Below are 144,179 nucleotides of genomic sequence, written 5' to 3'. Positions count from 1 at the left end.
AAAAAGAGGTCACCAAGCAGTTTGATGCAAAAGTCATTCGGGTCACTCGGTATCCCACTTGGTTAGCCAATGTAGTACCTGTGCCAAAGAAGGATGGCAAGACCAGGGTGTGTGTTGATTACCGTGATCTCAACAAGGCGAGTCCCAAGGACAACTTTCCACTGCCAAATATCCACATTCTGATTGACAATTGTTCCAAGCATGAGATTGGGTCTTTTGTGGATTGCTATGCGGGCTATCATTAGATCCTAATGGATAAGAAAGATGCAGAAAAGACAACATTCATCACACCATGGGAACATACTGCTACAGGGTCATGCCTTTTGGTTTGAAAAATGCTGGGGAAACTTACATGAGGGCAATGACAACCATATTCCACGACATGATACACAAGGAGATCGAGGTTTATGTGGATGATGTAATCATAAAGTCTAGAAAGCAGCCTGATCATGTCAAAGATTTGAGAAAATTCTTCCAAAGGCTTCGCAGGTACAATCTTAAGCTCAATCCTGCAAAATGCGCATTTGGTGTACCATCTAGAAAATTGTTGGGATTCATAGTCAGCCGTCGAGGTATTGAATTGGACCCGTCAAAGATCAAAGTTATCCAAGAACTGCCACCCCCATGGAACAAAACTGAGGTGATGAGTTTATTAGGGAGGTTGAATTACATCAGCAGGTTTATTGCTCAGCTTACGACAAATTGTGAGCCTATCTTCAAACTGTTGAAGAAAGATGTTGCGGTCAAGTGGACAGATGAGTGTCAAGAAGCATTTGATAAGATAAAGGGGTATTTGTCAAACCCACCTGTGTTGGTGCCACCAGAACCAGGGAGACCTTTGATTCTGTATTTGACGGTTTTGGACAATTTGTTTGGTTGTGTGCTGGGTCAGCATGACATTATCGGCAGGAAGGAGCAGGCCATCTATTATCTCAGCAAGAAGTTCACATCTTACGAGTTTAAGTACACTCACCTGGAAAGGACATGTTACGCCCTAACTTAGGTGGCACAAAAGTTGAAGCATTATTTGTCATCTTACACTACTTACCTCATCTCTCATTTGGATCCATTAAAGTATATCTTTCAGAAGCCTATGCCCATAGGAAGGCTCGCAAAGTAGCAGATTTTGCTCACAGAATTTGACATCGTCTATGTGACCCAGACTGCAATGAAAGCCCATGCATTGGCCGACCATTTAGCCGAGAATCCAGTGGATGAAGATTATGAGCCATTGAAGACTTACTTCCCTGATGAAGAGGTGATGCACATTGATGAGTTGGAACCAGCTGGAAAGCCAAGTTGGAAACTTTTCTTTGATGGAGCTGCTAACATGAAAGGCGTCGGGATAGGGGCTATACTTATTTCTGAAACAGGGCATCACTACCCTGTTACGGCTCAGCTTCTTTTCTATTGCACTAACAACATGGCTGAATACGAGGCATGTATTTTGGGTTTGAGGTTGGCTGCAGACATGGGTGTCCAGGAAGTCTTGGTCTTGGGAGACTCGGACCTTCTGGTGCACCAGATTCAAGAGGAATGGGAAATACGGGATTTAAAACTCATACCGTATCGACAATGTTTGCATGATCTTTGTCAACAGTTTCAATCAGTAGAGTTCAGGAATATTCGAAGGATCCATAACAAAGTTGCTGATGCTTTGGCTACCTTGGCGTCAATGTTATATCATCCGGATAAGGCTTATGTTGACCCGTTGCATATTCAGGTCCATGATCAGCATGCTTACTATAATGTGGTAGAAGAAGAGCTTGATAGTGAGCCTTGGTTTCATGATATCAAGGAATATATCAGGATGGGGGTGTATCCAGTACAAGCCACAGGTGATCAAAAGAGAACAATTCAGCAGTTGGCGAGCGGATTTTTCTTCAGCGGAGGGGTTTTGTACAAAAGGACTCCGGATCTTGGATTGTTTAGATGCATAGATGCTAGACAGGCCACAACTATCATGACCGAGGTACATTCTGAAGTCTGTGGACAACATATGAGTGGATACGTACTGGCAAAGAAGATTCTCCGAGCAAGTTATTATTGGCTCACTATGGAGCGAGATTGTATCAGTTTCGTGTGCAAGTGTCATCTGTGCCAGGTGCATGGAGATTTGATTCATTCTCCACCATCGGAATTGCACACAATGTCTGCACCGTGGCCTTTTATCGCGTGGGGCATGGATATCATTGGGCCAGTTGAGCCGACAGCATCAAATGGGCACAGGTTTATTCTAGTGGCCATCGACTATTTCACCAAGTGGGTGGAGGCTAAAACGTTCAAGTCTGTAACCAAGAAAGCGGTGGTTGATTTAGTGCACTCAAATATCATTTGTCGGTTTGGGATACCAAAGGTGATCATTAAAGACAATGGGGCTAATCTCAATAGTCATTTGATGAAAGAGGTATGTCAGCAATTCAAGATTAGACATCGCAATTCCACCCCTTACCGCCCCAAGGCGAATGGAGCAGTTGAGGCGGCCAACAAGAACATAAAGAAGATACTTCGGAAAATGGTGGAAGGGTCCATGCAATGGCATGAAAAGCTGCCATTTGCATTGTTGGGTTATCGCACTACTGTTCGTACGTGAGTAGGGGAAACTCCTTATTTGTTGGTATATGGCACTGAGGTGGTGATACCCGCAGAAGTTGAAATCCCGTCCCTTCGGATTATTGCTGAGGTCGGAATTGATGATGATGACTGGGTCAAAACCCGCATGGAGCAACTGAGTTTGATTGATGAGAAAAGATTAGCAGCAGTGTGTCATGGCCAGTTGTATCAATAGAGAATGGCAAGAGCATATAATAAAAAGGTGCGTCCACGGAATTTTGAAGTGGGTAAGTTAGTATTAAAACGCTTTCTTCCTCATCAGGCTGAAGCAAAAGGCAAATTCGCCCCAAACTAGCAGGGGCCGTTCATCGTAACAAGAGTTATGTCCAATGGTGCTTTGTATTTAACAGATATAGAAGACAAATATGTAGAAATGACCATCAATTCCGATGCGGTCAAGAGATATTATGTATGATTTCGTTGTTTAAATTGTATTTGTTTGTACTTGGCATGTTTTGAAGATTGGAATGACGAAGACATTTTGTTCTGCTATCTAAATACTTTGTCCTTTGTTATCCCCTTGAGCCTTATTTATTTCCTTTCATACCCCTCTTTTGGAATCAGTAGCAAAGATCAGAAAATCAAGTGTGAAAGATAAATAAAGGAAAAAAGAAAAAAGAAAAGAATGAAAAGAGAAAGAAAAAGAAGAAAAAAAATAAAAAAGAAGAGAAAAAAAGAAAAACAAGAAGAAAAGAAGATAACAAAACAACAAGAAGAGAAAAAGAAAGCAAAAAGAGAAAGAAAAGAAAGAGAAAATCACAACAGCAAAGCAGTTTCTATGACATGAACTACGTTCGACCTGATTCCTTTTAAGGATACGTAGGCAGCCTCACGGTTCGGTCCCATAAAAATAAAATCCCAAAAGTCCCCAAGCAAAGAAACTGGGGCAGAAGTTATGGTTGTTGCAAGAAATCTGATTCCAAAAGTGGTAATTTTGAACCTATTTGAATTGTTTTGAGCTTTTGATACCCTGTCTTTCTAACCTTATCCAAAAGACCACATTACGGTCCAAAGAAAGACCTTTCTATCAGTCTTCGAGAAATGCCAATTCAAGTAATTGGAGGTAATTCATATCAGGGGCAACACTCTGGTCCAAGCAGGAAAAATAATGAAAATGAGAGAGTCTTATTAGTGAAAATCCTCACGGTCACCATAAGGCGACGAGAGCTGAGAGAAATAAAAAATGAGAGAGTCTTATTGGTGAAAACCCTCACGGGCACCGTAAGGCGAAAGTGAGTTGAGAGATGAACACATGAGAGAGGTTTGTTGGTGAAAAACCTTCAAGGCATCGCAGGCCGAACAAGGTCAGGGTTTTGGTGAAGAAATCAGGTTATGGAAATTCCGGGGAAATAAAATATGGCAACTGAAAGTTGATTGGTTGGACAGATTGGGCCGATTAATACGAAATGCATGTCATGATCATTGGTACCAGCTGTTCCACTCAGATAAGTCCCTTTCCTTTTTCCTTTTTAGCAAGTCATCCAGTTTTGGATTTTCTTTATCCTTAACTCTCAAGGTCATCGCATTTCAGTTCTTTTGGGTTTCATTTCTCTAAGATGTTTCAATGTCAGTCTTGGTCAAGCAAATAAGAAAGGATTTCAAAGCTTACTACTAACTTCAAAAATTGCAAAGCACAGTGTGGCCAGAACATACCAAAGATAACATGATGTAAAGTGGGATATAAAGTGCCAGCGAAAGTTCTATCGACGAAATGATTTAGTAATTTCATGGGAGATGCATAGGTTCAGTTAAAGGGGTCAGAGGTGTAAAACGACTGTTCGGGTATAAAACACTCGGGTGATCCAAGATCATGTGGGTTGAAAATCAGTCAGAAAGCCAAGGGTTCAGGGTCAGTTCTGGGAAGCCAGTTAAAATAAAACACGCCAGCGGGGAGGCCACTTTCAGCAAGAATTCCACAAACTAACCACAACATTTTTTTAAATTGACAAGATTTTTCTTTGATTTGAAACAGGGGCAGAAAATCTCGTTTGTTTCGGAGAAACCCTCCGCAAGGAAAGGCAAGCACTAGACAGGTTTGACCGTAAAATTTTAGGACCCTCCTGGAAAATGGGACCTAGTTAAAATTTAAAACAATCCTGAATAGCAAAATCTAGCATAAATGTACCCCAAAGAATATAAGTTGGTTTCAAAGTTTGCATGTTTTAGATAGGATTTAATTAAGAGTTGTCAGGACCCTCCTGAATAACGGGACCTAGCTTTAAAATTTCCATTGGATAACAAAATTTAGCATACGTTCTGGTGTAGGGTAATATAATTTAGTCGTAAAATAGTCACTCTTAAGATAAAACTTGACTTTTGATTTTCAGGACCCTCCTGGATAATGAGATGTAGCTTTAATACTTTCTTACCTTCAGAAGATAGAACTTAGATTTAAAATTGTCATTTAATTAAGAGTTGTCAGGACCCTCCTGGAAATGAGGTGTAGTTTAAATATCGTCTTAGATAACAAGATGTAGCAAAAGTAATACCTTTAGGAGATATAATTTAGATTTAAAACTGTAGTTTAACTAGGAGCTGTCAGGAACCCTCCTAGATAACGGGATCTAGCTTTCAAATTCTTAGTAATATTTGGTAATATGATTCAGTTTAACACTCACATACCCAACTACCAAACTGGGGCAGAAAATTTTCTTTGTTTTGTCTATTTTTTTTTGAAATCAGGTACCCACTTGGTGAACAGGGAGAAGCAGTTCAAGTTCAGCAGTCAGAAGCCTACCTGGAGAGCACGAGAATACAATTTAAGTTCAGCAGTCACGAGCCCATCTGGAGAGCACGGGAATACAATTCAAGTTCAGCAGTCAGGCGCCCACCTGGAGAGCACGTGAATACAGTTCAAAGTTCAGCAATTAGGCGTCCACTTGGAGAAAAGGGAAAGCATCTTAGATTACAATTCAAATCGGCAACAAAGGGACTTCACCGGGAGAATACAAGTCAACAAGAATCATAGGATCAAGTTTGAAGATATAGATAGGGCTTTTGTAATTCATAGATCATAGGTTAGTCTAGCTTCTTTTTATTTTGTCATGGTGTAATAAGGGGTCAGTAAGAAGTAGCAGCAACAACAGCAACAGTGAAATCACAGTTTCATGGTAGTCCCAGCTACCAAAACATCTAGAACTACATTGGACTGATTCCTTTATAGCCAAGGATATGTAGGCAACCTCAGAAGCATGGTGCAGTCAAATCTTTCAAAAAAAGCTTCCAACGGAGTATTCAAACGGCAAAAATCGCTCGTATCCGCTCACTTTATATTTGCACGAAAACTCTTCGTGTTTCCGAGCAAAGAGGGGCAGCTGTGAGCACGTGATTTTTGCCCTATATGAATTACTCCCACAAATTCAAAACAAAATAATTTTTCCATTGTCTGCAATTTTGTGGATTTTTGTGGCATTTTCTGTTATTATTTGCATATTGTCTGTGCATGTTAATTTTGTTTAATTAATGAAAAATACAAAAAATATGTTGCATTTGCATTTTTAGGATTTAATTCTACATTTTAGGATTAATTGGCAATTAGTTATTTTATAAGAATGGGAAAAATCACAAAAAATAGTTTAATTTGCAATTTTTTAATTTTAATTTTGAACTTTGGTAGTTTTTCCTTCAATTTGGTTTTAATTAGAGTTAATTAGTTTAATGTGTTAGGATTGATTTGATTTAGGATTTAGTTTTAAGTTTTATTTTGAAAATTAATCAAAAAGAGAGAGTTTGAAATAAGAGAACTAATTTTAAAAAGAAAATGAAAAGGAAAGGACTGAAAAACAGATTCTGGGCCAAGTTATTTTCGAATCCTTTAAGCCCAGTTCGGTTTTCTTTCACCCGTCCAAAATCTAGCCAGCTTTTCCCCAATACCGATCCAGCCCACTCCCTCAACCCAAACGACCCCGTTTAAGTTGGTTTTGATCTGGGCCGTCGAGGTTATGTGATTAAACGGCTAGGAAGTGGGGGTGGTTTGATATAAAGGTTTCCAAATCTAGCCCACCCCCCTCTCATCGTCTCTCTCACCCTCATCTCTTCAGAGAGAATCCCTAACCCTAGCAGCCACCCATCTTTTCCCACCTCCTTAGGGTGGCGGCACCACCACCAATTAGCCCCAAATTTACACCCCAAACTCCCCGTCCCCTTCTCTTTCAGATTATCTAAACCACTTCCTTCGAATATCACCAGAACATCTCAAATCTTAAATCTGAGTTTGACCTCCAAAGGTTCAAAGTCAGTTTTTCGCCAGACCTGGTAGCATGCACGAACGTGGAGTGTAATTCTTTCCAGTTTTGAAGGTTGTACTCGACAAAATTAATGTCGTTCAGTTGTTCTTGGCAAAGAACAAACGATTGACATTAATTTTGTTAAGTCACTGGTCTCCGATAGGTTTCAAGCTCTGATTTGGTAAGTTTTTCCCCCTATTGTATCCTTCTTTCTTTCACTGTCTTATTATCCTCCTCCGTCCCTTTTCTTTAGTCTGTTTGAAATTCATTTAGACCATCTGAGTCCAAGTCATGTTCCGTCCTTTGTCTTGTTTTCCTTTTCTTCTTTCTCTTCGACTTCTTTGTGAACGCATGCTTCTCTGATTTCTTAGTCCGTCCCTTGATCCTGTTTTGTTTGCTTAGTCCTTTTGTGTTAATAGCATGATTACTGTCTCATTTTTATCATCTGTCTAATCACCTAACTAATATAATTAAGCCTTAACTTAGTGAATTTCTTGTTGTATGTCTAGGATAGTTGGTTCATCCACTTTCTTGTGGTTTGATTGCATTTTAGGGGTTCCGGGTTTCTTCTTTTGGGAATGTTGGGTTAGTTCTTAATTTGGGAACCCCTGATTATCTTTAATTGGGTCCTCAAAATCAAAAAGCCCAAGTGAGATCTAATTTGGGTTGGCAGAACCATTTTGGTTGGTTCAATTTGACCCACGTTTGGAAGGGTAAATAACCAGGGCTCGAGGGGTAATTTAGGAAGTTGACTTAGGGAATCTAGAGTGTAACAGATTGAGAAGCTTCCATGAAGTGGGATTGGGGGATATTTTTGAAATTATGATAATTAACTAGGGGTATGAGAGCTAAAACAAAAATTGGAAAAGGGGCAAAATGCAAAGACTGAGGTTTGTTAGTTGCCCTACTTCCTTGCCTATAAAGGCACCTCTTCCTTCTAATTCAAGGCAAACCTTAGGAGATCAAATCTGGGATAACTAAAAAACGGCTAAGGAAATCTTTAAAGGTCTGAAAAACTGAAAAATAAGAAGATAAATACTGAAAGCACTGTTACATTGGATTTCTCTATGTAATTCCTTGAGCCTTCAACATTGGGAGTAATGATGGAGTCATTCTGGGTTTGAGCTAGCTCGGAGGAGCTGTGTTTCTACTTGGATTTGATGATTTTCACTGTTGCATTGCTGCCTTATTGTTGATATATTGTTGCTGCTTGTTGCTTCTTAAGCTCCACTGAGTTTTTGATTCTGTTCTTGTTTTATTCAGGTACACGATCCTGTAACTATTTGCTTGTGAAATCTTGATATGAAGAATGAATTAAGAATCAGAAGTTTTAATGCACTTCATTAGTTGTTTTGTTGATTCGCTCATGAGTCTTTTAAATTTCTTTTTACATGAGTTATATTGTTTAATGGAGTTTTAGCTTGAATAAGTAGGCTTTTATTATTGTACCTAATTTAGGACTGTCATGAAACTAGGATAACAAATTATTTGTTTGAATCATGCGGTTCACATTTTATAGATTTAAATTTGCAATGTGGTTTGCATAAGACACTTTTCTGCTATATAATCTCACTCACGTTTGCTGTCAATTGGTGGTTCTAGATATTTTGGTACTATGAGATTGGGGTGGACTGAATATTTTCCTTCAATTGTAGTGTACCCAGTTTCTTGTTAATAGAAGAAAAAATGGTTCCAACTATATCAAAGGGTAAAGCATGGATTGATTGATTTGGGATGGCCTGTGAATATAATTAAGCTTAGAACTAAATTTTAGAATGTTTTGTTTAGTCTGTCTAGGACTTATTCAATTTTAAGATGCCAAAATTGAAACGTCAGTACACTAACGTGTTTCGTATTTTTCTGATTAGGTTTGTCTTCTAAACGGTCAAGTCTCATGGTATGGTTTTGGACGTTGGGCTTAGTGCTGGTCCAAATGTTAAAAGACTCATTTCAGGCACACAAGCCATGCCATGGACGTTGTTGTTTCTATCAAATTTGGGCTCATTCGAGTTTAAGCCTGAACGTGTTTGTACATGGATCTGTTTTACCATTTGTTTTCATTTCATTTCATCAAATGCAGTTTTCGCTTATTTAGGCCTTGGTGTAAGAGTTTTTGTTAGTCAATGCGGTTCCTCTATTAATTTCCACATCGTTGCAAACGATCAATTAGAGTCCCTTCATGTCTTTTTAATTAACTAGGTTGTCCTAACATGAATTGAGGTGAGTCATGTTAGATGAGTTATAATTTATGGCCCTCACGAGTTAACTTAGAAACCTTGTAGTTAGAATAAATCGAGGTGTGTCATGCCAAACAAAATCTCAATTGCCCGGCCCTCATTTAAATCGGTATGTTTGTTCTTTAGAAATCGAGGCGCGCCATTTAGCAAATTTCCATGACCCTCGCAAATAAAAAAAATGCGTAGTTGCTTTAGGCGCGTTATTTTAATAATTTACCATCCTAAACTCGGATGTGCATTTCATGTAACCCAAATCTAAATCAATAATTTGTTTCATTTATTATTCTACTACTTTTTTTTGTGGTTAAAACTATTCTACTACTTTTGTATAATGCAAGAATAAGACTATCTTTGGAAGGTCTCTTTTGCAAAAAGTTAAGTTCATATTATAACTGTTCGACTCAAAAGATATTAAAACCTTTTTGAATAAATCAATCAAAGATGAAGGGGTAAATCTTAGCTAAACATAATTAATTCCAGATCGAAAAGTTAACAACAATGATTGCATGTATGATGAAAGAGATATGATTGATCTTATCAAGATTCGACATTCTCTTTCTCATCAATCGATGAAGAAGTAGATTTACATCTTTTCTTCGAGGTTATTTCCCCTTTTTCTAGAATACAAGAAGGGAGCATTTTATCTTCCTTTTTAGGAATCAGAGAAGCCCCCCAGTTGAGAGCTTTCCCTAGCTATATATAGTCAGAGTATCCTCGCCCTTTGCTTGACTCGACATCTTCTTGCCACTGATGTATCTTGGTCATGCTTTTAGACGTCACTCTTACCAATTCATCGGATGTCATAGAGGAGAAATGGAGCGGGCTCTGTTGACCTTCACTGCCCAGTTATTGAGACGGGGTGTCGGTTGACTTGGTCGTGATGGTCAGATTTTGACCAATATAGTTAGTCCCTCCGTCTGTCGAGGTCGTCCTATGTCGGACTCGATAGATGGATCGTGTTCGTTATGACTACAAGAGAACTCTGACCTGCGACTTTCCGTTCCTTAGTCACATTTCGTGGGTTTTTAACAGAGTGGCGGCGTTCTTTCGATCCTCATGGACCGTTGCGGAGGTTTTAGAACCAAAATGTTGTTTGGTATTAAAGCATTGGTTCGTGGTTATTACCATTATGACACACGTTTCTGGGGAACTAAAACGTTTTGTGCCCTATCAGATTCGATAGGTGACTCTTGGATTTCGTGCTCAGGGGATTTATATCTCTTATAAATAGGTGGAGTTTATCATTCAACTGACACACTTCTTCATCTTTTGCTCAGGAGAGTTCTGCAGATATCTTTCTTTTTGATACCTCGAATTTCTGCTTACCCTCTTGTTCACTGAAATATTTCATCTCTCTTTTTTATTATTTTTTGGCGCATTTTTTGCTAAAAATGGCTGGTTATTCTTCTCACGACAATCTCCGTGCCGCTAATTCGATACCGGAAAGCTCGGCTCAGGCCGCCGGAGGGGCGGATGCGGCGGAGGATGAGGAGGTTCCTTCAGTGGTTGAAATCTTGCCTCGCCCCGAGAGAGAGGCGAATGACTTCAGTATTAGCGGCGGAGTAGAACCGGAGCCTGTCCCCTCCGTCATGAGGGAAAGGGGGATCGTAGAGTTGAAAGAAAGGTGGGGAATCCCCAATTACATCGATATGCGGCCGGTGGAGGGGGACGGCATAGTTCACTTCGACCGTCCCGGGTACTGCGTGTTCTACTCCTACCCCTTCATTGTAGGGTACACACTTCCTCTGCCCCTATTGGTGGTGGATTTTTGCCGTTTCTACAAAGTGTGCCCCGCCCAACTTTCGCCATATTTGTACAAGTTATTCCTTATGCTGCTCAAGTATGCGGAACTCGCCGGCCGTGAGGTCACTTTGGACCATATTCTCAGTATCTTTGCTCCTCAAATTATTCGTGGTTCGATGATTCACATACATCCTCGGGGGTCGAGGAGTCTGGTGGTAAAATGGACGACAGGACCAACCGTCATTTCTACGAGAATTACTTTTATATGCAGACTGAATATATTGTGGTGAACCCAACGAGATTCCATGAGAGATAGAACTTTGCACGTAAGTTTGTATTTTTAGTCAGTGAAATGTTCGACCGTTTTCTGTGGGTACTAAACTTTATCTCGTCTTTGCAGCTGAGAGATTGCCCCCTCTGCCTGTCGAAGGTATCCGTGAATGGGTGGAAGCCATACTTCCCCATACAGTGGGGATTTGCACATGGTTGACCTTTCATGAGAGGTTCGGACGCAGGCCTCTTACAGGTGAGATGACACCTTTTCCTACTGGTATTTCTCTTCTTTTTTTGTGCAGCCTCTTATGCACCGTTTTTCGTTGCCAGGGAGAGTGAGAAGAGCGAGGGATCCTCCATTAGCTTTTTGCCAGCCTGCCGCATCTGCTCACCCTATCGCAGTACTCATTGCTCGACTTTCATCGAGGGTTGCTTCAGTTGAGTCTGCGGCCTTGGTGACTACTGCAAGGGACGCTTCTCAGGATAAGGCCCCGACCGATGTCATTCACCCGACGGGTGAGTCACTGTCTACGGGAGAGGAGGAAGGGCCGTCAAAAAGATGGAGAGTAGAATTTGGAACGGCACCCCAATGGTAATTCATCTGGACGACTCTCCCCCGACGGGCTCTGGAGAAGGTGTTATTGCAGCTCCCCTCGTAGGGATGGAGCAGGCCGTCGAAATTGTCGGTGTCCATGATCGGAAATCAGAAACTCCTGCCGCCCTCTTGGCTTTATCAAAAATCCCTGCCTTTGTTGGTAGCCAACAACCTGCCGTGGCGGAGAATCTGACTTTTGGGGCTACCATCGTGACTTCAGACGCGCCCTCATCTTCTGCAGCGGGTCATGCTTCCTCTTCAGCAGCATAGAGGGGAAAGGCGTGGAGGTTAACGACTATGAATCTGAGTCAGACTTGGACCCCGACGATGTTAGGATGTTTGAGGAGGGTCTTACTCATTCGGTGGTTAATGTGGGGGGCTCGACCCGTATTCTTCAGATCCCTTCCGGCGTTAATCTTTTGGCGGAAGGGGAGGACCTGGTACCGCAATTCAGGTTGTTATGCTCCGAAGCTGAGAATGAGTCCCTTCGGTCTGTTCCCGATGCTGAGTTGATGGATGAGGTGGCCGTTATGGGCTTAAGGGTACATTACATTTTGTTTTCTCTTTATGCTTTCGCCCTTCTCGAAAGTACTAGTTTAATCCCGTTTTTACATTTTCCAGACATATATGGTGGAAGTGGAAAGCATTCGCAGAGCCAACATCCGGGCAAGGATTTTCTTGAAGATGCTGGAGAAATATCGTCTCTACCGTGATAGGTGTCGCGAGATGCATGAGCGGCTGATGACGAACCCACGTAATCGGGCTCTTGGTGAGGAGCTGGAGAGAAGGGACCAGGAACACTCGAGGAGCAACTTCGAATTAAGGACGAGGAGTTTGGGCTGGGTAGGGAAGTTGCAATGGAATGTGAGCATCTGCAGGGGAGGTTGAGGTCGATGCAGTCGGAGATGGACCAGAACTTGGTCAAGGTCAAGGCGATGAGCGTGGAGTGGATGAGAAAATTGATGGTGATTGAGAGCAAAGTTGCTGGGTTGGAGAGCATTGAGAGTGCCTAGTTCGAGGCTTTGGCGAGGGCGACTGCCCTGGAGAACACCATCTGCGTCCTCCAATCCGAACAGGAGTCGGAGAGAGCGACAACTACCCTCAGGGAGGCGAGGCTCGAGGAGCGCATCGGCGTGATTGATTAGGAGGCATCGGTTCTGGGAGATCGAGTCGCGGCTCTGGAGGCAGAAAATGAGCAATTATTGGTTCAGGTTGAGTCATCTTCCACTGCCGCTCCCCGCCAAATGCATGAGCTCTAGGTTTATGCTGAAGCCCAGTGGGATATATATAAGAATTTGTGAGAGGCGGGCACCGTGGCCGAAGCTGCATATGAAGAAGTGAGAGCGAAATGACAGGAGGCTCGCATCAATTGTGGGTATGACGCGGCGAAACACGAAGCTAATGGGGATGCAGATGATTGTAGACATGTGATTTTTGACCCTCCCCAAGATTTTTTATATTTTAGCATGTAAATATTTAATTTAGGCCTAATATCGTTATTTCAACTAATTTTGACTCTTTTACTTTATGTTATTACAAGAAAATGAAAATTACAAAAAAATAGTTTTATTAATGCTTTGTAGTCATTTTTAGTCTTGAAAAATACCAAAAATTGTTTTAATGGTCAGTCTTATTTTAATAGTTATTTTACTTAAGTAGGATTAATTAATAAATAAGATCGTATTTTTAGTCTCGTTCGCGGGGAAAAAATAAAATTTGGGTTCAAACAACCCATTTTTAAGCCAAAATTTCGGACCTATCCCATAATTCCTAGGCCCATACCCCTAACCTAAAAAACCCTATAAAACAAACGAAACCCTAGGACCTAAGAGAGACAATCTGCCGTTTCCCTTCTGCATCTACAGAGATAGATAAGAAAATTTTCCTACACTAAAAAGAAAACAGCGGAAGAACGAGACCCCTCCCTGACTATGCCGTCTCAATCCCTTATCAATTCCTAACAACACTCTACCATACTCTGCTACCCATATCCATTGCCCATGCTCGTTCTTTTTTTTAAAATCAAATCCACCCATTTACTCAATTTTCAAAATTTATCACTGTTGTATCAGTATTCGAGCAAATTAGACTAACTTATATATGTTTGATAATTCAAGGTTTGTTATTCAGTTATTAGATTGAATTCAAATAAAGAGATGGGAATAGCTGATAAGTAATTTAAAAATCTGATTGTCATGTCGATCTCTAGCTTCTTCTTCTGATTTCTGATTTGAAAAAAAAACCATGGAATTCAATCGAGTTTGAGTGAGCCGACTTCTGTCAACGGTTCCAATTTTTAAGTCCATATTTGGGTCTGAATTTCCCTATTGAGATGGAGCTGGTTTAAGTCAATGTTCCGTGTTTGATTCGCGTTTCTACTGATTTTTCAGGTTGATACTCGATTGTTGTTGTTGAATGCTGTTGCTCTTCATTTGGACAAAACTGTAAGCCCGAAGTTTCTCTAATCTGGAAGAAATTTTTGCCATTGAGGTCCGATTCTTCACTTTCCCGTTCACTTTGTTATATGTTCATCTTTATGTTGTTTTGGGAATATTACTCAGTGCTTGTCGTCCATGCTCTTGGTGCCCTTTTTTATATGTTTTGTTTTATCAGTTAGTACATGGATCTGTATTTGGTTTGAGCAAATCAATTAAGGAAGGTAGGTGAGGCATTATCTATTAGCTAAGTGATTAAACTCATTGGTTTTATTTTGGATCATTTGAATCAGATGCGGGGTAAAGGTATAAAGATTTAGTTCTAGCTTCTGTAATTCTTGTATTTTTCTATGTGTATGCGTGTTTGTCTGTGTTATGGCTAGATTAGACTAACATAGTCTCAAGTGTCCTTTGTTGATAAAATATGAAATTTCATTACTAAACACCAACTCACTAAGTGAAAAAGAATACAAGCTGCTATCTATACAACACATTAGTTTCTCCTTGCAGCGAAAGATACAAATGAAATAAAGAGATTGTCCTAACGATGTGCACCAAGTGCTTGCTTGTTTAACTTGTTAAAACTAGTCAACGTTTATTAATTGCTGAAATGATTTGGTAACTAGGGTGAAGGAGAATCTGTTGGGGTGGGCTAGGGTGAAAATAAAATTTGTTGGCTTTTGGGTTAAATTAGAAAATAATTTTGGACTCTAGTAACTTTAGTTGGCTAACGTTTTAATGTGCTTCTAGGCATGAACATATTTTTTTTTTAAAAAAACTAGTCACTTTACAATAATCTCCAACTTAGAAAGAATAAATCATGAACATCGTAGTATGCTTTAGACGCGTTTTAAATTTACCATCGTGATTGTGTACACGTTCGCGTGATATAATTACGATCCTAAAAAACATACCCGAAGTATGCATTTGTGCAACTTTGGCCAAAAATTGTTAATAATAAAGCGTCATTAATTGTGGACATGTTCGCGTGACATGAATTTTTGATGCGCCAAAACAAATGGGTACACGTACGCGTGACCCATTTCAAGATAATTTCTTAATTTAAAGAGGTAAATGCATATAGGTTCTAAAAACGAGTCATTAGACAATTTAATTAAGCCAAGTATGATCAAAGCGACCGTGCTAGAACCACGGAACTCGAGAATGCCTAACACCTTCTCCTAGGTTAACAGAATTCCTTACCTGGATTTCAGTGTTCCCAGACCGTAAATAAGAGTCAAACTTCCTCAATTCAGGATTCTAAACCGGTGACTTGGGACACCATTAACTATCCCAAGTGGCGACTCTGAATCTAATAATTAATCCCGTTTTGATTGTCACTTAAATTGAAAAAACTCCCTTATATACCCTTCCGGGGGTGGTAGAAAGGAGGTGTAACAGCTCTGACGACTCTGCTGGGGACAAGAACCCAGAACTTTTGGTTCAAGGTTCAAGAATTCGAGCTTTTTAATATGATTTTTACTTGGCTTTATTTATTGTTGATATTACTGTATTTGTGGACCTAATGTGCTAACTGCTGCTTATTTACCGCTTTGATATTATTTGAATTGTATATAACTGTCTTCTTATGCCACCCCTCTGAGTCTTCTGAAAATGGTGCACATATTCACATGACCCGCTTTTTCTGTAGAAGTTATTCCAAATAAGAACGGGGCTGGGCCAGCAACAAGGCCGGGTAGACTTCAGTGCTCCCGGTACGTTGCTCCCTCTTCGGCTCGAGTTGTCCGCTCGGGAAAGCCAGGTCTAGAACACAACCCCAGGATTTAAACCTAGAAAAACACAGCCTCATGCCGGATCCCTAGTAGGAACGTTTGTTTGCATCACGTGCATTTGACTTTGGGGACTCAACATAGGGGTTGGGTTCGTCTAGGACAGGTGTACCCAAAATAACAGACCATCTTGATGCATCCTATGTGCTACATGTTGCATTTCTTCAAGGATAAAATGGTCATTTGGCGGACCAATGATAGTTGAGGGCAAATGTAAAAGAAAAAAAAAGAAAAAAAGAGAGGGTGAAGTGTGAAAAATAAAGCAAGTAAGGCCAGTAAGGCCCAGTTATGTTTTCTTTCACATTTTTGTTAAGAAAAAGACAAAAGAAAACATGAAAAATTAAAAAAAAAAAGATTTTGCACTTTTTCATCATTTTCCGAAAATAAAAAAAGGAAATGAAAATCCAATAAGAGCTTACATGTTTCATCATTTTTCGAAAAAAAAAGAAGACAAAAAACATATTTTTTCTAAATTAGTTATTTTTTTAAATTCTCGCCCGTATCCAATCTACCCGAACTACGCGAACCTGATTCTCGTCTCTTGGGGCAGGATACGTAGGCAACCCACATATGGTCTGGTCTTCTTAGTGAGTCTTAGGTTCTTGGTTTCGTGGGGTTGTAGCCAAATCTTGCATATCTAGCCTCTTTTTGGCCACATCGGTCATTTTACAAAATAGGGCTATTTTTGCAAAGTGGTTTGTTTAATTGTGTCTGGAGTGTCTTGAATCCACAATTAGGTGTCTCTTTACTTTGAGGCCCATCCTAGTCGAATTTGCATGTCTAGCCGCTTTTGGCCACATCGGCCATTTTGCAAAATAGGGCTATTTTCGCAAAAGTGGTTAAATTAACAAGTCTTAGAGTCCTAGGTCCACAACAAGATATTCTCTCTGTTTAAGGTTCATTGTGTTGAATTTGCATGCTTAGCCATTTTTGTCCACATAAACTATTTCTATAAACTGGGTCATTTTTGCAAAGTAATTTTTCCATGTCTTAGAGGTCACTTTTGTCGAGTTTGCACTTCTAGCCGCCTTTTGGCCACATAAGACGTTTTGCAAAAATAGCCTCAATCATATCTTGCATGTGACCAGTAGGGAGTGATATTGTCTCACATAGTGTTGGTTTAAGTTTTCTCAAATAGGTGTGGATCTACTTACCGGAGTTTGAGCATGAAAGACACCCCGGGACCATTCAGTCAGGATCACTACGTTCAGGAGCTAGCTAAAGGAGATTTTTTTTTATCTTTTGAGTCTATTTTTATGTTGTCTTGCACTTTATAGTCATGTTCAGTAGTATTGATTCTGTTAGTTGGTGTCAGAGTTTGTCGTAGTATAGTAGAGTTTGTCAAGTTTTCCATGATCGTATTTCCTGTTTTATATTTGAAAATCGAAAAAGAGTTGTAAATGAAAAAAAAGGATTTTTGTTTTTTTTAGTTTAATTTATCCATTAGTTTTCCCGAACTTCGCAAAGATCTGATTCATGCGGCGTCATGATACGTAGGCAACCTACATAGGGTTTGATTGAATTATTTTTTTTATTAAAAGAAAAAGGAAAAAAGAAGAAAAAAAGAGGTGAAATTATGGGATGTGAGAAATGAGAGGAAAGAAAAGAGTGATAATTAGAAAAAAAGGAAGGAAAATGAGCAAGCCAAGAAGTGCTGGAAAAGAAAGAAAAGAGAAGATTAAAATGAACAAAATTGGGATGATGCCAAGTGACCTTGTGACCCTCGAATTCATTCATGAACCGTTAATTGTTGCTAGGTGCATTGCACACAATGTGATATTTGCAGCTATTAAATGTCCTAACGCTAACATGATGACCTCATTTTGATCCTTTGTTTATCTATATTGAGCAGAAGGGTGGTTGATTTGTGGTTCTTAAGATAACTCATCCATACAACACAAGGTTAAAGAACAAGGTAGTCATGACTGTAAAAAAGTTGGATACAAGAGTTGTTGACCCATCGAGGGAGTTTGTGGACTCGGAGTCTGAATTGAAAGGGGAGGTCCAAATGTTGAAACAATAGATGGTAGAAATGTATCAGTCTTGGGTCAGGGGGCATCATCCAAATTTATTCCCTGCTAACTACACTGAAAACCCTACAACTATCCCACCACTATCACAAATCCAGCTTCCCACTGCTGCTGATATCACCCCACAACCTTCTCACACTCTACTCGCCAAAAACACCACATATCCCGCTCCTTTGGCCACTCATGCTCTTGTAGCTCCTCCTCCAGCTATTTTTCCTCGATACTCTAACGAGACTGTGTTCAAAGTTCCCGATGCCCAACACTATGCTCCAGAACCAACTTTTAAAGACTCGGATCCATACTCTCACGCTTCTCATTTTGAGTCTCCCGGTGAGACTGCAGAGCCTGCTAAGATAGTAGAGCAAGATGAGATATCCAGAAAGCTTAAAGGGTTTAAGATGCAAAAGTTTCATTTGTATGATGGGCGTGGAGATCTAGTAGCCCATCTAAAGGGTTATTGCAGTAGAATAAGAAGTGTTGGCGGGAAAGATGAGTTGCTGATGACATATTTCAATGAGAGCCTGACTGGGGCAACTTTGGAATGGCGTACTCGTCAAGATGTCGGTAAGTGGCATACATGGGATGACATGGCTCAAGATTTTGGGTGACACTTTCAGTACAATATAGACATTGTCCCAGACCGCTCCTCCCTATCCTAGATGGAAAAGAAACCCAAGGAAAGTTTTAGGGAATTTTGGTTCAGATGGAACGAACAAGTTGCTCGGGGCAGTCCACCCATTGATAGAAAAATGTTGCTGAGCCCAGTAAATGACAGGATCCAGTGGGCATTCCTGCTAAATGTTTTCAGCCTTAATACCGACCCCATGAACATCCCCAAACTCCATATAATCTGCCACAGTATTATCCTCCGAACAACGTCCGACCATCTGTCCAACCACTGGGTCACTCCCTAGGGTGAGCATGAGCACCGCAAAAGCTTCACCAGCCTCCACAAAATTTTCAAGTGCCCTATAACCCATATTCAAGCCAAGGGTGTAGAAGGGAACAAAGGTTGGAAGATAATTTTACACCAATAGGAGGGTCCTATGCAAGTTTGTTTGAGAGAATAAAGCATTACAGCATGATTGCACCTATTCCTCTAAATTATATAGACCCACGTGCGAGAAGCTTTGACCCTGCTAAAAGGTGTGAATACCATTCCAATGCCCAAGGACATAATATTGAAGATTGTCGTGCTTTGAAAAGGGAAATAGAAAGAATGATTCAAGAAGGAATAATTGTGGTCCAAGGCAGTAATACCCCAAGTGTCACACATAATCCTCTATAGGTACATGACAGCGCACAGATTGTTGGGATGGTTTGCAATGACGAAGGTTTGGTCAAAGGAGCCAATGAGCCACTTGGTGAAGTTAATGATATTGAAATTGGTAGTGGTCTTAGTAATATTGATGTGAAACTCAGTGGCTAAGATGCCAGGCTTGGTAATTGGAAAGACGCTCCTTTCTTGGCTACCTAGGAAGGAGTCTTGGTGGTTCATTTTGTTGTCATTTCTGTTGTCCGGGTTATTTCAAGGTTGTAATCCGGATATATCTTGTGACTCAAACCCTTTTATCCTTTTATTTTGCCTAGTTCCTTTAGTCGTAGTAACTCATTTAGTGTTATCTAGGTTTGTTCCAGGGTTGTATCCCAGTTATTTTGCTTGTCTTGTTGTTCAAACCCTTTCACCGTCTGTCTAATACAATTTTTTGTTTTCAATTATTTCTAGTCATTTTTGTTTAGTCTCTTTTCCTTTTATAGTTTTTTTCATGCTAGCTCTAGTGACATGACATGCCCGCATAATTCTAGGCCTGGTCTTAAAAGTTAGTTTAATCATGAAACAATGAAATAATTTTTAAGATGATAGGGACACTTGAGGGCAATAAGTATAGATTTGGACATTTTGAGATCATTTGAAGCCCGAACTGTGTTAAAATGGGGCAGATAATTTTGAAAGTTAACAGGATCACAAGAATTCGTTAAAGGAGAGTGCATCCCAGACTATTTGAAGCGAGAAGTTTTGAGTTCAAGTGTACCTCAAGTAACAAGATAAAGTCAAGGGAGTTTGCTCCAAACAGACAGAGGGTATCCATCGTGAAGAAGAAATCACCCAATGAGAGTTCTGTACTTGACAAGGCACTAAAAAAATGGAAAGCATATTAGTGATATCAATGCCGAAGTTGTAAAAGAAATGTTGTGTGTGCTGTTCCTTTTTCATTTCAAGTTGCATGTGTTGTACATTGCATTTACAGGGATTGCGAGGCCCTCTATTAGCTACCTAAACACTTATACCATTCGAATACTCTTTTGAGCCTGTACTTATTTTTTTTGACTTCCCCTCTTTTGGAATCAAGTTAGAGTCATACGAAAAAAAAAAAAAAATTCATGTCCCCATAGGTTTATTTTAGAAAGTTCATTCCAAAAGGAAAATTCAAAAAAAAGAGAGAAAAATAGAGATAAATAAAAAAAGAGAAAAAGAAAAAAAAGAAAAAAAAGGAAAAAGAAAAGAAAAGAGAAAGAAAAAAGAAAAAGGAAAATAGTAACAAAAAGTAGTCTTGTGAACTACGTTTGACCTGATTCTTGTCACCACAAGATATGTAGGCAGCCTTACGGTTCGGTCGCACCAAATAAAATATTTCATAATCCCATGAAGTTAAGAGTGGGGTGATTTTTCTTAGAATCAAATTCTCTTGTTTTAGAAATTGGGGCAAAGTTTTGAAATGGATTCCAAAAGTTGTAAATGAAGTAATCCCGTTGTCTTAGTTATTTTGAGCCTTTATCCGTTCTTTCTAACCCTGTCCAAAAGCCACATTACAGTCCAAAAAAGACCTCCCAAATAATCTTTGAGAGTGGAGTTTAGACATGCCAAGAGTATATGATGTTTGTACCATAGGTAATACCTTGTCATCTGCAGAATAAGAGGAAATAAGAAGAAAAGAACAAAATGAGAGAGTCTTATTGGTGAAAACCTTCACAGGCACCATACGACGATGGTGAGTTGAGAAAAAAGAATAAAATGAGAGAGGCTTGATGGTCTAAACCCTTAGGGCACTACAATTCGAACAAGGATCGCGAATCAGATTAGATAATCGGAGCGTTGAAGCCCAGTTTCATGGTTTAGGGGTATAACAAGAGTTAAACATTAGACTTGCTTGATAGATTAGGCCAAATGTGCATGTCATGGTCGTTAGAGTTTGGTATCCTCATCTGATAAGTTTCTACTTTGTAGTTTTCTTGTTAGGAATCATCTCTTTCCATTGTCCTTTACTCTGTTCCTTTTGTCTTGTTTACTTCCTCTTCCTGAGTCTTTTGGGTCAGAACAAGTGAGAAATGACTTCAAAATTTGCCACTAGTGGTCCAATTGCATAAAACGGGATCTAACTAGCACATAAACGTGGTTTAAGTCAAGAAATAATAGTATGCGCACTGAGTGGGTGGCAATCGACGTGCTTTGGGATTCATGTAAAACACAAAGGTCAGTATATGTCAATTCATGAGCAATGCAACAGATAGAGGGTGTTGGGTAAACGGATCAAAGGTATTTTCTGTGATAAGGTTGACAGAAAAATTGGTTAACCAATAACAAGCAAGGTCTTCCAAGTGGAAATCAAAGTTATCATGGCAAGTGAAGGAGTAATAGACCTCAAGGCCAAGGCTAGTAGTTTAATTCAGGAAGGAACAATATGCGCACTGAGTGGGTGACAATTGACGTGCTTTGGGATTCATGTGCAACACAAAGTTCAGTATATATCAGTGTATGAGCACAATGCAATAGATGAATGGTATTGGGTTTGAACGGATCAGAGGTATTTTCCGTGATAAGGGTGACAGAGAAAGTGGTCAGTCAATAAACAGGCAAGGTCTTTCGAGCTGAAATCGCAGTTGTCATGGAAAGTGAAGGAGCAATCGCCCTCAAAGTCAAAAAAACAAACCAACCACCATGTTCAAACTCACAAGTTTTCTTTGATTGAAACATGGGCAGGAAGTTTCATTGGTTCCGGAGAAACCCTCCGCGAGGAAAGCAGGTGCAGACAGGCTCGGCAGTAAGTTTTCAGTACCCTCCTGGATAACGAAATTTAGTAAGTTTTGAGACTTTCACAAGTGACAAGGTCTGACGAGAGTTTTACTTTTGGGAAGTATAATTTAGCATTTATGTTTTTCACTTTTGAGATTAGACTTGAGTTGAAATTTTTCAGGATAAGGGAATTTAGCTTAGAACTTATTTGGATAACAAGAGTCGGTTAACGCTCACAGATGTTCCCAAAATCAAACTAGGGCTAAAAATTTCTTTTGTTTTGTCTGTTTTGTTGTAATCACGCACCCACCTGGAGAACAAGGGAAGACAGTTCAAGTTTCTAGAGAAAGCAGTTTCAAAGGAAAGCGGTTCGAGTTTCAGCAATCAGACGCCCACCTGGAGAGCAAGGGAAAATGGTGCAAGTTTCGAGGAAAAACAGTTCCAAATAGCAAGAAAAGATGGTTTGAGCGTCTGCAATCAGACGCCCACCTAGCAAACAAGGGAAAACAATTCAAGTTTCAGAGGAAAGGAATACAATTCAAATGCTGGTAATCAGGCACCCACCTGGAGAACAAAGAGAAAGGAGCAATGTTCAAAGGAAGGCAGTTCAAGTTCAGCAATCAGGCGTCCACCTGGAGAACAAGGGAAAGCAAGTCAAATTTCAAAGAAAAGTAGTGCAAGTGTAAGAAATTAGGCACCCACCTGGAGAACAATGAGAAAACAGGTCAAGTTTCCAGGAAAAGCAGTTAAAGTTTTGGCAATCAGGCGTCCACCTGGAGAGAAAGGGAATACAGTTAAAGTTTTGGCAATCAGGCACCCACCTGGAGAGCAAATGATTACAGTCAAAGTTTTGGCAATCAGGTGCCCACCTAGAGGACAAGGGAATATAGTTTAAGTTTTGGCAATCAGGCGCCCACCTGGAGAGCAAGGGAATACAGTTAACTTTTGGCAATCAGGCGCCCACCTAGAGGACAAGGCAGTACAATTCAAGTTTTGGCAATTAGGAGCCCACTTGGAGTTCAAGGGAATACAATTAAAGTTTTGGCAATCAGGCGCCTACCTGGAGAGCAAGGGAATAAAGTCAATGTTTTGGCAATCAGGCGCCCACCTGGAGAGCAAGGGAATACAGTTAAAGTTTTGGCAATCAGGCGCCCATCTGGAGAGTAAGGGAATACAATTAAAGTTTTGGCAATCAGGCGCCCACCTGGAGAGCAAGGGAATACCGTTAATATTTTGGCAATCAGGCGCCCACCTGGAGAGCAAGAGAATACAGTTAAAGTTTTGGCAATCAGGCGCCTACCTGTATAGCAAGGGAATACAGTTAAAGTTTTAGTAATCAGGTGCCCACCTGGAGAGCAAGGGAATACAATTCAAGTTTTGGCAATCAGGTGCCCACCTGGAGAGCAAGGGAATACAGTTTAAGTTTTGGCAATCAGGCGCCCACTTGGAGAGCAAGGGAATACAGTTAAAATTTTGGCAATCAGGCGCCCACCTGGAGAGCAAAGGAATATAGTTGAAGTTTCGGTAATCAGGCGCCCACCTGGAGAGCAAGGGAATACAGTTCAAGTTTTGGCAATCAGGCACCCACCTAGAGAACAAGAAAAGCAGTACGAGTTTCAAAGGAAGACAACACAGGTTTCAAGGGAAAACAGTTTAAGGTAACAAAGGGAATACAATTCAAGTTTTAGTAATCAGGCGCCCGCCTGGAGAACAAGGGAATACAGTTCAAATGTTGGCAATCAGGCGCCACCTGGAGAATAAGGGAATTCACTTCAGAATGCAATTCAAGTCAGCAACAGAAGAAGCTCGCGGCAAGAATGCGGGTCAATAGTCCGAGATGACCAACAAAAGTACTCTCAATCCAGAATAAAAAAGAGGGGAAAAAGAAAAAAAAGAAGTTAATCCAAAATACAGAAGCAGAGAAAGATGTGAACTGTTCAAGACATGACTGAAGTCACAAGCATGGTGTGTCCGGTTTTGATCCGAAAAGCTGAAGAAGAATGAACTAGCACCTACAACTAGCAAGCGCCAAGGTTCAAATCTAGAGTCTGCATGAAGAGCCATTCAAGACTCAAGATCAAGCTTCGGAAGACTTATAGATAGGAATCTTGTAACTCATAGTTGACAGGCTTATCTAGTCTTTTTCATTTTTTGATTTTTATGTAATAACAGGACCGCAGACCGGAACCTCGACGGAACGGCACCTCTACCGGCTCTCCACCTCGGTATACTCCATCATCTCACTCACTTCTGAACTACACGTGACCTAATTACTTTATAGCCAAGGATATGTAGGCAGCTCAGATACCAGAGCTCGGTCACATTCTCCTTCCTCTTAGTTTTTGGTCTCCTTAAATAAGGATCGAGTCAAAAAACTTGTTTAGTCGTTCTATATCTGAAAACTCTTCGCGTTTTCAGTCAAAGAGGGGCAGCTGTAGACATGTGATTTTTGACCCTCCCCAAGATTTTTTATATTTTAGTATGTAAATATTTAATTTAGGTCTAATATCGCTATTTCAACTAATTTTGACTCTTTTACTTTATTTTATTACAAGAAAATAAAAATTACAAAAAATAGTTTCAATAATATTTTGTAGTCATTTTTAATCTTAAAAAATACCAAAAATAGTTTTGTTTTAATGGTCAGTCTTATTTTAATAGTTATTTTACTTAAGTAGGATTAATTAATAAATGAGATCGTATTTTTAGTCTCGTTCGCGGGGAAAGAATAAAATTTGGGCTCGAACAACTCATTTTTAGGCCTAATTTTCGGATCTAGCCCATAATTTCCAAGCCCATAATTCCTAGGCTCATACCCCCTAACCTAAAAACCCATATAAAACAAATGAGACCTAGGGCCTAAGAGAGACAATCCGCCGTTTCCCTTCTGCATCTACATAAAAATTTCCTACACTAAAAAGAAAGCAGCGGAAGAACGAGACCCCTCCCTGACTCTGCCGTCTCAATCCCTTATCAATTCCTAATAGCGCTCTACCACACCCCGCTACCCATATCCATCGCCCATGCTCGTTCCTTTTTCCAAAATCAAATCCACCCATTTACTCAATTCTCAAAATTTAGCACTGTTGTATCAGTATTCGAGAAAATTAGATCAACTTATATATTTTTGATAATTCAAGGTTTGTTATTCAATTATTAGATTGAATGCAAATAAAGAGATGGGAATAACTGATAAGTAATTTAAAAATCTGATTATCATGTCGATCTCTAGCTTCTTCTTCTGATTTCTAATTTGAAAAAAAAACCATGGAATTCAATCGAGTTTGAATGCTGTTGCTCTTCATTTGGACAAAACTGTAACCCGAAGTTTCTCTAATCTGGAAGAAATTTTTCGCCATTGAGGTCTAATTCTTCACTTCCCTGTTCACTTTGTTCTATGTTTATATTTATGTTGTTTTGGGAATATGACTCAGTGCTTGTCGTCCATGCTCTTGGTGCCCTTTTTTATATGTTTTGTTTTATCAGTTAGTACATGAATCTGTCTTTGGTTTGAGAAAATAAATTAAGGAAGGTAAGTGAGGCATTATCTATTAGCTAAGTAATTAAACTCATAGGTTTTATTTTGGATCATTTGAATCGGATGCGGGGTAAAGGTATAAAGATTTAGTTCTAGCTTCTATAATTCTTATATTTCTCTATGTGTATGTGTGTTTGTCTGTGTTATGGCTATATTAGACTAACATAATCTCAAGTGTCCTTTGTTGATAAAATATGAAATTTCATTACTAAACACCAATTCCCTAAGTGAAAAAGAGTACAAGTTGCTATCTATACAACACAGTAGTTTCTCCTTGCTGCAAAAGATACAAATGAAATAAAGAGATTGTTCTAACGATGTGCACCAAATGCTTGCTTGTTTGACTTGTTAAAACTATTCAACGTTTATTAATTGCTGAAATGATTTGGTAACTAGGGTGAAAGAGTATCTATTGGGGTGGGCTAAGGTGAAAAAAGAATCTGTTGGCTTTTGGGTTAAATTAGAAAATAATTTTGGACTCTAGTAACTTTAGTTGGCTAATGTTTTTATGTGCTTCTAGGCATGAACATATTTTTTTTTTTAAAAAACTAGTCCCTTTACAATAATCTCCAACTTAGAAAGAATAAATCATGAACATCGTAGTATGCTTTAGACGCGTTTTAAATTTATCATCGTGATTGTGTACACGTTCGCGTGACATAATTACGATCCTAAAAAACAAACCCGAAATATGTGTTCGCGCAACTTTGGCCAAAATTTCTTAATAATAAAGCGTCATTAATTATGGACACATTCACGTGACATGATTTTTTGAAGCGCCAAAACAAATGGGTACATGTACGCGTGACCCGTTTCAAGATAATTTCTTAATTAAAAGAGGTAAATGCACATAGGCTCTAAAACTGAGTAATTAGACAATTTGATTAAGCCAAGTATGATCAAAGCGACCGTGCTAGAACCACAGAACTCTGGGATGCCTAACACCTTCCCCCGGGTTAACAGAATTTCTTACCCGAATTTCTCTGTTCGCAGACCATAAATAAAAGTCAAATTTCCTCGATTTGGGATTCTAAACCGGTGACTTAGGATACCATTAACTATCCCAAGTGGCGATTCTGAATCTAATAATTAATCCCGTTTCGATTGTTACTTAAATTGAAAAAACTCCCTTATATACCCTTCCGGGGGTGGTAGAAAGGAGGTGTGACAATGATGGCAACGGACAACCTCTTGGAGACGGTGATGATGGAGATGGTACTGGTGACAGCGGCGATGACGCCGAATGAAGAATATTGTCCTTCGTTTTTATTTTCAATTGTTTGTCAATTGTCGTTCGTTCGTGTTGTTGTTTTTTTTGGGTTGGCTTGGGCCATATGTAAGCGGCAATAGCCCGCACTGTGACTTCGTATAAATGAGAGTTCTTTTCTTCGCTATTTGTATTGTACTTCACTTTTATTTCAACTGTTTGTGGCTTTGGTACAAGATAGATGCCAGTATGGCGAGTCTCGATTTTTCTTTCCTTTCGGTGGTTCTCGGCCTTAACGGGTGTTGTTTCGAACTCATCAAAATGACGGCCCGTTATCGTTCGATCGAGGTCGAACCCTTCTCTTTTTTGGCGAAGGCCCTTGGCCTTAATGGGCATTATTTTGAACTAATAGAAATAACAGCCCGTAGTCGTTCGATCGAGGTCGAACCCTTCTCTTTTTTAGCGAAGGCCCTTGGACCTAAAGGGTGTTATCTCGATCTTATCAAAATAATAGCCCGTCATCATTTGATCGAGGTCGAACTCTTCTCTTTTTTAGCGAAGGCCCTTATCCTTAAAGGGCGTTATTTCGAACTGATCAAAATAACAGCCCATAGTCGTTCGATCGAGGTCGGACCCTTCTCTTTTTTGGCGAAGGCCCTTGGCCTTAAAGGGTGTTATTTTGAACTTATCAAAATAACAGTCCGTCGTCGTTCGATCGAGGTCAAAACCTTCTCTTTGTTGGCGATGGCCCTAGGCCTTAAAGGGTGTTATTTCGAACTTATCGAAATAACAGTTCGTCATCGTTCGATCGAGGTCGAACCCTTCTTTTTTTTTTTGGCGAAGGCCCTTGGCCTTAAAGGGTGTTATTTAGAACTTATCGAAATAACAGCCTGTCGTCGTTCAATCGAGGTCAAACCCTTCTCTTTGTTGGCGAAGGCCCTTGGACCTAAAAGGTGTTATCTCGAACTTATCGAAATAACAACTCGTCGTCGTTCGATTGAGGTCGAACTCTTCTCTTTTTTGGCGAAAACCCTTGGCCTTAAAGGGTGTTATTTCGAACTAATCGAAATAACAAACCATAGTCATTCGATCGAGATTGAACCCTTCTCTTTTTTGGCAAAAGCCCTTGGCCTTAAAGGGTGTTATCTCGAACTTTTCGAAATAACAGCCCGTAGTTATTCGATCGAGGTTGAACCCTTCTCTTTATTGGCGAAGGCCTTGGACTTAAAGGGTGTTATTTCGAATGGATAGAAATAATAGCCCGTAGTCGTTCGATCGAGGTTGAACCTTTCTCTTTTTTGGCGAAGGCCCTTGGCCATTAAGGGTGTTATTTCGAACTTATCAAAATAACAGCCCGTCGTCGTTCAATCAAGGTCGAACCCTTCTCTTTTTTGGCGAAGACCCTTGGACCTAAAGGGTGTTATCTCGAACTGATCGAAATAACAGCCCATCATCGTTCGATCGAGGTCGAACTCTTCTCTTTTTTGGCGAAGGCCCTTGGCCTTAAAGGGTGTTATTTCGAACTGATCGAAATAATAGCCCGTAGTCGTTCGATCGAGGTCAGACTCTTCTCTTTTTTGGCGAAGGCCCTTGGCCTTAAAGGGAGTTATTTTGAACTTATCGAAATAACAGTCTATCATCGTTCGATCGAGGTCGAACCCTTCTCTTTGTTGGCGAAGGCCCTTGGCCTTAAAGGGTGTTATTTCGAACTTATCAAAATAACAGCCCGTCGTCGTTCGATCGAGGTCAAAACCTTCTCTTTTTTTGGCGAAGGCCCTTGTCCTTAAAGGGTGTTATCTTGAACTTATCGAAATAACAGCCTGTAGTCGTTCGATCGAAGTTGAACCATTCTCTTTATTGGCGAAGGCCCTTGGACATAAAGGGTGGTATTTCGAACTGATCAAAATAACAGCCCGTAGTCGTTCAACCGAGGTCGAACCCTTCTCTTTTTTGGCGAAGGCCCTTGGCCATTAAGGGTGTTAGTTTGAACTTATCAAAATAACAGCCCATCGTCGTTCGATCATGGTCGAACCCTTCTCTTTTTTGGTGAAGGCCCTTAGACCTAAAGGGTGTTATCTCGAACTTATCGAAATAACAACCCATCGTCGTTCGATTGAGGTCGAACTCTTCTCTTTTTTGGCGAAGGCCCTTGGCCTTAAATGGTGTTATTTCGAGCTGATCGAAATAACAGCCCGTAGTCGTTCGATCGAGGTCAGACCCTTCTCTTTTTTGACGAAGGCCCTTGGCCATAAAGGGTGTTATTTTGAACTTATCGAAATAACAGTCCATCGTCGTTCGATCAAGGTCGAACCCTTCTCTTTGTTGGCGAAGGCCCTTGGCCTTAAAGGGTGTTATTTCGAATTTATCGAAATAATAGCCCGTCATCGTTCGATCGAGGTCGAACCCTTCTCTTTTTTTGGCGAAGGCCCTTGGCCTTAAAGGGTTTTATTTCGAACTTATCGAAATAACAGCCCGTCGTCATTCGATCGAGGTCGAACCCTTCTATTTGTTGGCGAAGGCCCTTATCCTTAAAGGGTGTTATCTCAAACTTATCAAAATAACAGCCCATCGTCGTTTGATCTAGGTCGAACCCTTCTCTTTTTTGGCGAAGGCCCTTGGCCTTAAAGGGTGTTATTTCGAACTGATCGAAATAATAACCCGTAGTCATTCGATCAAGGTCGAACCCTTCTTTTTGTTGGCGAAGGCCCTTGGACTTAAAGGGTGTTATTTCGAACTGATCGAAATAATAGCCCATAGTCGTTCGATCGAGGTCAAACCCTTCTCTTTTTTGGCAAAGGTCCTTGGCCTTTAAGGGTGTTATTTCGAACTTATCGAAATAACATCCTATCGTCGTTCGATCGAGGTCGAACCCTTCCCTTTTTTGGCGAAGGCCCTTGGCCCTAAAGGGTGTTATCTCGAACTTATCAAAATAACTGCCCGTTGTCGTTCGATCAAAGTCGAACCCTTCTCTTTTTTTGCGAATGCCCTTGGCCTTAATGGGCGTTATTTCGAACTAATCGAAATAACATCCCGTAGTCGTTCGATCGAGGTCGAACTCTTTTCTTTTAGCGAAGGCCTTTGGCCTTAAAGGGTGTTATTTCGAACTTATCGAAATATCAGCTCGTCGTCGTTCGATCGAGGTCGAACCCTTCTCTTTGTTGGCGAAGGCCCTTGGCCTTAAAGGGTGTTATATTGAACTTATCGAAATAACAACCCATCGTTGTTCTATCGAGGTCAAACCCTTCTCTTTTTTGGCGAAGGCCCTTGGCCTTAAAGGGTGTTATTTCGAACTTATATAAATAATAGCCCATTATCGTTCGATTAAGGTCGAACCCTTATCTTTGTTGGTGAAGGCCCTTGGCCTTAAAGGGTGTTATTTCAAACTTATCGAAATAACAACCCATCATCATTCGATCGAGGTCGAACCCTTCTCTTTGTTTGCAAAGTCCCTTGGCCTTAAAGGGTGTTATTTCAAACTTATCGAAATAACAGCCCATCGTCGTTCGATCGAGGACGAACCCTTCTCTTTGTTGGCGAAGGCCCTTGGCCTTAAGGGTTGTTATTTCAAACTGATCGAAATAACAACCCGTAGTCAGTCCCAGTTTCTAGGGAGTTAGATATCTTCCGTGAGAGGCCCAATTTGTTTCGTATTGCTTGCACCAGATGGTGCAACACTGGTGAATACGAGGTGTTGATGTTTCGCTTAAGTTCGTGCTGTACACGCATTATAGTTTTCTTGTCTGACTCCTGCCGTCCAGCTCATAGACGTTACCGGCAGGAGGTATTCCAGCTGTGTTGGAGCAATTTTTGTCCCTCAATCGAGATGTTCCTTTGTATGTTCACCCACGTGGGTCTTATGTGCTTGCTTGGACAAAGAGTGGGGAGGGGGTGAGTATGAGCTTTTCTTCGCTCCCGCCCAGGGGTCCGGTAGGGGAGAACAGGCTGGTAACCCCGTTTGCCTTATTTAGTATATCTGTAGTTGATGAGGGGGAGATTTCTAGGCTTGGTAATCCTACTCGGCTCTCCTTTCTTTACTGTGCTGCTCCCATGTCTCGCGTGGGTTGGATTCTCCCTTCGTGCTTCTTTTGGTAGGTGATTGTGTTTCTTGGCTTTGATCTAAGAGAAACTAATAATTTCCACCAAGAATTCCCCACAGACGGCACCAAATTGTTCGACTCAAAAGATATTAAAACCTTTTTGAACAAATCAATCAAAGATGTAGGGGTAAATCTTAGCTAAACATAATTAATTCCAGATCGAAAAGCTAACAAAAATGATTGCATGTGTGATAAAAGAGATATGATTGATCTTATCAAGATTCAACATTGTCTTTCTCATCAATCGATGAAGAAGTAGATTTACATCTTTTCTTCGAGGATATTTACCCTTTTTCTAGAATACAAGAAGGGAGCTTTTTATCTTCCTTTTTAGGAATCGGAGAAGCCCCCCGGTTGAGAGCTTTCCCTAGCTATATATAGTCAGAGTATTCTGGCCCTTTACTTGACTCGACATCTTCTTGCCACTGATGTGTCTTGGTCATGCTTTTAGGCGTCACTCTTACGATTCGTCGGATGTCATAGAGGAGAAATGGAGCGGGTTCTGTTGACCTTCACTGCCCAGTTACTGAGACGGGGTGTCGGTTGACTTGGTCGTGATGGTCAGATTTTGACCAAAACAATAACGAATTACGATAATTAGTCTTTATATTCGTGCATAGCATAAATATCTTACATCAAATATCACAAAATGTGTACTATTAATGTTTGGTTATAATTCTATATTTTTACTTACCTTACATTTGAGGCTTTAATGATAATTTGTATGTCGTTTGAGCTTAATAAAGTTAGTTTTATGTGTACAAACATTTGAACGTGGAGTGGAAGGAAAATTGAATAAAATGACGTTGAAGACATGAAAGTAAAACCACAAAAAGATAATCGGTGCAAAGCACTGTACATACGGCACCCCACTTTACCCAAGGCGCCACACATGCCGCGCCAGATGACGCCTTGCGAAGGAAATACGGCGCCTCAGAGGGCACCCCTAACCTATGAATACCCCCTCCCTCACCCCTCCCCCCCCAACAAAACTTATTTAAGAGGGGGCTGGACGTTTTTGAAGGCAAGACGGAACACGCTCGTAGCGCGGATCAGAATATCTTCCATCCTTAATCTATTATTTTTAGTTTTACGATTTAATAATACATGGATTATTCATATGATTATGAGTGACTAAAAACTTTTTTGTTCTGGGTTATGGGTAGTTGTTGATTATTGATATTTGACGGTTATTTATATTGCTTGAGTATATTAAATTGATTTGTTTAGTCAATATTATTCTTAATTATTTTACTGCGTAACTAATAGTAGAATATTATATATGAATTTGTAGTTGAACTCGAAAGTGAAAACTATAAATTACATATAAGATTGGATAGAATAATATCTTGAATATGGGCATTAGAGAATAGATTCGCGATTAGGATAGACATATGCTAATTGCCTTACTTGGTTATTACTGTAAGAATTATATATGCATTCTAGTTAATCCTGATTCTATAGACATATAATATTAGGATGGATTGAATAGGCGAGCAAGGCGTCGAAGGAATCTTGCGAGTAAAATAAACTCTATTAATCAACAAATCAGATAGATCAAGTAGTTAACTCAACCGAAAAACTAAACAAGGTAGACATTAGTTCCATAACCTTGGAATATCCTTATCTCATTGAATTTTCTCCTAAGTTATTCGTGTGCTCGACTTGCATCTTTGTCTCCTCGCTTAATTGTTAATTTTTGTAGCAGCCTTAGTTAAGTAAAATCACAATACTCATCTTCCCTAATGAATAATTTATAAATAGTTTAGTTTAATTAATAGTTAATCATTTGTCCTCGTGAGAACAATACTTTCTTATCACTTTATTACTTGTCGATCGCGTATACTTGCATGTGTTTGGCCCCAATAATTTTTGGCACCATTGTCCGGGACTTAGAATGTAGCTATATTAGTGAAATAAGTTGTTATTAGTTATTTGTTCAAGCTTTAATTTTCTCTTGTTGCCTCTGCATCTACAGGTGTTCCCTCGTGAATGCGGAGGAGCTGGAGTTTTAACTACATCCTCCATTTTGATCCGGAAATAGAATGTTCTCTTCCCAGGTTAAGGGGGAGGCCGAAGCTAGAGCTAAAATTGTAGAGTTGGGCATCGTAGTCCAACCACAGACAATAAAAATGGCAGAAAACGACGAGCGACCAGTGATAGAGAGTGCAAGGCCTAATCTTGCTAATATGACTCAGACTATCTTGAAGCCTAATATCACTAGTCACTTTGAGCTTAAACAGTGCATGGTGCAGTTAATTCAGTCCATAAGGCAATTTGTGGGTCTCTCTCATGAAGACCCACAGATACATATCCACAACTTTTTGAAAATTACAGATACTTATAATTATCTGAATATTTTCAAAGATTATGTCAGACTGACAATGTTTCTCTTTTCTCTACTGGAAAAGTAAAAGAATTATTGCAAAAGAAGCCTGCTAATTTGATCCACACTTGAGATGATTTAGCCCGAAAATTTTGAATCAACTTCTTCCCGACAAAGAAGATAAAGTCACCAAAAAGCCAAATTCTTGGGTTTCAACAATGGGATGATGAAGCTCTTCGCCAAACTTGGAAAAGATACAAGAAGTTATTTAGAGACCGCCCGTATCCACTATAAAAAAAGTCAAAATTGTGACTGACAATCCCGTTACAATCCAAGGTTTTTGCGATGAAATTGTGACAGAATCACAGTCGTCTCATAATCCTTGGTCGTAAATCATTTCTTGACGGAAATGCATTCTCACAAATTTTTGTGACAAAAATTATGGTGGATTATCCATTATTTAATTTTGCATCCACTATGCTTGATTCTGTCACAAACTTTGATAGATTTGTGGTGGCACTATCCATCACAATATTTTTGATCGATCTTTTCTTTTAGCAATTTTAGTTATCTTACCATAAAATTTGTGTTACAATACTTCATCACAAAAAATATTCTGTCACAAATTTTGTCACAGAATATTTTGCGTCATTCATTTAATGGTTAGTAAAATAATTGTGACAAACTAAATTTGTCACAAATTTAACTTTTAAACTTTTACGTTTAATAAATTATAATTATATTTAATTAGCTAAAAGCATAAAACAATTAACAAGGCAACCAAAATATAACAAACATAATGCTAAACCAAAAGTTTGATGTTAAAATATACAAACTTCACATATTCAGTTAACAAAATCTAATAATATTTAACACTTGACCAGTTGATAAAAGTCTTGCAATAATCAACAGTGAAACATCAACTAAGTAGGACCAACAGATGGGCTGGATGATCACGCCATCTCACTCATCATGCTCCTCCGTTGCTCCTCCATAGAACAAAATGAATCATTACTTTGTTGCCTCAAAAGCGCAGACTTCTGCTCGACGCGTTGCTGCACCTCTTGCTCGTCGCGTTGTTGCACCTCTTCCTCTAAATATTGTTGAAGAGTCCTCTCTTGAATTTCTCTCATACGCAGCACCTCCTCCTCAAGAACTTTAACGCGTTCTTTGGCAGCATCTTGTAACGCTTGTAAAGTGCATGAAAAGGCAGAGTTGGAGTCTGGATACGAAGTCAAAGATTGAGATCCTAAACCATACACATGTCGTTTCTTTTCTTCATCCACAACTTCAAAGTATAGGCGATTCACATCGACTTCGTGCGTATCATCTGATAGGTTCGAATTAGCAGTAGCCACCACAACCTCCATTTGTCCTTGCATATGTTTATTAGAATAAAAAATTAATCTAAATAAAGAATGTGAAAAATCCCCCCCTTCATCAAAACTGCCAAAATTTTGGCTAGAGAAAATATAATATATAGCAGAAACTATATGTCACGATCCAAAAGCCATCGTAGTCCGTGATGGTACCCAATGCTACCGTTAGTTAAGCCAACAACTAAATCAATATGTCATTAGTAAATCCAAAATGTATTTCAAAACAATTAGAGAAATAAGGAGTGAATATCGTTCGTTTTCAGAAAAAGTATAGATGTTATTATTTTAAATATTCGAATGCGGCTGAAATATAAACACGGAATCCTAACAGAATATAACCACAAAAAAAATCTAAATTTTCAAAATCCGATGTAACAAGTGCATCCCAAAATATACAATACTACTATAACAACAGTCAGAAATAGAAAATAGACAGAATGCAATAAATGGATAGGACGGGAACTCTATGTACTGCGGATCGTAATATGGAGAGCATCCCACCATAAATTCTCCTCAGCAACTGCGCCTACGTGCCCTGATGACCACAAAAAGTACCTATCTCTGTACCTACACAGTCAGTGCGGATGTATAGTATGAGTATGTAAATCAACACGTACCCATTCCCGAAAAAGTAGTGACGAGGGGTCGACACCAACGCTTACTAGTGGTCCAATAAATCAAGTATAATAAAAGTGAACAGAACATGTATGAGGCATGAAAAGTAAAACAGTAAAGACAGATATATGTACACAAAAACGATCCTCAACAGAAGAGTAAACTCAAAGTCCTTGAATACCGAATACTACTGTGAATGGAATGTATGTCAGGTAAATAACCACTAAAATATAATATCTCTAGTCGATAGATTCATAGATACGCTGACTCCTTATCGGATATTATGCATGATTCTCCCAAGGCGAATGGCCCGGCCCTATAAGAGTGTGTTACAATGATATCCTGCTGACGCCAATGACCCGATCCCATAAGAGTGGTACATAATCTTGCCGAGGCGAACGACCCAATCCTATAACAGTGTGGTACATAATCCTGCCGAGGCGAATAACCTGATCCCATAAGAATGTGGTACATAATCCTACCGGGGCGAACGACCTGATCCCATAAGAGTGTGGTCATAATACTACTACCGAGGCGAATGACCCGATCCCATAAGAGTATATTACATAATATCGCCGAGGCAAACAACCCGATCCCATAAGATTACTGCTAAGACATTCAACTCGATCCCATTAGAATATTAAACTTTGATAGGTCACTATCCTCACTCACTAATATACGTGTGAGTTATAAAATTCAAGAAAACTTTTGAACAAATACGCACAATGCGGACGAAATCCGTAAAGGGGAGTAAAATTTTCACGGCTAATCATGTAGCTCGTCAAACATCTAAAATAGCAAGTCCGATACTCTATACAAGTCCAGTCACATGCAAAAATATAAATTAAAGCATTTAAACAGGCAAGAATAACTCAACTAGTACAATTAAAGCATGACATGAGTCTAACTCTACCTAAACATAATAAGGAATTCTAGCATGCGCACGGATACTCGTCACCTCATACATGCGTATCTCCCATCACGTATAGCACATAACAAATATAGCACCTACGCAGTAAATTCGCCTCACAAGGTGAGCCATGAGACTTACCTTGCTCCGAAATTTGATAACTGGCTCCAACGCCTCTCTAGCACCTCAAATTAAGGCCAAACGATCTGCAACTAGTCAAATAACGTGCAAATCAATCAAAATATACTCAAAACTCAAAATTTCATTAATTAAAAATAATTCCCCAAATCAAAACTAGACCATCCTTGTTTTACTTAAAACTAAAAATTTCATCACTTTGTGCTTATTTTGTGAGTTTTATTTCTCCTCTGTGAGATGGCTTCATACTATTGCGCTCTGTGGTAGTATCTATCGAGCTTATGGGATGGTTCTCTTAATTGGTCCTTCTTCCATCATTGGTTACATTTGAGTTATTGCTTGTTTGATGCACGAATTGCGTCGTATGTGGCACTAGGGGCATTTGGTATAGCCTGTCGGTCGAGCATATTGTACTAGGTGAGATGAGGTTATTAGACCTAGAAATAGTGCACTCATATTTGGATAAGGTACACTTGGATAGGAATGTCATTAGTCAGCTTAGAATTTGGCAATAGTTCTTGTCGGGCAAGAGAGCTCCACGACTTGTTGATCTGATGAGTGGTTATGACCTTCTATGTGTTTCTTCATATTTTGTTGTGTACGAAGGTTTGAAATAAGGTTCTATTCGATATGAGGTTTATTACCGGCATCAGATTTAGTAATGAGCAGCTATTGTGGTAGGAAGATATTACTATGAGTACATGAGTTATGTGGTATATCGTGTGATTATATCTTGGAATATGGTTATGACTTGATGAATCTTGTTTAGATTTATACAGTGTATATATGTGAGAATCGGATTTTATAAGGAATTTCGGATGTTAGAAATTGGGTTCTAAGGTTTATGGATTAAAGTTGAAGAAAGAATCTTTAGCTAGGTTGTGTTAACTGGTTTATATGGATTGAGGTGATGGGGGATCACCCATAAGTATGTGTAAGGTGAGTTTATAAAGTGATTTGATGGCTTTGGAACGACTCTTGGCACGTTCGAGGACGAACGTATGTTTAAGTGGGGGAGAATGTAACGACACGACCGATTGTTTTGAGCGTTAGCATTTCATTGGGTTATTTGAGGTCTTGAGTAGCTTCATATGATGTATTGCAAATTGCGTGCATGGTTGGTTTGGTTCCAAGAAAATTTCGGAGTGATTTGGAACACTTAGTTCTTAACTTGGAAGCTTAAGTTGGAAGTGTTGACTAAGTTTAATTTTTGTGTATTTGACCTTGAATCAAAGTTTTGTAGGCTCCGTTAGGTACGGATTGTAATTTGATCTCGGACATATGCCCAAATATGAGTTCCAGACGTTCCTAAATGATTTTAAGGTTAATTGTCAAAAGTTGGAAATTTTAAGGTTTGGAGAGTTGATAGGTTTTACTCATAGGTGACTTTGTGGTTATTGATGTATGTTTGGGATTCTGAGGTTTGAAATAAGTTTGTATGGTAATTTATGACTTGTGTGCAAAATTTGGAGTCATTCCGAGTTGTTTAGACGTATTTGATGTATGTTTAGAATTTGAAATTTTAAATAGTTAATTAAGCTTGAATTGAGGTAAGATTCATGGTTTTGATATTATTTTGTGGGATATGAGGCCTCGAGTAGGCCTATATTATATTTTTGGCCTTCTTGGTATGTTCGGATGGGGTCTCGTGTGGCTCGGGTGTGTTTCGGGGTAGTTTTGGACAATTTCCCCCTTATTGTTAATTGTTGGTTTCTCCGATTTTCTGGTGATGAGAGTCTTCTTCATATTCGCATGAGGAGGACAACAATCGCGACACTGGAATCGCGTTCCCGGTTGTTAAGGCTTTAAGCCTTCGCATTCACGTAGTGTTGAGTTAGGCTATGAATAGTCATTTGGTTGACCTTCTCATTTGCGAGAAGACTCCGCGTTCACGTAGGTTTGGTTGATGTTTTATGCTTCGCGATCGCGAAGTTGGTCCCACAATCGCTAAGGGTTTACTCGGAGCAGTAGTATAAGGTCCTATTTTCGAACTTGGAACTCATTTTACCATATTTTGATATTGGGAGCTCGGATTGAGGGGATTGTTGAAGCGGTTTTTACGCACTTGGATTGGATAAGTATTTTTGACTCGGATTTGATTATTATACATAATTACATATTTGATTTTAGGCATTTGATTGTTGGATCACTAAGAGAAATTGATATTTTTTGGCAAAACTTTTCTAAAGTAAAAAAAAAGAAAGATTTGAACATTGATTCAGAGTCGGATTTGGATGAAACTTGTATGGTTAGACTCGTATTCGAATGGGTTGTCGGAATTTGTGAATTTTGAGTTACGGGGTACGAGCTTGGATTTATTTTGTTTACTTTGAGTATTTGATTAAATATTCGACCTTTATCATTTGGGTTTGATTGCTATAGCATTATTTGATTTTGTTGAGTTATTTTTGGCTAGATTTCAGCCATTCAGAGGTCGATTCGCGCGGGGAGGCATTTTAATGTATTGATTTGGCTTATTTTAGGTAAGTATCTTGCCTAATGTAAGGCCCCGGAAAATTTCACTAAGTAATTTAAGATTTCGTGGTGCCAGGTAGGCTAATTATAATATTTTACGTGCTATTAACATGATGGACATCAATTGGATTTAGTAAATAAGTGTATAAGTCATATAATAAATAATTTGGGGTCCAAGGAAAGGCCTAAGTCTAAGTCAAATTGGAAAAATTACATAACAGTCTAAAATTCCAAATGAGTTAGCACAAGTTCACACTTCAAAAGAGCATATATATATATATATATATATATATATATATATATATATATATATATATATATATATATATATATATATATATAAGGTTTTATGTGATGAACAACCATATCAAATGAAAGGTCTTCGAGTTTAGTTTCTAATGCTTCAAACCGTTCATCATTTGGACATTCCTACATAAAGTTATGTTCAAATTACCAAAGGCTGGATTTGCAATCAATTTCGCGATCACAAAACGACTTTGTGGACCGCATACGCATCGCATAGTAGAGTCGGGAAAAATATTATGCTGTAACATATTATTTATGCTGTCGCATAATTGATTATGCTGTTGATTATGCTATCGTATAATGATTATGCTGCAAGTCTGCTGCCCACATATTCATTATGCTATAGCATAATTGCACCACATAATTGATTTCGGGGGTCATTTTTGGAAATTTTCATATCCGAACCCACTTTAATAAATAAGCTTTGGGGATTCATTTAGGGCTATTTTATTCTAAATCTAGAGAGAGGTGAGAGCATTTTAGAGAGAGAAGGAGGAAGCTTAATATTATAACCATTCAATCTTTCATCAATCTTTAAGAATCAAGAAAACCAATCACAAGATCTTCATCTAAGAGGTAAGGTTCTATATACTAGACTATAATTTTGAGTTTTGGGTATAAGATGGGTTATTTAGGTATGATTCTTGGGTGTAATAGTATTATATATAGATGCATGTACAAATTAGGTTTGTGGGAAGATTGTTGAATACAAATAAGTAAAAAATGGGTTGGAGAATGAGAAAAATCTTGTAGAAGAGCTTTGAAATCAAGATGCACAACTAATGTTTGATCAAATGCTCAAATGAGCTGAAATCATGAATATCTTCCTAATTTGTGTTCGACTTTGTTATGTCTCAAAGTAGATTGGGATTGCTAGAATTTCCGAAACGTTGTAGTAACTTAAAGAAAGCTTAAACAAGGTATGTTGGCTAAACTTTCTCTCTCGAAATTAAATTCCATAATGTTTTCGTAAGTTTAAGTATGACCGATACAAATTCCCTAATTTCTACATTTCGGGTTGTCCCCTATAAACTCATAAACTTGATCACTCCAACTAGCCTTATATTGAACGATACATGTTTAAAGTATGGGTTGCTTATTAACATAGTATGGCTTTGAGTTGTGGTTTAAATGAAAAGTGGGATACCGATTAGGTAAGGAAAAATCGATATGCTTAATACTCCTAACCACGCGTATGCTTACAAAATGTCTTGATTGAGTGTGTCTAGTGGTTGGTAAACTACGAAGATGCTTGTAAATGAATTAAATGAACTAGGGACATAGAGTGTGGGCAATGTTTATAATTGTGCCTAATGATGCCTATGAAATGAGGAAAATATATGAATCAGATTATGAAATGAGCCTCGACTCAACTGTCTTAAAATGACTTCTAAAAGTAAAATTTGCTTTAAAACTCTAATGAGGTACGTATGGCTAACTCTCTTCTTCTTAGAATCGAACTCATGGTGTCCGAGTAATTGTTGTAAGTTTTGACTTGATCATGCCAGAATTGATTACCTTAATGTGTTGGGTTGGAAGATTTATGTTCCGTAATCATTCTAAATGTTTACCATGTGATCATGCTATTAGAGAACGTGATTATGGCTTCCGAGCTCTTTTTCTTGTGTGCGCAATGCCTTATGTGGTAGAACTTATTGACATGAATGATACTGTTATTCAAACAAATAAAAAGGGAAAAACTTGAATTATAAATTGTTTCCAAATGCCAAAACTACTTAATAAATGGGGTTGTTTGTGCCATGTAATGGAAAATGGAAATTAATGTGAATTAAATGGATAATCGAAAGAGGTTATGTCCCATGTGAGATGGCTTAGACGGTCCGGCTGAGACCGGACTCCGTCTAAGAACACGGTGGCATTGTGGCTGAAATTGTGAATATGGTTACGTCTCACTTGAGACGGCTTAGCCGATTGGGGGACGAGATCGGATGCCATGCTGTACACATGGTGGCATTTATGTTGGATTTATGATTATCATCGTGAATTTGGATATGTCTCACTTGGGATGGCTTAGCCGGTCGGGCTGAGACCGAACTCCGTGTAAAAACACGGTGGCATTGTAGGTTGTGGCACTTGGCACTAAGAATTCTTAACCTAAAGAGATGGAAAGATTGAATTAGAAACTATGTGATCCTTACTTGGTATTTTCTTTTATATTTTTGTGAAGCACTTATTGATTATTATGACCGTCTTCTCTTTGTATCACTGTTCATTCTACTAAGATTGGTGCTTGCCTTTACATACTAGTACTATTCAACAATACTAACGTCCCTTTTGCCGGGGGCGCAACATCTTTAAATGGATGTAGATGGTTCCATAGCATACAGTGTTGGTCGCAGCTAGTGGGGCATCCTCTTTTCAGCCGACTTGGTGAGCCCCATTTCATTTTGGGGTCCTGTATCATTGTTTATCATGTACTTTATATTTTATGGTATAGCCGGAGCCTTGTTGCCGACATTTTCATGTTACTCTTCAGTTGTATTTAGAGGCTTCATAGACAGGTTGTGGTTGGTACGTGGTAGTGGAAATTAAATTAAAAATATTGGTATTTTACAAATATATTTTTCTTCATATCTATAAAAATTGTAATATTTTTGATATTATGGTTGAAACTGCTAATGGAAAAAAAATGGAAGTTGTTAATGAAATATTTACAAAGTATGATAGATGGAGTTCATCTCCTCTTTATTCATGAATTAGTTTGGGTAGAATGAAACCTAACTGGCTTGCTTAGTCGGGTTTACTCGGTTGAGCGTCGGTCGCGCTCCTTGGTTTTGGGGCGTGACAAACTTGGTATCAGAGCCTAAGGTTTTAAAGTTTCCTAGGATGTCTCGAAGCTTTTGTCTAGTAGAGTCCTTCTTATTGGTGTGTTGTCGACCACATCTATAAGTTTGAGGCTATTCGGACATTTAGGAATTTCACCCTTCTTTGATACTCCAAATCGTGCATTAGAACTCAAGATAGGGAGCTAATTTCCTCACTATGTCTTATTCTCCAGTTGAGTAATCTTGATACCATACTCCACGAGTTTGAAGCAGTAAGGAGGGAATGACCCCACCATTGAATCTGAGGGAGATTGCCCAAGAATTTGTTAGTAGAATGTATTGAGCCATGGAGGGATTGGTAGAACTTGTTGCTAAGGGGAGTACCCTTGTTCCTATTAATGTCACTACACCACCAGATCATGTAGTATATCAGTATGTTACCAACGTACGTTAGGGATGTGGAGTCGAGGGGCATCGATTAAGTTATTTCCCTATCACCCTAAAGTCACCAAGTAAGTTGAATTAAAATTTCTACTCATTGTGTATGTACATCCATATTGAAGAGTTCTCATAAACATGGTCTAAATAAGATGTTGAGTCACAAAACATTGCATGTACCTACTTCTTGAACGAGATGTATTATTCGTGAATCCACTCTATCACAAATTCTCTTATTTACATCCTTTTATGGAATTAAGTTCTATAATTATGTCTTTGAATTGAGTTATAACTCTAGGATTAATACTTCCCACTTGCTTTCCTAAATTCTCAACGAGGGACTATACCCGATGAATTTCTTACAAAATCTTTTTATTTAAATGGACAACATCTGCCCACTTGTGCCTATGCATGCACCATCGTAAAGTTTACCTATGTGGTGTCAAGTTCCATGTAAAGCATCCTAGTGTTGCGTTCCTTCTCGAGGCACTCCTTTTCTCACTAGTGTATATGGCTTCTATGGTTTGAACAGTCACCCTACTCTCTTGCGAGTATCATCATAAAACCTTTTCATTGTTTAGTAACATGAGAGCATATCTCAACTCCTATCATAGGTATAAATATCGATTGAAGTGTTTGTCCATATAAAATTTTTGAGAAATTTGAGGTTTTTACAAATCCGTCACAAGAAGGTCTTTTGTTTGCCCATCTTAGTATAACTTTCGTGTCCACTTGGGACATCCCGCATAAGTAGCTCACTTTGTTCCTAGTATTATGGTTGATCGTTACGTGGTCTTGTATTGTAGTTTGTGAGTTAATATAGCAGAAGCATGTCCAGCTCATAACAAATGTTTATTTTCTCTTTATACCTCCACCAAATGTGTTAATTGTGTTCCTTAGCTAATGAATTCACTGTGCTAGTTTCCCAACACTTGTTCGATAACTATGATAGAACATGTCCTTCTATGTGTCACTGTAACACTTCCTTTCTCATAAGGACCTTTAATAGGCTCTCCGACAAGGACAAATGCACCTTTGGGAGTTATTATAGCATAACGTCTGCTTCTTGTCGCGCCCCCTTTTTCTCGCGAAATTTGGTTTATGACATTTGGGAGACAACTCGTTCCCTTTCGGGAATTGGGTTTTGAATTGAAGAGTCGCCACCTAATGATTAAAGTGCATCAGGACACTAAAGAGGGTTTGTTTTGAGTAACCAGAGATTGGGTAAGGGCTTGAAATTATCCCAAGGGGAAGGTGTTAGGCACCCCTCAAGATCCACTAGTGTGATTCCCGACCAAACAATTATTGTGACTTAGGTGTAAAAAATACATAGGCAAATAAAGGCTTTAAATAAGAGGGGATTTTCACGTAATGGTTACAAATAAACAAAAGTAAGAAAAGGAACTAAAAAGAGGTGATTTTCTTAAAAGAAATGGTTTAAAAAGATTTAAGAGAAACAAAGAAAACAAAGGTAAGGGGGGTCCTAGGTTTATTAATAATATGGATCACCCCACCCAATATCCGGTAATCACTCCTCAGTGAGGGGCTACACGTGATGTTATCGCGTGGTCATCATATCCATACCTACCCTTTCCCACCCTGTTAAGGTATTAAAGCGCGGAATAGTCTCGTTTACTTATTGCATGCTATTATCCGCCCCAATACTATCAGCCCCGGATGCACTTGGGACTAATAATCTTAGAGGGAGGAGGTATTGGGCTTATTTGTGGTTTCAAAAGGTAAAATACTAAGGCGACAAACAAAACACATATAACATATTTTGGGAAGAATATAAACAAATAAAAAGGCTCAAACAGACCTCCTTTAAATCAAAGAAAGCATATAATGTAGCATGACTTGCATGTACTATTTAGGGTCTGATTAAAACTTAAAAAGATCGAGGCATATTGATTTATTACATAGTTCAGATAAGAAGCCCGAATCAGGTATGCCTGCTGGTTGTAGCTGATAAAAAGTCTGATTCAGTTTATAAATTTTCACCCTATGGCTTGCCGGAGTGTTATATGAGGACCCTATATGCATGATATCTACCGATTCCAGAAACAATGAAGTAAACATGAATGCATACTGATTTAAGAAAAAATCGTCTGTTATTAAAGAAAGGCGAGTTTTAGCAAAAGAGCATGCGTCACTATTACTGGTTTTAGACTTATAAGCGAGTGAAGTAGTTCATATTCGATTAAAGCTCCTCTAGGCATGCTTTCTATGTGTTGTCGATTTTGGACACTTTTGTAAACATGGTAAAAAATGCAGAAATCCTATAGGCATGGCATCTAGATGCTAAATTTCTTTTAAAGCCTATGAACATGACATCTAATTGCGGTTGATTATTTAAGACCTATAAAGATGTATGCCTAATGAGGAATGCATATGCAAGATTCAGAAAGAACCTATAGGCATGATATCTATATGATACACAAAAAATTCAGAAATTCCTACAGGCAAGATATCTATATGATATGCAGAAATTCAGAAATAACCTATAGGCATGGTATCTATATGGGAATGCAAGATTCCTATGGAAATGGTATCTATACATGAGAATGCAGAAATTCTTAGAGACATGGTATCTATATGAGAATGCAAGATTCCTATAGACATGGTTTTTATATGAGAATGCAGGAATTCATAAACTTCTATAGGTAGGTTATCTACCCCTTTTTGCATACATAGTTACCCCTCCCTTTTCACTATCCCGAGAGTCTTATTACAAAGTTATTACAGCCCAGAAAGAGTAACGTAAAGAAAAAAATACAATCAGAAAAGTACAACCAAGGAGAGCCTGATTCAGACTTCCTGTCTGAAGTATGAAGTAAACCAACTCCAAGAGACCTTATTTTCAAAGCCTTTCTCCCATCTGGATGTGTCAGAGTTCCTTAAGAGTTTCATAAGAACTCTGGACAGTGCTTACACCCAAATGTATCACCAGATTAAGCCATACTGCAGTGTGGAAGGGCCAACCCTTAGCTGTCCAAGTTCAGAGGGAACTCAAGGTCCCAAGGCAAGGCTCACAAGAGGGGGGCAGAACTTAGGGACTAAGAGAGGGTGCAAGTACAGAATTCTGAAAAGGGGAAAGGGGAAGGGAAAACAACTCACATTAATACACATAGGGGTATAGGGAATGGGGAGGTCGTAAATAGGCAAAGACAGGCTGATGGGCATACCCAACAATGGGAAGTGCTGGCACACCTATAAGCCTGTTAGAGCACACTGTTTAGAGGTCAAGATCCCTTAAGGGACCAAGTTCAATGCATGGACAATAACTTACATATTGCCATGTTTCAAACCAAAACTCAAAACACATAAGGCGGTAGGGAGCAGGGATTCATAGCAGAAACATATAGAAAGAAATCAGTATGCTAGTTTAAATATTTGAACTCTACAGAAACAATAAATAAACATGGAAAACTCATTGTTGTGATGCTGAAGCTTAAATTAGGACATACCAGTTTCAAAGAAACAAATAGTGAAAATGCAGGAGTCTTGTAAAAGCCATAGTGCACACAAGAAGAGAGAATGCTATTATGTGGAAGCAAGAGTTCAGAAGGATTGTGAAAGTGTGTTCTTTGTGAAAAAGGGTCGTGCCTTTTATAATGTGAAATCAGGCAGAAATAAGGTAAGAAAATAGTTGAGGAACTGATTGTCAATCAATTACACAAGATTCCCTTTAATTAAGGAATTCAGATTCAAAATAGGTAAAAACCATTTAAGGAAAGAAATTGAATAAACATTTTGTGCAAAGCATGCAATTAGGGGCAAGTACATAAATGGTTATTTAAGGACAAGATTTTGAAATACACGGTTTGTTCAAATAAGTTAAGCAAATCAATTAACAAATAGTAAATCAAAAGGGTCTGAGATTTTGCATGAATGAACAGAGTCAGAAAAGATGAAGAAGAGTTTTAACTTAGGCCGAGTCAAAGAGAAAATCAGCAAACAATGGAAAGAAATCAATCAAGCCATATTCAGAAGGAAGTTTGAACTAATTGCAAATTTATAAACCATTTTAGAGGGAAATTCATCATATATAAGGAGCATACGAACATGTTAAGCATGAAAAAGACTATGGTGTCATTGTAAAATCAGTAGAAGATCCAGTGCAGAAAAGTTTAGCAAGAGCTGGAATCATATGAAGAACAAATGTTTTGAAACTCATTTCAGAGATTCAAAATAGGTTCAGAGGTCTCAGAAAGAACTGAAACCCTGCCATATTCCTCTCAGCAACTGAAACTCGTGAGAAACATGATATAAAAGTAACATACATAGCATAGCAAAAGAATTCAAAGAAAATAGAGTAGAAGAAGCTAACACGAAAAGTAATGGAAAAGACTAGTAAGATCAGTAGCAGAAACATGCTGAGAAGTTTATAGAAGAAACTTAAACAGAACTTAGTAGAAGGAAAATAGTAAAACACTTAAGAACACAGTAGAAAAATATAGTAGGAGAAACATATCAGAACATGGTAGAAAAAAGTACCAGAACATAGCAGAAAAGCATACGAGAACATAGTATAGGAAAATACAGTAGGAGATACATACAAGAACAGGATATAGAAAACACAATAGAAGAAGAATATAACAACACGATATAGAAAACACAGTAAACGAAGCATACAAGAACGTGGTAGAAGAAAAATATAAGAACATAGTAGAGGCAGATGCACACAAAAGAAAAAAGAAAGAAAGTCAGAGAAACACTTAAACATTTTTCCAGAAAACCCTAGATCAGAAAAGAAATGGGTCTGAAAGTAATTTTGAAAGAAAAGCCAGAGAAATCGTTTTAAAACTTAGGGAAAACATAGATACACAACAGATCTAAAAGAATCGGAGAAAACCTCGAAGGGTTAGGGTTTCAGAAGGGCCCTAGAAGTAAGAAAGGCTTTGAAAAATCACCGATCTGAGTCGGAGAGGTCAAAATCAGGCTCAAACAACCATGGTACGCCAGAGCAAGGTCGGAGATGACCGTGGAACCTCGAATCGACAGAGGTCTGGGTACAATTTCAAGGTCATGCCTTGAATCTTCAAAAATCAGACACTTGGGAGTCATAGGAGGCCAGTGTAGGACTCGCATTGCCTTGAAAGCCATAGATTCCGGTGGCTTTTAGGGAGGAGATGGTATGAGGCGGCTAGGGTTTGAGAAGGTTCGAGAGTGTTTGAGAGAGTGGAGGGTTCAGAGGCGGCTAGTAGGTGAGAAATGAGAAGGTTAGGGTGGTCGTTGGGATTAAAAAAGGAAAGGGAGAACATGAGCCGTTGATCTAGGGTTATATTTTAAAGGCCGTGGGTCGGGTAATTTTGGAATTGGGCTGGGCATTTGAAATTGAAATTGGGTTGGATTAGGGGTGCCAAATCTGGCCAAAATTGAAATAAAAACAGGCTAACATTTAAATAGCCATTTTTCCTTATTTATTTTATAAAAAATAGTAAAATAATTTTTGAAAATGAATTAAGGTACTAAATTAATTAATAATATATAAATATTAAATTAAAAAATACTGGAATCAATTTTGTAATTATAAACGCAATTAAATCTAAAATAGGCTAATATTGCAATTATATGCAATTTAGCTTTAAAATACTAAATAAATTTGTAAAAAATGTGCAAAAATTATCTTAGCTATATTTTGGTATAAACAAGAATCCAATAAATGATTTACCGAAATGCCAATTTTGGAACACTTATTGGTTTTTCTTGATAAAATAGAGCAATAAAATTGATTTAGAATCTTTAAAAAAAATTGAGAAAAATAATAGGACCTTGGGATATGCTTATATATGCATATATATGTTGTTTTAATAGGTATTTTATATATGAAAATATATAGGGAAAAATTAGGTATCAACAGCTGCCCCTCTTTACCCGGGAAATATGAAAGAGTTGTCGGGTAAAGATATGATGGCCAATTTTAACCGAACAAAATGGTTTGAAGAGGTTGACCATGCTCTGGTTCCTGAGCTGCCTACATATCCCTGGTCTTACGTGAATCAGACCATATGTAGTTCAGGATCTGTCGGCAATGTATGCCGATGGAGGTTTTTCAAGAACGGACGCAATGGGATGAGTGATTAAGGTCTAATAGGGCTTGCGGGAATTGGAGTGGGACTGATCCTGCTGAGACCGTCGTTGCTCACTGGTTTACCTGCAAATAAGCAATACAAGTTTATATTGTGCGGAAATTTAAACGTGATGCAAGTTCCCGTCGGACCATGAATGTTGTCTTTGGACGTTTAGTATGATGTCCTCAGACCATGACGTACTGGGCCATGAAGCATATGATAAGGGATTCGCAGGCCATGAAATAATGCTCTCGGGCTATGAGAATGATGCCTCCGAACTATGACTCCTTTGAATAATGATATGCAAAAGATAAAGGGGTCCTCAGGCCATGGCATGGCGTTCTCGGGCTATGAAAATGGTTCCTCCGAACAATGACGACTTTGGATAATTTTGGAGATCTTTCAGCCCATGGAATGCAGTAGGTGGCGATCTTTCAGCCATGCAAATGTAAAATAAAGCGGCGATATTTCAGCCATGCAAGATGTAATTGAAGTGGCGATATTTCAGCCATACAAGATGTAAATAAAGTGGCGATATTTCAGCCATGCAAGATGTAAATGAAGTGGCAATCTTTCAGCCATGCAAGATGTAGATGAAGTGGCGATCTTTCAGCCAATGCAGAATGTAAATGAAGTGGCGATCTTTCAGCCATGCAGATGGAGGTAGAGCTTAACCTCAGAAGGAAGAATGGTAGCCTTATGCAATGCAGAGAATGCAGATGGAGATAGAGCTTAGTCTCGGAAGGCAGAATGGTAGCCTTATGCAATGCAGAGAATGCAGATGGAGACAGAGCTTAGTCTCGAAAGGCAGAATGGTAGCCTTATGCAAAGTAGGAAAAGCAGATGGAGGTAGAGCTTAACCTCGAAAGGCAGAATGGTAGCCTTATGCAATACAGGAAATGTAGATGGAGGTAGAGATTAACCTCGGAAGGCAGAATGGTAGCCTTATGCAGGAAGTAAAAATAGCAAATGGCAATAGAGTCTTCTTAGCTGATAGCAGATTATGGTATCGTGATTGCTAGGGATATTGTGTCTGCTGGGGACACTGTTGTGTGCGTATATCAGTTGCGAGCAAGCGCAATGGTTTGGAGTGTTGTATTCCTGAACTTTGTGAGTGAGCGTATAGTATATTAGATGATTTTGCAACTCAAGTGCCTGCATCCAAAGAAAAAGTCATGAGTTTGTAAAGGGGGAAAGGTTAGTTCGTGTCCCCTGCTGGCTTTGCTTGACCTGCTCGATTTTGATCTGGTGATACTGCCCGTATCATTGGGATAGCGTTGCTAAACAGAGCGATTTCAAAAATAAACATGCATGATTTTAGTAAAGAAAATGTAACATAAATACATAATTAAGAATAGTTTTCTTTAGATGAACCGACGACTGCGACGTGGTTCAAGACATTGCAACTTTTCTTGCTCCGGAATTTTGCGGGTCCTCCTCAAAATTCTGCCCCAGTTTATTGGGTTGCTGCTTCTGACGGCTGCTTGCGGCGAATAGCTGAAATCACTTCGGAATTTTGAGGGCCTCCTCAAAATTCTGCCCCAGTTTCCAATTGTGGGGAAAGTGAAAATTTTATTGACTTATGACCGAACCCATAGGGTTGCCTACGTATCCCCTCTTAAACGGGAATCAGGTCAGGCGTAGTTCAAATTACATCATATAAGGAAAGCATAAAGGTTACACATAGTATCGCTTGATTGTATCTGAATTGATCGGCTTTGGCCAAACGTCTCCGTCCATTTCTGCAAGTATGAGGGCTCCTCCTATTAGAACCCAGTGGACCATGTATGGACCCTACCAGTTGGGAGAGAACTTCTCCTTGGCTTCATCTTGATGCGGAAAATATTTCTTTAACACCAACTACCCCGGTGTAAACTGTCTCGGCTTGACTCTTTTGTTGAAGGCTTTGGACATTCTGTTCTGATAAAGTTGACCATGGAAAATTGCGTTCATTCTTTTTCCATCTATAAGAGCCAGCTACTCGTAACGACTCTTCACCCACTCTGCATCGTCGAGTTCTACTTCTTGTATGATCCTCAAGGAAGGGATTTCTACTTCGGCGGGAATGACTGCTTCTGTACCATATACCAGCATGTAGGGGGTTGCCCCAGTTGATGTGCGGACTCTGGTGTGGTATCCCAATAAAGCAAATGATAGTTTCTCGTGCCACTGCTTATACTTCTCTATCATTTTCCTTAGTATCTTCTTGATATTCTTGTTGGCGGCTTCTACGGCTCCGTTCATCTGAGGTCTGTAGGCTGTAGAATTCTTGTGTTTGATCTTGAAGGTTTCACACATGGCTTTCATCAAATCACTATTGATATTGGAACCATTATCAGTGATGATTGATTCTAGGATCCCGAATCGACAAACGATGCGATCGCGGACGAAGTCTGCCACGACTTTCTTAGTCACTGCTCTGTAAGATGCTGCTTCAACCCATTTGGTGAAATAATCAATTGCTAATAGGATGAACCTGTGCCCGTTAGATACGGTAGGTTCGATTGGTCTGGTAACATCCGTTCCCCAAGCGGCGAACGGCCATGGCGAGATTATTGCATTAAGCACATTTGGTGGCACCTTTATCATGTCTGCATGTATCTGACAGCGGTGGCACTTTCGGACATACTGGATGTAGTCCATTTCCATAGTCATCCAAAAATAGCCAGCCCGGAGTATCTTCTTGGCTAAGACAAAACCGTTCATATGAGGACTGCAGGTCCCTGCATGAATTTCCTCTAATAGTCTGGATGCTTCCTTTGCGTCGACACACCTTAGCAATCCCAAATCAGGAGTCCTCTTGTACAGGATTCCTCAGCTGTGAAAGAAATTGTTGGATAACCTCCGAAGCGTGTGCTTTTGAGTAGCGTTTGCAAGTTCTGGGTATTCTCCTTTTGCCAAGTATTCGTTAATATCATGAAACCAAGGCTTTCCGTCTGCTTCTTCTTCAACATGAGCACAATAGGCTGGCTGATCATGAACTTTTACTGGAATGGGATCAATGAAGTTATTGTCTGGATGTTGTATCATGGATGATAGGGTAGCCAATGCATCGGTAAACTCGTTCTAGACTCTGGGAACATGCTGGAACTCCGTCTTTGTGAACCTCTTTCTCAACTCCTGTACGTGATACAGATAAGAGAGTATTTTGGAATTCTTAGTTGCCCATTCTTCTCGGACCTGATATATAAGCAAGTCCGAATCTCCAATTACTAGCAACTCTTGAATGTTCATGTCAATGGCCATCTTGAGCCCTAAGATGCAGGCTTCATACTCGGCCATATTTTTGGTGTAGGGGAACCTGAGTTTGGCAGACACTGGATAATGCTGACCGATTTCTGATACTAGGACCGCTCCTATGCCAACTCTCCATCGAAAAACATTCTCCAACCGTCATAGGATTCTGCAATATCTTCTCCTATGAATGATACCTCTTCATCAGGAAAATATGTTTTCAGGGGTTTGTATTCTCCATCCACGGGATTTTCAGCAAGGTGATCTGCTAGTGCCTGTCCTTTAATTGTTTTCCGAGTCACATAGACAAAGTCAAATTCACTCAACAAGATTTGCCACTTGGCCAGCTTGCCAGTGGCCATGGACTTCTGAAAGATTTACTTCAAGGGATCCATCCTTGATATGAGATATGTAGTGTAGGCACAGAAATAGTGCCTCAGCTTCTGAGCTACCCAAGTCAAAGCACAACAGGTGAGCTCTAACAGAGAATACCGGGCCTCATACTGGGTGAACTTCTTACTAAGGTAATAGATGGTCTGCTCCTTCCTCCACGTTTCATAATGTTGCCCCAGAACACAACAGAACGCTCCATCCAATATTGCAAGGTAGAGTAATAGAGGTCTACCTGGCTCGGGCGGGACCAAAACTGGTGGTGTTGATAGGTACTTCTTGATTCTATCGAAGGCCTTTTGGCAGTCATCAGTCCATTTGGTAGCGGCGTCCTTTTTCAACATCTTAAAGATTGGCTTACAAATGACAGTAGATTGTGCTATGAACCGGCTGATGTAGTTGAGTCTCCCCAAGAAGCTCATTACGTGCTTCTTATTCTTTGGCGGTGGCAGTTCTTGAATAACTTTGACCTTTGATGGATCCAGTTCTATCCCTCGGCGACTCACAATGAACCCAAGTAGTTTTCCGGCAGGAACCCCAAATGCACATTTCACGGGATTCAGTTTCAAGTTGTACCTTCTCAGTCTATTGAAGAACTTCCTCAAATCTTCCATGTGATCAATGTCTTTCTTGGAATTTATGATGACATCATCTACATACACCTCAATCTCCTTGTGTATTATATCATGAAAAATAGTAGTCATGGCCCTCATGTAGGTGGCCCCTACATTCTTCAACCCGAATGACATCATCTTGTAGTAGTACATCCCTCATGGTGTAATGAAAGCCGTTTTTCTCAACATCTTCTTTGTCCATCCAGATCTGATCCAGCGAAACAACCTACAAATGATTGCAACTCATGCTTGGCACAATTGTCAATCAGGATGTGTATCTTTGGCACGGGGAAGTCGTCCTTTGGACTAGCCCAATTGAGATCTCTGTAGTCGACACAGACTCTGCCCTTCCTATTCTTCTTCGGCACCGGCACAATATTGGCTAACCATGTCGGATATTCTACTAACCTGAGAACCTTAGCTTTGACATGCTTAGTGACTTCTTCTTTGATCTTCAGACTCATATTAGGCTTGAACTTTCTGAGCTTCTGCTTTACCGACGGACATGTCGGATTAGTTGGCAGTTTGTGGGCCACAATAGATGTGCTCAGACCAGTCATATCATCATATGACCAGGCAAATATGTCCTCGTATTCTCTTAGAAATTCTGTGTACTCTTCCTTTTCTGACTGTGATAAGTGAACGCTGATTTGTGTTTCTTTGACATTTTCGGCATCTCCCAGGTTAACAATATTAGTATTGTCCAGGTTGGACTTCAGCCTGTTCTCAAAGTTCTCGACTTCTTTAACAATCTCTTCTGGTATATCATCTTTCTCTGAATCTATGTCTGTTTATTGCATTGTCTCGTTGCATGTCACAACCATTGGTTCATCAAGATAGGTAATAGTAATGTTGTATAAATAAAGTAATGAGAGAAAATAATAAGAGTAAGATTTGTAAGGAAACTGAAATGCTTTGATAAATTTCATAACTGTTGGAACATTGGAAGATCTTATTGCGAAAATTCAAAATGCGAAAGGAAAATCAACTAGTAAAAATAAAAGATAGTGCATGATGCTTTGTTCAGCCTTGCTACCCCGAGGCTTTCCGGGCTCTGGTGGTTCTGGTGGTCCAATTGTTGAGGCATGCTCTTCGGCTTACGACCTGTATGGAAGGGCCTCCTCCCACTCCTCCTCAAAAATGAAACAACAATCCATGCCATCGTCTTCTAGGAACAAGTTCCTTACTACTGCCAGTGCTTCCTCTTCTTCCGACCCATAGATAACATCGGTTGGCTAGAAAGTCTGCTCCAAATGTGGTATTGGCTGCTCCAGCGGGTAGTATGGACCGCGCCATGGTGACGACCAGTTGTTGAATTCCTCCCAAGTATACTCGTATCCTAGACCAAAGGTGGTGCCATGTTTCTTCAGTTTGATAGGCTTAGCGATTTCTTGGAGGTTCTTTCCAAGTCCCTTGTCAGGTTCATATCCTCTCCAGTTCAATATGCTTTCAATTTTGTTGTCCCACCATTTGTCTTTGTCAACGACATTGACTCGCTCGATGTGGTGATAGGTTTTCTCGCCTATCTTTCTTCTTCCTCCGATTGCTGGGATGGTTTGGCGACTGTATATGGGATTGCTACCGTCGCCGTGAATGATCACCTCTTGGTGATTCCACTCAAACTTCACTTCCTGATGTAGTGTTGATGTTACAGCCCCAGCGGCATAAATCCATGGCCGTCCCAACAGCAAGTTGTAATATGCCGGCAAATCTATTACTTGGAAATCCACATCGAACCAAGTAGGACCCATTTGCAAGCACAAACTAATTTCCCCAATAGTGGACCTTTTGGAACCGTCGAAAGCTTTGACGTTGATGGCCCCGTCCTTGATCTCATGTAGCCCCTTTCCCAATATTCTGAGTGTTACCAACGGACAATATTGAGGATGGACCCTCCATGAATCAGGATCTTAGTGATAAAATAATCTTCGCATTGCACGGTGATGTGCAACGCTTTGTTGTGACTCAACCCTTCTGGTGGCAGCTCATATTCATGAAAAGTGATCTTGTGACTTTCCAATACCTGCCCTACCATGTTTTCCATTTCTCCTCCGGTGATGTTGCTTGGTATATATGCCTTACTCAGTACCTTCAACAAGGCATTCTTATGTGCATCAGAACTAGTATCTGTGCCGATGTTTTGTTCAGCTGATCAATGACTGAGTATTCCTTGGCTTGTATCTTTCTCCAGAGATCATCGGGACCGATTTCAGTGATGGTCGGTCGACCAGAGGCCTACTTACTCAACTCAGCTAAATGCTTCGGTGTATAAACCCTGCCGGTTCTTGTCATACCCTATGCCGCAACTGTATCCCCGAACTTGGATTTCCCTTTCCTTCTTACCTCGGCAGTGTAATCCCAAGGTATGGCATTTGTATGGAATGGTGTTACGGCCGACATCGCCACTGGGATCGGCGTGGACATCTCCACTCCGAACGGAGCATGTCCTTTGGGAGGTAAAATTGCAACTTCAAATGGTGGAGGTGCATTTGCTGGAGTCACAAATTCGACCTCGATTGGTGTTGGTGTCTTTGCAGTTTCTTTGAACTCAAGTGGCACAGTCATGTTTACCTCAGTGTCCCCAGAAGGCTGAGTCTGGACTACAATCAGATTAAGGGTGACTATTGGCTTTTTTGGTTCGTCACCTTCTGTGATTAAACCGATCGATCCTTTAGGATCACAATCATCCTCTATTTCAATAATGTGAACACCTCCACCCTTATGGTCCGGTAGAGGGTTGTTGCAGACATTCGGAGTAGGCTCCTTTGCCAGAATGATCTTATTATCAATTAAAGTTTGGATCTTGTCTTTTAGAGAGCGGCATTCATCAATGGTATGCCCTTTCATGCCGGAATGGTACGCACATGGTTTATTTGGATTGACCCATTGAGAAGGGTTTTCAGGGGTTATATCAGGGATAAGGGTGACATAACCAGCAGCTTTGAGCCTTTCATACAGCTGGTCAATTGGCTCAGCAATGGCGGTATACTGTTTGGGGGGTCTGCGGTCGAAACTTGGTCGAGGTCTAGGAAAGTTTTGACGTGTGGGATGTGATTGATAGTGGGATGACTGAGCATTGTAGTCTTGGTAGACATGTGCAGGTTGGGAATATTTGGGTGAAGTAGGTTGATATGTAGGAGGTGGGGGTGATTAGTAAGTAGGTGGTTGAGTTTGGTAAGAGGGTAAGGGTGCTTGGTAATTCGAGTTAGGCTGATATGTGAGTGGAGGTATCAGATAGGCTTGGTATTTGATAGGGGATTTGGCTCTTTGTGCAACTATTATGGCACCCACGTACCTTTTCTTGGACGTACCACCAGACTGTAAAGCCTTATTAGTAGCTTGCAAAGCTTCAAAGTTTGTAACCATACCACTTTTGATGCCTTCCTCGATCCTTTCCCCTAGCTTGATAATGTCGGAAAATTTCTGGCTCTCAATCAACATCAGTCTTTCATAGTACTACGGGTCTTGAGACCGAATGAAAATCTTGTCCATTTGTACTTCTTCTAAAGCTTGTTTGACCTTAGCGGCTTCTGATCTCCAACAAGTAGCATACTCGCGGAATGTTTTTGTGGGTTTCTTCTTTAAATTCTGGATGTAGAACACATCTGTCACATTTTCTATATTGAACCTGAAACTGTCCATAAAGTCAGACGCCATACTCACCAGCTCGACCATTTCTTCGGGCCTTGGCTAATGTACCAAGATAGAGCATCTCCTCTCAGACTCCTCATAAAAAGCTTCATGCGAATCCTTTCATCCTTCCCTACTCCGACCAGCTTATCGCAGTATATTCTGAAGTGGACTTTTGGATCCCCTGTACCATCAAACATCTCAAACTTAGGAGGTTTGTACCCCTCAGGCAGTACAACATCCGGTTGTATGCAAAGATCTTCGTAGTTCAACCCTTCAATCCCCTTACTTCCTACGACACCCTGAATTAGACTAGTCAATTTCTTGAGTTCCGCAGCCAGGTTCCTGATGAGTGAGTCTTTATCATCAGACTCGGGTGTGCTTGAGATGGGTTAGGTGGAGTGTGGCATGATCTCCACATAGATGGGGGTGTTATGGTGGGCGTGGAAATGGTCATTTGTGAGATTCAAAGGTTGAGGGATGAGCAGTGGAGTATTGTGGGATGTGTGGCAAGTATTACAGTGGTGGTGAGGAACGGGATGGTTTTGTGGCTTTGGGATGCTTTGTGGAGGCGTGGGTTTCTGAGCGTTTGGAAAATTGATATATGGAGTGGTGAGGGAAAATGACATGTTTTCCAGATTCCGGACCTGATCAAGTTCCTCCTGAAATTTCAATAGTTTCTGCTCTAGTTGGGACGCACTTTCTTTGGAGACCTGAGCACCATGGGTGACCTCTACCCGTTAAGTTGAGTTTTCCTTTCTGGTGTTGTTCAAATCTTCCATCTTTCCTTTGTTCCTGCTTCTGATAGGACTAGGAGGAGGAGTGGGTGGAGGGCCCTTTGATCTTGTGGAATATGATGACGATGCCAGAGTGCACGAGCTAACCTTTGGGGAGGGGAATAAATAAAAAAAATTAAAAACAAAAGGTAACAAGTCAGTGCGAATTATAAGAAAAAATGTTGCGATATTTAAACATGTAACGCAAGCATGTAAATTGTGCCCTAATTTGGGAGCCTCGTTGTGACCAAGGTAGGCCTAGCGACAAATTAATTTGGAGAACTTAGAATGCTAGATGCCTCATTTTATTGATAAAAGTAGACAAATCCCAAAACGACACTAAATAACGGGAAATAAAATATCACTAGTGGCCATGGGCCTTATTACATTTCTTAAAGCAAAATAACAAGCTCCTATCTACTTGGTCCCAGAAGGACCTTCCCCAGACTTGGCATCGTCGAACAACTTACCCAGCTCACGAAGTCCCAGCAATAGGTAGGCTCTGGCTAGATGTCTGCTCTTATTTCCCTCAGCATTTTTGCACTCCTCGATCCTTTTGAGGAACTTCCTTTCTAGCTCCACTATGCCTCGCTCCAAATGTCCCAGTCGCTTGTTGGCATTGATAACCATGTCTTTCCACTCCTCGATAAGTTTTTCTTTGGCTTCTTGTATCTCACGGTGCTCGCTTTCACATTCCCGGATCCTCTTGCACGGTTGATTGTATTTGACTTGTGCCTCGGCCCTTTCATCTATGATCCTGTGGCCCCTAGTAAGTCCTGGCTGACCCAGACCATCGTGATTAGATTCCAACCAGCCTGGATAGTACGGAGTACAACCAGCATGGTATCTATCTGGTTCGATAGTGTCTCTTCCCATGATGACCTTGCAATGCCACATATGCTGAGCTTGGCACTTATAAGGACTGTCATTAGCTTGGAAGTCAGCCCGGAAGTGACTCATCTTGTCTACCCTTGGTATAACCTGCTTCCTACTAGCCTGTCTCATAACTTGGAGAGGGACATAAGGGTAGGTTCCTCTAAGACCGATTAGTATCAGAAACGGCGCATCCCTGGATCGGACGATGAACTCCTCAGTAGGGAACTACTCGAACATCCATTGTACTTGATCCTCAGTTAGATTTTCAAATAGCTCTAACCATCCCTTCGCGTCTTCTGGCTGGGCGAACATGTTGGGCATGTAGTTCATTCATTTCAAATGATGGAAGGCGATATGATCATCCCAGTCTCTTCGCTGAATTTCTTGTCAATATTCACCCCTTTGTAGATGCTCCATGAGCCAAAGCTGAAGTAGCAAATTGCAGCCTTCGAGCGTTCGGCTCCTCGTTGACACTTCTATGGCTCGGTATATCTTCGCAATAATCATGGGCACAATGTTGAATGGTTGCCCACCAATTCCCTCCATTAGAGTTTTGGTTACCATAGCTAGCCTGGTGTGGATCCTGGCTTTCTTCATTGGAAACACTACCATCCCCAGGAAGCAAAACATGAAAACAAAGACCCTTCAGTGAATATGCCCCAATGATGTGAGGGCAAACTCGTCCGGATAAGTACGGTAAGATTTGCTATGACTGTACCTCTCGTACAAATAATCAAAGGGAATATACGACTCTTTCAAGCATGTCAAGTCTAGATTCTTCTTTAGACCCATCATTTTGAAGAAACCTCTACCCTTGCAGTTTTCCAGCATTAACAAACCTGGAGTTTCCCATGGTATACCAGCTAATCCTCCTATTTCCTCCAGCAGGGGTGTCATCTCAATGTCCCCGAAGCAGAATATAGACCTATCACAATCCCAAAACAGAGTAGCAGCTTCTATGATCTTGTTGTTAGGTTGGATTTCCAGGAGAGAAGGTAGATTTCCTAGGTATTTCCGAACAAGAGTCTGATCACTGGAATGAAGATCCTCCCACCAACTTAACAATTTTGGGTGGATGTTGGTGACCATGCCGAATCTGGGGACTTCGTGCCTCATATTTATGCAAGGCAAAGTGTTAGGCCCTTACCCCTACCAGACTCGACTATTTAACATCAACAATTAGCATGAAACATTTAGTTCTCCAAATAAATGCACAGAACGTGGTCATGTCCGTTTGGATTTTAGGGAAAGGACAAGGCTATCTTAAAGAGTCATTATGCGGACAACATAACTGACTCGACTAGGTTTGACCATGATGCATGCATAATTAAATAGAGTAAGGTTTCTATGGGGTTTTATACTGATACCCTTGAGCGGACAACTCAAGGGGGAAAGACACGGAACCGTCGACTACACCGTTGATCGACTGGTTTTACCGCAAATACACCTTTTCCGGATTTAGGAGGTGATAATATCGGAAGAGCGCAACCACTCATTATAAGCGTTGCTATGGTATTTGTTTGGCATGAGTGGAATATGATGTTGAGCATGATTATGCAATAATTAAAGCAGATTGTCACGTATTTGCATGTTAGGAAAGTAGTAAATACAACAGTTTTCATAACTTAAAGTGGAAGTAAAGGAAAGCTATAAAGGAAAGTAATAAAGGAAAGATACAAAAAGATAAGTCAGTTTTGCAATCGAAAAGGAAATTGAATGCTTAAAAGAAATAAACAAATAATTGCGCATAAAGAAGCATAAATTCACAATAATAGTCTGAAATGGTAAAAGCCTAAAAGTCCCCAGTAGAGTCGCCACGCTGTCGCGCCCCCTTTTTCTTGCGAAATCGGGTTTATGACATTTGGGAGACAACTCGTTCCCTTTCGGGAATTTGGTTTTGAATTGAAGAGTCGCCACCTAATGATTAAAGTGCATCAGGACACTAAAGAGGGTTTGTTTTGAGTAACTAGAGATTGGGTAAGGGTTTGAAATTATTCCAAGGGGAAGGTGTTAGGCACCCCTCAAGATCCACTAGTGTGCTTCCCGTCCAAACAATTATTGTGACTTAGGTGCAAATAACACATAGGCAAATAAAGGCTTCAAATAAAAGGAGATTTTCACGTGACAACAACAACAACAACCCAGTATAATCCCACTTAGTGGGGTCTAGGGAGGGTAGTGTGTACGCAGACCTTACCCCTACCCTAGGGTAATGGGGAGATTTTCACGTAATGGTTACAAATAAACAAAAGTAAGAAAAAGGAACTAAAAAGAGTTGATTTTCTTAAAAGAAATGGTTAAAAATTTTTTAAGAGAAACAAAGAAAACAAAGGGAAGGGGGTCTTAGGTTTATTAATAATATGGATCACCCCACACAACATCCGGTAATCACTCCTCAGTGAGGGGCTACACATGATGTTATCACGTGGTCATCATATCCATATCTACCCTTTCCCACCTCGTTAAGGTATTAAAGCGCGGAATGATCTCGTTTACTTATTGCAGGTATTACCCACCCCAATCCTATAAGCCCCGGAGGCACTTGGGACTACTAATCTTGGAGGGAGGAGGTATTGGGCTTATTTGTGGTTTTAAAAGGTAAAATACTAAGGCGACAAACAAAACACATATAGCATGTTTGGGGAAGCATATAACAAATAAAAGGGCTCAAACAGACCTTCTTTAAACCAAAGAAAGCACATAATGTAGCATGACTTGCATGCATTGTTTAGGGTCTGATTAAAACTTAAAAAGATCGAGGCAGATTGATTTATTACATAGTTCAGATAAGAAGCCCGAATCAGGCCTGCCTGCTAGTTGTAGCTGATAAAAGTCTGATTCAGTTTATAAACTTTCACCCTATGGCTTGCCTGAGTGTTAGATGAAGACCATATAGGCATGATATCTACCGATTCCAGAAACAATGAAGTAAACATAAATACATACTGATTTAAGAAAAAATCATTTGTTATTAAGGAAAGGCGAGTTTTAGCAAAAGAGCATGCGTCACTGTTACCGGTTTTAGACTTATAGGCGAGTGAAGCGGTTCAGATTCAATTAAAGCTCCTATAGGCATGCTTTCTATGTGTTGTCGATTTTGGACACTTTTGTAAACATGGTAAAAAATGTAGAAATCCTATAGGCATGGCATCTGGATGCTGAATTTCGTTTAAATCCTATGAACATGATATCTAATTGCGGTTGATTATTTAAGACCTATAAACATGTTTGCCTAATGAGGAATGCATATGCAAGATTCAGAAAGAACCTATAGGCAGGATATCTATATGATACGCAGAAAATTCAGAAATTCCTATAGGCAGGATATCTATATGATATGCAGAAATTCAGAAATAACCTATAGGCATGGTATCTATATGGGAATGCAAGATTCCTATAGACATGGTATCTATACATGAGAATGCAGAAATTCTTAGAGACATGGTATCTATATGAGAATGCAAGATTCCTATAGACATGGTGTTTATATGAGAATGCAGGAATTCATAAACTCATATAGGCAGGGATTCATAGGAGAAACAGATAGAAAGAAATCACTATGCTAGTTTAAACATTGAACTCTACAGAAATAGTAAATAAACATGAAAAACACATTGTTGTGATGCTGAAGCTTAAATTAGGACATACCAGTTTCAAAGAAACAAATAGAGAAAATGCAGTAGTCTTGTAAAAGCCACAGTGCAGACAAGAAGAGAGAATGCTATTATGTGTAAGTAAGAGTTCAGAAGGATTGTGAAAGTGTGTTCTTTGTGAAAAAGGGTCGTGCCTTTTATAGTGTAAAATCAGGTAGAAATAAGGTAAGAAAATAGTTGAGGAACTGATTGTAAATCAATTACACAAGACTCCCTTTAATTAAGAGATTCAGATTCAAAACGGGTAAAAACCATTTAAGGAAAGAAATTGAATAAACACTTTGTGCAAAGCATGCAATTAAGGGTAAGTACATAAAAGGTTATTTAAGGAAAATGTTTTAAAATACACGGTTTGTGAAAATAAGGTAAGAAAATCAAAAGGGTCTGAGATTTTGCATGAATGAATCGAGTCAGAAAAGATGAAGAAGGGTTTTAACTTAGGCCGAGTCACAGAGAAAATCAGCAAACAATGGAAAGAAATCAATCAAGCCATATTCAGAAGGAAGTTTGAACTAATTGCAAATTTGAAAACCATTTTAGAGGAAAATTCATCATATATAAGGAGCATACGAACATGTTAAGCATCAAAAAGACTATAGTCTCATTGTAAAATCAGTAGAAGATCCAGTGCAGAAAAGTTTAGCAAGAGCTAGAATCATATGAAGAACAAATGTTTTGAAACTCATTTCAGAGATTCAAAATAGGTTCAGAGGTCTCAGAAAGAACTGAAACCTTTGCCATGTTCCTTTCAGCAACTGAAACTCGTGAGAAATATGATAGAAAAGTAACATGCAGAGCATAGCGGAAGAATTCAAAGAAAATAGAGTAGAAGAAGCTAACACGAAACGTAATGGAAAAGACTGATAAGATCTGTAGCAGAAACATGCTGAGAAGTTTTTAGAAGAAACTTAAACAGAACTTAGTAGAAGGAAAATAGTAAAACACTTATGAACACAATAGAAAAATATAGTAGGAGAAACACATCAAAACATGGTAGAAGAAAGTACCAGAACACAGTAGAAAAGCATACGAGAACATAGTATATGAAAACACAGTAGGAGATGCATACAAAAACAGGATATAGAAAACACAGTAGAAGAAGCATACAAGAACATGATATAGAAAACATAGTAGAAGAAGCATACAAGAACGTGGTAGAAGAAAAAATATAAGAACATAGTAGAGGCAGATGCACACAAAAGAAAAAAGAAAGAAAGTCAGAGAAACATTAAACATTTTTCCAGAAAACCCTAGATTGGAAAAGAAATAGTTCTGAAAGTAATTTTGAAAGAAAAGCTAGAGAAATCGTTTGAAAACTTAGGGAAAGCATAGATACACAACAGATCTAAAAGAATCGGAGAAAACCTCGAAGGGTTAGGGTTTCAGAAGGGCCCTAGAAGTAAGAAAGCTTTGAAAAGTCACCGATCTGAGTCGGAGAGGTCAAAATCAGGCTCAAACAACCATGGTACGCCGGAGCAAGGCCGGAGATGACGGTGAAACCTCGAATAGACAGAGGTCTGGGTACAATCCTTCAAGGTCAGGCCTTGAATCTTCAGAAATCAGGCACATGGGAGTCATAGGAGGCCGGTGTAAGACTCTCATAGCCTTGGAAGCCATATATTCTGGTGGCTTTCAGGGCGGAGATGGTATGAGGCGGTTAGGGTTTGAGAAGGTTCGAGAGTGTTTGAGAGAGTGGAGGGTTTAGATGCGGCTGGTAGGTGAGAAATGAGAAGGTTAGGGTGGTCGTTTGGGTTAAAAAAGGAAAGGGAGAACGTGAGCCGTTGATCTGTTAGTCAACGGTTGGGATTTAAAAGGGGCCAGGTGGGTTATTTTTTAAAGTCCGTGGGTCAGGTAATTTTGGAATTGGGCTGGGCAATTGAAATTGAAATTGGGTTGGATTAGGGGTGCCAAATCTGGCCAAAATCGAAATAAAAACAGGCTAACATTTAAATAGCCATTTTCCCTTATTTATTTTATAAAAAATAGTAAAATAATTTCTGGAAACGAATTATTATAAATATTAAATGAAAATATGCTGGAATCAATTTTGTAATTATAAACGCAATTAAATCTAAAATAGGCTAATATTAAAATTATACGCAATTTAGCTTTAAAATACTAAATAAATTTGTAAAAAATGTGCGAAAATTACCTTAGCTATATTTTGGTATAAACAACAGAATCCAATAAATGATTTACCAAAATGCCAATTTTGGAACACTTATTGTTTTTTCTTGATAAAATAGGGCAATAAAATTGATTTAGAATCTTTTAAAAAAAATTGAGAAAAATAATAGGACCTTGGAATATGCTTATATATGCATATATATGTTGTTTTAAAAGGTATTTTACATATGAAAATATATAGGAAAAAATTGAGTATCAACACTTCTCATGTTTTCCTGTCATTCATTAGCATCTGGGTATTTCTCAAGTCAAAATCCATGGAGAACTCATTATGAACATCTGCAAACCTTCCATGACTATTTTATACTATCTCATTGGGTTCTGTTGTCTTTACACACTCGACTTCTAGAATTATCAACTATGTCATTGTCATGTGCGGGGAGTTTTGCTATCCTTGGCATTCCACCTCCCTGGGTGGATAGGAGTTTTAGTTGTCTTTCTCCCCGGAGCATCATGTTAACCATTAGAACCCCTCTAACCAATACATGATTTCATCCCAATACTAAGATGTCCTAGATATGTGGTTTCACTTGTGAAAGGTTGAGATTATATGCTTTCAGATTTTGCACATATCATGAGTATATCGATTTGGAAGACAAGTTGTCATATCTTTGGTTATCTCATATAGGGTCAATTATCGGAAAGGGTTAAGCTGTTTGAATTATAATAATCTCATAAGCGTTTAACTTCTTTTGCATCCACATGGGCTTGTGTCATAGATTCCTTATGCCCGTTAATGTTAAGAGTGTCATTCAACTTCATGTATTTCTTTTGAAATCCCTATCACATCCATGTTGCAAGAATCTTACTATTTTGAGCTAAACTGACTTTCCTTACACTCAAGGAGGCAACCGGTGTAATATACTTGACCATTTCTCCTTAGAGCTTACTATTCCCGGGCACGTCATATATAGAAAGGAACAATTGTTACTATCCCTTGCATAACTCGTCGCCTCCCAAGAATAGCTGATGCTAACGTCTTCATCCTCCCGATCATGCCTCTCATGCATCTCATATCTAGAAAGACCCTATTCTTTTAGATCTCAAGATAACGTACATGGTTCCCACCATATCAATGCATTCTAGTTACCTCTATGCTCCATTTGTCTAATAATTGATGTCGTCACAATGATTAACCATGTCAAAATTGTTAGTAGTAATCTTCATGTCTCTTAGCATATAACCTCATAAAATACTCTGCTCAGCACTTCGATTCCTGAATAATTCCAGCCCAATCTTGAACTCCGTTATTCCTCATTGTATTAAATCTATTGGGTGTTGAAGGTTCAAACATGTCAAAGAGGAAGCATTACAGTGTGATCACATATATTTGATAGGTAATTTTATGGTCAGTTTATGACAACACATCTTAGAGTAATTGTTGATGGTCATCAAAGGTCTAGTGGGGGTGTTCACATAGAGATTTAGAGTATAGGAGGGTGAACGGGTTATTCTCAATATTTTCTCCCTAAAGCTATTATGCGAATTGATAATGAAGGTGAAATAAGTGTAGTTCACATTAGGCCGAACTATGAGTACGAAGTCTTCCTACCAATATTCCTTATGTACCCTGTGTTTTCATATGCCTATGGCTAGGAAGGTAGTTGGAGATACTTTGTGTACAATTCCCGTGGAAACTGCTAAAGGTGAAGTTAATGGATGGTTGGCCTTTGAGGGCTATCTATTTTTCATCCTTGTTAGGTAAGTTTGGGAGTTTAGATTGTTTCCGTGAATGTGTTATGGTGAAGTCTGTAAGTCTAAGAGGCCACCTCGACTGCCGAAAGTGTCATGGAAAGAAAATATTTTCTCTTGATTGTATAACGATTCATTTTGATTTGAAAGGTACCTTCTAGGTGTTATGATTTAAAAATATGCAATCCGTGTCATTGATATATACATTGTGGTGCTTTTGTCGAGTTGTGGATGTGTTGTTAGGATGATTTTGGTGATTCTCTAGCAGGTGGATAGGCCTAGTTACAAAGGAGACTCTACCGAAATTTTTGAAAAATTTAGGAGTTAGTCAAAATTTAGGGACTTAAGGTAGGTGAGAAAAGAGATGTATTATGTTAAGCGTTTAGGGAGGACTCTACTCCTCATTCGAGGACGAATGATCCTAAGGGGGAGAATGTAAGGCCCCAAAAAATGTCACTAAGTAATTGAGGATTTCATGGTGCCAGGTAGGCTAATTATAATATTTTATGTGCTATTAAAATGATGGACATTAATTTGATTTGGTAAATAAGTGTATAAGTCATATAATAAGTAATTTGGGGTCCAAGGAAAGGCCTAAGTCTAAGTCAAATTGGAAAAATTACATAACAGGCTAAAATTCCAAATGAGTTTGCACAAGTCCACACTTAGAATGAGCATATATAAATATATATAAGGTTTTATGTGGTGAAAAATCTATAAAATGAAAGGTCTTGGAGTCTAGTGTCTAACGCTTCAAACCGTTCGTCATTTGGACATTCCTACACAAAGTTATGATCAAATTACCAAAGGCTGGATTTGCAATCAATTTCGTGATCGCAAAAAGACATAAATATACATAATCGCATAATGATTATGCTGCAATAGATTATGCTGTAACATAATTGATTGTGCTGTCGATTATGCTATCGCATAATGATTATGCTGCAAGTCTGCTACCCACATATCGATTATGCTATAGCATAATTGCACCACATAATTGACTTCGGGGGTCATTTTTTGAAATTTTTATATCCGAACCCACTTTGATAAATAAGCTTTGGGGCTATTTTATACTAAATCTAGAGAGAGGTGAGATCATTTTAAAGAGAGAAAGAGGAAGCCTAACATTATAACCATTCAATCTTTCATCAATCTTCAAGAATCAAGGAAACTAATCACAAGATCTTCATCTAAGAGGTAAGGTTCTATATACTAGACATTAATTTCGAGTTTTGGGTATAAGATGGGTTATTGAGGTATCATTCTTGGGTGTAATAGTATTATGTATACATGCATGTACAAATTAGGTTTGTGGGAAGATTGTTGAACACAAATAAGTAAAGATTAGGTTGGGGAATGAGGGAAATCTTGTAGAAAAACTTTGAAATCAAGATGCACAACTAGTGTTTGATAAAATGCTCAAATGAGCTGAAACCATGAATATCTTTCTAATTTGTGTTCGATTTTGTTATGTCTCAATGTAGATTGGGATTGCTAGAATTTCCGAAACGTTGTAGTAACTTAAGGAAAGCTTAAACAAGGTATGTTGGCTAAACTTTCTCTCCCATAATTAAATTCCATAATGTTTCTGTAAGTTTAAGTATGACTGGTTCAAAGTCCCTAGTTTTTACGTTCCGGGTTATCCCCTATAAACTCATAAACTTTATCACTCCAAACTAGCCTTATATTGAACGATATATGTTTAATGTATGTGTTGCTTATTAAAATGGTATGGCTTTGAGTTGTGGTTTAAATGAAAAGTGGGGTACCGATTAGGTAAGGAAAACTCGATATGCTTAATACTCCTAACCACCCGTAGACTTACAAAATGTCTTTATTAAGTGTGTCTAGTGGTTGGTAAATTACGAAAAAGTTTGAAAATGAATTAAATGAACTGGGGACATAATGTGTGGGCAATGTTTATAATTGTGCCTAATGATGCCTATGGAATGAGGAAAATATATGAATCAGATTACGAAATTAGCCTCGACTCAACTGTCTTAAAATGACTTCTAAAAGTAAAATTTGCTTAAAAGCTCTATTGAGGTATGTATGGCTAACTCTCTTCTTCTTAGAATCGAACTCTTGGTGTCCGAATAATTGGTGTAAGTTTTGACTTGATCATGCTAAAATTGAATGCCTTAATGTGTTGGGTTTAAAGATTTATGTTCCGTAATCGTTATAAATGTTTACCATGTAATCATGCTATTTGAGAACGTGATTATGATTTCCAAGCTCCTTTCCTTATGTGTGCTATGCCTTATGTGATAGAACTTATTGACATGAATGATACTGTTATTCAAACAAATAAAAAGGGGAAGACTTGACTATAAATTGTGTCCAAATGCCAAGAACTACTTAATAAATGGGGTTGTTTGTGCCATGTAATGGAAGATGGAAAGAAATGTGAATTAAATAGATAATTGAAAAAGGTTATATCCCAAGTGAGATGGCTTAGTTGGTCGGGCGGAGAACAGACTCCGTCTAAGAACACGATGGCATTGTGGATGAAATTGTGAATAAAGTTACGTCTCACTTGAGACGGCTTAGCCGACCGGGCTGAGATCGGACGCCATGATGTACACATGGTAGCATTTATGTTGGATTTATGATTATCATTGTGAATTTGGATATGTCTCACTTGGAATGGCTTAGCCGGTCGGGACGAGACCGGAATCCGTGTAAAAACATGATGGCATTGTAGGTTGTGCCACTTGGCACTAAGAATTCTTAACCTAAAGAGATGGAAAGATTGAATCAGAAACTAAGTGATCCTTATTTGGTGTTTTCTTTTATATTTCTATGAAGCACGTATTGATTATTATGACCATCTTCTCTTTGTTTCATTGTTCATTCTACTAAGATTGGTTCTTGCCTTTACATACTTGTACTATTTGACAATACTAACGTCCCTTTTGCCGGGGGTGATACATATTTAAATAGATGTAGGTGGTTCCATAACATACAATGTTGGTCGCAGCTAGTGGCGCATCCTCTTTTCAGCCGACTTGGTGAAGCCCACTTCATTTCGGGGTCATGTATCATTGTTTATCATGTACTTTGTATTTTGAGATATAGCCGGAGCCTTGTTGTCGGCATTGTCACACCTCCTTTTTCATACCCGCGAGGGTACAAGGGAGTTTTTTCCAATTAAAGGACAATCGAAACGGGATTGGTTTATTTATTTCAGAGTCGCCACTTGGGAGGTTTAGGGTGTCCCAAGTCACCAATTTTGATCCCGAATCGAGGAAAAGGATGACTCTATATTGTAGTTTGCATACCAGAAATCCGGATAAGGAATTCTGTTAACCCGGGAGAAGGTGTTGGGCATTCCTGAGTTCCGTGGTTCTAGCACGGTTGCTCAACTGTTATATTTGGCTTATTTATCTGATTTTTAATACAATGTGAACTTATGTGCAAATTTTATCTTTCAACCGCTTTATTATTATTGTTTTTAAAAGAAATGTGAACATCGCTTAAAACACGTCTTTGGACTGCGTCACATGAAATGCACCCACAATCCGGGACACGTTTTATTTGACGTTTTGGGATTTGGATTTGGGTCGCATGAAATGCACACCCAAGTTTAAGAAAATAGATTATTACATACGCACCTTAAAAGACTATCGCGTTATTATTTTGGGAAAACCGTGAAATTCGCTAAACGGCACGTCCCGGATTCTAAATATTTTGATATATACATTCCTAGAGGGCCTTGCAGCTTTGTACATTTTATTTGTCGAGGCTCATCTTGTTCTATTTTTAAAAGGATATCCTATAGCAACTACGTTTCTTGTCGCGTTTGTCTCTACTAATTGAAAGCAGTAGATAGCCCTAGTTGATTACATGCTTGTAGGCTTATTTATAACAGGATTCAAAATGCTTTTACAGAATAAATAAAAAAATGTGATTACGCCCATGGACAACTAATCGAACATTATGGGCCCAAACCTAGCTCATGCGAGATGGGCCAGACTTGGGCCACTGTTTATCCGATACGGGCCTACTTGGTCTGTTTCGATCTGGGCTCGACCTTCATGAGGTTGAGGCCCTGAACTGGTTCTTTGTTCTGAAAAATGAGTTTATCAATTTATATGCGACAATTTGACAGAAGGGAAAGAACTTAACTAATAGTGGATAGTTTTCATACTTGGCCTACATTAGAGAATATACTACACCATCAAACTAAGTCTAAGATACAACTTATTGCAATGGGAATATTAGCATACATATATGAACTAGCATTCACTAACCTACATTGATATACTAAGCATGTAGGCTACTTCTATTGTCCAAACGAAAATGTAACTATTATATACTACATGACATTTAATACAACAGTCCATGTATATATAAAAACAATCAGCAGGTCTTCTCTTTTGCATTCATGCTCAAACTTTCAAATTACATTGGTGGTATTAATCGTGTACCTGGTAAGGAAAGGAAAGGAAGAAGGAGAGTAATCAGTTGAGTAGTATGCAACAAGCAACAGCAACAAACCAAACAGCAACAACACAGCAGCAAACCAACAACCACAAATGTTCTCCACAGTCCACAGACAAACAGCAGCAGTTTCCAGAACAAAAAGAACCCACAGATGGTCGAGCACCAAACAAACAATCCCAGAAAAAGAGTAATGAACCAACAGAAAACCCAAGATACCAAATGTAACAGCAACAGAAAACCCAATAACCACAAAGCTCAGCAAATACCCAGTACAGTTCCGACAATCAGGAAGACTAAAACTCAATCCACAGCACACAGAAAACTCAGTGTAGTAACAATCACAGCAGAAAACACACAGCCTTCTCTTAATGGAACAGTAATAAACCTAGTTAGAATAACTGACTTGGCCAGAACAGCTCAACCAACTTAGTTCCTTATGCAGTTTTGGGCAGTGTTTAGTTAAAGTGTTCTGAAAATTTTCTCTTTGTTTTTTCTTTTTCTGAAGACTAAAAGTCCAGCCCGCTTTTAAGTTCTGAAATGGCCTATTTATAAGCCAAACAACCAGTGCAGTCAAGCTGCCTGGATTCTGCCAATTGCAGACTGCCCATACCTATTAAATCCCATGCCTAAGCATCTTTTGATGCCAGCCATTTTGTTCCCCACGCCTGGCTTATTCTTTAATCAAGAGTTATGGGCTCATTTTAGTATTCATTTTAAACCCCATACCCTTGTGTCTTGTTCCCCATTGGTATTAGTTTAATCCCAAATTAGTACCCTACTTGTCAGCTCATTTAAACTAAGCCTTTTTTGTTCTTTTCAAACCCCAGACTACCCCTGTTAAACCCTGATTATTACTGCCCTAAACCCATCGTAGCATCAGGGCATTTTCAACTTCTGAAAGTTCAATTTCAGAATTGCCCTAGCCTGATTCTTTTAATTGTTTACAATGCAGTTACAAACTAGCATTCACAGATAATGTCCAACATTCAATTCACAATACAGGTTTGTTCAGTCATGTGAGGTTGTACGTATTAGCATATCTGAACATTCAGTCGTAGGAAGTTAATCGACGACATTTATCAAGTCGACTACACTAATTACAACAGGTAACAATCAGTCGTTCATATAAACAAATACATACAGGGACCTAAAGGGCTTCGGACAACTTTGGTCCATCACTGGGAACCTATATAAATTATTTATGCGACGACTATCCTAATCGGACATGTTTATCACATGATACGTTCAAATTATACACAGAAAACAATCGACCAAATAAAAAGGTCTTTGACAGAGATGGAAGAAATTAAGAAAATTATCAGACAATAACAAACAGTCCCAAAAAAAACATGCTAACAACTCAATCAAAATTAAAACAAAGAGAAGGGAAAACTTACTAAAAAAGCTTAAACCAAACTGACCCAAATCTGACTTAGCTTCGACCATTTGAGGCCGAACAAACTTTAATCAGGGTGTTCTCACACGAGAACACCTTGATTAAGGTCTATTAGACCTCAAACCCTGTTAAGACTGGCCGGATTCCCCAGGTGCATGTGTTCTAAGGTCTGGATTTTCAGATCTAGTTTTTTAGAAGTTGTGGGTAGATTCGGACCAAACCAAGCTTGGTTTGGTCACGGGGGAGGTCTGGGGAGTTCTGGTATGAAGATGGTGAGGTTTGGTATAAATCGAGTTTTGTCTCGAATCTTCAAATGAAGATTCGAGACGATGGGAGGTGATTCAAGGCTAATGGATAGCAGATCCATGTTCAGGGCAGTGAGGTGATCCTAGGGTGTTCAGGAGGTGGTCATCGGCGTTCATGCCGCCGGTGTTTTGGTGAAAGGGGTATCAGGGCGGCTGCTAGGGTTTGGGGGTTCAAGGCTTGGGGAAGGAGACGAGTGAAGGGGGTTCGGATAGGGGGCGTGGGGTGTGAGGGAAGGTTTATATACGGCGTAGAGGATTGAATCCAGTCCGTTAGATCATCTGATCTCAACGGCTGGGATCTGATGGTGAGGGGTGAGACGAGGTCGTTTGGCATTAGAACAGGGTCGTTTGGGTTTAAGTGGTGGGTTGGGTTAGACCGGCTAAACAGGTCGGGTTACGGGTGCGAATGTGGACCGTTGGATCAAGGGGTTTAGACGGCTCAGATCCACTTACCTGAAACGGCGTCGTTTGAATTGGTGCTTGGGCAGGCCAGATTTTGGACTGGACTTGCGTGTTGGTTTGGGCCTTCAAAATTTTGAAATATCGCAGGCCCAATCCGATTTCTTGCACTTTTTTTTATTTTGTTTTCTAATTTTTTTCTGAAATACAACTAAATTAAAAATGAATTTGAAATACCCATTAATCAATACTTAACACAATTATTCACACACACATATATATATATATATAAAACTTTTTAAATGGTTAAATTACAACCTAGAAATGCATACATATTTTTTGTATTTTGCTTGATAATGATTAAATGCAAAATGGACAGACCCACAAATGACTAACAACACATGTCACGGAAAACTCGAAAAATTGTACAGCGAAATCATTTGTCACTATATTTTTTCTTTTGGAGCGATTGTCCATGAAGCAAAAATCACGTGCTTACAGGCATTTCCATGTTACTCTTCAGTTGTATTTAGAGGCTCCATAGACAGGTTGTGGGTGGTGTTTGATATTGGAAATTAAATTAAAAATATTGGTATTTTATAAATATGTTTTTCTTCATGTCTATAAAAATTGTAATATTTTGGATCTTATGGTTAAAACTGCTAATGGAAATAAAATGGACGTTGTTAATGAAATATTTACAAAGTATGATTGATGGAGTTCATCTCCTCTTTATTCATGAATTAGTTTGGGTAGAATAAAATCTAACAGGCTTTCTCATTCAGGTTTACTAGGTTGAGCGTCGGTCGCGATCCTCGGTTTTGGGGTGTGACACCTAATCTTATAGAGGGAATAACCCTTAGGATATGACCTTGTTTGTCTAATTGCAATGTGTGAGAAGAAATGCATATGTGAGGTGACGAGCATATATGCAGGTGCTATGTGTGATGCCTATCCGGAGTAGTCTCTAGGCTGTTCTATGCCTTTATTTGAACAGTGTGCTTTTTGCTATCATACTTTATATGTTTGTATGACTACGTGAACTCTGTGAATCTTGCTGGAGATCATCTATAGGTGTTAATTTCCTGTTGAGCATGATAGTTCTTGTTGTATGGCGTATCCGCGTGATTTGAGCTATAGTTGTACACTCGCACATGCGTATACACATTAGCATGCTAGCTTCTTCAGTCCATGAGTATGTATTTGATATTAATTTTTCATGTACATAAAGTCTTGTATATGCTTTCTATGTGATATGAACTGAATTGGTAGCACATGAGTAGTTCGTGCAGATCCGAGATATGATAACACGTGAGTGGTACATGTGTTTGTTATATATTGCACATGAGTTGTCCATGCAGCATGTGGATAAGGATCAATCCCCCTTGGGTCACCCTCTCATATTTCTCCTTTGATGGTGTACACACAGTTTGTGAGAAGCCGGCGAGTTTCTGGTTGATGTGGACCTTGGTAAAGTTGATCATTTGTTGGACTTTGTATCTCTTCTCTATTTGGAGACTCCTTGGATATATACATGTTTTTCTAAATATCTTCTCTATGTGCTAGCTCCGGAATGTATACCTGCCTTTATGCATATCTTCTCTATATGCTACCTTATTTGATGAGATAAGACACAATACATATCTTCTCTTTTGTGAACCCATATGACTTGACTTGTTTAATTATGCATATCTTCTCTATATGCAATTTATGAAGGATTAATTGAGTAATTATGCATATCTTCTATATATTCACTTGTTGAGGGATGGACTATTATTTCATGCATATCTTTTCTATATGCAACTGCTAAAGGATTATCTGGTACTTCACGCATATCTTCTCTATATGCAAGCATGGAAGGATTATTTGATACTTTACGCATATCTTCTCTATATGCAAGCTTGATAATTTAATGATATTGGACGCATATCTTCTCTATATGATGAGTTGCTAAACTGGAATAGTACCTGAGAATATCTTCTCTATATGCAATTGTTGATGTGTTATTGTTATCCAAAACATACCTTCCTTGCATGTTGAGTTGTTAAAAGACTTGCGCACATTTCTCTATGTGCACTATGTGGTACTTGTATTTTCCTGTTTAGACTTTGTTACTACTTCTAGGTGTGTGTGTGTGTGTGTGTGTGTGTAAAATATATATATTTAGTGAGTATCCTTGACCTGAGACCTCGTCACTACTTTACCGAAGTTAGTCAGGATACTTACTGAGTACATAGGGTCGATTGTACTCATACTATACTTATGCACCTTGTGTGTAGATATTAGAACTGAGCTATTGTGGATGGCTGAAGCTGGCAGTGAAGATATACCTGCTTTCTGGATATAGTTAGCACTAGTCCTTGTTAGCTTTGGATTCGTAATTCATTTATGTATATTCCAAACAGATGTTGTATTTACTTTAGTACCAACTTTGTAAATCTAAATCTTAGTGACTCATGACTTGTACTACTAATCCTTGGGATATTGTGTGAAAATTCAGCTATTTTATTTATTGATTGCATAGTATCATCATTGGGATTTTGTAACTGTTGTTTGGCTTACCTAGCGGGTTGAGTTAGGTGTTGCTGATACCCAATTTTTCCTCACATATTTTAAACACACATATATATTTTCAAAATAGTACACATGCAGTTATAAGCATGCATCAGTATTTTTGTAATTTTTCTCTATAGTCTTAAAAGCTCCAAATAAATTTATTTCTTTGCTTTTTATTATATAAATGTCCAATAATTATCCTTCAAATTATTTTTGTGATGATTTATCCATTTAAACTCATTATTTATGCCAACATAGTGCTTAAATATTTTTAATGTATTTTTGTAATTATATTTACATTTTTAAGCTAAATTGCACATCTTTGCAATAATAGCCCTTACTAATGTATAATTACATTATTTATGCATAAAATGGTCTTTTCTATTTTTTAAATATTAAATAACTATTTTAAATTATTTTATTACACAAAGATAATTTTGGTACTCATTTATTATTTTTTATAAATTATTTAGTTATTAAAAGTGGCTATTTAAAATCTGATTTATTTTATTTCAATTTTGGCCTTAATTTTGACCCAATACCCAGCCCAATCCCAACCTAAACCTACCTTGCCTAAAACTCAATGCCCGACCCATCCCCAATCTCATTTAATCTCGGTCGTTGATCATAGAGATCAATGGCCACAATTGGCCCCTTCCCTTTTAGTCCCAAACGATCCCCCCTCCCCAACCCTCTCATTTTCCACCAACCGCCGCCCTGAAATCCCTTTCCTCTCAAAAGCTCTCAAACCCTAACCCTAATTTACCCACATCGCCGGTCATCTGCTGCCTTTCATGGTGTTTTCCCACCACCACCAGGCCTCTAATAACCCCTCTCACGCTGATATTGCCATCTCTAAGGTCCTCGAGGGACCAGGGTCAGTTAGCTTGCATCTCTGGCCCTTTCTCACCTGTTTCAGGCTGTTCCGATTTTGTTCCGAGTAAGATATCCCCATATCGTCATGAATCTAGGGGTTTCTAAGCTTGCTTCTTCATCTATGTGATTGTTTTTTCTCGAAACCCTAGTTGCTTTCTTTTGAAATTCTTAGATCTGTACAAATCTGAGATGGTTTGGACCTATTTCATATGAGTTTTAAAATAACCTTTCGATTCTTTACAAGAATCATCTGATTTTCGAATGATTTTTTCATCTTTCTCTAAACTAGGGTTTCCGGAAATTTCTTTTTCCAAAACATTTGATGATTTGGGTGTGTAATCTTCTGTTCCCTATATGTTTTAACCGATTTCGTTTGGTTTCTGAGTTACTTGTGTACTGCCTTTATTCTTCCCTTGGTTCTTGTAATTTCACTTTGGCCATTTAGATGTCTCGTGATTTTCTTATCCTAATAGGCCTCTACTAAGTTCTTGGTTCAACTTTTCTACTGATTCTGTATGTCTATGTTCATTCTAACTATTCTTTTCTTGCTTTCTTTAAGTTGTCTGCGATATTTGCTGACTCTTTACGTGATTTTCTCCTTAGTTAAACCCTTGATTATTTTGAAGTTCTTATTTTCCGTTTGAATTGAGCCATTTTCCCTAACAAAGTCCTTGATTCTTACTACTCTACTCGATTTGATTGAATTTCTTGCCTTAATTAGTTTCCTCTTGCCTTATTTGTTATTTATTGATTCTTGCTAACTATTTCCTTAATTGGACCCCTGTTCATTCACCCCTAATTACCTTACTTGATTTCCTTCCTTAAAATATATGTCCTGCTTTTACCGTTGATTAATAATCCCTTGATTAAAGGGAAGACTTACTGATTTTTCATGTGATTGATTCCCTGAATTTTCCTAATTGCACTTAATTAATCCCTTACCTTATTTTGTTTAACTCTTGATTACTATATAAACTCCCTCTTATTTTAACTGTTGGACCCGAACAATAGTTTAGAAACTATCACCTTACACTCCAAAAGGCCCTCTCTCTGTTCTCTTTGCTACTTGTGATCCCTATTATTCTAGCTGGCTGCAAGCTAAGGCTGGGAATTGCACATTACCTTGCTCACATCTTGTGTTTTCTTTCTTTAACTAGGTATGTTTTTGATTAGTTTTTCAGAATCAAAACCTATGTGTTTACTTACTGCTTTAGACCATATGGTTTGAGTCCATCCTTGTCTTTGTTTACTTCTTACTCATGCATGCTTAATACTGCCTATTCAAACCTGTGACTAGCATGTTTCCACTTTACTTGTTTGTTTTCTATCTTGTTTAACATGTCTACATATGAAACTAAGCCTATTTGACTGATTATTATTTATCTAGCATGCCTAGGTTCTGCCTTTGTGTAATTAGCATACCTTCACCTGTTAATACTTGCCTAGCTTGCCTATCTAAGTCTTTGCCTGTTCTGCCTCATCCTTCTAAGTTAATTACTCTCCCTAGGATGGCTTCAACATGTTTCTGTTGTGATCTTTGCTGCATTCTACGTACTAGGTTTATAAAATCCCCTACAAACTCTAAGTATCCTGTTGTTTGTGTGCTCCATTAAGGTGTACTCTCTATGTTCCCAATCCTTCTTCCCTTGTGTGAAGGCTGCTTGCCAAAGTACTCCCTAAAACTGTTTGTTCTATAACTTGTGTTCTGATTGCAAAATTGTTTCTTTACACTTTTCTCAAACTTTTTTATCACTAATGGTCTTCAAAAGTTCTTTTCAGTCCTAAAGACCTTTCTTTTAAACTCTTTCAAACCATTATGCACTTTCACTTACTCTTAGCATACTAGGTCATGCCCCTTCTGGTATGTGTACTGCTTAGAGACCCTTGAGATCTCTTTGAACTCTGGCATATCAGGGCTGGCACTTATACACTGCACAATAGTCGGTTGTTATTTGGGAAAAGGCTAGGTGTGAGCACTGCCCGGAATCCTTGAGATCCTTTGGGAACTCTGACACACCTAGACATGAAATTGGCTATGGAACTTTGGCATTTGAATCTAAAAGGCTCTCTCTCTGCTCTTTTTGCTACTTGTGATTCCTGTTATTCTAGCCGGCTGCAAGCTAGGGCTGGGAATTGCACATTACCTTGCTCACATCTTGTGTTTTCTTTCTTTAACTAGGTATGCTTCTGATTAATTTTTAAGAACCAAAAACTATGTGTTTACTTACTGTAATAGCCCATATGGTTTGAGTCCATCCTTGTCTCTATTTACTTCTTACTCATGCATGCTTAATACTGCCTATTCAAACCTGTGACTATCATGTTTCCACTTTACTTGTTTGTTTGCTATCTTGTTTAACATGTCTACATATGAAACTAAGCCTGTTTGACTGACTACTGTTATCTAGCATGGCTAGATTCTGCCTTTGTGTAATTAGCATACCTTCACCTGTTAATACTTGCCTAGCATGCCTATCTAAGTCATTTCCTGTTCTGCCTCAATCTTTCTAAGTTAATTACTCTCCCTAGGATGGCTTCAACATGTTTCTGCTGTGATCTTTGCTGCATTCTACCTACTAGTTTTATAAAAACTCCTCAAAATACTAAGTATCCTATTGTTTGTGTGCTCCATTAAGGTGTACTCTCTACTTTCCCAATCCTTCTTCCCTTGTGTGAAGGCTGCTTGCCAAAGTACTCCCTAAAACTGTTTGTTCTATAACTTGTGTTCTGATTGCAAAATTATTTCTTTACACTTTCCTCAAACTGTTTTATCACTAATGGTTTTCAAAAGTTCTTTTCAGTCCTAAAGACCCTTCTTTTAAACTCTTTCAAACCATTTCACTTACTCTTAGAATACTAGGTCATGCCCCTCTGGTATGTGTACTGCTTAGAGACCCTTGAGATCTCTTTGAACTATGGCATACAAGGGCTGGCACTTCCACACTGCACAATAATCAGTTGTTATTTGGGAAAGATCTAGGTGTGAGCACCGCTCGGGATCCTTGAGGTCCTTAGGGAACTCTGACACACCTAGACATGAAATTGGCTTGGACCTTTGGCATTTGAGACTACTGGAAGCTTGGAAATCACTTTGGGTCTACTTCAGGCTCCGTATAGCTTAATTTCTGTTCTATTTATGTAATTCATTGAATTCTTGGTCTGTAATAATTAATTATAAACAAACAGTGGGGTAACTAGTAAAAAGAGTAGGTACTTATATGTTGTGGGTAAAATTGGGTAGATACCATGCCTATAGGGTCCATGTTGATTCAAATATGTTTGTTAGATAACATGTCTATAAGATCTGCTTTGGTTTAAAATAAGTTCTATTTGCTTTACTTCCACACAATTAGAAGCCATGCCTATAGGATCTAAATCATCTTTTAATAACTGGATACCATGCCTATTGAAGTTAAAATCAACTTTAATAGAAATCATGCCTATTGGAGTTAAAATCAGCTTTAATAGAGATCATGTCTATAGGGGTTTCACTTTGGTCAAATGAATTCTGCTTGCTTCACATTATGTTTAATTAGAAATAATGCCTATAGGACTTAATACTAGTTTAGTTAAAATAATTAGTTTAATTCATGTTTATTCTGAAACGGTTTAAGTAACTAATCTGTCCGCTTCTTTAATAAGTTTTCAACGCTGCCCCAAATAATATTGCTAGAAAGCATACCTATAGGATCCCAAATTGCCCGTTTAAAATTGGTTACTATTTTACTGCATTCCTAATCAGTAATAGATACCATGCTCATAGGACATTATCATTATACGCCTAGGCAAGCCTATAGGACGATTAAAAATCCTGCTACTGTTAAACTGTGTTCTGTTAGTTGTGACTTCTCATAATTAACAGGTCTACAATCAGTAGGCAAGCCGAATAGGTCTTTGACACTTTGGTCCAAATTCAGTACTGCATATTCTCTGCTTACCTAGATATCATGCTCTAAGGTTTTCTCTTAAATACCTGAAACTATTGTTTGAGACATGCACTTACTTGTTCTGTTTGTGGAGGTGAATTTGATCCTTTAATGTTCCCTCTTTAAATGCTGTCCTAATTGTTTTGATTGATGCTTAGACTTTTCTCCTTTAAAATACCTTAGGATGGTCCAAAACTACCTAAATTAGAGGTCCTAAATACCTCTAGGGCCATAAGAAAAGGACGGGTAGTGCGCACATAGGATATCTCTCAAGGTTGCTCGAACGCTTTAGGCTATGAACAAGGGGAGGGAATTGGGTAGTAAGGAATATAATGACCACGCGCTAATGTCACGTGTAGCCCATCGTTGAGGAGTGTTTATCGGGAATTGTGTGGGTATGATCCTGTAGGCCAACCAACCTAGGACAATATTTACCGGGCATTGTGTGGGTATGATCCTGTACGCCAACCAAACTAGGACCCCTCTTTCCCATCTCCCGTAGTTTAAATGAATTTACTTTCTTTACATATGTGCAAATTGTTCAAACCCTTTTCCCTTCCTTTCATTACTTGAATCATACATGCACTTAGAATGTCAAAAACATGCCTTTATTTGCAAAAATGTGTTAAAACTGTTTATTTGTTAACATGACTAATTCACATAGTTTAAGTTTGGCTGGGACCCACTGTTGTGGACTGCGAGGGGTGCCTAACACCTTCCCCTCAAGGTTATTTCGAGCCCTTACCCTAAATCTCTGGTAATGCAAACTAGTCCATGACTTAATTGCTCAAGGTGCCCTAACGCACCATAATTCGTTAGGTGGAGACTCTTCAACACCCAATTCCCAAAAGGAAACGAGTTGTTCCCCCATGAATGTTGAAACCTGGACTTCCCCGTCAAAAAGGAAAAAGGGGGCGCAACAATAAGTCGACTCTGCTGGGGATATTTTTAGGCTCTTACCATAACGAACTTATCTTTTGTGAATTAGTCCAAGCATGCTCTATCCCACGTACCATTTCCCCTTATTTGAATTTAATTGTCTATTTTTCAAAGCATTTATGATTCTTTTATTTCTGAAATTGACTTGTCTCTTTGTTTTCTTTTCTGTAACCATCCTTTCAATTATTTAAATATTGCATTTATCATTTCTTACATGCAAATACTTGACAACATGTTATTTATCATTGCATAAATCATGCTCAATATCATACTCCTCTCGTGCGTAATTAATCATATAGCAATGCTTGATGAGTGTTTGGGCTCTTCCTATATATCACCCTTTAAATTCGGAAAGGCGTATTTGTGGTAAAACTAGTCTATCAGCGGTGCGTTCGACGTTTCCGTGCCTTTTCCCCTCAAGTTGTCTGCTTGAGGGTCCCAGTCTAGACTTCTATAGCAGCCTTACTCTGATTAATTATACATGCATCATGGTCAAACCTAGCCGGGTTAATATGTTGTCTGCATAATAACCCTTTAAGACAAGCCTTGTCCAAAAGTCCATCGGGTTTTTCATAATCCCAACGGACGTAACCACGATTATGTGTATTAATTTGGAGAAATAAGTGCCAATATTTTAATCATTACTGTATAAATAGACGAACCTGGAGGGGGGAAAGGGCCTAACTCTCTTTGTTTTGCAGAAAATGAGGCACGAGGTCCCTAGATTCGGTATGGTTAGCACACCCTCACTCTTGCTAGACTGGTGGAGGGATCTTCTTTCATGTGACCAAAAAGGACAATACCGTCAAGAATTTCCTCAAAGACCGTGGAATGATTATATAGCGTTCCATCATCCCAAAAGAATGAACTACATTCCAGACATGTTTGGTCAGCCATAGGACGATGTGGGATGGGTATAGCTTTTCAAAAATTTGACCGAGGAGCAGGTCCAGTGGATGTTTGAGTGGTTCCCTACCAATGAGTTCATCATCGGGTCTAGAGATTTTCCACACTTGGTGTTGATTGGGTTGAGGGGCATATATCCTTATGCTCCTCTCAGGGTTTTGAGGAAAGTAGGAAGGAGACAAATCATACCACGGGTCGCAAAGATGTGTCACTTCACGGCCGATTTCCAAGGGGACGCTATCCCGTATAAGAATGAAGCACAACATATGTGGACCTTGAAGATTATTGTAGAGAAGGATACTATCGAGCTACACCGATACCATATGGGCGACTCATACCTTTACCCTTCATGGTTGGAGGACAACATAGCTGGGGTATATGAGCCAAGGGCTGGGCCAAGAAATCGGGTCATAGACGAGGTTGCTGAGGTAGAGGTGAAGTACAACAAGCTACAGAAAAGAGTTCGAGAGTTTGAAGCTGAGCATATGGCGCAGCATAAGGCTGACATGGAGATGATTAATGAGTGGAAGGAGAGAGCTGCTAAATCCAATGAAAGGATGGAATATCTGGAGTGCAACTTGATGGAATTAGAGGGGAAAATGAGGAAGAGGGTCACCGACTGCCGGAACACTGAAGGAAATGAAGGAGGACATCTGGCAAGGGCATTCCTGTTGCTTAACATGCATGAGATAAGAGAATTGATCGAAAAGAGCATCCAGTCCGGAGTGGGTCCTTCTGGGACCAAGGAGATTGGATTTACTTGCTTTCTTTTTCTAATGTAATAAGGCCGAGAGCCATTAGTAACATTATCTTATTTAGTTTTGTTTTGGTTCGTTTACTTTTACTTTAATGAAATGAGCCAATTATCGGCACTAAATATTTCCAAGTTTATTTGTTGCTAGGACTACCTCGGGCACAACGAGGCTCCCAAATTAGGACATGAATTTACATTCCCACAATATGTGTTTAAATATTGCAAACATTTCAGAATCCTTACTGACTTGTTTACCTTTTGTTTTTCTTTTATTCTTTATTCCCATCCTCTAATGTTGGTTCGCTCATACTGGCATCATCAGCATATCACACTAGATCTATAGGCCTTCCACCTCTTTCTCCTCCAAGCAATACATAAGGCAAAGGAAAAGAAAGAAATGGACGATTTAAGTGGTATTTGAAAGGAGAATGCTGAGAACGCAGAAGCTTCAGATGACCGTAGTACCCCGACACCGAATGATCTAGTCTTGAGGTTGGAACAAAAGATATTGGAGCTACAAGGAGAGCTTGAGTAGGTCCGCAACTTGGAAAGCTTATCCCTTACCTTGAATATCTCTGACATCAACACAAAGAACCCAACACCTCCCCAAAACACACCAAACCAACACCCATAAAACCCTCTTGCGCCGCATCAATATGCAACCCCACCCCAAAATCTCAAATCCCCTACCAATACCAATTCTGCCACAACACCACCATTAACCAATTCAGTACCCACTAACAGTCACTTATCACACTCCTCAAAATACACCACAACCCATTCCTAACCCTCAAAACTCAACCAATGACCACCACTACACCCAACCACATGGAACTCACCAAAATAACCCCATATACGTGGAAACCGTACCTCACTCTACCCCACCAATCTCCTATACACCAGAATCCTCCGAGAAGGACCTACTCATTAAAAACATGGCTGAAGAACTCAAGAAGCTGACGTGTCGGGTTCAAGGTATCGCGGGTGGCAAAGGAATAAAAGGTTTGAACTATGAAGACCTATGCATACAACCAGATGTAGAACTACCAGATGGATACAAACCTCCCAAGTTCGAGATGTTTGACGGTACAGGAGATCCTAGTGTTCATCCGAGGACCTATTGTGACAAGCTTGTCGGGGTCGGGAAAGAAAAAAAGATCTGGATGAAGCTCTTTATGAGGAGTCTTACTGGAGATGCTTTGTCCTGGTACATCAGCCAAGATCCCAAGAAATGGTCCAATTGGGTGGGCATGGCGTCAGATTTCATGGACCGGTTCAGGTTTAATACAAAGAATGGACCAGATGTTTTCTATATCCAGAATCTTAAGAACAAACCCACCGAAACCTTTCTCAAGTATGCTACTTATTGGAGGTCGGAAGCAGCCAAGGTCAGGCCATCTTTGGATGAGGAACAAATGAACAAGTTCTTCGTCAAAGCATAGGATCCAAAATATTATAAACGGTTGATGGTTATCGAAAATCATAAATTCTTCGATATCATCAAACTCGTAGAAAGAATTGAAGAAGGAATCAAGAGCGGGATGGTAATGAATTTTGAGGCATTACAGGCCACAAATAAGGCATTACAATCAGGCGACATATCAAAGAAAAGAGACGTTGGGCAGTAATGGTGGCTCAAGACACAAAATCTCCACATATATATCAAACACCTCCATCAACATACCAAGCACCACCACCCATATATCAACCCTCATCTCCCAGATATTCCCAACCAGCCATTACCTATTATACCTATAATTCCCAACCATCCTATTTCCAATCACCTCCAACCCGCCAAAACTTTCCAAGACCACAACCAAATTTTGACTGCAAGCCACCTAGACAGTACACCGCTATTACTGAACCCATCGACCAACTATATGAAAAGTTGAAAGCCACTGGTTATGTCACCCCTATTCCTACTGTGGCACTAGAGAATCCATCCTAATGGGTCAACCCGAACAAAACCTGTGCATATCATTTCGGTATGAAAGGGCACACCATTGACGAATGCTGAACATTGAAAGACAAAATCCAGACACTAATTGACAACAAGGTTATACAGGCGAAAGAAGCCGCCCCCAATATCCGCAACAATCCTTTCCCCGACCAAAGTGGTGGCGGGGTACATATGATATAGACAAACGAAAAGTGGGATCCTAAGGGGTCAATCGGGCTTATTCGAGAAGGCGACGACTTTAACTTGCAGTCACACTCACTCCTATTGTAATACAGAATCAGTCACCAATAAAAGTTGAGATAACTATATCAGTTCCATTTGAGGTAGAGATAACTTCGCCTGTGGCCACCCCTATTCCATTTGAAGTGGTAGTGGCCACACTTTTCATGGTGACAGTATCAACTACAATTTTTTCGACTCAAAAGCGATACCATGGGATTATGCTGCCAAGGCTAGACGAAACGGGAAGGCAAAGATGGAGGAATCCGATGCTGCAGAAGGAATGACTAGGACCGGGAAAATCTATACACCTGAACACTTGGGAGGACCAAGTAAGGATACTACTACCAAGAAGCCTGTCATTGAAACATGACCAGATGACCTTTGGAGGAAAGTGCAAGCAAGGGAATATTCCGTCATTAATCATTTGAACAAAACCCCAGCTCGGATATCCGTACTATCACCGTTGCAAAATTCGGAGGCACATAAGAATGCTTTGATGAAGGTGTTGAGCGAAGCTTATGTGCCCAACAATATCACTTGCGGAGAGATGGCCAATATGGTAGGGAAGGTGCTGGAAAGTCACAAGATTATCTTCAACGAAGATGAGTTGCCACCTGAAGGGTTGAATCACAATAGAGCATTGCATATCAAAGTGCAATTTGAAGACAAGTTCATTGGCAGGGTCATGGTTGATGGAGGTTCAAGCCTCAATATTTGTCCATTGGATGCTCTGAAAAGACCGGGCAAAGGTTTCTATGATATACGGGCAGGAAGCATAAATGTGAAAGATTTTGATGGGTCCCAAAGGGCCATGATTGGGGCAATTAACCTTTGTCTACAGATGGGGCCAACTTGGTTTGACGTCGAATTTCAGGTGCTCGACATACCAACCTCATACAATCTTCTGTTGGGCTAACCATGGATCCATGCCGCTGGGACCATGGCTTCCACGCTACACCAAGCCGTGAAATTTGAATGGAACCATTAGGAGGTGATCATTCACGGAGATGGGAGTAACCCCATTTACACCAGTCAAACCATCCCGGTTATTGGAAACAGAAGAAGTTTGGGAGGGGAACCTACCATCATATCGAACGTGTCAATTCCGTCGAAAAAGACAAATGGTGGAGCAGCAAAATAGAAAGCATACTGGCATTGTCTATGTCACACCCCGAAACTGGGCCTAGACGTAACACGACACTCGGTGCCTGACTACATGTGACCAAGCAAACCAACTGGGTGGCTGAATCAATATGTGATGTCATAACATACTAAATGTGGAAGATAAACTAACACATGTTGATATGCTGAAAGTCTGAATGATAAAAATTAAAGTGCAAAAATACTAATACAATTTTAAAACATATTTGTAGTCAACATAGCTTAATATTAAAAGCATGTAACTCTGTCTAGCTATTACTCTAGTCCATGAAGCCTTTATTGAAGTACTGAAAACACTGACACTGTCTATCTGTAAATACTGAAAGACTGTAAGGTAATGATAATGCCCCCGAAAGAACTGGGGATCACCCAATAGCTGGTACGAGAATCCTAGTGCTCTGAATCGTCAACCTGTAAATTAGTACCTACATCGTGAGATGCAGGCCCCGGGCAAAAAGGGACATCAGTACATTTGAATTGCACTGGTATGTAAAGCAACTAAAAGAAAGAATTATAAATGTTGAAACTAATACTGAGCTGATAATTGAGAATTGATAATTGATAATTGAAATTATAACTGTTGAAACTGGAACTAAAATGATAACTGATAACTGAGATAATAACTACTAACTAATAACTGATAACTGAAAAGATAGCTGATAACTGATAACTGAATTGATAACTGGTAACTGAAACTGAACAAAGGAAGTAAGGATATGAATACTCGCTCTTCCGAATGATGAACAACTTGTTTATCTGAATATTAAACTGCAGCCTCAGGCCCAATATATATGTGCATAAACTGCGGCCTCGGGCCCAAGTATACGTATACATAACTGCGGCCTTAGGACCAAAGATGCATAAAGCATAAACTGCGGCCTCAGGCCCAAATACAGGGGTTAAACATTCAGGGATTTAAAATCAGAAACTCAGAATCATACTGCAATACATGATACTGAAATATTGAGTCATATTGAGTTACACGATATTCGAATGATAAATAGAACTAGACTAAGACATGTATTCATGAACTGATTATGAAAACTAAAACATCAACTGTTTTATCAATAATTGCATATTTTTGAAAACTTTATTTCCGTGATAGTCAGGTGTTACCCAGGGAAACTATAGAAGGCCTCTAGAATAGAGCAAAGCAAGGCCAGTGGAAAGAAGCACGAACCAACCTCCCCCTCACAAAACTTACAATTTTTCTGTGAATGTAGGCACATTTAACGTAGCGATAGCATTTGCAAACATGTATACACAAAGAAAAATCACTATCAAATAGGCCATCAGACACCAAATATATATCCAGCTAAGAAACATACTAGTCTTATTTGCTACTTGCTCTTTGCATTGGACTAAGCCCTGTCCCACATATTTGCATGAGGCTAATCCTTGCCTCCCTATTTGCATGAGGCCAATCTATGCCTCCATATCTGCATGAGGCTAATCCTTGCCTCCATATTTCATGAGGCTAATCCCTACCTCCATATTTTCATGAGGCTAATCCTTGCCTCCATATCTACATGAGGCTAATCCTTGCCTTCATATATGCATCAGGCTAATCCCTGCCTCCACATCTGCATCAGGCTAATCCTTGCCTCCATATCTGCACGAGGCTAATCCCTGCCTCCACATCTGCATGAGGCTAATCCATGCTTCCATATTTGCATGAGGCTAATCCCTGCCTCCATATTTGCATGAGGCTAATACCTGCCTCCATATCTACATGAGGCTAATCCTTGCCTCCCTGTTGCATGAGGCTAATCCTTGCCTCCGTATCTGCATGAGGCTAATCCTTGCCTCCCTGTTTGCATGAGGCTAATCCTTGCCTCCATAGCTACATGAGGCTAATCCTGCCTTCGTATCTGCATGAGGCTAATCTCTACCTCCATACCTACATGAGGCTAATACCTGCCTCCACATTTGCATGAGGCTAATCATTGCCTCCACATTTGCACGGGACTAAGCATTGTCCCTCCTTACATAAATATTGCTCTATTCTGGTACTATCTGTTTATTTTTTTATTAGGCTAAGCCCTGCCCTGTATTCACAAGACTAAGCCTTGTCTTGGTAGCATCGTATTGTTGCATCTCATGGGATGAAATATTGCCAATCTATCCAAAGGCTTCATAACCTAAAAGGCATCATCCTCACAGCCGGAAGACATCATGCCATGGCCTGAGGATCCCTCAAATTTGCATATCATTATTGAAAGGCGTCATGGTTTGGAGGCACCATCTGCATGGCCCGAGAACACCATTTCATGGCCTGCGAATACCTCACTAAACAATTCATGGTGCAGGACATCATGGTCCGAGGACGTTATCCTTAACCGTCCAAAGACAACTTTCATGGTCCAAAGGGAATCTGCATCATGTGTTAATTTCTGCACAAATACATGTCTGTAGCATCTCTTTATCTGCAGGTGACCAGCAAGCAACCGCTATCCTAGCAGGAGTGGCCTTGCTCCAGTTCCTTCAAATTACCTCAAACCTAACCGTTCACCATAACCATTCTTGCGTCTCGTGTCCATTCTTGCAATGACTTCATCGGTATATTCCCCCAATGAATCCAGAATTACACATGGCCTGATTCCTGTAAAACCAGGGATATGTAGGCAACTCAAGACCGGAGTTCGGCCTCTATCTTTCAAAAACACACCATTCAGCCAAAATTGGCCATAATATCTTTACCCGAAAACTCTTTCATCCTTTTCGGGTAAAGAGGGGCAGCTGTTGATATCCAATTTTTCCTCACATATTTTAAACACGCATATATACTTTCAAAATAGTACATATGCAGCTATAAGCATGCATAAGTATTTTTACAATTTTTCTCTATAGTCTTAAAAGCTCCAAATCAATTTATTTCTTCTCTTTTTATTATATAAATGTCCAATAATTATCCTTCAAATTACTTTTATGATGATTTGGCCATTTAAAGTCATTATTTATGCCAACATAGTGCTTAAATATTTTTAGTGCATTTTTGTAATTATATTTATATTTTTTAAGCTAATTTGCACATCTTTGCAATAATAGCCCTTACTAATGTATAATTACATTATTTATACATAAAATGATCTTTTATATTTTTTAAATATTAAATAACTATTTTAAATCATTTTAGTACACAAAGATATTGTTGATACTCATTTATTATTTTTAATAAATTATTTAGTTATTAAAAGTGGCTATTAAAAATCTGGCCTTATTTCATTTCAATTTTGGCCTTAATTTTGACCCAATACCCAGCCCAATCTCAACCTAAACCTACCCAGCCCAACACTAAATGCTCGACCCTGCCTCAATCTCATTTAACCTCGATCGTTGATCATAGAGATCAACGACCACAATTGGCCGCTTCCTTTTTAGTCCCAAACGACCCCCCCAAACCCTCTCATTTCCCATCAACCGCTGCCCTGAAATCCCTTTCCTCTCAAAAGCTCTCAAAGCCTAACCCTAATTTACCCACATCGCCGGTCATCTGCTGTCTTTCATGATGTTTCCCCACCACCACCACCAGGCTTCTAATGGCCTCTCTCACGCTGGTATTGCCATCTCTAAGGTCTTCGAGGGACCAGGGTTAGTCCGCTTGCATCTCTAGCCCTTTCTCGCCTATTTCAGGCTGTTTCGGTTTGGTTCTGAGTAAGATCTCCCTATATCGTTATGAATCTAGGGGTTTCTAATCTTGCTTCTTCATCTATGTGATTGTTCTTCTCGAAACCCTAGTTTTGTTCTTCTAAACTTCTTAGATCTGTACAGATCTGAGATGGTTTAGACATATTTCATATGAGTTTTACAATAACCTTTCGATTCTTTACAAGAATCATCTTATTTTCAAATGATTTTTCATCTTTCTCTAAACTAGGGTTTTCGGAAATTTCTTTTTCCAAAACATTTGATGATTTGGGTGTTTAATCTTCTGTTTCCTATATGTTTTAACCAATTTCGTTAGGTTTTCTCTAACTTCAACTCGTTTACACTAAAATCCCTAATTTTATCGACTCTTTTGTTTGGTTTCTAAGTTACTTGTGTACTGCCTTTGTTTTTGCCTTGGCCTCTACTAAGTTTTTGGTTCAACTTTTCTACAGATTCTGTATGTCTATGTTCATTCTGACTATTCTTTTCTTGCTTTATTTAAGTTTTCTGCGATATTTGCTGACTTTTATGTGATTTTCTCCTTAGTTAAACCTTTGATTATTCCAAAGTTCTTATTTTCGGTATGAATTGAGCCCTTTTCCCTAACAAAGTCCTTGATTCTTACTATTCTACTCGGTTTGGTTGAACTTTTTGCCTTAATTAGTTTCCTCTTGTCTTATTTGTTATTTACTAATTCTTGCTAACTATTTCCTTAATTGGACCCCTGTTCATTCACCCCTAGTTACCTTACTAGATTTCCTTCCTTAAAATATATGTCCTTCTTTTACCGTTGATTGATTATCCTTGATTAAAGGGAAGACTTACTGATTTTATATGTGATTGATTCCTTGAATTTCCCTAATTGCTACTTAATTGATCCCTTATATTATTTTGTTTAACTCTTGATTACTATATAAACTCCCTCTTATTTTAACTGTTATACATGAACAATAGTTCAGAAACTATCACTTTACACTCTAAAAGGTTCTCTCTCTACTCTCTTTGCTACTTGTGATCCCTGTTATTCAAGCCAGCTGCAAGCCAAGGCTGGGAATTGCAGAATACCTTGCTCACATCTTGTATTTTCTTTCTTTAACTAGGTATGCTTCTGATTAATTTTTAAGAATCAAAACCTATGTGTTTACTTACTGCCTTAGCCCATATGGTTTGAGTCCATCCTTGTCTCTGTTTACTTCTTACTCATGCATGCTTAATATTGCCTATTCAAACCTGTGACTAGTATGTTTCCACTTTACTTGTGTGTTTGCTATCTTGTTTAACATGTCTACATATGAAACTAAGCCTATTTGACTGACTACTATTTATCTAGCATGCCTAGATTCTGCCTTTGTGTAATTAGCATACCTTCACCTGTTAATACTTGCCTAGCATGCCTATCTAAGTCTTTGCCTATTCTGCCTCACTCCTTAGTTAATTACTCTCCCTAGGATGGCTTCAACATGTTTCTGTTGTGATCTTTGCTACATTCTACCTACTAGTTTTATAAAAAGCCCTCAAAACTCTAAGTATCATGTTGTTTGTGTGCTCCATTAAGGTGTACACTCTATGTTCCCAATCCCTTTTCCCTTGTGTGAAGGCTGATTGCCAAAGTACTCTCTAAAACCGTTTGTTCTATAACTTGTGTTCTGATTGCAAAATTGTTTATTTACACTTTCCTCAAACTGTTTTATCACTAATGGTTTTCAAAAGTTCTTTTCAGTCCTAAAGACCTTTCTTTAAAACTCTTTCAAAGCATTACGCATTTTCACTTACTCTTAGAATACTAGGTCATGCCCCTCTGGTATGTGTACTGCTTAGAGACCCTTGAGATCTCTTTGAACTCTGGCATGTCAGGGATGACACTTCCATACTGCACAATAATCGGTTGTTAATTGGGAAAGGTCTAGACTTGAGCACTGCCCGGGATCTTTGAGGTCCTTAGGGAACTCTGACACACCTAGACATGAAATTAGCTATGGAACTTTGGCATTTGAGACTACTTGAGCCTTGGAAATCACTTTGGGCCTACTTCAGGCTCCCTATAGCTTAATTTCTGTTCTATTTATGTAATTCATTGAATTCTTGGTCTGTAATAATTAATTGTAAATAAATAGTTGAGTGATTAGTGGAAAAGGGAAAGTAGTTATATACTGTGGATAAAGTTGGGTAGATACCATGCCTATAGGGTCCATGTTGATTCAAATGTGTTTGTTAGATAACATGCCTATAGGATCTGCTTTGGTTTAAATAAGTTCTATTTGCTTTACTTCCACACAATTAGAAGCCATGACTATAGGATCTAAATCAGCTTTTAATAACTAGATACCATGCCTATAGGAGTTAAAATCAGCTTTAATAGAAATCATGCCTATATGAGTTAAAATCGGCTTTAACAGAAATCATGTCCATATGGGTTTCACTTAGGTCAAATGAATTCTTCTTGCTTCACATTATGTTTAATTAGAAATAATGCCTATAGGACTTAAAACAAGTTTAGTTTAAAAAAATCAGTTTAATTCATGTTTATTCTGAATCGGTTTAAGTAAGCAATCTGTCCGCTTCTTTAATAAGTTTTCAACGCTGCCCTAAATAATATTGCTAGAAAGCATGACTATAGGATCCCAAGTTGACCGTTTAAAGTTGTTTACTATTTTACTTCATCCTTAATCAGTAATAGATACCATGCTCGTAAGACATCACTATTATATGCCTAGGCAAGCCTATAGGACGATTAAAATTCCCGCAACTGTAAAATTGTGTTCAGTTATCTGTGACTACTCATAATCAGCAGGTCTAAAATAAGTAGGCAAGTTGAATAGGTCTTTGACACTTTGGTCCAAATTCAGTACTGCATATTCTCTGCTCACCTAGATATCATGCTCTAAGTTTTTCTCTTAAATACCTGAAACTATTTTTTGAGACGTGCACTTACTTGTTCTGTTTGTGGAGGTCAATGTGAGCCTTTAATTGTTCCCTCTTTAAATGCAGTCCTAATTGTTTTGGTTGACACTTAGACTTTTCTCCTTTAAATACCTTAGGATGGTCCAGAACTACCTAAATTACAAGTCCTAAATACCTCCAGGGCCACAAGGAAGGGACGAGTAGTGCGCACATAGGATATCTCTCAAGGTTGCTAGAACGCTTTAGGCTATGACCAAGGGGAGGGAACTGGGTAGTAAGGAATATGATGACCACGCGTTAATGTCACGTGTAGCCCCTCGTTGAGGAGTGTTTACCAGACATTGTGTGGGTATGATATTGTAGGCCAACCAACCTAGGACAGTGTTTACCGGACATTGTGTGGGTGTGATCCTGTAGGTCAACCAACCTAGGACCCCTCTTTCCCAACTCCCGTAGTTTAAATGAATTTACTTTCTTTACATATGTGCAAATTGTTCAAACATTTTTCCCTTCCTTTCATTACTTGAATCATACATGCACTTAGAATGTCAAAAACATGCCTTTATTGGCAAATATGTGTTAAAAACTGTTTATTTGTTAACATGACTAACTCACATAGTTTAAGTTCGGCTAGTACCCACCGTTGTAGACCGCGATGGGTGCCTAACACCGTCCCTTCAATGTTATTTTGAGTCCTTACCCTAAATTACTGGTAATGCAAACTAGTCCATGAGTTAATTGCTCAAAGTGCCCTAACACACCATAATCCATTAGGTGGAGACTCTTCAAATCCCCAAATCCCAAAAGGAAACGAGTTATCTCCCCCTATGAATGTCGAAACCCGGACTTCCCCATCAAAAAGGGAAAAAAGGGGGCGCGACAGCATGACGACTCTGCTGGGGATATTTTTAGGCTCTTACCATAACGAACTTATCTTTTGTGAATTAGTCCAAGCATGCTCTATCCCACGTACCATTTCCCCTTATTTGAATTTAACTGTCTATTTTTCAAAGCATTTATGATTTTTTTATTTCTGAAACTGACTTGTCTCTTTGTTTTCTTTTCTGTAATTGTCCTTTCAATTATTTAAATACTGCCTTTATCATTTCTTACGTGCAAATACTTGACAACATGTTATTTATTGTTGCATAAATCATGCTCAACATCATACTCCACTCGTGCATAATTAATCTCATAGCAATGCTTGATGAGTGTTTGCGTTCTTCTTATATATTACTCTTTAAATTTGAAAAGGCGTATTTGCGATAAAACTAGTCGATCAGCGGTGCGTTCGACGGTTCCATGCCTTTTTCCCTCAAATTGTCTGCTTGAGGGTCCCAGTCTAGACCTCTATAGCAGCCTTACTTTGATTAATTGTACATGCATCATGGTCAAATCTAGCCGAGTTAATATGTTGTTCGCATAATAACACTTTAAGACAAGCCTTGTCCAAAAGTCCATCGGGTTTTTCATAATCCCAACGGATATAACCATGATTATGTGCATTAATTTGGAGAAATAAATGCCAATATGCTAATCATTACTGTATAAATAGACGAACATGGAGGGGGGAAAGGGCCTAACTCTCTTTGTTTTGCAGAAAATGAGGCACGAGGTCCCCAGATTCGGTATGGTTAGCACACCCTTACCCTTGCTAGACTGGTGGAGGGATATTCCTTCATATGACCAAAACCATGTGAAATTATTCTTAGGAAACTTGCCTTCTCTGATGGATATTCAGCTCAACCAAATGTTGATCGAGGTTGCAACTACGTTTTGGGACAAGGAAAGGGTTGTGTTCCACTTTGGGAACATAGAAATGACTCCCCTCCTAGTAGAAATAAGAGGATTTGTTGGGTTGCCTTGGGATAGCCCTAATCTGTTAGCACCTGAAAATCAAACTGCTAGGGATTTTTGAAAATGGTGAGGCTGAAGAAAAATGACAACTTAAAATGCCTAAAGGACTCCTACATACCTTTTGAATTCCTTTATGAAAGATACGGTCACAACAACTCTTACCGTATCTTTGACGATGAATTCTCAATCATCTCCCTGGGTTGGATTCATCGTAGGGTCTTCGTATTTATTATGTGTTTCTTAGGCATACTAGTATTCCTAATCCAAGGGGATAGAATCCATACTAGGTTGGTCGTGGTAACCAAAACTCTTATGGATGGGATCGAGGGGGAGACATACACTATCATCCCTATGATCATTGCAGACATGTACCGAGCTTTGGAGCGATGTTAGAAGGGGTTCAGGTTCTTCGAGGGTTGCAACTTGCTGCTACAGGTTTGGCTGTTAGAACATCTCCAAAAAGGACAATACCATCAAGAATTTTCGCGAAGGCCGTGGAATGATTATATAGCATTCCATCATCCCAAAAGAATGAACTACATTCCAGACATGTTTTCTCAGCCAGAGGATGTTGTTGGATGGGTACGACCTTTCGAAATTTTGACCAAGGAGTAGGTCCAGTGGATGTTCGAGTGGTTCCCTACCAATGAGTTCATCATCAGGTCCAGAGATTTTCCATACTTGGTGCTTATTGGGTTGAGGTGCATATACCCTAACGCTCCTCTCAGGGTTATGAGGCAAGTAGGAAGGAAATAAATCGTACCACGGGTCGCAAAGATGTGTCACTTTAGGGCCAATTTCCAAGGGGACGCCATCCCATATAAGAATGAAGCACAACATATGTGGACCTTGAAGATTATTGTGGATAAGGATACTATCGAGCCAGACCGATACCATGTGGGCCACTCATACCTTTACCCTTCATGGTTGGAGGACAACATACCTAGGGTCTCTGAGCCAAGGGCTGGGCCAGGAAATTGGGTCATGACGAGGGCGCTGAGGTAGAGGTGAAGTACAATAAGCTACGGAAAAGAGTTCGAGAGTCTGAAGCTAAGCATATGGCGCAACATAAGGCTAACATAGAGATGATTAACGAGTGGAAGGAGAGAGCTGCTAAATCCAGTGAAAGGCTGGAATATCTGGAGTATAGCTTGATGGAATTAGAGGGAAACATGAGGAAGAGGGTCACCGACTGCCAGAATGCTTAAGGAGAATTGATCGACAAGAGTATCCAGTCTGGAGAGGGTCCTTATGGGACCAAGTAGATTAGATTTACTTGCTTTCCTTTTCAAATGTAATAAGGCCGAGAGTCATTAGTGACATTATCTTATTTAGTTTCGTTTTGGTTCGTTTACTTTTACATTAACGAAATGAGGCAATTATTGGCACTAAATTTTTCCCAAATTTATTTGTCGCTAGGCCTACCTCGGGCACAACGAGGCTCCCAAATTAGGACACGAATTTACATTCCTGCAATATGTGTTTAAATATTGCAAACATTTCAGAATTCTTTCTGACTTGTTTACCTTCTGTTTTTCTTTTTTTCTTTATTCCCATCCCCTAAGGTTAGTTCGCTCATACTGGCATCATCAGCATATCATATACGATCTAGAGGCCCTCTACCTCCTCCTCCTCCAAGCACTACAAAAGGCAAAGGAAAAGCAAAAAAATGATTTAAGTGGTATTCGAAAGGAGAATGCTGAGAACGTAGAAGCTTCAGATGGACGTAGTACTCTAGCACCGAATGATCTAGTCTTGAGGTTGGAACAAAAGATATTGGAGCTACAGGGAGAGCTTAAGAAGGTTCGCAACTTGGAAAACTTATCCCTTACCCTAAATATCTCTGACATCAACACAAAGAATCCAGCACCTCCCCAAAACACACCAAACCAACACCCACAAAACCCTCCTGCACCGCATCAATATGCAACCCCGCCCCAAAATCTCAATCCCCTACCAATACCAACTCCGCTACAACACCACCATTAACCAATTCAGTACCCACCAACCGTCACTTATCACACTCCTCAGAATACACCACAACACATTCTTGACCCTCAAACCTAAACCAATGACCACCACTACACCCAGGCACCTGACACTCACCAAAACAACCCCATATACGTGGAAATCATACCTCACTCTATCCAACCAATCTCCTATACACCAGAATCATCAAAGAAGGACCTGCTCATTAAAAACATGGTTGAATAACTCAAGAAGCTGACAAGTCAGGTTCAGGGTGTCGAGGGAGGCAAAGGAATAGAAGGTTTGAACTATGAAGACCTATACATACAGCCAGATGTAGAACTACTAAAGGGATACAAACCTCCCAAGTTCGAGATGTTTGACGGTACAGAAGATCCTAGGGTTCATCTGAGGACCTATTGTGACAAGCTTGTCGGGGTCGGGAAAGACGAAAAGATCCAGATGAAACTCTTTATGAGGAGTCTTACTGGAGATGCTTTGTCCTGGTACATCAGCCAAGATCCCAAGAAATGGTCCAATTGGGTAGGCATGGCGTCAGATTTCATGGATCGGTTCAGGTTCAATACAGAGAATGCACCAGATGTTTTATACATCCCGAATCTTAAGAAGAAACCCACCGAAACCTTTCATGAGTATGCTACTCATTGGAGGTCAGAAGCGGCCAAGGTCAGTCCATCTTTGGATGAGGAACAGATGAACAAGTTCTTCGTCAGAGCACAGGACCCGCAGTATTATGAAAGATTGATGGTTATTCAAAACCATAAATTCTCTGATATCATCAAGCTTGGGGAAAGAATTGATGAAGGCATCAAAAGCAGGATGGTAACGAATTTTGAGGCATTATAGGCCACAAATAAGGCATTACAATCAGGCGGCATATAAAAGAAAAGAGACGTTGGGGCAGTAATGGCAGCTCAAGGCCCAAAATCTCCTCTTACATTTTAAACACCTCCACCACATCTCAAACACCTCCACCCACATAACAAGCACCACCACCCACATATCAACCCTCATCTCCCAGATATTCCCAACCAGCCACTTCCTATCATACCTATAATTCCCAACCATCTCATTTCCAATCACCTCCAACCCACCAAAAATTTCCAAGACCACAACCAAATTTTGACTGCAAGCCACCTAGACAGTACACCATTATTGCTAAACCCATCGACCAACTGTATGAAAGGTTGAAAGCTGCTGGTTATGTCACCTATATTCCTGGTATGGCACTAGAGAATCCATCCCAATGGGTCAACCCAAACAAAACCTGTGCATACCATTCCGGTATGAAAGGGAACACCATTGACGAATGTCGAACATTGAAAGACAAAATCCAGACACTAATTGACAATAAGATTATACAGGTGAAAGAAGTCGCACCCAATGTCCGCAATAATCCTCTCCTAGACCACAGGGGTGGCAGGGTACATGTGATAGAGACGAACGAAGAGTGGGATCCTGAGGGGTCAATCGGGCTTATATCAGAAGGCGATGACTTTAAACTATCAGTCACACTCACTCCCATTGTAGTAAAAACTCAGTCACTAATCGAAGTTGAGATAACTACATCAATTCCATTTAAGGTACAGGTAGCTCTGCCTACGGCCACCCCTGTTCCATTTGAAGTAGAAGTGGCCACACCTTTCACGGTGACAGTATCAACCGCACCTTCTTTCTACTCAAAAGCGATACCCTGGGATTATGTTGCCGATGCTAGACAAAAAGGGAATGCAAAGATGGAGGAATCTGATGTTGCGCAAGGAATGACCAGGACCGGGAAAATCTATACACCTGAACACTTAGGAGGACCAAGTAAGGATACTACTACCAAGCAGCCTGTCATTGAAATAGGACCAGATGACCTTTGGAGGAAAGTGCAAGCAAGAGAATATTTCGTCATTGATCATTTGAACAAAACCCTAGCTCAAATATCCATACAGTCACCATTGCAAAATTTGGAGGCACATAAGAATGCTTTGATGAAGGTGTTGAGCGAAGCTTATGTGCCCAACAATATCACCTGCAGAGAGATGGCCAATATGGTAGGGCAGGTGCTGGAAAGTCACAAGATAATCTTCAACGAAGATGAGTTTCCACCTGAAGGATTGAATCACAACAGAGCATTGCATATCACAGTGCAATTTGAAGAAAAGTTCATTGCCAGGGTCTTGGTTGATGGAGGTTCAAGCCTAAATATTTGTCCGTTCGATGCTCTGAAAAGACTGGGCAAAGGTTTCCATGAAATACGGGCAGGAAGCATGAATGTGAAAGCTTTCGATGGGTCCCAAAGGGCCACGATTGGGGAAATTAACCTTTGTCTATAGATGGGGTCAACTTGGTTTGACGTCGAACTTCAGGTGCTCGACATACCGACCTCATACAATCTTCTACTGGGCCAACCATGGATCCATGTCATTGGGGCAGTAGCTGCCATGCTACACCAAGCTATGAAATTTGAGTGGAACCATTAGTAGGTGATCATTCACGGAGATGGGAGTAACCCTCTTTACGCCAGTCAAACCATCCTGGTTATTGGAAACAGAAGAAGGTTGGGAGGGGAAACCTACCATCATATCGAACGTGTCAATGTCATTGAAAAAGACAAATGGTGGAGCAGCAAAATAGAAAGCATACTGGCATGGTCTGGGTATGAACCCGACAAAGCGCTTGGAAAGAATCTCCAGGGTATTACCAAACCGATACAGTTGAAGCATCACGGTACTACCTTCGGGCTCGGATACAAATATACATGGAAGGAGTATGATGATTGGTCGCCCCTATGGCGCGGACCTTATTACCCTCTCGAGCAACCGGTGCTGCATCTGGATTAGACTTTTCACCAAGCTGATACAATATGGGGAACTGCAGAAGAAGAACCATTAGCGGGGATGAGAAATCTGTTCTAGAAGGATGAAGACATGGACTGGAGTGTAATAATTGAGGAGGAGGAGGAGGAAGAAGTCCTCACAATTCAGATTGCAGAGAAGGGAGTTGTTCTTAGGAACTTGACCGCCACACCATCCCGATCCCGCCGAGTCCCTGGGTAGCTTGGCAGATTTTATGCCTATAGCCATTCTAGGCATTTAAGATTTTCAGTAATTTATTTTAAGATTCACTTGTTTCAAAATAAATGCTCGATTCATCGAGCCGTACTCGTTTGGATGTTTTAAGTATTAATCAAATGCTTTGCTCTTTATTATTTATTATTATTTTTCATATTTTTCTTTCTATAGCATTATTGTTACTTTTCCTAATGAACCGGTGACTGTGACATGTAATGAGGCAATGCAACATGAGAATAATGATTCAGATGAAGAAGATGAGATACCTGAGGAAGTTATCAGGGAGGTTGAAAACTTTGAGAATAAGCCTAAGTCCAACCTGGACGAGACCGAAGCAATAAATTTGGGGAACATCGAGACCATTAAGGAGACTCGCATCAGCATTCACTTATCACCAATAGAGAAGAAAGAGTACATCCGTTTTCTAAAGGAATATAGGACATTTTTGCATGGTCATATGATGACATGACCGGTTTGAGCACGTCCATAGTGGCTCACAAGTTACCTACTAATCCCATGTGTCCGCCAATTAAGCAGAAACTCAGAAAATTCAAGCTAGATATGAGCCTGAAGATCAAGGAGGAAGTCATCAAGCAGATCAAAACCAAAGTTCTCAGGGTTGTTGAGTACCCAACCTGGTTAGCTAACATGGTGCCAGTGCCGAAGAAGGATGGGAAAGTCAGAGTATGTGTTGACTATCGGGATTTAAATAGATCAAGTCCCAAGGACGACTTCCCGCTGCCAAAAATACACATCCTAATCGACAACTCCGCCAAACATGAACTCCAATCCTTTGTATATTGCTTCGCGGGTTATCACCAGATCTGGATGGATGAAGAAGACGCAGAGAAAACATCCTTTATTACACCATGGGGAGTATACTGCTACAAGATGATGCCATTTGGCCTAAAGAATGCTGGGGCTACCTATATGAGGGCCATGAAAACCATCTTCCATGATATGATACATAAATAAATAGAGGTATATGTGGACAACGTCATTATCAAATCCAAAAAGGTCGCAGATCACATATCAAACTTGAGAAAGTTCTTTGACAGGCTAAGAAGGTACAACTTGAAACTGAACCCCGCAAAATGTGCATTCAGGTTCCCACAAGAAAGCTACTAGGATTCATTGTCAGTCATCAAAGGATCGAGCTGGATCCGTCTAAAGTCAAGGTTATTCAGGAATTGCCATCACCTAGGAGCAAAAAGGATGTGATGAGCTTCTTAGGACGTCTCAACTATATCAGTTGCTTCACAGCACAGTCCACAGTCATTTGTGAACCCATCTTTATAATGCTGAGGAAAGATGCCGAGACAAGCTGGACCAAGGTTTGCTAGAAAGCTTTTAACAAGATCAAGCAGTACTTGTCCACACCAACAGTGCTGGTCCCGCCAGAGCCAGGACGGCCTTTGCTACTCTATCTATCTGTATTAGACGGAAACTTCGGATGTGTTCTGGGACAACATGACGAGACAGGAAGAAAGGAGCAAGACATATACTACTTGAGTAAGAAGTTCACACCTTACAAAGCACATTACTCTCTACTAGAACGCACTTGTTGTGCTTTGACCTGGACGGCCCAGAAGTTGAGGCATTACTTCTGTGCCTATACTACACACCTCATATCCAGGATGGACCCTTTGAAGTACATATTTCAGAAACCCATGCCAACAGGGAAGCTAGCCAAGTGGCAGATACTGTTGAGTGAGTTCAATATCGTCTACGTAACTCAAAAGGCAGTCAAAGGGCAAGCATTGGCAGATTATCTTGCTGAAAACCCGGTAGGAGGAAAATACGAACCCTTTAAATCATATTTTCCTGATGAAAAAGTATCATTCGTAGAAGAGGACATTACCGAAGCATACGACGGTTGGAGGATGTTCTTTGACAGAGCTGCAAATTTCAAAGGAGTAGGAATTGGAGCAGTTTTGGTATCAGAAACAGGTCAACATTATCCGGTATCTGCTAAACTCAGATTTCCCTGCACCAACAACATGGCGGAATATGAAGCCTGCATACTAGGACTCAACATGGAAATCGACATGAATATTCAGGAGCTGCTGGTAATCCGTAATTCAAATTTGCCCATGCACCAGGTACAAGGAGAAAGGGCCACCAAAAATTCAAAGATATTGCCATATCTGCACCATGTGCATGAATTGAGAAAGAGGTTCACGAAGATAGAGTTCCGACATGTGCCCAAAATTCAGAATGAGTTTGTCGATATGTTGGCCACTTTATCATCCATGATACAACATCCTGACAAGAATTATATTGATCCTATTCCGGCGAGAATTCATAATTAGCCGGCATATTGTGCCCATATTGAAGAAGAAACAGATGGAAAACCTTGGTTCCATGACATCAAGGAGTATTTGGTGAAAGGGGAATATCCGGAGCATGCAAACCACACTCAGAAACGCACACTCTGGAGACTGTCCAATCACTTCTTCCACAGCTGAGGAAATCTGTACAGAAGAACTCCCGATTTGGGATTGCTAAGATGTGTCGACGCTGTAGACATGTGATTTTTGACCCTCCCCGAGATTTTTTATATTTTAGCATGTAAATATTTAGTTTAGTCCTAATATTGCCATTTAAACTAGTTTTGACTCTTTTGCTTTATTTTATCTAAAAGAATGAAAACTACAGAAAATATTTTCCTTTATTCTAGCTAATTAGTACTTTATCTAGTTACTTTTAATTTATCTTACTTTCTATAAAACTAAAAATACTAAAATAGTCTTGACATTTTGTTCTTCAAAAGATTAAAAAAGCAAGGCTTCAAAAAAATATTCTTTACATAGTTTAGTTATTAGTAGTAATTATTTAATAGTATTCTGATTTCTTTAGTATAGCTAATTTTTTAATACTTTTTTAGGTAATTAACATTTTTTGTCTAGCAAATTTTAAGTTTATCTTACTAGTGAAATTGAAAATTACCAAAAAATAGTCACATGTTTTTAAGTTTTATTATATTAGTAGTAGTTTTGTTGTAGTGCTATTTTAGCTTCTTTCAAATAAAAGTAGTTGGTTTAATCTTATTTCAACATTTTTGGGGTAAGAAGGAACTAATGAAAATTATTTTAAAATTGTTAAGATTCCATCTTATCGTGGATAACAAACTTTCTTTCTAAAAATTTTATATGACCAATCACGCCAATTTCCTGGACACCACTTTAGTAATGCATTTCATTTTTTATTCACATACAAATTACTTTTCTCTAGGCATTAAGGAATTCACTGCACCACTAGATTGAGATTTCATTTTTTATATTGTGGGGACGAGATATTTTCTAGAGGGATCTTTACTGCTTTTCCAAGCACACACAGTCCATGGTAAGAAGAGAATACCTCAGCTGTCACGCCTCTCCTGGATTTTCTATCTTCAACCAAAAACCCTAACACCTTAGAGTTGCCATCGCCCCCTCATCTCTGCTAAAAAAATCCACCCACCGGAATCCCTTCATCACCACACAATCATTTCCCTCACTCCAGTTCCGCCGCCGACCATACCTTAACTACCTCCTCTCCAAAAAAAATTCCATCTTCCAGCGACAGACCAACCTAATCTCCATAACCACAGTCGCTGCTTCCCCCACCACCAAAAGACGACCTGCCTCCAGTCACCCGCCTTCACCACACCAGCAATCCAGACCTAAGCTTCAGCGATAGAGTAGACACGCACAATCTAGCGCCTCATTTCTGTCCATTGAACTCGCCAGAAACGAGCTACACCAGCCAACGCGCAGCACCCCTCCCCGTATTTGTTTCTTCTTCTTCACTTCACAACCAAGAAAGTTCCTTCAGCATCAACGAACCAATCAAACTTCAACCCCAAATAGCTACTCCCTGTCATGGAGTTTGTCGATTTTGTTTTCCAGGTTTAGTTCGAGTTCTCCGACGCGTTTCGAGGTCACCGAAAATCGTTGTTCTAGGTTGCTGCCGGTTTTCGTTTGAGGTTCTAATTCCGGTTGTGTAGTGAAGTCAAGCTTTTTGAAATATAGAGATCTGCCTTTGATTGTGCATTTTCTGTTTGTATTCTCTTGTCCTATTTGGAAAGGTTAGGTACTCCTTTGTCTTCTTCATTTTATTTCAATGTTAAGGTGTTTTTTAGCATGAGTAATTGGAAAATTGAAACGTTTGGATTTCAGTTTAGTCTCCGGGCTAAATCGATTCATCTTTGGCTTCTTATATATTTTGCAAAGCATGTTTGCCCATATTAATCATGTTCTAATGGATCTTGTAATCCTCTCTGACTGGTCTACAGCAAGTACTTGCAATGTATGCAAAAAACAATAGCTGAGAATTGAGAGGCCTAGATTATGTTGCGTATATTAAAGTCAGCAATGTTCTATATTTGACGTGAAGAATCCATTAGCTTAACTAACAAAATTTCTGCTAACAAATACCAAAATGTTCTATTTTTTTATAATTGAAAAGACTAAATTTGCTCGTGTATATTTGAAAGACCATATTAGACTCATCTTCATAACTGCGGGTATGGATCCCATGGCGTGGCTGTGGCACTTTATTTCATTAGTTTTAAATATGAACATCCTTAGTTCGCTTTAGTTGAATACATTTCCTTTAATAAAACTGAGGCGTGCCATTCATAAAATTGAACACATAATCTATGGCCCTCATATTAATTATCTTAACTAATGTAAAAAAATGCCTTGAACTCTCGTAGTTTGCTTTAGGCGAATTAATTAAATAAACTGTCATAGCTACGGGTACGGTTCCCGTGACGTAGTTGTGATGCTTAATTTCTAAAAATCGGGGGGTACATTTATGTGACCCAGCCACAATTTAATCTTGTTAATAAAATAAATATGTTGTAGATCGTGGGTACGGTTCCCGTGACATGATTCGCAATGTGTAATCAAATAATTAGTTGTATAACAATCAGATTATTAAGAACGGTTTAAAAAGAAATAAAAATGCACATAGGTTTCAAAGATGTTTTAAAATCAAATAAATAGGCCAATAATAACTGTTGAGCAACCGTGCTAAAATCACAGAACCCAGAAACGCCTAACACCTTCTCTCGGGTTAACAGAATTTCTTACCCGGATTTTTGTGTTCACGGACTGTAAAACAGACTCAATCTTTCCTCGATTCGGGATTTAACCGGTGACTTGGGACATCATAAATTATCCCAAGTGGCGACTTTGAATTTTTAAATAAAAATAATCCCGTTTCGATTGTCACTTTAATTTGAAAAACTCCTTTATACCCTTCTGGGGGTAGTAAAAAGGAGGTGTGACGACTCTGGTGACTATGCTGGGGATAAGAACCCAAAACATTTGGTTCAAGGTTCAAGAATTCGAGCTTATAATAATTGTTATATTTGAATTTATTTATTATCTTGTTTTAATTACCTGTTTGGGCCTAATGTACTAAATGTTGCTTTTTACCGTTTTGATATTATTTGAACTGTATATAAACTGCTACGAAACCCTTCTCTTCTCATCTTCGGGGAAGTGCATGTTGCCGTGACTTCTTTTCTGTTAGTGTCTTACCTTAAATTAGAAAGAGGCTCGGACAAGTTACAAAGCCGGATGGCCTTTTGGTTCCCGGTACGTAGCCCCCTTCGGCTTGAGTTGTCCGCTCGGTTACACAAATCTAGAACAACATACCCAGATTTTGAACTTAGAATAACTCAGCCTCATGCCGGATCCCTAGTAGGAACGCTTGTTTGCATCATATGCATTTGACTTAGGGGACTCAACACTGGGGTTGGGTCCGTCCAGGACAGATGTACCCAAAAAATAAAAGACCATCCTGATCCATCCTATATGCTATATGTATCTTCAAGGGTAAAAGGGTCATTTGGCGGACCAATGATAGTTGAGGGCAAATGAAAAAAAGGAGAGGGTGAAGTATGAAAATAAAGCAAGTAGGGCTCAGTTATGTTTTCTTTCACCTTTTGTTAAGAAAAAGACAAAGAGAAAAAAACATGAAAAAATTCAAAAAAAAAAAAGATTTTTCACTTTTTCATCATTTTCCGAAAATCAAAAATCAAAAAAAGAATGGGAAAAGAAAATCCAAAAAGAGTTTATATGCTTCATCATTTTTCAAAAAAAAAAGGACAAAACATATTTTCTTTAAATTACTTGTTTTTTTTAATTCTCGCCCGTATCCAATCTGCTCGAACTACACATACCTGATTCTCGTCTTTCGGGGCGTGATACGTAGGCAACCCACATAGAGTCTGGTCTTCCTAGTGAGTCATAGGTTCTTGGCTTCGCGGGGTCTTAGCCAAATCTTGCATTTTTAGCCACATAGGTTAATTTTAGAGAAACAGTCACAATCATATTTTGTATGTGTCCAGTAGGGAGTGTTATTGTCTCACATATTGTTGGTTTCAGTTTTTTTCATACAGGTGTGGATCTACTTACTAGAATTTGAGCATGATAGACACCCCGTGACCATCCAGTCAGGATCGCTCATTCAGGAGTTGCTTAAGGAGATTTGTTTTATTTTTTTATGTTTTGAGTATGTTATTCATTTTATGTCGTCTTTTACTTTCTAGTTTTGTACAGTAATGTCAAGTCTTTTGTTATTGTACTTTCTATTTTATATTTAAAAAAGTGTGTTGTAACTCGAAAATCGAAAAAAAAAGAAGAGGTTCGCATTTTATATTTATGTTAGAAGTTTTCTTTAGAATACTAATTCTTTTAAAGGTGGTTTTCCTTTAGGAAATTAATACCTATAACTCAAAATAAAAAATTGATGTTATATTTCTTTTTAGTACATTAAGACTAAAAATTCAAAAAAGAAAGAGAATTTTCTTTTAGTATCTCTTTAAAAGTTTCTTTAAGATTTTAGTTCCAAAAATTCAAAAAGATTTTCTTTTGAGGTTCTTCTGGGAAATTAACAAAAAATGAAAAAAAATTCTTTTTATTTCTACTAGAATTTTAGGATATTGTACATAGAAGATAAAAAAATGTACTTTATCTTTGGTTTATTTTTAGAGTTTCTCCCTTAGGTAATCAAATTAAAATCCAAAAATATTTTTTTGATCTTATTCATTTCTTGGTTCGAAATCTTTCTTTCAGGATATCAAATGGAAATTCAAAATATTTTTTTTTGGTTCATCCTTTAGATTTCCTTTCTAAAAAAAAGAATCAAAGAATATTTTTCTCTTCTAAGGATTTTTCCTAAATAATTTCTCATCAGAGTATTCATTAAGTTCAAAAAAGAGAAAAAAAGAAAGAAAATGAGAACGTTAGTTTGTTTACTTTATTCCTGATCTTCCAGAACTACGCAAAGATCTGATTCATGCGGCGTCATGATACGTAGACAACCTACATAGGGTTCGATCGGATCATTTTTTTATTATTAAAAGAAAAAAAAAGAAAAAAAAAGAGAAAAAAAAGGAAAAAAGAAGGAAAAAAATGAGGGTGAAATTATGGGATGTGAGGAATAAGAGGAAATAAAAGAGTGACCATTAGAATAAAAAAAAGGAAGGAAAATGAGCAAGCAAGTGCTAGAAAAGAAACGAAAGAGAAGATTGAAGGGATCAAATTGGGATGATGTCAACTGACCTTGTGACACTCAAAGTGATTTTTGAACCGTTAATTGTTGCTATGTGCATTGCACACAATGTGATATTTTTAGCTATTAAATGCCCTAACGCTAACAGGATGTCCCATTTTGTTCATTTGTTATCTTCATTGAGCAGAAGAGTGGTTGGTTTGTGGTTTTTAAGTAACTCGTCCATACAACACAAGGTCAAAGAGCAAGGCAGCCATGGCTAGCAAAGAGTTGGACAGAAGGGTTATTGATTCATCTAAAGGAATTATTGAATCAGAATCTGAGTTGAAAGAAGAGGTCTTAAGGGTGAAAGGACAGATGGCCGAAGTATACCAAGCCTGGATTAGTGGGCGTCCTCCACCATCAGTTCCCACTAACTACACTGAAAGCCTTATCACCATTCTACCACTGTCACAAATCCAGCTTCCCACTACTGTTGATATCACCCCCCACAACCTTTTCACACTCTACCCGCCAAAACCACCTCATATCCCGCTCCTTTGGCATCTCATGCTCTTGTAGCTCCTCCTTCAGCTACTTTTCCTCGATCCTCTAACGAGACTGTGTTCAAAGTCCCTGATGCCCAACACTATGCTCCAGAACCAACTTTCAAAGTCTCAAATTCATACTCTCATGCTTCTCATCTTGAGCCTCCCGGTGAAACTGAAAAGCTTGCTAAGATAGTGGAGCAAGATGAGATATACAAGAAGGTGAAAATCTTAGAGCAATCTTTAAGAAACATGCAAGGGATAGGGAGCCAGATGAGCGTGGCTTACAAAGACTTGTGCTTGTTTCTTGACGTCCACCTGCCTGCTGGGTTTAAGATACCAAAGTTTGATTTGTATAACGGGCAGGGAGATCCCGTGGCCCATTTGAGAGGTTACTACAGTAAGATGAGAGGCGCCGATGGGAAGGACAAATTATTGATGGCATATTTCAGTTTGAGTCTGAGTGGGGCAGCTCTGGAGTGGTACACCCGCCAAGACGTTAGCAAGTGGTACACATGGGACGATATGGCTCAGACTTTTTTCCGGCACTTTCAATACAACATAGAAATTATCCCGGATCGCATGTCCCTCACCAAGATGGAAAAGAAGCCTACTATAAGAATTAGGGAATACGGGCTCAAATGGAGAGAACAAGCTGCTAGAGTCAATCTCCTGATGGAAGAAAAAGAGATGGTCGAGTACTTTCTTCAAGCTCAAGAGCCAACTTACTTTGGGTATTTTATCTCGGCTGTGGGTAGGCCTTTTAATGATGTGGTAAAAATGGGAGAAATGGTAAAATATGGGTTGAAGTCGAGCAAGATCATGAGCTATTCTGCTTTAAAAGCCACAACACAAGCAATTCAGAACGACACATGAAGCTTGCTGGGATACAAGGAACATGATGATGTTTCCATGGTTGTCTCACGGTCAGGACATGGTTCAAAGGGTTCGCCTCACCAATATACTCAGCCTCAAATCCCAACCCCAAACCTATCCCTGAGCTCCACCTAATCCACCTCAGTATTATCCTACTAACAATGTCTGGTCATTTGTCCCACCACCGGGTCACTCCTTATGGTGAGCGCCAGCACCGCATAATGCACTCTTGCCTTCACAACATTTTCAAGCACCCAATAACCCTAGAAAACAGAGGTAGGGAAGGGAACAAAGGCAAAGAAATAGTTTCACGCCAATCGGGGAGTCCTACACAAGCTTGTTTGAAAAGTTAAAGCATTCTGGCCTGATTGAGCCGTTCCTTGGCTATACTCCAGACCCATATGCAAATGGTTTTGATCCTACTGTACGATGCATATACCACTCTAACGTCCAAGGGCATAGCATTGAAGATTATCGTGCTTTGAAAAGGAAAATAGAAATAATGATTTAAGAAGGGATAATTGTGATCAAGGACAGTGACAGGGAGTACGCGAATCCTCTTGGGAACTTACTGACTGAAGATAATGATATTGAAGTTGGTAATGGTCTTGGCAATATTGATGTAGAACTCAGTGGCTAAGATGCCGTGCTTGGTAATTGGAAAGACGCTCCACCTCTTGGCTAGCTGGGGAGGAGTCTTGGTGGTTTGTTTTGTTGTAATTTCTGTTGTCCGGGTTATTTTCAGGGTTGTAATCTGGATATTGTCTTGTGAGTCAAACCCTTCTATCCTTTTATTTTGCCTAATTTGTTTAGTCGTAGTATCTTGTTTAGTGTTGTCTGGTATTGTTCCAGGATTGTAACCCCAGTTTGTTTTACTTGTTTTGTTGTTCAAACCCTTTCACCATCTGTCTAATACAATTTCCTGTTTTCTGTTATTTCTAGTCAGTGTTTTTTTAGTTCTCTTTCCCTATTATAGTTATTTTCCTGCTGACTTAGTGACATGACATGCACGCATAATTCTCAGCCTGGTCTTAAAAGTTAGTTTATTAATGAAGCAATGAAACAATTTTGAAGATGATAGGGACATTTGAGGAAATAAGTAAAGGCATTTTGAGATCATTTCAAGCCCGAATTGTGTGAAACTGGGGCAGATAGAACATAAAGAAACACTATTGAAACACATCCTGTCAAATCAGGTTGAAGCTAAAGGCAAGTTTGCCCCAAATTGGCAGGGGCCATTCGTGGTAACGAGAGTGTTGTCCAATGGCGCTTTGTATTTAACAGATGTAGAAGGAAAATGTGTGGATATGGTTATCAATTCCGATGCAGTCAAAAGATATTATGTATGATTTCTTTGGTTTGTACAATTGTTGTTTGTACTTGGCATGTGTGAGAATGTAATTTTTGCCTCACATGAATTACTCCAAAAGAATTCTCAAAATTAGGTCTTTTTCTTTAATTATGTGTTATTCTAGGAATTAATGTGCAATTTTCCTGATTGTTTGCATATTTTATGCATTTTTAATTTTATTAATGCATTGAAAATACAAAAAATATAGCATCTGCATTTAGAATTTAGTTTTACATTTTTACATTAATTAAGTAAATTGTTGTTTTGCAAAAAATGAAAAATCCCAAAAATAACGTATTTTGCATTTTTTTATGTTTAATGTTACAATTTTGTGATTTTCTTTTAATTTGGCATTCAATTATTTGTAATAATTATTATTTAGAGTTAATTAGCATTTTTGATAGGATGATTTGGTTTTATAAATTAATTTAAGATTATAGTTTTAATTTTCGAAAAATAGTTTGAAATAAATAGAAAAGGAAGAGAATTAAATAAAGGAGTAGTAAAATTTGTTGGGCTATCTCTCATTTTACCCAGGCCCAAGCAAAATCCACCCCATTATCCGCCCAAACCAGCCTAGACCCATCTCTCCTACCCGACCCGACCTAGCATAACCAAAACGATGTCGTTTCATGCCGAGATTAATCACAGCCGTTGATTCCATTCAATCCAATGGCTCGAGATCAACCATCCATTTTAATAATACTAAACCCTAAACAACCCCCTACCCCCAAAATCACAACACCCCCCTCCCCCCCTCATTTGTGTCTCTCATTGCTTCAGAGACAACCATGTCTCACCACCGCCCTCCGCCACCGGAAATCGCCTCACGGCGGTTCCGGTGGCCCAAACCACCACAAATTAACACCGAAGATTCTCCTTCACCTCATAATCTCAAATCCCCAAACCGTTTCTTTCGAATTGCAGTCGAACTGGTCGAATCTTTGATCGAAGTTTGAACCCAAAACCCTAGTTTACCCAATCCCCTCCATCTTTACACCATAGAATCCTCTCACTCCCCTCTTTCCGAATTTATGAACCTTATCCCTCGAATGTCCCGGGAATCCCTCGAATCTGGATTTAAAGAAACGAACCCTAAAATCCCAAAATCCAAGTCATTACGTGTTTAAAGGTTTGAGGTCAAAATCGACCTTAGTTGTGTGTTCTCAGTCGAGAACACTCGATTAGTGTCCATTCCGGCCACAAATTCGAAGATCATTGAAGGTCTAGTTTGAAACGATGTTCAATCATTTTTGGTAGGTATTCCTGGTTTTAATTTTTTCTATTTTTTCTTTTATTATTATCATCTTCTTCTACTCCTTTCTGTTATTAGAAGGTTATTTGATCAGTTTGTTCTATGATTTTTTTTATTTGTTTTTCGAATTAATAGGTTGTTTGTTGATTTCATTTGGTTTTTTTGTTTAGTTGCTCAGAAGTTTAAACTCGTATAACAGTAGTTCTTGAACTGATTCCTGATAATTTTCGTTGAAAGATTGGAATTGTTTCATTTTTCAGTATTAAGAGCTATTAAGCAGTCTGCTGATATATTTTGTTTACATAAAGACCGAATAGCCTTAAACGATGTGAATTGGGTTCAGCTTGGTCCATGAATTTCAAGTTTTAAAAAGGGGAACTTTAAGATAATAGTGGGAATTATTTAATTGTCACCTAACTTGAGAAGCGGCTAAATGGGTGGTAGGGTAGAAATTGCTTTACTGAATTAATTAAGAAAGCACTAAGTAGTGGAATGAATTAAAAAATAGAAAAGGGTACTGATAGTGGAAACTACACTTGTTTATGGACCTTTGCTAAGGGATACACATGGGAAGGGAATATACAAGATGGAAAAGGGAAAAGATCTGAAGAAAAAGGGAGTTGGTTCTAGTCTTTAAATAGATACACACGGACAAAAGAAAGAGCTTAGGAGATTGGGGAGAGAACTTTCTGAGAGAGTACATACAGACAGACCTAAGGGAAGAGGGAGGGAATCAGAAAAGAAAAACTGAAACTGCTAAAAATTGGCTTCTGTTCCATTGAGCTTTGATTTGATTTCCAAAGTTTTCAATTTCTGAAATAGTTTTCGGTCTATCTAGGCTGAAATGATTTGAGTTTGGTATTTTAAAAAGTTTGGTTCTTGAAGTTCTGACCACATTTTCGTGAGTGTTGCACTTAGTTTCCTGGTTTAAAACTGGTTTAGCTGGTTGTTTCTGTTGCCGATCACTATTCTTGCTACTGTCATGCTGTTGCTTCCTCATTTTCCATGTTGTTTTTGAATTTCAGGTACTTTGCTTTGGCTTATGAGTATAGCATTACTGCTGGACATGTAATTCTAGCGAAATTCTGGTTGAAAGGAAGCTGCATTAGAATTTGACCTCCCATGTTTCTCTTGCTGTTTCAATATTACGTTTGAACTACAAATGTCAGTTAGGTTTTCTGAATTCGTGTGTGAAGAGTAGTTTGCTGTAGTAAGTTTGCATTTGTATTGATGTATGAACTATGGATTCTATTTACTTAGTTTTCTTTTAACAAATCTAAGTGAGTGCTAGTTAAAGGATTTATTAAGGTTTTGTCTAAAGGTTTAGTGTAATGCTTTGGGTTGTAAATCCATGTTTAGCTTATACTGTAGACTAGTTGTCTTAGCTTGGGTAGCCATTTGATTTCAGTGAATTGCTAAATATCGGCTTCTATCTATTCACTCATATTCTGCCTTGTAAACATGCCCATTGGTGAAGCTAAGGTTCAGAGTCATGTTTAAAGTTAGTAAAAGCTGAATCAAGCATGCTTACCTGATTGTTTAATGTTGAGTTGTGTTATTCATGTCGGGATAGGATGCTTAAAATTGGAAGGCTAAGTAGGTAGGAAATAGGATAATTTCCTATTCCCGGAAGGTATTAGTTAAAAGGCATTCAGAATTGGTATCATAATATGGGGTTTAGTTTCCAAGTTAAATATGTTTAGGCTCCGCAAAGATTCGACCTTGAGCACCTGTTTTACAATTGCATCGTGAATAGGACTTTCTTTTGCATCGTGAATTCGAGGTGTGCCATTTAGCAAATTCCCATGGCCCTCACAAAGTTAAAAATGCGTAGTTGCTTTAGGCGCGTTATTTTAATAATTTACTTTCCTAAACTCGGGTGTGCATTTATGTGACCCAAATCCAAATCTCAACGTCGGATAAAATGTGTTGTGAATCGCGGGTGCATTTATGTGACGTGGTTCAAGACATATTTTAAATGACGTTGCAATTTTCCTTGAAAAAAATAATTAAATAAATCGGTTAAAGGTAAAATTGCACATAGGATTAAACATGTTTAAAATCAGATAATTAGGCCAATAATAACAATTGAGCGACCGTGCTAGGACCACGGAACTCGGGAATGCCTAACAACTTCTCCCGGGTTAACAGAATTCCCTACCCGGATTTCTGATTTGCGGACTGTTAAACAGAGTCAATCTTTTCCTCGATTCGGGATTGAAACCGGTGACTTGGGACACCATAAATCTCCCAAGTGGCGACTTTGAATTTTAAATAAATAAATCCCGTTTTGATTGTCCTTTAATTGGAAAAATTCCTTTATACCCTTTCCAGGGGTGCAGGTAAAAAAGGAGGTGTGACAGCTCTGACTACTCTGCTGGGGACAAGAACCCAGAATCTTTGGTTCAGGGTTCAAAATTCGAGCTTAGATGAATTGTTATATTTGGCTTTATCTGTTATCTTATTTTATTACATGTTTGGGCCTAATGTGCTAAATGATGCCTTTACCGCTTTGATATTATCTGAACTGTATATAAATTGCTACGAAACCCCTCTCTTCTCTCTCCCGAGGAGTGCACGCTGGTCGTGACTTCTTTCTGCTAGAGTCCTATTCCAAATAGAACGAGGTTCGGACAAGTTACAAAGCCAGATGATCTTTTGGTTACCGGTACGCAGCCCCCCCTCGGCTTGAGTTGTCCACTCAGGTAAGCCAAGTCTAAGACAAATAAACCCAGGTTTTTAACCTAGTATAACAAGACCTCATGTCGGATCCCTAGTAAGAACGTTTGTCTGCATCACGTGCATTTTGACTTTGGAGACTCAACACAGGGGTTGGGTCTGTCTAGGACAGGTGTACAAAAAATGAAAAGACCATCCTGATGCATCTTACTTGCTACTTGTGCATTTATTTGCTTCAGATTTGCATGTTGACCGGTTTTCAAATAAAAGGAAAGAGTTTGGAAAAGAAATAGCAGTGTGAGGGCTAAGGGAGGTAATTACCTGTTTTGAAAACCTAAATATGCCAAAACTCTGCAGGAATTTTGAAAAAAAAAATAAAAAGAGAATTTTTTGTTTTCAAAAAAAAGTTGGTTTTTGTGTTATCAAAATTGCCCGAACTACGCCAGTTTGATTCTCATAGGGTGTGAGATACGTAGGCAACCCCCATCGGGTCCAACTTCCTTTTTGCAAAAATAATCCGAAAGAACAAAAATTTTACTTTTTATTTGAAAATAGTTAGGGTGATTCCATTCTTGTCAGAAATAGCCGAATGGCCCTAAAAGGGCGCCGGAAGGCTGTTTTTGCAAAAATAGCTACATGTGGTCATTTTTCAAGGTTTTCACCGATTAGCCAACACAACCTTAAAATCTTCGTCTTCGAGGTGCTGAAAGGTCGTATTTGCAAAACCGGATTTTATTTTTTGAAAAAAAGGGAAAAGAAAAAGTGTGTCAATTTTGTCTTCAAGTCAAATGAGTCTTGATTTTTGCTTAATCACCCTAATAAATGTGCAGAATGAGCACGAGTCCAAGTTTGCCGATAGCAGTTATGAACAAGATCCCTTTGGAGTTGCGTATGTGGTGGGAAGATCTGGGCAAGTCAGAGCAAGATAAGGTCAATCTACATTTGGGAGGTCTCACCGGGTTATTAAAGATCAGACCTAGATGAGACATCATAAAGGCTTTGGTTACGTTCTAGGACTCGGCCCATAACGTATTTCACTTCTCGGATTTTGAACTCACCCCGACCTTGGAAGAGATAGCAGGTTATATGAAAAGTACTGCAGGTTTGAGGCATAAGTATTTGATCGCTCCAAGGGCCGTTAACTCTCACAAATTCATGGACTTGCTAAAGATAAACAAGGGAATCCCATATTCCGAGTTGGAAGGGGGTTTTCCATTCTACATTTTATACACCAGAAGTACGGGCATGTAGGAGGGTTCAATGATCCGGAAGCGGGGTTTGCAGTAAAGGGAACCGAACAAAATGGGACGAGCATAGGCGTTTCGCTTTCATGGTAGCGTTCTTAGGCCTTGTGGTATTTCCCCGAAAAGACGGGAATATCGATTTGCGGGTGGCTGGAGTCGTCAAGGTCCTGGTCACCAACGCCAAGAGCACTCTCGCCCCTATGATAGTGGCTGAGATATACCGAGCTCTCACAGCTTGTAAAGCTGGGGCAGACTTCTTCGAGGGATGCAATTTGCTATTACAAATGTGGATGATCGAGCACTTGTGCCACCACCCTCAGTATATGAGTTATGGATCCGCAGAGAAAAGCTGCATTGAAGAATTCAACACAAGGGTTTCAGGGTTCAAGTTACCGGAGGGGTTTGGAGAATGGATAGCCCGCCTTCGCGCCATCACTACGGGACAAATAGAATGGACACTAGGTTGGCTTCCTATTGAAGAAATTGTGTATATACCCGCCACAGGTCCTTACTTCCTCCTAATGGGTCTTCGAGGTATTCAACCTTATGCTCCCTACCGAGTGATTAGACAATTAGGAAGGTGTCAGGTGATGCATCCAAATGAAGATCTCAGTATCCATGAGGTTGAGATTAGCTCCGACGACCAATTTCATGAAGAAACAGTTCATTATATTTGGAACGAGTGCTAGTATTTGATAGCAAGCACCCGAGTGCGAAACCTATCTAAAGGCGAGGTCTCACCCGCCTACCTTGTCTGGATAGAAAGAAGAACGCTGCAAGGGCCGAATCAGAACGACCGGCCAAAAAACCACACATTCATGAATTCGTCGAGGCATCGTAAGAACTGTGGGCTTGGTTGGCCAAAGAAAATGAGTACAGGGCCACAATAGGAAAGCTGGAAAAGCAAGTCAAAGATCTTCAATTCGAGAATGGCTTACAAGCAGCGGCGGATGAGGGTGAAAAGAAAATGAGGCCCTTCGAGCTCAAATTCAGAAACTGAAAGTAGCGGCAGAAATTCCAGTCCGAAGTAACAGAGATGAAAAGCTCGTAGCTAACCTAATGTAGAAAGTGAGTAACTATAGTTTCTATTTGAACAAAGTAGAAAGTGAAATAGCCGGGGCTCAAAAACAATTGGCTAAAAATACAGATGAACGGGTATGCCTGGTTAAGCAGTTAAGAGAAAGGTACGACGATGAGGTCGCGGGGTTGAAGAAAAGGGTCCTCGCCACGAGAAACAAAATGATCAAGCATGCAAAAGACTTCAAGGTTGAAAGGGAACATTGTTACATGACATTGGCGCAGTTAGAAATAGACTTGCAATAACTTCAGGAACAAAACTATGCAGCCAAGCAGACTTTGGAGGCCAGGGCCCAGCAGATTGGGCGTTTGTTACAAGAAAAGGGCATCATAAGAGAGAGAATTAGAAACATCACTGACTACATCACTATGAAGTACCACATTTGTGAGGATATGACTCGCACTACGTTTTTTGCAGCGGTGATGACCTTTGTTAAACAAATAATGAACAACTTGGACCGACTTCAATGGGATCTTGTACATAGGCCCGCGACGAGACCGAATGATGTCCCACGGGCTCCAGGAGCATTGATGTACTCATGATTTTCCGTTTGAGTCTGTATTTCCTTTTCTGTCGAAGTCCGTAAGTCATGTTGGGTTTATATTTTATTTCTGTTAGTCTGTATTTCTTTAAAGTATGATAGCTTAATTTCGGAGTCTGTATTTTGTCTTTTGCATCATAGTCTGTTAGTCTTTTGAAATTTGTTAGTATTGAGTCTTTGTGATCGAAGCATCTGTTTTTATAAAAGTTGAAAATCCCAAAAATATTTTATTTACTTTCACACTTATCTGACAGAACTATACGGTCTGATTCATGCGGGGACATGATACGTAAGCAATCTCTATAGGATTCGACCACCACTAAAAAAGAAAAAGGGGAAATAAAGAAGCATAGAATAAAAGAAGCTTAAAAGAAGGGGCAAAATTATGAGAGGCCGGAATTACGCACACAACCGAAGCAAATGCATAATAGAAAATGGTTAATTGCCTAGGTGCATTGCATCCCAACGTGTAATTGCATATGTGTTAAACTCTAAGAACTAACAAGTTTGTTGTTTTTCAGAGAATTCAAGTAGTTAGTTTATTTAGAGGATACTGGCACATTATCATTACCAAACCAGATCGAAAGGACCAATACCAGAAATCATGTCTATCCCGGATGCCGACACTAGTGTTGAGGTGGAGGAGTTGGACGTTAATAAAATGAAAGAGGAGATGCTCAAACTTAAGCAACAGATGGCCGAAATGTACCAAACCTGGTCCAAAGGGCAATCACCGCTGTCTTACCCAGCCAGCCTTGTTTTTACCCCACTATTAGCTCACTCTCAGTATCATCCCGCCACCGATCCAGGTTTTCCGATTTATCAACACTACCATGGCACTACTTCTCATATGCCACAAGCTCCACCACCAAAATCAATTCCATACCCTCCTCCGCCAGTCACCCCTGTCTTTGTGGCATCTCCACCAGCTGCACTCCATAAATCCCCAAGAGAACCTGTGTTCCAAGCTCAGGACAACCAGTATTATCCCCCGGAGCCCACCTTCAAAGCTCCTGAAACCTACCCCTATGATCCACATTCTGATCTCCCGAAAGAAGCTGAGAGACCAGGCAAAAATCCTGAACATGAGGAGATGTTCAGAAAAATGAAAAGCATAGAACAATCCTTCAGGGATATGAGAGGGCTAGGAGGTCAGGTAAGCGTGGCTTACAAAGACCTGTGTTTATTCCCAAATGTACAACTACCGGCAGGGTTCAAAATGCCCAAATTCGACTTGTACAACGGACACGGTGATTCGGTGGCTCATTTGAGAGGTTTTTGTAGTAAGATGAGGGGAGCCGGAGGAAAGGATGAATTTCTAATGGCCTACTTCAGTCAGAGTTTGAGCGGATCAGCATTAGAGTGGTACACCCGCCAAGATCACGGAAGATGGTACACATGGGATGATTTGGCACAAGAATTCGCTTGTCACTTTCAGTATAATCTTGAGATCATTCCAGACCGACTATCTTTGACTAAACTAGAGAAGAAGCACAGTGAAAGCTTTAGAGAATATGGTTTCCGGTGGAGGTAGCAAGCAGCAAGGGTAGATCCCCCAACGAAAGAGAGCGAGATGGTTGATTACTTTTTGTAGGCTTTGGAGCCAACTTACTTTGGTCATTTGGTGTCCGCAATTGGCAAGTCTTTTAATGAGGTTGTAAAAATGGGAGGCATGGTCGAGAAGGGGCTTAAGTCCAACAAAATCATGAGTTATTCAGCGATCAAGGCAACCACTCAGCCCATTCAAAGCGGCACTGGGGTGTACTTAGGAAGAAGAAGAAAGAAGATGTCACGACTGTTGAGTCCGGAGCCTGGTTCGGATCTAGAGGCCCGTCACCTTACTATAGCCAACCACGACCCTACCACCAAAATTACCCCCACACTCCATATAGCCTTCCACAACATTACCACCCACCGCCAGATCCCCATTTTTCCGTCCATCATGCACAAACCTATACCCAAACTCCGGCACATGCACAATGGCGTGCGTCGACTCCACAAAATCCATACTCAGCTCCAAAAAATCCATACCCAGCTCCACAAAATCCATACCTAGCTCCACAAAATCCATACCCAGCTCCACAAAACACATATCCACCCCTAAGAGCCTACAGAAATCCCCCCAGAGCAGGTTTCCGACCAAACCAAGCCTTCAAGAATGAGAGGTTGCATAAGCAAAAGACTTTCACTCCACTGGGGGAATCATATACCAGTATTTTCCACAGGTTGAGGCAGTTGGGCATGCTGAATCCAATTGAGCCTAAAATGCCAAATCTTCCTCCTAGAAATCTTGACCACTCGGTGAGTTGTGAGTACTGTTCAAGAGCCCCGGGGCATGATACAGAGAAGTGTTGGAAACTAAAAATAGTTGTGCAAGAGCTTATTGATACTCATTGGATCAAGGTTCAAGATCTAGAAGCACCAAATATCAATCAGAATCCACTGCCAGCTCACTATGAGACCCATATGATTGAGTTGATACACAAAGGAGGGGATCCTAAGAAGCCCTCGCAGACGGTAATGATGGTCCGTTCCAGTGAAACCAGCTCAAAGGAAAAGGTAACTAGTGGGAAATCAATGGTCCAGTTGAAAGGGGTAGACAATAAGTCAGCTGTGGTAGCCGAGAAAGGGTCGTCAAGCATTGTTGCAGTGAAACCCGAGAAAGCTAAAGTGGTAGTACCAGGGGTTGCAAGTAAACCTGTTGTGGTCATAAAGGGGGTTCACACAGAGCCTGTTATTATAAAACTAGTAACTCAGCTTCTAGTGATCAACAACAAAGTTGTTCCTTGGAATTATGAACGGGTGACCGTGATTTACAAAGGGAAAGAAATCAAAGAAGAAGTTTGTGAAGCACGAGGTTTGACTCGCTCAGGAAGGTGTTTTACTCCAGAGGAGTTAAGGAAAGCTAAAGATGATCCAACGCCAATGAAGAAAGCGGTAACTAAAGAAGAGGCAGAGGAATTTTTGAGGAAAATGAAAGTGCATGACTATTCTGTTGTAGAGCAGTTGAGGAAAACGCCCACTTAGATCTCATTGCTCTCATTGCTAATCCATTCAGATGAGCACCGCCGATCATTGATGAAAATCCTGAATGAGGCCCATGTTCCCGACAAGATCTCGGTGAACCATCTGGAAAAGATAGCCAGCAAGATTTTTGAAGTAAACAGACTCACTTTTTCCGATGATGAATTGCCCATAGAGGGTATTGAGCACAACAAATCCCTTTACCTGACAGTAAAATGCGAGGATTTTGTGGTTACCCGGGTATTGGTTGACAATGGTTCAAGTGCGAACATCTGTCCTCTCTCCACTCTAAGCAAGCTGAAAGTAGAAGAGGAGAGGATCCATAAGAACAGTATCTGTGTGCGGGGATTTGACAGCGGAGGCAAAGACTCAGTTGGGGACATAATGTTGGAACTGACCATAGGTCCAGTAGAATTCACAATGGAATTCCAAGTACTGGATATAGCTGTTTCCTACAATTTGCTATTAGGGCGACCGTGGATTCACGCCGCTAAAGCAGTACCATCAACACTCCATCAGATGGTCAAGTTTGAATGGGACAGACAGGAAATAGTTGTGCACGACGAAGATAATTTGTGCGCTCACAGCAACACCATTGTGCCATTCATTGAAGTGGAAGATGACAAGGGACCATGGGTCTACCAAGTTTTTGACGCAATGTCAATCGAGAAAGTTCCAGAAGGGAAGTGTATCCCAAATCCGAAGATAACCGCTACATCAGTCATGGTAGCATATGAAATGCTGAAGAATGGTTTTGTACCAGGAAAGGGCTTGGGGTCAGATCTGCAAGGCATCATACAGCCCGTGTCTCTTCCTGAAAACTCGGGAACATTTGGTCTAGGATTCCAGACCACAACCGCAAACATAAAAAGAGCCAGGAAATTGAAACAGAGGGCATGGGTCCTTCCAAAGCCGGTCCCACGTCTTTCCAGATCATTTGTCAAGTCCGGTACAAGGAGTCGCCCAGTGACAGCAATTCCCAGTTCTGTGATTGATCCGGACAAGGAGTTAATTGAAAGATTTGAGAAGTCGTTCGACAGTGTGAACATGGTGGAAATTGGAGAAGGTTCTAGCAACGCGGAAGTGCAATTTGTTGGGCCAACAACAAAGCTTAATAATTGGAAGGCTACTCCTCTCCCAACTCGAAAGGAGTCTTGGTAGTTTGCTTGGATTTTCCTTTAAGTTTGTACGGATTATTCCAGGGTTGTAATCCAGATTTCATTTTTCAGTCTGTTTGAGTGTGCAAACCTTGTTATCTTTTATCATTCAATAAAATACAATTTCTCTTTCTTCATCATTCTTGATGGTTTTCCTTTTTTGTTTTCTTTTCTATACAGTTCTTTTTACGCTGGTTCTAATGACATGGTATGCATAAGGAATCCTCAGCCCAGTCTTAAAAATCAATCTGATTCCGAAATATTAGTAAAAGAAGTAGATTGTGATTACGAATCAGAATACGATGATGAGGATGAGGCCTTAGAAGAGATTAGTAAGGGTTTAATTCACTTCGAAGAAAAACCCAAACCCAACCTGAATGATACAGAAGCCGTCAATTTAGGAGACACAGATAATATCCGAGAGACTAAAATAAGTGTCCACCTCTAGCCAAAGATTTGGAAAGAGTTAATCAAAGCACTCATCGAATTCAAAGATGTTTTTTCATGGTCATATGACGACATGATGGGCTTGAGAACTAATTTAGTGTTCCACAAATTGCCCACCGATCCAATGTTTCCTCCCGTCAAGCAAAAGTTGAGGAAATTCAAAACTGATATGAGTATGAAGATTAAAGAAGAAATCACCAAGCAGTTGGATGCAAAGGTCATTCGGGTCACTCGATATCCTGTTTGGTTGGCTAATGTCTTACCTGTGCCAAAGAAGGACGGCAAGATCAGAGTATGCGTTGATTACCGCAATCTCAACAAAGCAAGTCCGAAGGATAACTTCCCACTACCCAATATCCACATTCTGATTGACAATTGTGCCAAGCGCGAGATTGGATATTTTGTGGATTGTTATGCCCGGTATCATCAGATTCTGATGGATGAAGAAGATGCAGAAAAGACGACATTCATCACGCCATGGGGAACTTATTGCTACCGGGTAATGCCATTTGGTTTAAAGAATGCTGGGGCAACTTATATGAGGGCAATGACTACTGTGTTTCATGATATCATACACAAGGAGATTGAGGTATATGTAGATGATGTGATCATAAAATCAAAACATCAGGCCGACCACATCGGAGATTTGAGGAAATTCTTCCAGAGGCTTCGCAGGTACAACCTCAAGCTTAACCCCACCAAGTGTTCATTCGGTGTTCCATACGGAAAACTGTTGGGATTCATAGTCAGTAGGCGAGGCATCGAGTTGGACCCATCGAAGATCAAAGCCATACAAGAATTTCCACCTCTGAGGAACAAGACTGAAGTGATGAGTCTGTTAGGAAGGTTGAACTACATCAGCAGGTTTATTGCTCAACTCACGACAACTTGTGAGCCTATTTTCAAGTTATTGAAGAAGGACGCTGCGATCAAGTGACTGATGAGTGCCAAGAAGCATTCGACGAGATAAAGGGATACTTGTCTAACCCGCCTGTGCTGGTACCACCAGAACCAGGGAGACCGTTGATTCTTTACTTGACTGTCCTGGAAAATTCATTTAGTTGTGTACTGGGGCAGCATGATGTCACCGGCAGGAAAGAACAGGCCATCTACTATCTCAGCAAGAAGTTCACATCTTATGAGGTTAAATACACTCACCTGGAAAGGACATGTTGCGCCCTAACTTGGGTGGCACAGAAATTGAAACATTATTTGTCATCTTACACTACTTACCTCATTTCACGCTTGGATCCATTGAAGTATATCTTTCAAAAGCCTATGCCGACAGGAAGACTGGCGAAGTGGCAGATTTTGCTCACAGAGTTTGACATAATCTATGTGACTCGGACTGCAATGAAAGCCCAAGCATTGGCCGATCATTTGGTCGAGAACCCGGTCAATGAGCGTATGAGCCACTGAGGACTTATTTTTCTGATGAAGAGGTGATGCATATTGACGAGCTAGAACAAGCCGAAAAACCAGGTTGGAAACTTTTCTTCGATGGGGCTGCTAATATGAAAGGAGTGGGGATAGGAGCTGTGCTTATTTCTGAAACAGGGCATCACTATCCTGTTACAGCTCAACTTCGTTTCTATTGTACCAACAATATGGCTGAGTACGAAGCATGCATTTTGGGTTTAAGGCTAGCTGCAGACATGGATGTCCAGGAAGTCTTGGTCTTGGGAGACTCGGATCTTCTAGTACAGCAAATTCAAGGAGAATGGGAAACACGAGATTTGAAGCTCATACCATACTGACAATGTTTGCATGATCTTTGTCAACTATTTCGATCAATGGAGTTTAGGCATATTCCCAGGGTCCATAATGAGGTCGCTGATGCATTGGCTACCCTAGCGTCAATGCTGCACCATCCGGACAAAGCCTATGTAGATCCTTTGCATATTCAAGTACGAGATCAGCATGCTTACTGCAATATGATTGAAGAAGAACATGATGGCGAACCATGGTTCCATGATATCCAGGAGTACATCAGAATAGGGATATATCCAGTGCAAGCCACAGGGGATCAGAAGAGAACAATTCGACGGTTGGCAAGTGGATTCTTCTTAAGTGGAGGAGTTTTGTATAAAAGAACACCAGACCTTGGATTGTTAAGATGCATAGATGCTAGACAAGCTACGACTGTCATGTCCAAAGTACATTCAGGAGTTTGCGGACCACATATGAGCGGGTATGTGCTGGCAAAGAAAATTCTATGAGCAGGTTATTATTGGCTCACCATGGAGCGAGATTGTATTAGTTTTGTGCGCAAATGCCATCAATGTCAGATACATGGAGATTTGATTCATTCTCCACCATCGGAATTGCACACGATGTCGGCACCATGGCCCTTCGTTGATTGGGGCATGGATATCATTGGACCAATTGAGCCAGCAGCATCCAACAGGCATAGATTCATTCTGGTAGCCATTGATTATTTCACCAAGTGGGTTGAGGCCAAAACTTTCAAATCGGTGACCAAGAAAGCAGTGGTCGGTTTTGTTCACTCAAATATCATCTGTCGATTCGGAATCCTAAAGGTGATTATCACGGATAATGGTGCTAATCTTAATAGTAAATTGATGGAAGAGGTATGCCAATGGTTTAAGATTACACATCGCAATTCTACCCCATATCGTCCCCAGGCGAATGGAGCAGTTGAGGCAGCCAACAAAAACATAAAGAAGATACTTCGTAAAATGGTAGAAAGTTCCAGGCAATGGCATGAAAAATTACTGTTTGTGTTGCTGGGTTATTGCACTACTATCCGTACTTCAGTAGGTGCAGCTCCTTATTTGTTGGTATATGGAACTGAAGCAGTGATACCTGCAGAAGTTGAAATCTCGTCCCTTCGGATTGTCGCTGAGGCTGAAATAGATGATAATGAGTGGGTCAAAACCCGATTGGAGCAGTTGAACTTGATTGATGAAAAAAGATTGACAGTAGTGTGTCATGGCCAGTTATATCAAAAGAGAATGGCAAGAGCATAAAACAAAAAGGCACGTCCCTGGAAGTTTGAAGTGGGTCAGCAGGTGCTGAAACGTATTCTTCCACACCATGCTGAAGGGAAAGGCAAGTTTGCCCCAAATTGGCAAGGGCCATTTATTGTGACCTGAGTATTGTCCAATGGTGCTTTATGTTTAACAGATATCGAAGGAAAATTCATAGACATGGCTATCAATGCTGATGCAGTAAAGAGATATTATGTATGATTTCTTTGGTATAATTGTTGATTGTTTGTATTTGGCATTATTTCGAAGATTGAAATGACGAAGGCAATTTGTTCTTCTATCTAAACACTATACCCTTTTGTCTCCCCTTTTGAGCCTTATTTATTTCTTCCACACCCCTCTTTTGGAATCAATAACAAAAAGAGAGAAAAGAAAGAAAAGAAAAGAAGTAAAAAGAAAAAGTACAAGATAACAACAAGGAAATTCAAGTGTGAACTACGCTTGACCTGATTCCTGTTAAGGATACGTAGGTAGCTTCACGGCTCGGTCAAAGTGAAATAAAATATCCAAAGATCCCCAAGCAAGAAACTGGGGTAGAGGTTATATTTGTAATAAGAAATGTGATTCCAAAAGTTGTAAATTTAAACCCATGTCAAAATTATTTTTAGCCTTTGATACCCTTTCTTTCTAACCCCATCCAAAAGGCCACATTATGGTCCAAAGAAAGATCTTCTGATCAGTCTTCAAGAGATGCCAAGTCGAGCAAATAGAGGTGATTCATATCGGGGTAACACTCTGGTCCAAGCAAGAAAATTAATGAAAATGAGAGAGTCTTATTGGTGAAAACCCTCATGGGCGCCATAAGGCGACGAAAGCTGAGAGGAATAAAAAAGAGAGAGTCTTATTGGTGAAAACCTTCGCATGCACCGTGAGGCGACAAAGAATTGAGAAATAAACAAATGAGAGAGGTTTGTCGATGAAAACCTTTCAGGGCACTGCAAGTCGAATAAGGTCTGTAAGTTGGCAAAAAAATAAAAATTGGGTTGTGGAACATCTTGGAGCACAAAAGAGATTGGATAAATAGACTGGGCTAATTAATCCAAAAGGCATACCATAATCATTTGTGCCAGTGATTCCACTCAGATAAGTTCCTTTTTTTCCTATCTCCAACAGCCATTCAAATTCGGATTTTCTTCTTTATTCTTAATTCTCAAAATCATTGAATTTTCATTGCTGTTAATTTTTCAAAGTTTAGCCTTGTTTCAACAAATAAGAAGGAATTTCAAAGCTTACTACCAGTTTCGAAATTGCACAAAGCAAAATGCAGCTAGAACATGCCAGAGATGATAGTTGAAAGTGGGACATATGGTGTAAGCAAAAAGTTAAAACAGTGGAATGGTTCAGTAATCTCATGGGAGATATACGAGTTTAGACAGGAAAGTCAGAAATGGAGAACGATAGTTGGGGATCCAACAGGTAAGTATCAGTCAGAAGGTCAAAACAATCTTTTCGATCAGTTCAAGGCAGTTGGACGAAGCAAAGAATGGAAAAGAGAAAATCACCTCCAGCAAGAGTGCCACAACTTACCACCACGTTTTAAACTAACAAAATTTTCTTTGATTTGAGACAGGGGCAAAGATGGCATTTCATTTCAGGATATCATCCGTAAGGAGAGTAAGTACTAGGCAGGTTTGATCGCAGAAATTTCACGACCCTCCTGGAAAATGGGACTTAGTTTAAAATTCAAAATAATCATGAGTAGCGGAATTTGGCATGAATGCACCATAGAGGATTATAAGTGGAGCTTCAAAGTTTGTATGTCGAGATGCACTTTGGACATTACCTCATGAGAACAATGATTCTGACTTCTCTTCTTTCCCAGATTAATGATTATGATTTTTTGCTTCCTCAACCTTTCCCCCAAGAAGAAACACCATTTTTCCACCTTTTCCCCAATTTAGTCGAAAATTCTCAGGACCCTCCTGGAAAATGGGACCTAGTTTAAAGATCGAAACAATCGTGAAAAGCAAGATCTAGCATAAGTGTACCCCAGAGGAATATAAGTTGATTTCAAAGTTTGCATGTTTTAGATAGGATTCAATTAGGAATTTTCAGGACCCTCCTGAATAATGGGACCTAGCTTTGAGATTTTCCATCCGATAACAAGATTTAGCGGAAGTCATACCTTTAAAAGATATAGTTTAAATTTAAAATTTGTCATTTAGTTAAAGAGTTGTCAGGATCCCGCTGGATAATGGGACCTAGCTTTCAAATTCTTAGTAGTATTTGGTAATATGATTCAGTTTGACACTCAAAGATGTGCCCAGTTACCAAACTGGGGCAGAAAATTTTGTTTTTGTTCTGTCTATTTTGTTGAAGTCAGGTGCCCATCTGAAGAATAGGGAGAACAACACGAATATTAAAGATAAGAGCGTGACCAAGTACTAGCAATCAGGCGTCCACCTGGAGAACAAGGAACAACAGTTGAAGTACTAGCAATCAGGCGTCCACCTGGAGAACAAGGGAAAACAAATCAGGTTTCAAGGAAGATTGGCACAAGCATTGATAATCAGGCGCCCACCTGGAGGAACGAGGGAGAACAAGTCAAAGAAGAGCAGTTTCAAGAAGAAGATGGACCAAGTTTCAGAAATCAGGCGTCCACCTGGAGAACAAAGAAAGATGGTTGAAATTTCAGCAGTCAGAAGCCCACCTAGAAAACAAGGGAATACAGTTCGAGTTCAGCAATCAGGAACCTACCTGGAGAGCAAGGGAATACAATTCATGTTCAGCAGTCAGGCACCCAAAGGGAGGACAGAGGGAAGAAGCAATTCAAGATTCGAGTAATCAGGAGCTCGCCTGTAGAATAGAGGATAGGCAACGATGGTCAAAGGAAGACGTTTAAAGGGTCAGCAACGAGATGCCCACCTGAAGAAAAGGAAAGCATTTCAAAGATACCATGCAAGTCAGCCACAGAGGAACAACTGAAGAAAATGCCAATTAACAAGGCAACAACAGTCACAAGGCCAAGTTTGAAAATAACTCTTTGTAAAGCATAGATTATAACTTAGTCTAGCTTCTTCATTTTTGTCATGGTGTAATAAGGAGGTCAGTGAGCAGTATCAGCAGCAGCAATAACAGTGAAACCACAGCTTCATGGTAGTCCCAGCTACCGAAACTTCCCGAACTACATTGACCTGATTCCTTTTCAGCCAAGGATATGTAGGAAACCTTTGAAGCAGAGGTTTGGTCAAATCTTTCAAAATGCTTCCCCACGGAGTATTCAGACGGGCAAAAAATCACTCGTATCCGCTCACTTTATCTTTGCACGAAAACTCTTCGTGTTTCCAGACAAAGAGGGGAAGTTGTGAGTGTCACACCTCCTTTTTCCGCACCCGAGGGGGCGCATGGGGAGTTTTTCCAATTAAAGGACAATCGAAACGAGATTTGTTTATTTATTTCAGAGTCGCCACTTGGGAGATTTAGGGTGTCCCAAGTCACCAATTTTAATCCCAAATCGAGGAAAATAATGACTCCATATTATAGTCTGCATACCAGAAATCCGGATAAGGAATTCTGTTAACCCGGGAGAAGGTGTTAGGCATTCCCGAGTTCCGTGGTTCTAGCACGGTCGCTCAATTGTTATATTCGGCTTGATTATCTGATTTTATACAAGTATGAACTTATGTGCAAATTTTGACTTTTAACCGCTTTATTATTATTGTTTTTACAAGAATGTGAACATCGCTTAAAACACGTCTTTGGACTGCGTCACATGAAATGCACCCACAATCCGGAACACATTTTATTTGATGTTTTGAGATTTGGATTTGGGTCGCATGAAATGCACACCCGAGCTTAAGAAAGTAAAGTATTAAACACGCGCCTAAAGAGACTATCGCGTTATTATTTTGGGAAGGCCACGAAATTCACTAAGCGGCCCTCCTGAATTCTAAGTAATTTAAAACAAGTATTTACTGATGGCCCCGCAATTTGTATTTTTATTCGGCGAGGCTCATCTCGTTCTTATTTTTTAAAGGAATTTGCAACGTCATGGAAATGCATCTCGGGCCACGCCACAATCAATGCGCCCGTGACTAGAGACATATTTCGACTTCGTTGAGATTTGGATTTGGGTCACATAAATGTGCACCCGAGTTTAGGGAGAATTAAATTATTATTATTAAAGCCGCGCCTAAAGCAACTAGCGCGTTATTATTTTGGGTAGGGCCGTGAAATTTGCTAAACGGCCCGTCCCGGAATCTAAGTATTTAATATATACATTTAGAGGGCTTCGCAATCTGTACATTTTTATTTGGCGAAGCTAGTCTCGTTTTCTATTTATTTATTTTATTATTTTTTTTTTATTTTTTTTTTAGAAAAAGGGCAAGACTAAAATAACTACTTTTCTTTTTTGCTACTTCACAAGCTCATGGGTTATAAATTGAACTCATTTGATGAAGCGTGTATTTTTCTGCGGAATTAAAATTGCTACGAAAATTTTAACATTACTACCACATGTATAAACAACTATTAAGACAAACTAAGTAATTAACCCCTTTCAGAATAGGAAATCCGATATTCAACAAATCCAATACACAAACAGTACAAAGGAAATCCATATCATTTCATTCCATTTAAGCAAATATAACAAGTTTGAAAATGTGTATGCACCTGTTTGAAGCAAGAACAACAACCAACTGGACCGACAACTGTCGGACACCTCTCCAATAACGGAACGACGGAACCTCGACGTCAAGCTCAACGTACCGGACCTCGACGAACCAAAGACGACCAAACGACCTCGATGAAATAGAAAGCTTGGACCGAAACTGTTGCTACTGCTGGGTTTTGCGACGCAGTAGGCTAGCTCGAGGACATGCCACAGAAAGGGGTCGTTTGGATGCGAGTAAGGAGCTGGGTTGGGTGGTTGTCGACCGGAAAATAATGATGAGGGGGCTGGTGTCGTCGGGGCAAGCATTCGAAAGTAGGGTCGAGAGGCGGAGAGGGAGCTGGGGCGACAATGGTTTTTGGTTACGATGGGGGAGGAGAAATGGTCATGGGGGCTGGTTGGAAGCTGGTGGCGACGTTGGACAGCAGGAAGCGGAAACAGTGGTGGGTCTCGACGGGGCTCCGGTTGTTTCGGCAGCTGGGGCGACGAACAGGCTTGTTTGGTGTTGGTGTTTGGAATAGGGTTTTCGACTGGTTTGGGTGATGAAGGAGGTGGTTTCGCTGAGTTTGACGCTGGTTTTGGGACTGGCTTCGTCGACTGTGAGGCTGTGACGGGAGGGAAGCTGTTGTTCCGGCGTCGGGGAGGGTTTGCGACCGTAGGGGTGCCGGGGAAGGTGACGGGTGGTGATGGAGGTGTTGTTTATGGTGGTTTTGGGTGGTGGAAGGGTTGGTTTTTGGTAGTAATGGAGGAGTGAGCTCGTAGGGTTTTCTTCTTCTTCTTCTTGTTGAAGAAGAAGATTGAACAGTAGTCGTTCAGAATTTTTTCAAAAAAGTCCCCCCTTTTCCTTGGCTTTTTGTCCGTGTTTTGTACTGGGTTTTGCCCAGAAAAATGAGCCCACGCGTGGTGGGGTTCGAGGCATATGTCCCCCACGCGTGGTGGGGTTCCCCATGTGTCCTGTACACGGTTTATTATGGGCTAGGTCCGAAAATTAGGCCTAAAACCGGGTAGTTTGAACCCGAATATTATTCTTTTGCCCGGACCCGAGAAATAGGAACACGTTGCTTAACTAGTCCTATGTAAGCAAAATAACTACCAAAATGATACTAGTATTTAAACAAAACTATATCTTTTTAAATATTTTTCAAGGTTTAAAATAGCTACAAAATATTAATAAAACTATTTGTAATTTTCGTTTTTTAAATATTAAGATAAAATATGAAGTAATTTTTTTGTATTTTTCAAAGTTAAAATGACTATAGAATATTAATAAAACTTATATTTTTTGTAATTTTCGTTCTTTAATAAAGACAAAAATATGAAGTAATATTTTTTGTATTTTTCAAAATTATAATGACTGCAAACATTAATAGAACTATATTTTTTTGTAATTTTCGAATTTATATAAAGTACCAAAATAAAGTACAATTTTTTTGTATTTTTCAAGTTTATGAGAAATACATAAACTAAAATTATATATATATTTTTTGTGATTTTTCTTTTTGCAACGAAATAAAGTAAAATAGTTAAAATAGCTATACTAGACCCAATTTCACATATTCACGCTAAAAATGTAAAAATTCTCGGGGAGGGTCAAAAATCACGTGCTTACAGCTGCCCCTCTTTGACTGGAAACACGAAGAGTTTTCCGACAAAGAACGACTAGACGTGTTTTTGACCCGACCATTACTTGGACGGACTACACTTAAGGAAAGGGAGGGAATGTGACCGAGCCCTGGTATCTGAGCTGCCTACATATCCTTGGTTATACAGGAATCAGGCCACGTGTAGTTCGGGAATGAGAGAGATAGTGAAGTGTACCGAGGTGGAGAGCCGATCGAGGTGCCGTTCCGTTGAGGTTCCGGTCTGCGGTCCTGTCATTACAACAAAAATGAAAACTGAAAAAGACTAACTAAGCCTATCAGCTACTAGTTACAAGGATTCCTATCTCTTAAGTCTTATGAAACTTGGTCTTGAGTCTTGAATGGTGCTTCATACAGACTTTGGATCTGAACCTTGATACTTGCTAGTTGTAGGTGCTAGTTCTTGAGCAGACCACATTTGTTCTCCACTTCCGTAATTTGGGTTCTTTTCTTTTTTTCTTTTTTTCTCTCTTTTTTCTTCTTGTTTTTTGTTTTTTGGTGACCAGCTTCTGTTGATCATCCCAGACTGTTGACTTGCATTCTTGGGGCAAGCTTCTTGTTGCTTCTATCTTGGATTGAGTGCTGGGAATTTTTGTTGTAACCCTCTGCTTTCCAGTGGGTCACTGCTTGATCTTGAAAAATGTTTCCCCGTTCTACAGGCGGACTCCTGACTTCTTCTATCTTCGACACGCAACAACCTCCGTTCTACAGGCGGGTCCCTGACAATTAAAACAAACAAAATTTCCTAACCCAGTTTGTACTGGGAAGGTTTGTGAGTCGTTAGCAAAATCGTAACTTACTTACACTACTGATGCAATGATGAGAGTAAACTGAAGACTAGGCTAGGATGTGCATCTCCTATGAGTAAAACCAAAACTCTTGCTAGCAAATGTGTCTGCTAAAATAAAAACCTCAACGACTCAAACTAGAAAGTGTGTCTTCTATGGTTGAATCGGAATGAGCTAAACTAGGAAGTGCGTCTCCTAAGGGTGAAAACTTCAGTGACTAGAAACTAGGAAGTGCGTCTCCTATGAATAAAATCTCGATTAGGAAGTGCGTCTCCTACGGGTAAAACTAAACTTTGAGGAAGTGCGTCTCCTGTGGGTACAATAAACTTAGGAAGTGCGTCTCCTATGGGTACAATAAACTTAGGAAGTGCGTCTCCTATTGGGGATAACTGTTCTTAGGAAGTGCGTCTCCTACTGGGTGAAACTATTCTTAGGAAGTGCGTCTCCTATTGGTACAATGGATCTAGGAAGTGTGTCTCCTATTGGTAAAACTTAGCTTAGGAAGTGCGTCTCCTATTGGTAAAACTTAGCTTAGGAAGTGCGTCTCCTATTGGTGAAATCAACTTAGGAAGTGCGTCTCCTATTGGTGAACCTATTCTTAGGAAGTGCGTCTCCTAATGGTAAAACTGAACTTAGGAAGTGCGTCTCCTATTGGTAGAACTAAACTTAGGAAGTGCGTCTCCTATGGGTGAAATGAACTTAGGAAGTGCGTCTCCTATGGTGAAACTGAACTTAGGAAGTGCGTCTCCTATGGTGAAACTGAACTTTAGGAAGTGCGTCTCCTATGGTGAAACTGAACTTTAGGAAGTGCGTCTCCTATGGTGAAACATATCTTAGGAAGTGCGTCTCCTATTGGTGAAACTGAAACTTAGGAAGTGCGTCTCCTATGGTGAAACTGATCTTAGGAAGTGCGTCTCCTACTGATAAAACTTGCTTAGGAAGTGCGTCTCCTACTGGTGAAACTTGCTTAGGAAGTGCGTCTCCTACTGGTGAAACTTATCTTAGGAAGTGCGTCTCCTACTGATAAAACTTGCTTAGGAAGTGCGTCTCCTACTGGTGAAATATTTTTAGGAAGTGCGTCTCCTATTGGTGAAACTGAACTTAGGAAGTGCGTCTCCTATGGTAAAACTGAACTTTAGGAAGTGCGTCTCCTATGGTGAAACTGAACTTTAGGAAGTGCGTCTCCTATGGTGAAACATATCTTAGGAAGTGCGTCTCCTATTGGTGAAACTGAAACTTAGGAAGTGCGTCTCCTGTGGTGAAACTTATCTTAGGAAGTGCGTCTCCTACTGATAAAACTTGCTTAGGAAGTGCGTCTCCTACTGGTGAAACTTGCTTAGGAAGTGCGTCTCCTACTGGTGAAACTTATCTTAGGAAGTGCGTCTCCTACTGATAAAACTTGCTTAGGAAGTGCGTCTCCTACTGGTGAAATATTTTTAGGAAGTGCGTCTCCTATTGGTGAAACTGAACTTAGGAAGTGCGTCTCCTATGGTAAAACTGAACTTAGGAAGTGCGTCTCCTATGATAAACTGAACTTAGGAAGTGCGTCTCCTATGGTAAAACTGAATTTTAGGAAGTGCGTCTCCTATTGGTGAAACTGAACTTAGGAAGTGCGTCTCCTATTGGTGAACCTATTCTTAGGAAGTGCGTCTCCTAATGGTAAAACTGAACTTAGGAAGTGCGTCTCCTATTGATGAAACTTGCTTAGGAAGTGCGTCTCCTATTGGTGAAACTTGCTTTAGGAAGTGCGTCTCCTATGGTGAAACTGAACTTTAGGAAGTGCGTCTCCTATGGTGAAACTGACTTAGGAAGTGCGTCTCCTATTGATGAAACTTGCTTAGGAAGTGCGTCTCCTATGGTGAAACTGAACTTTTAGGAAGTGCGTCTCCTATGGTGAAACTATTCTTAGGAAGTGCGTCTCCTATTGGTACAATGGATCTAGGAAGTGCGTCTCCTATTGGTAAAACTTAACTTAGGAAGTGCGTCTCCTATTGGTGAACCTATTCTTAGGAAGTGCGTCTCCTAATGGTAAAACTGAACTTAGGAAATGCATCTCCTATGGGGTGAAACTAAAACAATCTTAGGAGGAAATGCATCTCCTATGGGTGAAACTGAAACAAACCTAGGAGGAAATGCGTCTCCTATGGGTGAAACTGAAACAAACCTAGGAGGAAATGCATCTCCTATGGGTAAAACTAAACAAACCTAGGAGGAAATGCATCTCCTATGGGTAAAACTAAACAAACCTAGGAGGAAATGCGTCTCCTATGGGTGAAACTAAACAAACCTAGGAGGAAATGCATCTCCTATGGGTAAAACTAAACAAACCTAGGAGGAAATGCATCTCCTATGGGTAAAACTAAACAAACCTAGGAGGAAATGCATCTCCTATGGGTAAAACTAAACAAACCTAGGAGGAAATGCATCTCCTATGGGTAAAGACGTGGAATGTATTCCCTTATTATACAGGTGGGCGCCTAATGGTAAAGACACAAAATGTATTCCCTTGTTATACAGGTGGGTGCCTAGAATATGAAATGCACAGACAAAAGTATTCCTCCCGTTATTCAGGTGGGCGCCTGTTTAAACTAAGACATAAAAGTATTCCTCTCGTTATACAGGTGGGCGCCTGGTAAAGACATGAAAAATGATACGCCCGCATTATACTGGTGGGTGACCTTGAACAGAAATGAAAAGACAGAAAATGTATTCCTCTCGTTATTCAGGTGGGCGCCTGTCAAGAAATGTAAAGACTGAAACCAACATATCCTATTTGAGGGCGGATGAACCCAACATATCCTATTTGAGGGCGGATGAACCCAACATATCCTATTTGAGGGCGGATGAACCCGACAGATCCTATTTGAGGGCGGATGAACCCAACATATCCTATTTGAGGGCGGATGAACCCAACAAATCCTATTTGAGGGCGGATGAACCCAACATATCCTATTTGAGGGCGGATGAACCCAACATATCCTATTTGAGGGCGGATGAACCCAACAGATCCTATTTGAGGGCGGATGAACCCGACAAATCCTATTTGAGGGCGGATGAACCCGACAGATCCTATTTGAGGGCGGATGAACCCAACAGATCCTATTTGAGGGCGGATGAACCCGACAGATCCTATTTGAGGGCGGATGAACCCGACAGATCCTATTTGAGGGCGGATGAACCCGACAGATCCTATTTGAGGGCAGATGAACCCGACATATCCTATTTGAGGGCGGATGAAAAATAAGATCCTATTTGAGGGCGGATGAACCCGACATGTCCTATTTGAGGGCGGACGAACCCAACATATCCTATTTGAGGGCGGATGAACCCAACATATCCTATTTGAGGGCGGATGAACCCAACATATCCTATTTGAGGGCGGATGAACCCGACAGATCCTATTTGAGGGCGGATGAACCCGACAGATCCTATTTGAGGGCGGATGAACCCAAAATATCTTTAAGACTTGAAAATGTCTTACCTCGCATACTTGCTGGGGATTGGGATGAACTTTTCCTTTTCTTCCTTTCCCATTTTTTGTTATTATTCTTTTTTTTTTATATTCCCTTTTTTGTTTTTGTTTTGTTTTTGCATAGCTTCTTCCTTCAAAGACTACCTCCCTTGATTTACTTACCTGTTGGGGGGTAAAATGTTATCAGCTGGGGGTATCAGACTTCCAGAAAATTTTCTAAATGGAAGGAAAATTTTCTGCCCCAGTTTGATAATATCCCTTGTGGCATGCAGTTCTGGCATCAATGCCATTTCCTTTACCTGTTTCAAATCAAACAAAATTGTTAGTTTAAAACATGGTGGTTGGTTGTGATACTCATGCTGGGATGGTGTTCCCTTTCTTCCTCCTTGCTCTGTGTTCCACAACTTGTTGGGGATGATATTATGTGCTGGGGATAGTCCCTTCCTGCTGGGGATATCCATCTTCTTCTGTGGCATAGCTCGGAAACTGGCATTTTCCCGACCTTTTAGTCTAGTATGGATTTCGCCAAATCATGCTCACTGCTCTCCTTGCTCTGTTCACGGGCCTTGTCTTTGAGGTTTATAACCTTGGTTTTGGCAAGGATATCCCTCTTGATGCTCGTCAATCCTTTTGTCAATTCCCTTTGGGGATATCTTTTTTGACACTGACCTCGCGCTTGTTCCTTGCTGACTATACCATTCGGATATACTGGTCAGATCTCATCTTGGAAAGATGATGGCATATTTTGAAGTCATTTCACACTTGTTCTGACCATACAGACTCTATTGGGGAAAATTTTTTATGAAAGGAGAAAGATAACAGAAACAAAATAAAAGATAAAGGAAACGATGACTCTTTTACAAAAGAAACTATAAATAAAAACCTATCAAACGCAGATACTGACTCTAATGGCCATGACATGCGTATGTGGCCTATCCTCTGCCGTCAATCATCTTTTAAGATCTTCCATTGGTGATTCCCCCTCTGATTCTCAATCTTATTCGACTTGTAGTGCCCGAAGGGTTTTCACTATCAAGTCTCTCTCATTTTGGTTTTCTCTCAGCTTTCATCGCCTTATGGTGTCTGTGAAGGTTTTCACCGATAAGACTCTCTCATTTTATATCTCTCTCCAGCTGGGGATTTGGAGTGTCGCCGGTATGGCTCTTTCTGCTGGAGATTAGAGTCCTTTCTGCTGTGGAACAGAATGTTATGTTCGCCGGTAAGACTCTTCATTTGTCTGACTTGGCAACTTTTGAAGACTGATCGGAAGGTCTTTCTTTGGACAGTAACGGGGGTTTTGGACAGGCCAGAAAGAAAGGGTATAAAAGGCTCAAAAATACATTAATTTTTTGGGTTATTAGTTACAACCTTCGGAATTAGATTTATTTGCAACGACCGCAACCTCTGCCCCAGTTTCTTGCTTGGGGATATGTTAATTGTTTTTTTCATTTTTTTTTTCAAAACTATGACCGAGCCATGAAGCGCCTACGTATCCTCTTTGAGGAATCAGGTCAAACGTGGTTCCCAATTCCTCTTTTTTTCTTGTGACTTTCTTTTCACTCATTCTTATCTTTGTTTTCCTTTTCTTTTGCCTTTTTCTTTTCTCATTTCTCCTTTCTTTTGTCGTTTTTTTTTTCTTTCTCTCTTTTTTCTTTTATTCTTCTTTTCCGTTTTGCTGTTTTCTTTTCTTTCTTTTCTCTTATCTGCCATGCTTGCGTATTCTAATCGCTGCTACTAATTCCGAACGAGGGGTATGAAAGAAAATAAATAAGGCTCAAAGGGCTAACGAAGGATAAAGTGTTTGGGTAGCAGAACAAAATGCCTTCGTCATTCCAGTCTTCAAAACATGCCAAGTGCAAACAACACAATTTAAATTTGTAGTCTCTTTTGAGGGTGCTGGACTTGACAATTATACTCAACATCTGTTTGTTCATTTGTCACTTCTAAAGCACCGTTGGCGACACTCTCATTCTCATTATTATGAACGACCCTCATGCCAATTTAGGCGAATCTTTTTTTAACGGTTTTCTTTGTGTTCAACTTGCCCCAGTTCCACATGACTCGAGCTCTGAATAATCTCAACCGTCCTTATTTCCTTTAAATGGTCTGAATCGCCTTTCCAGGGTTTTATGATTAACTTTTAAGATTAGGCCCAAACTGGGTGCGCATGTCATGTCCCTAGAATCGGTATTGAACAAAAATGGTAAAAAGGACTAAACAAAAGGTGACTGGAAATAATAAAAGACCGGACTTTGTATTAGACTACCGGCGAAATGGTTTTAATAACAAAACAAACAAAACAATCCAGAACAAAATCCTAAAAACAGACTGGATAAGACAACATCCGACTCATAACCCTAATAATCCGAACAACAGAAATGACAACAAAATGAGCCACCACAAGCTTCTCTCTTGCTGACCAAGGAACAAAACGTCCTCCCACTTTATCAAAATTGGCATTTTAGCCACTGAGCTTTGCATCAATATTACCAGCTTCAACCTCATCAACCTCCGCAGGCAAGTCCTCGAGGAGGTTCGAGTGCTCCATGTCACTGTTATTAATCGCAACCCGCCCTTCTCGGATCATTTTCTCTACTTCCTTTCTCCAGCTATGACAGCTCTCAATGTTGTGCCCTACGACATTGGAGTGGTAGGCGCATCGTGCTGCCGGATCAAAGCTCCTTGCAAGCGGATTTATAGTACATGCGGGGAGTGGCTCAATCGAACCAGCATGCCTTAGCCTTTCAAACAGACTGGCATAAGATACCCCGATGGGGGTGAGAGCCTTTCCTCGTTTCAGCAACCTCTTCATTCTTGCATGTTGACAGGGCCGGAAACCTGATCCAGGTGGCTTTTGGTAGGCTTGTGTAGGTGGGTAGGCATTTTGTGGAGCCGGGTGCCTGGAAAGTGAAGTATGGCGGGGAAAGAAGTGGTGTTGGGGAGCGGAGAAGCGTTGAGGAGTGATGGAGCTACTCGGGTAGCTGGGAAGGCTGCCATAAGTGGGTTGGGATGGAGAGTATGGGGGATCTTCCATTATGGTGTTGGGTGCTTGGGAATTGACCGAGTTCAAGAGACTTGGCGGTGGAGGGGGTGGTGCTTTTCCTGTTATCCATGCCTGATACATGTCTGCCACATGCTGTCTCAGCATTTTCACTTCTTCTACCAACTCGTTGTTCCGTTCGATCAATTGTTGTCGGTCATGGGTACCGACCCACTCGGTTCTGCGGTTCTGAGCCATTGTCCTTTGATTTTGCTTTGCAAGGAGGAGTTACCACAACCAACCACTTTCTATATATGGACACATCAAAGGGAAGTCATCACGTTAGTGTTAGGGCATTGGACAGACAATCATATATCAGAGATACAATGTACCTAAGCAGTTAGACGATTGTGCCCCCTCAAAATCTTCCACACTCTCTTTTATTTATTTATTATTATATTTTTTTAGTGGTGGTCGAATCTTATGGAGATTGCCTCTTATGGAGATTGCCTACGTATCACGTCCCTGCGTGAATCAGACCTTGCGTAGTTCGGACAATAAAAGATAAACAATAATGAACATTTTTTTTCAATTTTCATATTAAAACAAACTGGGTTTCAAAGGTTTAAAGATGACCTACCAACTTGAAAATCAAACAACCCGCCTATTTTAATCAAAAGGTTTACAAACTTCAAAAAACAAATGGCCAACCTCCTTCTTCCTTTTGCTAATTTTAACCAAATGGTTGTTTTTGCAACCGTGGCCCTTTCCAACTCTCACATGAATTTTGAGGCCGAGGAGGATTATTTTATGACGCTTTACAAACTTGTCCATTCTTTTACAAAAATAACCCTTCGACAACTGAAAGATACTCTAAGGCTATTTCGGCAAGAACGGTTTAAGACGCGGCCGAAGCTGACTCGGCTTATTATGACAAAATTCAAACGGTATTCACCTGACCGCTGACTCTTTGTTTGTTTTTTTTTTTTCAAATTACAATGAAAACGTGGTGTTGCAAACACGGCCCTTCAGCGCCTCGGGGACGAAGATCTTTTAAGGCTGTGTGGGTCAATTGGACCAAATCTAAAACAATGACCCAAAGGTGGCTGTTTATGCAAAGTCAGCCTTCCGGCGTCCCTTTCGGGAACATTCGGCTATGTCTTGATAAAACATCGTCACCTGACTTCTTTATGACAAGATTAAAATTTGACATATATTTACTTTTATTTTATTATTATTTTTTGGCTTTTTAGCAAAGGTGGGTTGGACATCACCCGACTTATTTATGACAAGATTAAAATTTTTGATTTTTGGCTATTTTAGCAAAAGGTGGGGTTGGACCCGATGAGGGTTGCCTACGTATCTCACATCCGGTGAGAATCAAACCCGCGTAGTTCGGGCGAATAATGAATAAGAAAATGAACTAACACATTCTTTTTTTTTAATTGAGATTTGTGAAAGAACTACTTCAAAATAAGAAAGGAAGTATTATTATTATTTATTTATTTTTGATTGATTTTCTTTTTGAAAGAAACAATTCTAAGATATATTTTGAATTTTCATTTGCTCTTTTTTTTCTTTATTCTAAAGAAGAAGAAAATATTTTTCGGAATTTTGCTTTTAATAAAAGGAATGCTTCTCAAAATGTTTTTTTTTTTGGATTTTGAATTTTCTTTTCAATTTTGAAAAAGAATCAAAATATTTTCGGATTTTTTTTATTATATATACATGTTTTTTTTAAAACAATTAGAAAGAATTTCTAAAGAAATCAATAATGGAAAGTATTTTTGGATTATTATAATTTCAGCATTTTCATAAACAAATAAATAAACATATTTTTAAAACAAGACCCTTTTTTACTTTTATTTTTTTTTTATGGCAAGACAAACTATTTTTTTGAAAACCAAAACAAAACAATGATGATTTTTTTTTCTACTTTTCCTTTGTTGTTAATAAAACTAACTAATAAGACCTTATTTTCTCAAAAATTCGGCAGAGTTCCGACACTACTTGGACATTTGTTTTTTTCACATTTATAAACTGTTATTTTTTCCTCTTTTCCACTATTTCTAACTTGTGGATGATGATGAAAACATACAAAATCTTTTTTTTTTTTTGAATTTTTCAACGTTTTTTTATATATATATGTTTTTTTTTATATATATACATATATATTTTATTTTTTATATTTATTATATTTTCAAAAATGTGGCATGGGGGACATAGGGAATTTCAAGATTTCTTGGGTTCCGCAAATGTTCCCCATGTGCTTTTCCCAAAAATGAAGCGTGGGAGACATAGTGGATTTCCAAGGCTTCTTGGATTCCACAAATGTTCCCCATGTGCTTTCCCAAAAAGCAAGCGTGGGGGACATAGGGAATTCCAAGAATTCTTGGATTCCACAAATGTTCCCCATGCTTTGATTAAAATAACATCAAGCTGGAAAAACGTGCGGCCTTCTTATTTAAATGTGATCAACTTAACAAGGTGTGTTATTTGTCCGAAACTATTATTGGTCCGCCAAACGACCCATTCACCCTTGAATAAGTACAACATGTAGCACATAGGATGCCAAAAGATGGTCTATTATTTTCAGGTTGCTTGTCCTAGACGGACCCCTGTGTTGAGTCCCCTAAGTCAAATGCACATGATGCAAATAAACGTTCCTACTAGGGATCCGGCATGTGGCTTTGTTATACTAAGTTCATAACCTGGGTATTTGTTCTAGACCTGGCTTACCCAAACGGACAGTTTGAGCCGAAGCGGGGGCAACGTACCGGGAGCACGAAAGTCTGCCCGACCTAGTTACTTGTCCCAACTCCGTCTTATTTGGTATGACTTTAACAGAAAGGTGGGTTACGCGCACGTGTACACCATAAATTCAGAAGGCTCAGAAAGAAGGGTTTCGTAGAAGTTTTATATACACAATTCAGATAATATTAAAGCGGTAAAAGCATCATTTAGCACATTAAGCATATATCATGTAAAAATCAGATAATAAATAAAGCCAAATAACAACAATTATTCTAAGCTCGAATTCTTAACCCTGAACCAGTGGTTCTTATCATCCCCAGTGGAGTCGCCAGAGCTGTCACACCTCCTTTTTCCGCACCCGAGGGGGCGCATGGGGAGTTTTTCTAATTAAAGGACAATCGAAACGGGATTTGTTTATTTATTTCAGAGTCGCCACTTGGGAGATTTAGGGTGTCCCAAGTCACCAATTTTAATCCCGAATCGAGGAAAATAATGACTCCATATTATAGTCTGCGTACCAGAAATCCGAATAAGGAATTCTGTTAACCCGGGAGAAGGTGTTAGGCATTCCCGAGTTCCGTGGTTCTAGCACGGTCGCTCAATTGTTATATTCGGCTTGATTATCTGATTTTATACAAGTATGAACTTATGTGCAAATTTTGACTTTTAACCGCTTTATTATTATTGTTTTTACAAGAATGTGAACATCGCTTAAAACACGTCTTTGGACTGCGTCACATGAAATGCACCCACAATCCGGAACGCATTTTATTTGATGTTTTGAGATTTGGATTTGGGTCGCATGAAATGCACACCTGAGCTTAAGAAAGTAAATTATTAAACACGCGCCTAAAGAGACTATCGCGTTATTATTTTGGGAAGGCCACGAAATTCACTAAGCGGCCCTCCTGAATTCTAAGTAATTTAAAATAAGTATTTACTGAGGGCCCCGCAATTTGTATTTTTATTCGGCGAGGCTCATCTCGTTCTTATTTTTTAAAGGAATTTGCAACGTCATGGAAATGCATCTCGGGCCACGCCACAATCAATGCGCCCGTGACTAGAGACATATTTCGACTCTGTTGAAATTTGGATTTGGGTCACATAAATGTGCACCCGAGTTTAGGGAGAATTAAATTATTATTAAAGCCGCGCCTAAAGCAACTAGCGCGTTATTATTTTGGGTAGGGCCGTGAAATTTGGTAAACGGCTCGTCCCGGAATCTAAGTATTTAATATATACATTTAGAGGGCTTCGCAATCTGTACATTTTTATTTGGCGAAGCTAGTCTCGTTTTCTATTTATTTATTTTATTATTTTTTTTTCTTTTTTTTTTTTAGAAAAAGGGCAAGACTAAAATAACTACGTTTCTTTTTTGCTACTTCACAAGCTCATGGGTTATAAATTGAACTCATTTGATGAAGCGTGTATTTTTCTGCGGAATTAAAATTGCTACGAAAATTTTAACATTACTACCACATGTATAAACAACTATTAAGACAAACTAAGTAATTAACCCCTTTCAGAATAGGAAATCCGATATTCAACAATCCAATACACAAACAGTACATAGGAAATCCATATCATTTCATTCCATTTAAGCAAATATAACAAGTTTGGAAATGTGTATGCACCTGTTTGAAGCAAGAACAACAACCAACTGGACCGACAACTGTCGGACACCTCTCCAATAACGGAACGACGGAACCTCGACGTCAAGCTCAACGTACCGGACCTCGACGAACCAAAGACGACCAAACGACCTCGATGAAATAGAAAGCTTGGACCGAAACTGTTGCTACTGCTGGGTTTTGCGAACGCAGTAGGCTAGCTCGAGGACATGCCACAGAAAGGGGTCGTTTGGATGCGAGTAAGGAGCTGGGTTGGGTGGTTGTCGACCGGAAAATGATGATGAGGGGGCTGGTGTCGTCGGGGCAAGCATTCGACAGTAGGGTCGAGAGGCGGAGAGGGAGCTGGGGCGACAATGGTTTTTGGTTACGATGGGGGAGGAGAAATGGTCATGGGGGCTAGTTGGAAGCTGGTGGCGATGGTGGACAGCAGGAGGCGGAAACAGTGGTGGGTCTCGACGGGGCTCCGGTGGTTCCGGCAGCTGGGGCGACGAACAAGCTTGTTTGGTGTTGGTGTTTGGAATAGGGTTTTCGACTGGTTTGGGTGATGAAGGAGGTGGTTTCGCTGAGTTTGACGCTGGTTTTGGGACTGGTTTCGTCGACTGTGAGGCTGTGACGGGAGGGAAGCTGCTGTTTCGGCGTCGGGGAGGGTTTGCGACCGTAGGGGTGCCGGGGAAGGTGACTGGTGGTGATGGAGGTGTTGTTTATGGTGGTTTTGGGTGGTGGAAGGGTTGGTTTTTGGTAGTAATGGAGGAGTGAGCTCGTAGGGTTTTCTTCTTCTTCTTCTTGTTGAAGAAGAAGATTGAACAGTAGTCGTTCAGAATTTTTTCAAAAAAGTCCCCCCTTTCCCTTGGCTTTTTGTCCGTGTTTTGTACTGGGTTTTGCCCAGAAAAATGAGCCCACGCGTGGTGGGGTTCGAGGCATATGTCCCCAACGCGTGGTGGGGTTCCCCATGTGTCCTGGACACGGTTTATTATGGGTTAGGTCCGAAAATTAGGCCTAAAACCGGGTAGTTTGAACCCGAATATTATTCTTTTGCCCGGACCCGAGAAATAGGAACACGTTGCTTAACTAGTCCTATGTAAGCAAAATAACTACCAAAATAATACTAGTATTTAAACAAAACTATATCTTTTTAAATATTTTTCAAGGTTTAAAATAGCTACAAAATATTAATAAAACTATTTGTAATTTTCGTTTTTTAAAATATTAAGATAAAATATGAAGTAATTTTTTTGTATTTTTTCAAAGTTAAAATGACTATAGAATATTAATAAAACTATATTTTTTTTGTAATTTTCGTTCTTTAATAAAGACAAAAATATGAAGTAATATTTTTTTGTATTTTTCAAAATTATAATGACTGCAAACATTAATAGAACTATATTTTTTTGTAATTTTCGAATTTATATAAAGTACCAAAATAAAGTACAATTTTTTTGTATTTTTCAAGTTTATGAGAAATACATAAACTAAAATTATATATATATTTTTTGTGATTTTTCTTTTTGCAACGAAATAAAGTAAAATAGTTAAAATAGCTATACTAGACACAATTTCACATATTCACGCTAAAAAAGTGAAAATTCTCGGGGAGGGTCAAAAATCACGTGCTTACAGTGAGCACGTGATTTTTGCCTCACATGAATTAATCCAAAAGAATTCTCAAAATTAGGTCTTTTTCTTTAATTATGTGTTATTCTAGGAATTACTGTGCAATTTTCCTGATTGTTTGCATATTTTATGCATTTTTAATTTTATTAATGCATTGAAAATACAAAAAATATAGCATCTGCATTTAGAATTTAGTTTTACATTTTTGCATTAATTAAGTAAATTGTTGTTTTGCAAAAAATGAAAAATCCCAAAAAAACGTATTTTGTATTTTTTTTATTTTTAATGTTAAAATTTTGTGATTTTCTTTTAATTTGGCATTTAATTATTTGTAATAATTATTATTTAGAGTTAATTAGCATTTTGATAGGATGATTTGGTTTTATAAATTAATTTAAGATTATAGTTTTAATTTTCAAAAAATAGTTTGAAATAAATAGAAAAGGAAGAGAATTAAATAAAGGACGAGTAAAATCTGTTGGGCTATCTCTCATTTTACCCAGGCCCAAGCAAAATCCACCCCATTATCCGCCCAAACCAGCCTAGACCCATCTCTCCTACCCGACCCGACCTAGCATAACCAAAACGACGTCGTTTCATGCCGAGATTAATCACAGCCGTTGATTCCATTCAATCCAACGGCTCGAGATCAACCATCCATTTTAATAATACTAAACCCTAAACGACCCCCTACCCCCAAAATCAGAACACCCCCCCCCCTCATTTGTGTCTCTCATTGCTTCAGAGACAACCATGTCTCACCACCGCCCTCCGCCACCGGAAATCGCCTCACGGCGGTTCCGGTTGCCCAAACCACCACAAATTAACACTGGAGATTCTCCTTCACCTCATAATCTCAAATCCCCAAACCGTTTCTTTCGAATCGCAGCCGAACTGGTCGAATCTTCGATCGAAGTTTGAACCCAAAACCCTAGTTTACCCAATCCCCTCCATCTTTACACCATAGAATCCCCTCACTCCCCTCTTTCCGAATCCATGAACCTTATCCCTCGAATGTCCCGGGAATCCTTCGAATCTGGATTTAAAGAAACGAACCCTAAAATCCCAAAATCCAAGTCATTACGTGTTTAAAGGTTTGAGGTCAAAATCGACCTTAGTTGTGTGTTCTCAGTCGAGAATACTCGATTAAGGTCTATTCCGGCCACAAATGCAAAGATCATTGAAGGTCTAGCTTGAGACAATGTTCAATCAATTTTGGTAGGTATTCCTGGTTTTAATTTTTTTCTATTTTTTATTTTATTATTATCTTCTTCTACTCCTTTCTGTTATTAGAAGGTTATTTGGTCAGTTTGTTCTATGATTTTCTTTTTTATTTTTTTTTTCGAATTAATAGGTTGTTTGTTGATTTCAATTGGTTTTTTTGTTTAGTTGCTCAG

At 39.5% G+C, this 144,179-nt stretch overlaps 1 long non-coding RNA gene across 2 annotated transcripts; it reads left to right on the top strand.

Annotated features, from left to right (window-relative positions):
- Nucleotides 1-13,516: 13,516 nt before the first annotated feature.
- Nucleotides 13,517-17,334, top strand: LOC107771604 (uncharacterized). Of its 2 annotated transcripts, none has more exons than XR_012696728.1 (3): nt 13,517-13,804; nt 14,078-14,177; nt 17,051-17,334. It is a non-coding gene; the product is annotated as an uncharacterized LOC107771604 (long non-coding RNA). The 2 variants fall into 2 exon arrangements; XR_012696727.1 differs by having other exon boundaries at nt 17,038-17,334.
- Nucleotides 17,335-144,179: the final 126,845 nt, after the last annotated feature.

Source organism: Nicotiana tabacum, chromosome 11 (genome assembly GCF_000715075.1).
Source record: "Nicotiana tabacum cultivar K326 chromosome 11, ASM71507v2, whole genome shotgun sequence".
Lineage (NCBI taxonomy): Eukaryota > Viridiplantae > Streptophyta > Magnoliopsida > Solanales > Solanaceae > Nicotiana > Nicotiana tabacum.
This window is presented reverse-complemented; position numbering and strand designations above follow the sequence as displayed.